We start from the raw sequence: 118,876 nt of genomic DNA on the forward strand, positions 1-118,876 counted from the left end.
CGGTCCTGTCTAACCTGTAGATGCGCCACAACAGTAAGCAATCTTCTTTCCTCTATACATCGCAGCTGACAGGAAAGAACGAAGACGGACAACTGAAAATTTACATAAATTCTATAGCTAGTAACCAAGAAGCCTCCACAGCACATTAACTCTTTTTTTTTATTTTTTATGTTTAGCCAATATTTATTTGTAGATTTAGTCATAACCACGTGACAACTAAGACTTGAAAGATTCGTAACACGTAAATGTAAAACACTTTAATTGATTCTCTTATTGGATTTTTGGAAAAATTTTGTCTTATCAGTAATTTAGATGAAGACATATTTTTTATTTATTAAAGGCCCTTGATAATAAAATCATAATAAAAATTCAAAATGCTTATCTAAAGTCTACTATAAAATTCTACAATTTAATATAAAATATTTTAATATAATACATGTATATAATTTATTATTTTTGGAATTCTAGAATTTCTCATCATCATATAAGATTTTTTTATACTTCTGCCTTTCTTGTTCTTACTTTTTTTTCTGAAGGATATGGGCTTGTCATGCAGCGACAATCGTTAGTTCGATCTTATGTTGGTGTAAACATCGCGTAAATGTCAGTAAACACAACACAGCAAGAAAGAGCCGAGAGCAGATTTCTCGGAAGTCGAGTACCCCTACCCGGTATGCGAAACATACAAAAGTTATATATCCCTCAGCGCTCATCTACAAACATATTTGAATTCTTTATACGTGTCAGCTTATTTTAAGAGCTGCATATTACGTATAGCTCTCTCTCTCTCTGTGCGTGGGTGCGTGCGCAAGCGCGCGTGCCTGTCTAGATGTGCTTAGCTCGAGCTCAAGTATTTTTGTGGGCTTGTTTCACGCAAAACGTGACTGTGAATGTTGCCGCGAGGTTGCCTGTTCGCCTGTAATCAAGATAATTGCACAAATGATACAGCCTTTGCACGACATTCTCCATCAAATGCCAGGAAGCGAGGAGCCATGACCACATGTTGACTGCACCGAGGTTCAAAGGGACTGCTGCCTGCATCATCAGCGAGAACAGGAGCAAGGAGTGCCTTCTATGGCCACAATAAAGTAGCACTAACAGAACCCTCGCTTGCTGTCTAGAGATTGAACTGGGTGCAGACATTTCCACACTTCTTTAATGTCATGTGCTCGAGGACAGACTTTTTTGGTTTCAAAGACATTCAATAATGAAACTTTGGTAAATGATTTTATTTCAGTCGACACAAATATGCAAAGTAACAAACTTAATTCTATACACATTGGGTGAAGTGCTAGGTTTAATTTTATTTATTTCCGTGCTACGAAGATGAACTTGTAATCTAAGGAACATGTAGTGGGACTCCTAGAATTCTTTTTAATGCAAAAATGTGAAATGTTACGCCCATATTTCTGATACATACGACATCATAAGAAAAATTCTGACAAACAAATTTTAAGAAAACATCAGGGAATGGTTCATCCAATAGACCACAACGCCCGAAGGATTCTAATTAAACTTTTTTTGACACGACTAGCCATGCCACTTAGACATGAGAGGACAGACGAGTGGGGATTAGATACCGAAATATTTATATATAGTTACTATATATAAGAGAGAGAGAGTAGGAGCATGTGTCGCCAAATCGCACCAAACGGAGAACATTCATTTTTTTCCCACACTGCGTGAATAATGATGAAATCAAAGTGGTCGTCAGTGCGAGTGGTCTTAGTCGCATGTCGTAAGTCTAAAACTACCTTACTTGATTGGAACAACAACAACAACAACAAAACAACAACAACAACAACAACAACAACAACAACAACAACAACAGTGAATGAAGTCAAGTGATGCTCGCTTAGCAAAATATTGCGCTTCAGAAATAAAATAAATAGTCCCTTCTCTCCCATCAACCTTCGCAAAACACAAACTCGTGGATTTGTGCGATTGAAAGCCAGGTTGGGGAACCCTCCGCATACTGAATTCTGGAAACAAAGCCAAACAAATCAATCTTAATTCACACAGTCGCCTCGGGTGCTGGGAGATGAATCCTTTGGAAACACGGCGGAAATGTGCCAGCAGCAAGGCAGGCCGCTAAACAACCGCCTGTCTCTGCAATATAATAGTCCCCCGCGCTTAACTAATTAATAAACTGGGGTACTCCAGCCGTCTGGTCAACAACAACAACAACAAACAACAACAACAACAACAACAACAACAACAACAACAACAACAAGCAAACGGGAGCCACAACAAATACTTTGTAACAGAATATATGTCCGCACTGGTGCAGTGGGCGTTTGCTGCGATAGTTCTGGTTCTGGCGTTTGGTTTGGCATCGACCTGTGTCAGTGAACTTCATAACGGTGCAACGTCATCACGACGCCGCTGCTGCCGTCGCAGCGGTAACTGTCGTCTGCTAGAAGACGAAGTCGCAGCGCCGGTGACAGTGGTAGCGCCGGACTGAACGAGGGCTGTCGCCGAGCCTTGTCGCTGTTGTACTCCGACTACCAGCGTTGTTGCTACTTCCGTCAACACTCGGACTCACAGTCGACAGACGGTTTCCTGTCTCGCCAACAAAACGATGTGCTGACGGAACACGGCAACCCCCAAACCAAGTCAGCAACACCAAGTTTCTTGAATTAAAAGACTTGGAATTAGTCTGCTGTTCGCTGGTTGTTAACCAACATCCGCACGAGGTACCTTATGCTGGGCTGCAATCTGCGACGTGCAGTTGAACTGTTTACGACATTGACATAACGAACTACGGTAAAGGAGGGAAAGCAGACGAGCAGTGCTGTGGCAGTTTCGCTGATGGACGAGCCTGATGAGGGGAACTGACAGAGCAGACAAACCGTCGAAACAACTAAATCAGTGAAGCATAATGGAACCTCCTCGCTTGCATCGGATGCACGCTTGAGTGACCGCCTTCAGCTCCAAAAATTTAAACTACGGAATCAGCAATGCTGAGTAAGGTGGGTGATGTACGTTGATCGTTGCTGATTAACAAGTTTAACTTTTTATATATTTTCTGTATTAATTACGCTTCTGTCACTATTACTTGTGTGTGTGTGGTTTATCACACACATCGTAGATACTTCTGTAGTTTAGTTCTCGCAGCCATCCGCCCTAAATAGAAATGTTGGGTGAAAAGCGAGGATGTCGACATCAGGAGTGTATATGATCTACAAAGTAGCGATAATTTCTCGGAAAATCCGTTCTGGTACAAAGTGTGGCGACAGGAGGGGTTGGCGAGATAACGAGTTGAGACTGCACATGTACAGCTACATCACACTCTTCTACAAACACTAGCACCTTCACTGAGTCTTGTGTCTGTTTCCTGAAATTTTCAGGGAAATTCTCGTCCAAAAATTTAAAGTCTACTGAGGTGATTGTTTTGTGTAAGATGATATTTTCTCTCCGTTCTCAACACACACGCCGAAAAATACATACTGTTAATAATATTGCCATGCAAAGAAAGGGGTTTAACTCGTGACGTCACCTTTGTGCACCGAAACTCCTAATTAACATTTAATTAGTTGTAACATTAGCTGTAACCTTGACAACGTAAGCGAATCCACGATCAGGATTTTCAGGATGTCTATGCTTCTAACCTTTCCTGTACACTGTGGTGTTTGAACTCATGTATCTCGAGAACGGAAGAGGGCTAAAACAGTATCTTGCACCGAGCTTTACCCATTCACTAGGAAAAAAAATCTGCATCCCACTAGACTTTGAACTCATTGTTTCCTAAGGTTGAAGGTTGCATGAATGTTCAGATACCTTTTCCCACACATAAATCGTGCTCAAGCTTTGAAATTTAAGGACACTCGTATTTATGAAAATGAGTTGCAAACACTCGTGCATCCCGGCTCTGGCCATTGATGCTAGCAGTCAGGCCAGTCTTAGCCCAATGTGCAAAGGGCCCTCACGCCACGATCAACGGTGTTGGGATCTAAAGTCACATATCAATCAAAGCGCGCCCCTTGAGCGGGCCTAGGCAGATGCTCGTCCGCCTGCCTAAGCACGGCCCTGCTAGCAGTACTTGTAACGATGCTCATTATCTCGTGTGGAAAGAAAGCCGGATTGGGGAGGTTGGGGTGGTAGGAGTGGTGGTGCACTCGGCATTATCTCCCCTTAACAGATAAATCTCTCAATTATCTATGCAACGTGCAGGAAATAGCCTTTCCTGTACATTGTTCATTTTTTTTTCATTCAGGTCAGTGAACAGCAGGTTTTGCCATAAAATTCCAAATGACATGAAAATAGATTGTACATTAGAAAAACCCTGACCGATGTAACAAGAAGTCTTATTTAGAGTAGGGATGGGGAACGTCTGGCCCTCGAGCCGTATATGGCCCTCAAAATCAGTTAATCTGGCAACCACAAATTAAAAAAAATATATATAAGCTTTTTTGAAAACAACATAAATGTATATTAAATAAATCATATTATAATGTAAATGTTGGTTGACAAGCAAGGAACATCCATTATGGGATAGACAGGACACATACGAGTCCAGCACATGACGGGAGCGACACGTATACTTCTCGGGTCGTTGCCTGCGGCCTGTGTGGACAATCTACAATCTAGGAGAATTATGCATTCATGTGACCTTCACCTCAAGCCGAGGATAGACCACTTCCAATGATACTTGTAGTGCTCTTATAGTGTCGGCTCATAACAAACAATATAATAATCAATATTGCTGTGTGCTTTAGTTCAAGTTTACGAATATCCAGCATTATCCTTTCATGGATTTCCAAGGGATGAACAAATGGAAAAATCTTTGGCTGCTAAAAATTCTGAAAACCCGTTTGAGTTTATGAGTTTATTTTTGTATGTGCGAGCATGTCTGCGTGTAGCATGTGTGTAGAGACTTCATGAACTCGTCCATCAGGAGGAGGTATGTGTGTGCTAAATAGTCGTTATTATTATTAATATACAATGCACAATCACAAACCAAAAATTGTACGCTAGGAACAAAAGGTTTTGTTACTAGATACTGTCTCCTGTAGGATCTTTCTAATTATAAACACATATTTTACAGACTACAAACTGTTGTATTATATGCTTTTCATAGGAGCAGAGCATGATTTAGGGTGATTTATTTGCATACACAACTGGTAAAAAAAAGTGTAAAAAACTGGAGGTGGGTAACTGAACCGTTTAGTACACCGCGTGTCAGTAACTTGAAGATGCTGTCAGTTTGCAGAAGCGGTTGTCAACGCCTGTCCTTACTAAGGAATGGCATGAGACCACTCTGCCGTGGAGAACAGGGGCTCTTCTTGGCGACGCTCGTTGTGCTCGGACTTAAAAAAAAGTTCTTTACAGGGGCAGCTTATGTCGCATTGTCACGTGATACAAGAAGTCCCAGCCTTCACAGAGGTAAGTAGTATGTCTCTTGTAGTTCGCTCATATGCAGTTGCCAATATTTTGGCACGTTATTCTGGGAATTGGTTATATAAGAGCACCCATTTTTTGTAAAACGAAACTACAAAAAATTAGGGTTTTTGTGGGGAGCGGGGAAGGAATTGAGTATAACCTCACGAATTCAATCGGATTTGACGAAATAGAAAATGTAGCTTATTTCAGCCCGTCTCTTCTTAATCACTTTCTTTGTCCCGCTTAAAATCATAATTTTAAATAACAAATGACATCAAAATTTATTTTATATTTGAGGATTTCAGAAACGAAAGTGTTTATAAAAGTATTTCAGCGAAATGTGGAGCGCTTTTTACACGTTTTCTGATTCAAGCGTTTATATTAAACACATTTCTACAGCCCGCTGTCGAAATTCTTAAAAACAAAACAAATGTATATCGTGGGGACATTTTGGGGACCGAGCAATAATAGATAATTGTTTGTTTTTACGACCTCTTGACAAAACATGTGACGACAAGGTTTATGATATAAACGTACTATGCGACAAATTCAAAAGAAAACGTTTTTTTCTAAAGGAACTTTTACTACTTGTGGAGAAACTGTGGGCTGGCTGAAAAAAAACTCGTCTTGTTTAAATGTAAAAGTCTACATTGTGCATGCAGTTGTGAAAAAAAAATCCTGAGTATTTACTTTACCAACACTCACTAACTACAACACTGGCAAACCCCATCTAGGCATAGTTGGGAACAATACTCAAGACGGGACCTCTAGATTATCTGCCCCCTTTTTCATTGCCTGCAATGCTTGCCGTTTATTGCTAATTCCTGAAGTAAACAAGTCCAAGTATCAGTGGCTAGTGGCTTGTTCTTCTGTGTCAAGCCGTACATCCGTGACCTCTAACTTCTGGCGGTCACGTGCCTTGATAGTAAGTGACCTTCAGTTGGGGCATCCGGTTCGTGCGAAATGCCGCGGTCTGCCGACGGGTCGGTGGCCATGGCGACAGGCGAGCGAGTAGAAAGCCATTACAGTGGAGCCTCGGTTAGCGAACGCCTCGGATACGAATATTTCGGATCGACAAATTTTGTTAAGTTTTGTTCGGATAGCGAAAAATTCGGAATTTCCGTGATAACGAACAGCCGTGAACCACACGTGACCGACGCAGGCATGTCTCTATGCCAACAAATGAATTGAAAAAGGAAATGATTTCAAAGTATGAAGGTGGCCATGCGTCTTGTTGGATATGTGATGTCGTTATTACGAAGAGTTTTTACAAAAAAAAAAAAAAAAAGCAGGAGCAGACACTGGACAAGTTTTTTCCTTTAACCTCAAAGCTACAGAAAAGGGAAGTCAGCCCGTTTTTATAATGTCCCGTGTGCTCATGGGAGGGAATCAAAGCAATGATTCCACCCATTCTCCCCACACCTCCATCCACCCACGCCGTCCAAAAACGGCAAGTTTTTGATGTTTAAATGCTTTTCGTAATGTTTTTATGTTTATTTAACTCCACTTATATTGTATTATAAACTGTTTTCTCATTAAAACAAATAACCTATATAGCCTGTAACTTTAAATATTAGCGAGTCAAACAGGGGCTGGGAACGAATTAAATCTATTTCCTGTTTTCTTATGGAAAAAGCTTTGTTTCGGATAACGAACATTTCGGATAACGAACAGCTTTCCCGAACGGATTAAGTTCGTTAACCGAGGTTCCACTGTACCTGTGCCTGGAGGATCTAGTCTAATGGTGCTGGACCAGAACTTCTCCCGATCTCGCTTTCCTTTGTTTTCCAGTCGGTCACCCGAGTACCGGAAGTCTGTGAGTGCGCGTGCGTGACCTTTTGTGCGACAGTAGCAGTGTTGAATATCAGGCTTTGGCACTGTCACGGCTGAGTGAATAGTATGGCACAGGTAGCTGGAATAGCACCTTTACATGTGGCAGCCTTCTCTAGCATCTTGACGATTGGCAGCATCTAGCATCAATTCACTCGTCAAGCCTCAAGTCTCTGACATCTTTACATTCTGGAGCAGCTTTGCACCTATCCAGCCTTTTCTAACTTTTTTTACTTGGCCATTTCTCGACCATTTTTCAATTGGCTAACTCCAGCTTCTTCCAAGCCTTCCTTTCAAATCTGTACAATTTCTCTAAGCACAAAAACATAGATAGGTAGATAGAAACGACAGAACGCACCGGCTTTCAATAAATAAAATAAAAAGTACGAAGATTAAGTTTTGCACGAGCAGTGACAGGACATCGGTTTTTGTCTTACCGTATTAAATTTCTTTGACAGCATTCACGGTATTCTGCTAGTTTTATTCTTAGAAAAATCGATACTTAATCTAATCTTTTTAACCCCCCACCACACTGGTAGGGTTTCGACCTCAAGTTCGCTTCTCCTGGCTAACATATTCAGCATGAAGACTAGGTAAACAGACTGCTTGACGAAGTTTGAGAGGGAGAGGACAAAAGGGCGTTAACCCCTGGGAAAACGGAAAGAGTGGTTCATCCACGTGATCTAATAACTGTATTTTTATGATGCAGAGAGATGGCTCATTCTATCTTTATATAGGAGGCAGCCAGCATAATGCAGAATTTTTTAAAAATCAAATGCCGTGTATGCTAACTTGAGGCACATTTTGATGTTAATACAGTTTTTTTTTTTGTGGAGGAAGTTACTTTTTTCGTTTTTTGTACTTGAGTTGGAACAGTGATGTAGATATTTATGAGACCTAATGATACTTAAGCCATGTGATGTGAAAGGTTTGTTTCAAGTAATAAGTTCGGATGAAAAAAGACTTTTTAAGGACTTCACTAGACAATATCTCTGCGAATGATTTTTAATTAAATTCTTCTACAAGTAGCACTAAATATGGAAAGACGATACACATTTTTTTGGGGACTGATATTCTGTAGTGTACCCTGTAGTGTAAGTGGTAAAACACTTGCTTGTCATTACTACAGTGAGATTTAAAGGTTCCTGGTTCAGATCTCTGCTCAGGACACTCACTTATCTGAAAGTAACACCTAGTCGCAGAGTTGATTGTCGGAAGAAAAGTGGGAAAGAGTTTTATCCCGAGTCTTTCAGTTTCCCTCTCCATCGTACGCCTCCCTTCATAGTGCGAAAATTACCTTTAGGACAGTGGTTCTTGTTTGAGGTAGCGAACCCACAAGTTTCATATGCACATTCACCGAACCCTTCTTTAGTGTCATCACGAATTGCGGGTGTGTCTTGAGCTCCGTGGCGGAGGCTCCGCCGAACCCCTGAGACCGACTCACTGAACCCCTAGGGTTCGATCGAACCCCGGTTAAGAACCACTGATCTAGGAGAAGCACCTTCCTGCCGCTTCAGGCACCCTAACCAATGATAATGGGGACGAATATTATGGAGAGCTTACTTAACTCCCTCGCCCAGTCTCGTTGCACATGTGTAAGGTTTATTACGCAGCGATAGGTGGCACTGCAGCCGTCAACAGTTTGAATCAGATTTGCAGGCCTTCATTTCTTATTTTATCTAGTCGTTAGTACACGTGCACTGAAGTGATATGACTTGCGTGTTGAGCGTGGTACATCTGTGTCACTCACGTGTTTAAGAAAGTGTGCGTGCGTGCGCGCATCAATAAAAAATAAATTTGCATTACCTCTGTAATAAATTGTAATCGAAGAAAACAAGAAACAGAATTCACTCTCATATGGTGTGTGTGTGGAGGGAAGGGAAGTGCGATGAATGTGTTTGAAGAGGTTTTACGAGTTTAACCTGTCATTAACCCTTACAGCGTTAAAAACCTGCTTTAGTTCCATTCACAATGTTTCTTGGTCTCAAAATTGGCAAAATGGTTGATCGTTACATGTACTACACTCATGCTGGAAACGATTGGTGACTTTTCCTTCGTCCCGTTCTGGAATTAGAAATAGCTGAGCTTCAGCACGAGCCGGAAGTAGATGTGCGCACGCGCCAAGTTTTTGCAACTGCAAACTGCGTCACAGGCTGGAGCGAGGCCGACTGTCGAGAAATCTGATAGCCTGCTTTAAAGTATACCAGAATCAGATTCCGTTTTGGTGAGAGAAGACGCTAGAGAAAAGGTCTCTTTCCAAAACAAGTGTCTACTGACGATTTAAAAAAAGTTTTTGCTTTAAATTATCCACGAGAAGGTGGCGGAAGGATCCAGCAGTGCACACTCAGTCGTAACAGGAACACAGGCACGAGTGCGCATATAGATCTGTTAAGGGTGGGAGGTGGCTTGAACTGGAAGTTACACTTTCTGCTAGACACACACACTTTCTGTAACACATGAGACCATGACATCATGACCAACATGGACTAAGTGCATGGATGAGGGTGCAGGACTGAGGAATGAGTGGCACAGCACGCTCGATTGTCAACGATATTTCTTCAAGAAATGGGTTTTGAGGTCAGATTTGAGGGGTTCGAACGTTGGAAGAGAACGAGAGAGAGAGAGTTTGACCTAAAAGAAAGGATTTCTCCCGTCTGAGGCATAGAAAGGAGGGCAACACGAGCAGACCGAAAAGTCCGCCTTGGGAGGTAAGAAGTCAGAAGCTCAGACAGGTCTTTTGGGGCGAGGCCACGAAGAGAACGGTAGCATTAGGCAGCATTAGGGGCCTAAAAATGAAAAAAAAAATGTAAAAAGACCAGTGGGTCTAGACAGTGAACGAAAGTGTCTCACTTGATAAAGCAAGGCCTCGTTTCTACTGAGCAAATGCTCGATTAGGCAGAGGCAGTTTTCATGTCACTGGTCCTAGCAGGCTTCCATCCTCCCACGAAGCCTCCCCGCACTTTGGTTCAGAATGGTTTACTGACAATGAAAACTATAATACAGTCATTTTACAAGTGTTTAAAAATATTTTGTACCGTACACACCATAATACACTCATTTTACAAGTGTCTTAAGGATTTTTAAAATCCCGTGTGCACTGGGTTGTGTATATTCAATATTCACTAGGGTAAGCAAGTCACTCAAACCTATTCATTGTGCTATTGTAATTAACTGTAACAACAATAGAACTGGTCGATTTGCTGTATTAGTTCTGAGATTGACACTGAAGCAAATGGCAAAACTGTCATTAGTACACAAATGAATAGCTTACAGAAACTTACTTTCGTTTCCTTTTTTTTTTTTTCATTTACCAACGAAAAATAATTCCTGCACTGGAATGTTTTATTGTCGACTCTTCATCTTTGACAGTTGTAACTCATCAAAAAGGCTAACCTCTCTGCACTCTATTCTGCACAAGATAAACACGAAAAACACTTCTGAAGAGAGTGAAGACAGAATGGAAGGAGAAGTTCCAAGATTCTTCCATTTCAGCGCTCAAAGTTCTAGACACACAGAACAGAAGAAATCGAAGTTCCAGCGAGTTATTCCATCAAGCAGAAAAGGAAACCTCTTCTGCACGGAGCTCTTGAGCAGCTCCTTCCACATGAGGAGCTTTCTGTCTCCTCTTCCCTGCAGGAGGACATGGACTTCTGTCTGTGGGATGCTCTGTTTTGAGACTCGCTTCCTTCCGGTGTGTCGGACTGTTTGTGTGATTTTTGATGTGTATGAATATTATGTTTCATATGTCAAGAAGAGCATTCAACGATCTGCTGACCAGCATCCCACCATCAATAGAAAGTATGAGCAAAATTTGTGATTAATCAGCAACATAGATAACAACAGCAGCAAAGAGACACTCCACTTCAGTGTCCTAGAAAGAAACAAGTTCTGTCAAAAAGTGCTAATAATGTTTTTACGAAATTGAAGTGCTTCATTTCCCTCGGAAAGGGAAAGAAAACCCCAACAAATGTGCATATTAAGGATTCTAATAAGGTTTGCAGACTAGGAGTGTAGAAATCTCTAATGGCTGCACCACAAAAACAAGTTAATTAAATCATGACAACATTTTATGCGAGTCCTTTCGATTTCTCTGTTACATATTATTCTTAGTGGCAGCCATTCTGGCACTGCTGCAATGGTCAAAGGGATTTTGTATAGCAATACCATCAGGTGTAGCAATACTATCATGTACAGCAAGACCATCAGGTACAGCAATACCATCAGGTGCAGCAATACCATCAGGTATAGCAAGACCATCAGGTACAGCAAGACCATCAGGCACAGCAAGACCATCAGGTACAGCAAGACCATCAGGTACAGCAACACCAAGTGTGCTACCAAGTACCGACTACCAAGTGCTACCAAGTACAAGTCCCTCATCCCCCACTTGCTGTACGGATTCAAGACAAGGACTTAGCTGACAGATACGGAGGAGGGGGATCCAGGCATTTAAAAACATGTGCTTAAGAAAACTCCAGAATCTGACATTGTCAGTCGCTGTGTAGTTATTTCCCCTATCAACCAGTTCCCGCGGAGCAGCATGGCCACTTGTCAGACGGTATCAGTCAAAGGATGACTGAGGAATGAATGAATGAAAGCTATTCCGATAACATATGTTGTGTGTGGAGCAGAAGATAAATCTGTCTGTGGACTATCTACATGAATATCTTATTCCTTCTTCGCAGTCATTCATCTCTGCTTCATTTCTTTCTTAATGTCGAGCACACAAGAAAACTACACAACGAAAAGATAAATACATATTTATATATTTGCTGGGAGAGAGCTAGACAATGAAAGAGAGAGAGAGAACACACACAGAGAGAATGTTGCTGATGTCTTAAAAACAAACTAATGAGATATCTGCTTAGCATTGATCATTAGTTTCCAAGTTGGATGTCGTCAAAGCCGGGGATCTTTAGCACCACGTTTCCCCCATTAGAGCTCACTCCTTTTTATGTCTGGCTGAATCAGTTTTTTACCACTCCGTCTCTGACATATTAAATCTCTTTTCTACTCACTAAAGCAAGCGCTAATTAGTTTTTGCTTTTCTTATGGGAATTATTTCCTCTGAACGCCTCTTCGGACTTTCTCTATACGTGGCATTGATTTCAGCTCCGGAGGGATCTGTGCCGCTCACAGTTTAATGAAACCAGACCCACTTTTACAAAGATAACTATGGAGGAAGCTTAAAATCGCACTTCTCTGACCTTGGAAACCACTTTTATTCTTGCTTTGTAATCTTCAGAGATTTTGAACTACACACTGTTGCCCCCGGTCTATGGTTAAGCTTCTGTCATTAGCATGTGTTTATTTTTTGGATGTTAAACCTTGAGATTTCGGGAATTCGTCTCTTGTTTGGCCCTCGGAATTGTTGTTTAGCATTCCGCCTCCACTCTCGGTATTTACCTCGTCTTTCAAAGCCACTTTTTCCCCAGCTGTTCTTGTTTTCTAGTTGTATTGCCGGATCAAATGTCTTTCCATCATTACGACTGGCTTTATCTTTTGTTCTCCCTGCATCCAGTTTCTTGACATTATTATGGGTATTTTTATGTATTTTTTGCTGCTAGCCGATCAACATGTTTTTCTCTTGCGGCTTAATCCTATCTCACATCGAGTACTACCAATTAATATTAGGATAAATTGTGGTGTTTTTATCCGATCCTGCTGTCCGCTGCTTGGTTATAGCTAGGAAGGCATCGGGGTTAGTTATCTGTGAAGTTACTGGCCCTGTCATGTCACGACATTTTTTCAAACAGGTTTGTAATCAAAACATTTTCGAAAAACTCAGTTTCATCTGTCTACCGTAAGCCACAACCAGTTAGTCACAATTCTGATTCAGAGACTGATTCTGATTTTGCATTTCTTGTGCTCATTTCTGGTTCCAGCTATTTTTCCTGTAGGAAGAGGATGGTAAACATGTTATCCAAACATAGTTTTCAAAACAGGTTTGCCCCGTGTTTTACGGTTGTATGGAAGCCTCTCTGTGCGACATCACCTTAGGATTACATTATATCCTTACTACCTTGTTAAGCAGCGAAGAGTTTCCATCTTATGGAATTTGCTTTGTTCGGTTTCCAAACGAGATGTAATCAAGTGCAAGAGATCAGTGAAGTAGCTGATGTCTGACTACTTGACAACACGCTCACATGGATACGCGCTCTCAAAGCACACCGCACGCATGGACGCCCGTGCTTCTTTAAAGGCCTAATTGCCGAAACTTCAAACCTCCGAAAGCCCTAAAGTTCCATTGTATTAGCAAATATATTGGCAATGTATTAGCTAAAAGGTATGAATTAAGTTCAGCATGTTGAGGAAAGTTTGAATGTCCCGAGTGTTCATCCCAACACCATTGGTTTACTCACTTTACTGTAACCTTGACACATCTTTGCCAGACAGATCATTTGATCATGTTTGACATTTGGCTGGTTACAAACGGCCTTTAACGACAGAAAGACGATGTTGTGCCTCGAGTGTAGCAGGGAAATTTACTCCATACATGTAACGCACATTGTTCAAGCCTCGGTGAGTTTCTGATTGGCTGAATGAGCTCATCTGAGGGCGGTGTGCACTGAAAGCACCAGTAACTGAGCTTTTACTTGCTGAAGAAGGCGTATGGATATACATCAATAGCTCAAGTGAGCGCTAATTTTTTTTTATCTTGAGTTGAGTTGTTTAGTTGTCTTTCTACCTTCTTTAAATATGTACATCTTATGCACATCAGATTAAATAGTCACATCGAGATATCTTGTGCGCTCGATTTTCATTGGCTGTCGTTGACGGGAATCGGGTACCAGGGACCGGAAATGCCGGCTGATTATCAAAATGACTTCTAGCCGTCTGGCAGGTTGTCTTGTCGGGCCGTTAGTGCGTCGCCTGACAGCTGGATAAACACCACGTGCAGACGGAAATCTTCGCGCGTCGCCACGCTCCTGTCTCACTCCGATCCAGTCACGTGCCTGATGAGGTCAAGTCACGTGGAATTACGCATTAAGCGATGAACATTATTTTTCTTTTTGCCTTTATTGGCGACTAGCAGCGCAAGCTTAAAGTTCCTGGATGTTTTCTCTGACTTTTTTGGCTGATGTCGGAGTGCCGCTATGTTCGGCTAGTTAAGATGGTGTAAAATATCGAACGCGTTTGCTAGAATTGTCTGACTAATCCCTCGCTTGTCAGAACGAACTCCGCTACGCGTATATCGAACACCTCACCTGTTAGCACCTGTCTCCACCAGATCGCTTGGCAATACATTTAATGCCGCTCCTTAGCTTTTTTTTAAGTGATAGTCCTGTGCAACAGTTGTTTTGTGTGTGTTTTAAAGAAGACAGTTTGCTGTCATATATTTCGCCCTTCCACCTGAGTGTCTATTTTTCCGAGGACAATTATAGCATCGTCATCATGGAGGCAAACATTCATTACCGCCGAGAGCTCAATTTTAACTAAAGCGGCTTTCTGCCTATTCGCATCAGTGCGTGTCCTCTTGAGGATGAAATCGTGAGAGTAGTTGGCGCAGACCAATCAGAAACTACTTGACGGCCGGCCTGTGCTATTTATAGCTCACATCCTTCCGCGGAAAATGAGAGCGTCGCTGGTGGAGGAGTCGCCAGTCACATCAACAGGGTCGCCATCCACGCATATCGATTCAGGACCTCATTTTGTTTGGTTGTGATCGAAATGTCCTTTTTCTACCTCATTCTTTTCTTCTCACATTCCAAGTTGTGTCTTCACCTCCTCCCACTATTGACATTTCTACACCATGCAACTCGTCATGGAACGGCCCAGGAAAAGCATTAATATGATGCTGATAGACGCCCAGCGTGTTTGGTCTGAGGATATTAGTAATAAAAGAAACAAATATGTCACATGTCTCACTAAGGGGATTTTTTTGCCAGGCTCCGCGCAAGGACACGGTTTACAACACTTTATCACTGATCAATAAGCCCTACACTGCGATGCTCGGAACATTAATTCAGCTCGACAGCTGCGGTACTTCAGTGTCATAGACACTTCTGAAACGATAAACATGTCTACAAACTCTTGTGTCTACACTCTTCGTGTTTCCCTTTGCTCCTGCAGAGAAAAAAAAACAAACTGTGCGTAGTTTCTATATCTTCTTTCCCTTGCTGGTTCCAGTTCGGAATGGATGTGGAACTTACGTTGAAATTTAATTGAAGTCTGCGTGGTTGTCCTGGTTCAGACTTGCGAAATGTCGTCCAAGCGCAACAGTGATCGATGCCTTCTGGGATAGTTTCTAAGCCCTCGGCTTCATACAACTTCTCCATGCTCTTTTCTGGTACTCGCTGAAGGCGCTGGTAGACTGTGTTTTGATGGACTCGTAGACTCTTATGTTTTGTTCTGAAACCATTTTTTTTCTTTTGACAGGAGCCGGGAGTAAATATTTAAAGTTCAGTTGTTAATGGTCTTTGTGCTCTCTCTCTCTCTCACACACACACATTGAAGACAGATGTCCAGCAAGTGCATTTGAATGCGTATCCTATGAGAGCGAAGGATACAGAGCGGGAGGGGGAAGGAAGCAAACGAACAATATCCACCCCTACCATAATTAAAAAGCTGGCGATGACCTCTCTAACCACCAGTTTCCTTTGACCTGCTCCACGTGAAGGCAGTCTGTCGGGAGACGAAACACCATCCAAAGGACGCCGGGTACCTCTGCCGGTTACAACAAATGTCAGGAGGCTGGCAAAGCGAAAACATATCGTAGCATGCGTTACAATCTGGTTTCAGCATAAAAACTCTTTACAATGTGTAAAGCAAGTTTTTCAATAACATTAATGAAAGTGTAGTCGTTAGTCTACTTTCTATGTTGCTTTTTTTTGTGACATTGATTTATATGTAGCAGCTGTATCTCACACTGGCTTACTAAGCGCTGACCAGAAATGATGTGTGAATCATCCTTTCTTGCTTTTCCTGTGGAATAGTCTCTTGTCTTCTTCTTAATGTAAAGAAAAAAAGAGGAAGAGTTTTTTGTGGGGAGGGGATTACTTCACTATTCATATTCCTGGCACTGACATGCCACTTTTCGTTCGCTCTTTCTGCTGCTTGCTGGTAGACTACCCACTGGGGTCCGCAGATGTCCTCATAATTTCACCACCGTCGTCCTGGTAATTGCGTAAATTGCTTCCCCTGTTGCCGCTAGGGATTAGGGTGGGAGGGTAGGTGGGTGGGGGTGTCATTTTGCAACGCCCACTCACACCCACGCTGCTCTCACCACTTCGTAAGCAGAACATTCCACCCTGTCATCGTCTTAGACAGTAGCTTTCTTGTATGTAAACTGTCCACCTCAGTTAGTAATACCCATACTTGTCTTTGTTATGTTTGATGATGATAATGATGATGATGTCTATTTACAAAACGCCTTTTTCACTATCGAAGGTCTCAAAGCCCTTTACATACAGAAACATACACAAAAGCGCCTGAGGGCAACACTATATGATATTATTTTTGGTTTAAACAACCGATAATGCATACTGACGATTCCATTCTGATGAAGGTTTTAGCATCGAAACTGTTTGGTTGGCCAGCATTACTGAGTCTGATGTTCGTGCACAAATAATGAGAACCTACAATAGACATAAGAAATGCACTGTACAAAGTAACAAATATTTATTCATGCTTAACTTCGCACACAAACAGGTAAGAACGAAGTGTATTTGCCTTGTTAGGAGTCATCCCCTCCTCAGTACTGTGGAATAAGCAAAAGTAGAGCAATAATGATTGAGGAATGATGCCTTACAATTCTCTCAAGCAGTCCTGCTGCTCTGAATAGGAACCAGTTGAAACCAGCTAGGATTTTAAAAAATATTTCTTGGCTCCATCACCATCGCTCACCTGTATTATTATTATTCTTCAAATGCAGAGTTGGGGAGCTGGGTAGAGACAATGCTATTTTTTATTATTTTTGGTTTAAACAACCGATAATGCATACTGATAATTCAATTCTGATGAAGGTTTTAGCATCAAAACTGTTTGGCTGGCCAGCATTACTGAGTCTGATGTTCGTGCACAAACAAATAATGACAACCTACAATAGACATAAGAAAATATTTAAAATATCCGTAGCATACGATTGTTGGAGGGTCATTTTTGACATTACATGTGGTTGTATTGTTTGGCGGATGAAGAAATGCTGGTGTTTGTTCTTTACACTCTGTCTTGTTTCATCGTACATGTATTCGCTGTACCAAGATTTACTTCTCTTCCCTTCTAATGACACAATGCATGGCAGCTCAGGATTACACGTCTCTTTTCACGGCTGCACTTGAACAGGTTGTTATCTGACTTGTTTTACACCTGACATGAAACATGAACAACATAGTAAAACTGTTAGAAAACGCTAGAGATGGCTTCTAATGTAGCTTGAGAGAAATGAAGCAGCAGATTGCTTGCTTACTGCGAAGATAACGTTGATGATGTCGGTGTCAACATTCACTGTCAACACGAAAGGAAATGCCTCACAGTTCGATAAAAAAATTAAAATAAAATTAGGGTACGGTGAAAGTGCCGACGTCCGCGACTGTTTTATAGATGAAGTGCGGCTGCTTCCAGTCCTCAGGCTGTTTTCCATGTCTTATGCAACGCCGGGTACGACAGACCCGAGCGTTTGACCCCTCCTTCCCCTTCATTCCTGCTGCTCCCGTTCGTCAAGAGTATCGAAAGGAAGCAGAGAATTGAGAATTACGAGCACAGATACGGCAGGAGAGAGAGAGTTGCCACACCCCCACCCTGAGTAGCAAGAAAGAGTAACAAGAATTATGTCCAAGGATAGGCAGCGAAAGTGAAATGGGGTGGCGAGCAGATTTATGCTGAAACCAGATCAGGCAATAGCTGTAATAAAAAAAGCTGTTCCATTTCCACGACACTGAAGGGAGTGCCAGCTACAGCACCAAGAGATCACTGCATGAGCGGATTGGGTCCATCTTCTGGAATCGTGCCAGTGTGCCTCCGGGCACCTGGTCTGCCAGTCCTCGCGTACATTGACCAGTGACTTGTTTGCACTTGGCACTTTGTCTATCTGTCTATATTTCCATGCACAGTGTGTGCTTGCACGTATTTCCCGAATGCATTCATGTGTGTGTGTGTAGAGAGAGAGAGAGAGATTTGTATCTACTTACGTTCACGCATTTTGTAAAAAAAAAAAAACCTCAAGATAATTAGAAAAGGAAATAAATCCCTGTTAAAGGTTACTAGAAGATCATGTTACTGTCATTGAACTTTTTTCCTTCTGTAAGCTTTTTTTCAATGGGTGCTATTTCTGGTGCTTTCTTACTGCAATCCTCATATAATGATTTTAGCTGTTTTGTTCTGTTTCTCTCGCTTCCTTTTCCTTTTCTGTCGGCTTTCATACGTTGCTCTTCGTAAAACGTTTTAGTGAAAAGCATCTTCTTGTCATGATATCTTAAGAGTTCTTCAAGTCAGTTACAATTTATCAGAGCCAAAACCAGGCAAAGACTTAAATTGTTACTGAACATCGTAGTCTGTTCAAAGTCGGCAGGATAACGCTTTCCAGCCCTCGCCATTAGTCGGTCACGTGACCCGGGGCTAAAAAAAATATATAAAAAAAAATACCCTGGCAGAGGCCGTCTAGGAGCCCTGACGCTAAGCTTGAGTGTGTTTTCTAGATGCTCACTCATTTCCACCCCTAATGCGCATGTTTGCTGAATCGATGGTGCGAGAGCTCTTGTGACCGGCCTTCGTCATTCGTTTTCTACGACAAACCAGGCAGTTGGGCAGCTTTCAAATTTTGTGCCGGAGCCCACATTCTCAACTTGACTGAGGGAACTTCTCAGAGCGGGACGGCCTATGAGAAGGGTCTGAGAACAGGTTCAAGTCCGTGACAAGTCCCTGAATACGTTTAGTTGACGGGAACTTTGAAAATGAAGAAAAAAGAGATTTATTGATCAACAGCAGTTCACACGACTTTTTTTTAAGAGGCTTGTTATTTTTAAAACACGCAACCACACACATACATATGCAGTTACAAGCGAATACAAACACATCGTCACGCACACTCTGTCTCTGTCTCACACACACAGAGAAAAGCAGTATCTTGCACTGAACTTTACCCAGTCAATCGAACTAAGCAACACCCGACTAAGAACCATTTTTTTTTTGTTTCACGCCATGCCTCCAGCCATTCTTCTTCTGTATTTGTCATTCTGAATTAAAGCTGTGATCTGATATTCCTCCCGCACCTGGCGTGTCATCAGTCAGTTTCTCTGGACCCTCGCTGGCACCATCAGTTTTGTGGACAAAATTAGACAACATCGCTTTGTTACATTTTTGCCGGCTGTCTTTTACTTCAATGGCATAGGCGGGAGACGAAGCTGTGATGAAGCTGAGCGGAAATTGACAAAACATTTAAATCCTTCGAGGTGAGTACTAAGAAAGAGCTCGCGTGCATCCTCACAGTTCAGCTGTTGCTAAGTTTCCATTATTTACTGTGACTGAAATGCTGGATGAAGAAGAAGAGCGGGAGACACAACAAGACAGGCCTATAAGCGACCTTCATTTCAAATTATCGCTGGATTGTTTAATAGACACATTTATTTCTCTTTGTTGAACATAACATACTAGCCGTTTTCTTATTGATTGTTACATTTCGCATGTCAGTGGTCTCTTTAATTTGTTTATATTGCTGAAGGAAATGCGTAACATTCACAAAAGGAAATAGCACAAGAGAAGGACCTAACAGCAACAAAGGGAAACAAACCACATTTAGCAAGATCGATAATGGGAGTACAGAAAGTCTCTGTGGTTAAGTGGTTAAAGGCTCACTTGTGACCACTGCAGGAGAATTGTTAGGCGTTTAATGCAGATGTAATTTTGTGATGTCCCCAGCTGACATAATTGCTTGTGTCGAGTGCAATATGGCGGCCACTGGGTCTGCGCTTTGCGGTATGCAGGACAGATGTTATGACTTTGGCTGGCATGTAAGCTGAGGAAACATTAATTATTCCTGCATTTAATAAAAATTTGAACAATATTTTATTGAATCTGGATACACATGTAAATTTGTTTTGCACCTGAAATAGTAATTTTGGAACACTGATAGATAATTGGGGGTGGGGAGTGGGTGGGTGTTGACATCAGGTAATCCGGTAAACTTTACGAAATGTTTAAGTGACCAAAAGAATACCCACAACCTGAAACTGCATTAGGTTTCTATGATGGACTGTAGAAGAATATGAAATCTCTCGACTTGACTGATGTATTCTGAAAACTCACGAATGTTGGTACTGATGGGGTGAACAAAATCAGTGCATTCTTATTTTTTATGTCGAAAGATTTGTCCAAATATGTTTCTCAGTGTTTCACGCTAATTTAAACACAATATCCCCTGGGTAAAGCGGTAAAATCCAACGGTAATGTGACGGTTGCCAAGACATTGAGGAGTATGGGCTGTGGGTTCAGGTATCGCTCCAACAGGAAATTTGTCATTGGATCTGGGGCCTGCACACAAGGCTGGCTTGCCTTGATGCAGCCTCATCTGCTAACAGCCAGCAAACGACTTTTAACCGGTGACCGAGACTGCATGCACATCGTAATGCGAGAAAGGGTTATATAGTTCGTGTTGCCCTTCTGTCTAGAAATTTGCGAAGAAATTTCGCTTGGCTTAGCAGTCTCTCCTTTTCTCGTTGGACCGAGATATCTGGCTGCTCCCAAGGTTGCTTTACCCCGGATGTCTGACCCGGTCTTGCGGCTGCTTTATCTGCGATCCATAGTTACCGTTCCCAGGGAGCGCCCACAAGTGGCAGCTGTGGACCAAAGGCAGGATGTAAGCTTACAGGTTATCAGGCGACCTCGCTGGACTGCGCCTGTTAATGGAAGGTTCCTTCTTTCCTGGGAGAGGAGGGTCGGGGGTAGAGGAGCTGTACTCTGGAAGTTACGGTGCCAGACTCTGAAGCAGAAGGTCGCCTGCGCAAATCTCCTTTCCCACCCATCATTCATTCATTTATTCATTCATTCGTTCCTATTACACCTTTCCTCACAACGTATCCACAGCTTTCCTCTTTCTCATCTGTTCGGCGCCATGTTGTCTTTGGTCTTACTCTCTTTTTTTGCCGTCAAGTTTCCAGAAAAGTTCGGCTTTTACTGTGGAGATGTCCTTTCGTCTGAGCACATGACCTATCCATCTCCATCGTTATAATATTAGCCATGTCTTCGTCATTGAAGCGGGAAAATAGTTCTTCTAGGGTTCTCTTTTGTGGCAAATGTACTCACAAGATTCATCTCCGTCTAGTAGTATGAAAGGATGATAATTTTGTCCATCACTTTCTATCATTTTTTCCATTCCGGACAGTAATAATATAAGAATGTAGCTTTGATATAAATTAATTTTTGTAAGTTTTTTGCACCGTGTTGAGATACAAATTTTGTTCGTACTCTGAAAAACAGTCTTGGTGTTACTGACTGCACTTAGTATATCATTTACAGTTCCTCCATCATTTGTAGCAAGGCAGGGAAGGTAATTGAATTTACCATTTGTTTATAATTCATGGCTATATAGTCTAACTTGGAAAGGATGTGGGATGTTTAATTTCATTATCTATGTTTTCTTCTTGCTGATTACTCATACGACTTGACGATTTATTCTTAGTTGGTGTTTGTTTCTTGTATATGACAGTGAACACGAGACAACAGTTCAAGATCTTCTACGTAGTCCAAGTCTTTCGTGTTGATAGAAGGGTCCTCCCCCAATACCTTTCTGGATATTATTTGTTGGGTAAGACCAACACTGATCCACTCATCGATATGGGTACCTAATTTTTGAGGGGAGGTAACTAGCGGGAGACCGCATGCCTTTCCATAAACTCAGTCACCTATTGGACCCTTTACTTCTATATTGCTGCTGGTCTACAGCTACCTCCTAGGTAAATTAAGCTTCGGTCCACAGTTACGACCCCAGGAGAGGATACCCAGCTACAGCGGGATGATAAAAAGAATGCAGGATCAGTCTTGATTGATCACACAGCCACGGCATTGCCTCGGCCACGCCCACATCCTGTTTACCTAAACCCCTTGGACTAGCTGTAAGCCCAGATTTTATACCGGAAACCCCGACAAGCAAAACAAACAAAAAAAAAACACTCTGTCAATCAAGCGATCAAGCACACTACCTCGCCTTTACCTCCCCCCCCCAAAAAAAATAAAAAAGAAAAGAAAAGAAAAATCAACACAATGCGAAAAAGATAATAGGAGAGGCGAAAAGACGAAATTCTTCAATGTGTTACTTCCATTTTCTCCCATTCTCAAAACACAAGTATCTGGAATGCATAAACAGACAATGGAACGAATCAATTGCCAGGAAATATTTAGTGATACAAGAATGCTGCTCTGTGCACTAATGCACGATGTTGATTTATCATCAAGCAAAGAGCATGTTGTTTACCTCTGTCAAATGGGGTGCCGGTAGGTGGGTATTTTACGATGGTCACGAACAAGAAACTCGGAATACCCATACAATGCCTGCGCCAAGAGAAAAGAGACACTCCAGAGATACACTAGCCTTTTAGTTCACTTGTTCTGTAGATGAGGCAAGTAAACTCCATGACAGAAGAAATAAATAAATGACGCAGGAAGAAAGCAAATTCTTTACAGCTACAAAATTGGACTTGCCATATGCTCCGCACGCACACTGCATGCTGCTCAAGAGGGATTGCTTACCGGAGCATTTTATTAACTGAGCAGAACACTAATATTCACACACTCCTTGCCGGTCCAGGAGCCATTTCGTGCCATCCTCAAGCAGAAGAACTTGTTTTGGCCATGTGATACATCACAACAGTCGAGCAGGTAAAGGGAGTGCTTAGGCTTTCGACAAGAAATGAAGTAGATGTTCATGGAAACATCATTGATTTAACAAGATTGAAAAAAATATATCAACACTTTACTGAATAAGAAAAGCATACATGCTCTAAAAATTAATAAATCGGACTTAACAACGTCAGGAATATTAAATACATATTTTTATTAACTTAAAGAAAGCACACTTTCGAAAATTTTGCAGAATGTGTTTGAGTTGATATATTCTTCAATAATGACTTCCTAGGAATATTTGGGATTTTTTTCTGTCATTCTTGAATCAGCGAATAAGAACTTTGCAAAAGATAGAAACATATTAATGCTGATTACACTATTTTTCCTAGAACAGTTATGTATCTCATAAAAAAATCATCCAGAAAGTGAACAAATGATTACGAACTGAAGATTGAACCACACAGAGACCTCGTGTGTAATTCTACAGAGGTGCACGCCTTGTAAGCAATCGTCAAAGGAAAATCCATTTATGACATACAATTGTTTGGGATAATAATTTACGGTTTCTGGTATAATTATTGGGGTTCTGTTGAAAAATGTGAGCTGAGTTTCTTGTGGTCTAAGATTCCTGTTTTTGATCAATGTTGAAGTGAGTAACCAACGACAATCACATTGGAAGTGCCATTTGGGCCACTGGTATTTTGAAGCAGTTATGTTGGACAGTTCCAGAAAGTAATACCTTCACTTGTCACAGGTCATATAACAAGTTCTTACAAAGTGTCACCACCTACCCGGGTCGCCCATTAACGAAAATCGAGAATATTTCGCCACCCTTTACGTCAGCGTCAGCCACAGACTATCCAAAGCGAGACCTCTTCTAGATATTTAAGCTCCTGCTGTTAGGAGTCCATTGAGCTCACCTTTAAGAAATGCCAAGAGCCTTGAGCTTTCTCGAGAACGATGAAGCCGTTTATTTTAAGCTCTGCTAATTTTCAGGAGAATGGCAGTGAGGTTTGGCCCGTTTCTCCGACACTGTAACCAGAATCAGTCGAAAAGGCTGTGATCAATCCTGTCTAACCAGTAGCAAGATGATTGGTCGCGTTGATGTCTAAGGGGGAAATTGAGGGTGGGGAGGGGAAGAAGTTTCACTTTTTGAAGTTTACATTTGAAACTTTAGTAAAAGAAAATTGGAGTGTTGAATACTTCGAAGCAAATGAAATGGTTGTCTCACTTCGTGGCTCTCGGCCAAAAACTGGTCTGTGGGTTAGGAGAATACGCCTAGCAACGCACTGATTCCAGACTAGTTGGCCCCAGATATGCACACACGCAATCAAACAGAGACAGCAGCTTCGGCAAAGGTAATAAGAGGCAACTGGTATAAAAACCCACAAAGAATTCTTTCCTCATCATACACTCTGCAATAGTGTGTCTGCATGTGTGTGTGGTAATTCTTGAATGAGTGGTGGTCATCAATAAGACATGTATCTCGTGCAATGTTACTTGTGAAATAAATTAATCCTTCCCTCTTTCATCTGTAAGCGATCCGGTAGCTTAGCGGATTAAACACGCTACAGTGAAGGTCGTATGGAAGTGGGTTCAGGTCTTGTCTCGGAGCAGGCTACTTTTTTTCCTGGCTTTGACACGAGATCACTTAGGGAGTAAGGGAACTGTGGAAAAAAAAAACAGTGCAGAAAAGAATTTGTCACTGTTTTTAAGCTTCTAGAACGTTCGCAGCACAGGAAGAGCTCAAACTAAAAAGACATCACCAGATTGCAGCTATGTGTGTGTGCGCGTGTGTGAGTGAGATCATGCTTGTGTGTAGGCGTGTGTGTTACATCAATGCTGTAATGCGCTCCGTCAGTCTTTTTAACAGTTCCTTACGCAGATGCAGCGATTCAAAATTCCGTAGACGAGTTCCTTTGTGAAAACGCGAGGCTTAAGTGGTAAGCGCCACCAAAAAGGTAAAAAAAAGTTTAAAACTAGGATTTTTTTTTTTTTTTTGCATCTACATTAATGGAAAAACTGCTGGAGCTTTTCCACCACTTAAAGCAGTAAATGCACGCTGGATGAAAGTTTTTTCCAAGGGTCATTAAGTTTTTTTATGGAAAACCTTGAGAGCATCCCTACACTGAGCGGTGAGGCTGCAGTGCTGAATCTTTCGACAGGAAGTCTTGCCTTCTTTTAAGGGGAAGTCATTCAAATGTCTCTCGCGTTCTCTTAACTCCACAGCTGCTTCTAAGAGACCTTTGATATTTTTCTGGGATGCAGTCTTAAGTTTTGATTATGTTTCTCCTTAGCACTTCAGGACTTTATGAAGACAACTGAGCCTCGTTACACAAGCCTCGTCTTTTGTAGTGACAGTCCCACCTAAGAAAAAAAACCCAAAACAAACCGAAATAGTAGGACTGTGTATGAGACAGCACAGGTTAAAGAAGATATCACTTGGCGATGTAAAATGTTAGTTGGTGTCCGCACTTTCATCAAATTATTAGAATGTTATAATAAACTCTTGGAAAAAAAACCATGAAACGCACGTTCTGTGCTTAATGCTTTGGCAAATCAGGAGCCGCACAACTGTACGCCATCTTGAAAACTCTGCCCTGTTCCCAAGAGAAACTACTATAATGCTGCAGACCTCTAGAAAGAGGATGTTTCACACTTGATCGTTCTTGGAGAAAACAGCCTCGACTGCGAAGTTTGCAAGTGAAAGAGATTGCAAACTTAGTGATCACTGTTGTTTTGTCGTGCAGCATGGGCATTGAGGAATAAGGCGCGGGTGCACAACATGTTTCTAAACCTCATAACTTTTCTAAGAAACGAATGAATACAAGTCATTATAAAATCGCTTTTAAACTATTTAAATGTTGTCCCGGACATGTGAGTAGCGTTCGGACTCCATGCTGTAATGTCATTTTCATGAAGACCTAAGTGTCAATCAACAGCTGGAAACTTTCTCCTGTCACTAATCTCTCATGAAAGCTGCCATTTACACGCTAGCATTAGCTGACAGAAACGATATCTAGCGGAAGTCCTGCTTCAAACTATTCTATACAGCTTAAATTGGTTAAAACTGCTCAAAAATCGTGTTGTTCACAGCACATAAATAGCTTTAGCAAATTTACTAACTAGAGTTTAGGCCTAAAACGGTTTTAAGTTAGAAGAGTGTTGTGCACCCGGCTCCCTGTCTGCACATCGCAAAGTTCTTGTTGGCTGGTTAAATCTGCTGAAATTCTTCGGACTGCTTCGTGTCTAGTGACAGGTGGTGCACCTGGCCCCATTGCTCCTGTCGCCAGTATCTGGCAGGGAAACGATCCCAGGTAACTGGCGGCCATCAAATCTTCGACAGCTTCGACAACTTCAAGAGTTACTGGTCGTAAAGTTAGGCTTATAAAGGCGAGCCGTGCTTCACGCCTAGCGTGACAAAGTGTCACGTGACAGTACTCAATGTCACCCTGGTTAGTGTCTACCCTGCTGTGCTGTAGTTGGCAGCGTGTTGTGGAAGCCAGTCCCTCCATGTGGGCCTTTGCGAGTATGTTGTGGTTGCACCGTGAGAGCAAAGATGAACGGCTTTGTTTGATACTACAGTGGACAATGTTGCAGTAGTCTACCACAACCTAAACACTTTATTTCAGATCACCGGCTGGAGTTTATTAAAATATTTTATTTCAACTATTAAGTGAAAACTTCTCTCCATACTGGAGACACAGACCTACAAACTCTAAGTTCATCAATGTTAAATGATGCTCCTAATTAACACATGGTTCAATCTCTCCCGGACTCTAGCCATGGCATCGCAAATACACCCAGCAAGTACATTGCTAATGAAAGTGTTTCTAACATTATGTCGAGTGGGATAAGCCTCGAGAATCCACTGAATGGGAAAACACGGAGGTGTATCGGATTATTAATAATAAAATAATAATAATAATAATAATAATAATAATAATAATAATAATAATAATAATAATAATAATAATAATTTCATTTTTCCATGTGATGGTGAGCTTAATGAACTGTGCACGAAAGACAATAAACGAATCAACAGTTAACCGTGCAAGAAAGAAGCACAAGTAACAGCAGACGGATGACACCACGACAAATATGAACGATGTACATGGACGAAAACAGAGAATTCACAGATTTTGAGAGAGAGAATGTGGGTTTTGAAGTGGGATTCGAAAGCGTCCAACGGAAGTGTTACAAACACACTTGTCACAGTTTAGTCATTAAAAGAAAGCCTCACTTTAATAAACTATAAGAGATCGTGCATCTAAACTTCATGAAGTCCATTAGGACTGGCGAAAGAGCTAAGGGACTGTATATGACTATTGTTATAGAAGCGCTGCCATTGATGTACAGGAAAACCAACAAGGGAGGCCATAGCACCTCGAAGCTCTTTAGTAGTTTCATCAGCGAGATAACCCCTCCAACCACGACCTACCCAGAAGCCCCAATCCCTCCCTTTGATTCATCGCAGGACATATTTATCTTTTCTAAAACAGGGCGCTTACTTCATTCTTTTGTCTCCATTGAGTTTGCGGATTATAGTAATCCTCCCCTACCCCGTCTTTTATAATTTCCGCCAACTTCGCCGAATCTCCTAGTCTGCCTTTACGTTCCTAGACAGCCATCTTCGCACAGCCCGTGTGTGCAGCGGGACAGATATTCTGGAACAATCGAAGATGCCTAGCCTACATACTCGTTGCCTAGACAACGCAGGATTTTTTCAAGTGACGTCACTTTGTGGTTGCTCATTGCGATGAATGAGACCAAAAGTTGTTAAACCCTCGGCGATATTTTTGAATTTTGTTTGAAGGAAAGGAAGCAGATATATCTGTACTTGTAAACCCGCCCATGAAGGGTGTGCTTGCTTGTGTTAATTAAAACAAAATTTACAGCCCCATTTCAGTCAAATGTAATGTGCTACGATGCAAAATATCAGCAGGTTAACAGGTTAACCCCACTTCTATTAATTACCGCTGTGTAGTGTATTTGCTCTCTTGTTCAGTCGTCCCGGAAGAATATCATGAAATTTCAACGTTCATCTTTTTTTTCATTCTCTTTATGAGATTCTATGGGAATATGTTTATAAATCACTTCGCAGGAAAATGTCAATAAAATTTCGCTCATATTTCCAGACGCAAGCACGCGAAAAAACGATTTGCGAGCTTTCTTAATGAACTGCTGTGAATCATGAAGACAGACACCTAAATCAGAATTATAAAAATAATATACGATAAACAAAGAAATTGATGGTTTTATAATGATTGGACATTGTAAAAAAAAAAACAAAACGCAGAACAAGTAAAAGGCTCATGAATTAAAGAGCTTTTGGAAAACGGTGTTCATGAAAAACACTTCATGCACGCAAACACATTAACTCACATGCATGTATGCACACATCACGATTTTCTTTTCATTTTTTCATATTCTTAAGTGTATGAGACTCTATATGGGATATTATAGCACTTAGATAAAGACTTTGCGACTGAGAGTGCTCGCAATGGAGATAAATAGCGATAGATACGCATGTATTTATGATTATATAAAGAGAGAGCAGATGTTTACCCGTTGATAATCTGACAACGTTCCACTGACTGAACATTAAATATGTCATGCTGCACATGGTTGGGTTAAGGTTAGGGTTTAAGGTTTTGCCCACGGAATTTGAGTTGCTGAGAGTTATTCTCAGTTAGGAGAAAATTTTCGAGCAGCAAATTTTTTGAAATCGAACAATCCTTTCTCTGCAGGCTGTCTTGCTGTAGTTGATTGATGGATGTTCCCAGTCAGGGCCTGTTGGAGAGCTGGAATGAAGATGTCAGTGAAGGTAGGTGAAACCTTACTGCACAGTATTTTTCCTTACGAGTGGGAGATATAAGCACAACTGTAAACTTTGCAACTTTTTTTTGTTGATGATAATTGTAGAAAAACTATTAACAATCGGTGGTGGCCTCGGAAATGTACTCACCGTCTTTATTGTTTTGTTCCACCTCCTTCGTCTCTGCTTCTTTTTTCAGCTCTTTGACTGGTGACACACAAAAAAATGTTAAACCTATTTCACGGAATTTGTTTGGGCGAATCTTTTGCCACCTCCTATGGGGTACTTATATGGCTGACATGACCTTTTAAACCTTTTCTTTAACACGAAATTTCTCTTAGTGATGTAGTTGCTGTTAGGGCGAGAATCTTAGTGATTTTGTTGTTTTTTCCTTCACGAAAACTGGTGCCTACAAAAAAACAAACAAGCAAGCAAACAAACAAACAAAAAGCTCTGCTGAATTCTAAACATTGCCTTGTAGTCTACAAAGCAATCAAAGGCGATATCTAGATAGAAGTCGCCATATGTTGTTTATAGACAACTATGTAGACATATAGAAGTCATTGATGTATTGCTTATAAACAAACATTTATGTCGCTACAGACATTCAAACATACAGAAGTCGCCCGTGTGTTTATCTGTGAGTAACAGTGTAACCTGTGTCTGTGGTCATGACTCGATACCTGGCACAAGCAATTCATATTTCCCATAACCGTTTTCTGACACGTCATCTCGACTGACGGTGGAGCTTAGGAAGCTTTTGTTATGTCGACAGTTGTAAGGGTTGTTCTCTCGAGTTGCATGATTGACCTTCGTCTACCGGCACCGATTTTCCGGTAATAATATGCACGGATTTTGTGACCGGAAGTTGCAAATGGTTCTACGCGGAGAGCGCAGGCGCACTAAGACCTTTCTCGTGCAGCTGAAGTGATTAGGACTCCAATCTCGTTCCTTTACCTTCAACACAGGGGGCCGCTGCGAGAAAGCATGAATCAAGCATTAGAAATTGACACGGCCAATCACGACTAACGATCGAAACCTATTTGGGTGGCGGAGAAAGTGCTTTGACGGGTGGAAGGAAGAGGTGCGTGATGGCAGTCTCGTGATGAACATTTCAGCTGGACTGCTTAAGAATGCAGTGATGTAATGTGTTCGTGTTCTAAAGCTGTTAGGGACAATGAAGGTGAAAGTGGGAAAATAGTGTTTTATGGTGAGTCAGCAGCTAACATCATGGCAAAACACTCAGCCCTCTAAACAGGGTGACACATGGAGAGAGAGAACAGCGTGCGCGGGACGAGATCTGAACCCTATTTTCGTGACATTCGTACCACCAGACTGCCAGGGAGAAGATAATTTTTTCTGTTCTTTTTTCGATTTTACAGAAAAATGTTTCAGAAATACAGCGAAAGGCCTTAAAAAAGATACAGTTCTTAAAAACGTGCATGCTGGTATTATCAGTTTAGGAACAGAAAAAATGAAATTCTGAAAACAAAAGACTAAGATCCTAAAAATAATAACAGCAAACAAAAACTTCAAAGTGGATTTGACACATTAATCTCCGAATAATTGAAAAATCAGTGTTTTTATGATGTCAACATCTTACTGCAGTTTCAAACATTCACTGTAAATTGACAAAGGTCACTTAATCTAAAATTATCTGAGGACAGAGAAATTTAATTCAGAAACCATGCGTCATAGTTGTGAATGTGAAATCATATTTGAAAAAAAAAACCTTTCCCGTCATCAGTCGTCAAGACAGCCATTTAGGAATGAGGCTAGTACCGACAGACGTGCTTTGTGTGTCTGTCACTAAACTGGTAGAAAAGTAGAGGAGGTTCGCTTCTGAGGCGATTTTTTTTTCCCGCTCGCACGCGCTCGTGATATCTCGACGAAACGTGTGTCGGAGTATTCATGCGGTTGCCATGGAGCTGTGACGCCAAAAGTTATGACGAGCACGGCTGTAAAAAGGTCACTAACGTCACTGCTGTAAAGGGACACTAACGTAATGATGTAAAAATTCACTAACGTCAGTCTCTTGTCTGGCGTTAGTGACGTGTGACAGGAATTGCATCATACCTGTGCCGAGCGGTGGGCGAGGGGTGTGCAATATGAGGCTGTCTATGACTGACGCCAGGTGAACCCTGCTGAGTATTTTTATTGCCTCTAGGTTAGTGCTGTACGTTTCTCTGCAGTTTCTACGATCTTTCTGACCTTTAAAGCAGACTATTAAGATGCTTAATTAGAAGAAAGACTGACTTTTCTTGGCTACAAACGGTAACATGCTATTTCATTTTGATTCATTCGGAAAAGAAAGTTTAGTTTTATTTTTAGTAACGCAAGGTTAAAAATTGCTGGGAAATTTCCCTTTTTAGAACACACTGACACATCGCGATCTCGTATAAAACAGATGATATCGTTGAAAAGATATGCTGCTTACAGACAGCGGAAATGTAATAAAATGGACAAGAGAGAGAAAGAGAGAGAGAGAGGGAGAGGGGGAGAACAGGAAAAAAGAAAATAATATTTTGAATAAGTAGTTGCAGGAAGAGATATATCATTGCAAGATGGAAAGAAAAACAAATAAGAAAACAGGAGTGTGAGAACAAGAAAAAAAAAGACAAGAAAACGCTATCAATGCAATTGAACAACTGACTTAAAATTACCAAATGTTATGCATTTTATCCTGACGGGGTGCAGTTGAGGACTAGTTCCTGAATTCTGATTGAGTAATCTGCTATCGAGAGAGAATCCTACACCTTGCTCAGGGAGAGAGGACCAGAAAAACGTCACTGATGTACATAGATAAAGTGGCGTCCTGAATGTCATAGCCAACGGGAAGGCTGCAACCATATGTTCAGTAGGCACATCAGAGTATCTTATAAGTCCTTACCCTAGTTATCGGATAAAAAATAACATTTAAAAAAACCTTAAAAATTCGAATTGAATTTGAACTGAGCCCACGAGTAACTAGCAATGTCGTTACAGTGTGTCTGTGTGTGAAAGGAAGGAAGAGGGGAAAATGAGTGATAGCATCCCGATTTCGCCTTTAATAATACAGACAGAGAAAATAAATGTTTAACTATGTTTAAATGTATACTTCAGGCTATGAGGGCAACAACTTTATTCTAGAAACAGATTTTTGGATCTGTACTGACAAAGTGAAAGCTCACCATACCGAGAAAAACTGAACAGCGAAGACTTCTTTCCTTCTAACACAGCTCAAAGATTTGATGCTTTTTTTGTAGACTGAAAAGTCCTTCCGCAAGGGCGATAACATTTCGCAATGACGGAGCCTGTCCAGACAGACGCAGACGATTCAAGTGCAAGTGCAAGTGCAAATGTTCGCCCTGGAGGCAATTTCTCAGTGGGCGAGCGGCTTAATTAAGTCTCCTGTAGACGTGCTCATTAAGCGCTAGCTCTGCGTCCAGTGGGCAGGTCCGGGTGGGACAAAGGAATGGGGTGTGGTGGAGGAATATTGCCATGGACATCAGATCTGACATTAAACATGTTGGGTTACTCAGCAAAAGGAGTTACCCTTCTCCTCCTTTTAGTACGTTGAACTTCTCATACATTTCCCAAAGTGAACGATTCAACCGGTTTTGTTATCTGTTGAAGATTTTTTTCCAACATACGAAGAGACAGACTTAGAGACAAACAGAGGCAGACAGATAAACGTGCAGACAGAATGATAAAGACAGACAGACAAACAGATGCAGTCTAGCAGACTAACAGACAGAGAGATAGAGGCAGACATCCACAGAAAAACAAATAGAGGCAGGAAAGCAGGAAGGCAGGCAGACAGAGAAATGGACAGATAAGTAGAAGAAGACACAGATAAACAGAGAGAGAGAGATGCAGGCAGAGGCATACAGAAACAACAAAAATAGTTATATCCAGACAGCACACAATCACAGACACACCAAGGTTCGTTTTGTATTGTATTGGTTTTTTTTTCCATAATCGGATTTACGTCTGGCCGACCGGCAAGAGATGCATGCTCCCGCAGATTATCAGAATGCAGAGTGCATGGACTGAGATTTGGCACTCCCTGGGTCCTGCCGAATCGCCATTAGAGCATTCTAGCTCTTCTGAGAGCGGCTGGCCATTGCAGCAAAAGAGACCAGTGTCACGAGAGTAAACATGTGTCAAGGACGACTCCGGATCGCTCCTATGTTAATCGGATTGATCAACGTTGCGAGGTTCGACAAATATTGACAACCTGGAGAGCGTTTTTGTTTGAAAACTAATTTTCATTTCTGAGATACTTTCCGCAGTTTTTTTTAGTTTGTTTTCAGATTTTCTTTTTTTTAGCACGGGTCCAGCCAATTTTGCACGCTGTGCTGTCAGGTCGTCATATAATTGTGTTTTCCCCCATAACACCGTCGAGGCTGGTCCCAGATGATGGTCCAAAGAATATTAGTTGCATTTTTTCCTATTTTTAACTTTTCTCCATCGTTTTCAAGAGCTTCGCTGCGTGATACGGCAGTGCAAAACCACAATAGTATTTTATCTACCAAATCAGCTTTTGACCTGAGGATATAGATAAGCAATATTGTACAGAGTCACATACGCATAAATGTTTGCTCGTGAGGCCAGATAAATGTTGATGTCTGTAGAGAAGATGAATTGTAGCAACAAAACAAGTGCGTACTAAGATTGTAGCAGCTGCCGTTGTGAATTTTGAAAGGAACAGGCTTGCTCTATAGCGCTGTTTGTCTTCACGGACGCCATGTCATGGTAGTGTGTATGCTTCCTTAAACTGAAAATTTAATTCTTGGAGAGGCTACAAACCATTTGTAGTTTTTTGGCAGCTTTACAGATAAATACAACAATAACTAAAAGAAAAATGTTGAAAAAGACTGCACCAAAGACACACACGCACGCGCTGTAGCTCTGTTACCTCCCATGTTGGAAGCTCCTACTTAAGACCTCATATACACTCCGTGTGGTATCCATAGACACAGGCAATGCATTTAGTAAATGGCTGAACAAAATGTTACCTACGTAGACCTAATGAAAAACCTTCATAAAATTTAGGCTTTGTAAGATGATGAAATGCCTGGAAAGACACTTGTCCTCTGTTCTGGGCATTAAAAATCGAGGACTTAGACATAGGTCTGATGTTATAGTGGAACTTGCGTGGTCATTCATATATCGACTGGAAACTTGTACACGTGATCAGATGCATCTGGGGAAGTACATCAAGCATTGTTTTGGAATATACAGCAAGGAAATCTAAAGGTGATCAATCTGAAAACGATGTATTCCCTGTTGACTGAAAAATGCAAAGTCTTCGGTTAGAGATAAAATTGCCTTACCAACAATGTGGATATAAATTGCACAAACCAGCCGTATAATAAAAAGAAATCACTCTAACAGCCTTTTCTTTGTCCAAGAGAAGGTCGAATGCAGCAGTTTCCTGTTTTCTGTTTAAGTAGTTCCAGCAGATATTTTTACGTAGCAGACATGCAATGAGAAAAAAGTAACCGGCTAGTGTCAAGACCACCTGGTGACAACAATATTACAAGAAAATGGTAGTAGGGGTGGGTGAGAAGGAATACACTTGTAATCCCCCTCGCTTACAAAGCTCCGAGTCATTATAAAACATCATGGGGAGCAAATGCAAGGAAGGAAGAAACAAGGGCAGAACGATTGCACAAGGTCTCAACTGTGCAGCAGCGGGTGGACCAATGGCATTACGCACAGCATGCCTGGTAGACATGTCGAGGTTCTGTTTTTGACAGGTCTCGATTTGGAAAGAAAGGAAGACCCATACACGAAATGGTTGGATGAAAACTTCCAGACGGTGCACAAATGTTAGCGATGGGAAGAATGGGGTGGGTCATCTTGCCCTCAAACTTGTTCCAAGACCGTAAAATGTCAGATCTGGGACCAGAAAGACCCACTCACCATGTCGGCCTTTCCGGAAGGAGATTCGGAAAACGAGATACAGGGAAAGTGCAAACTGCTTGAAGAACTTTTTAATTTCATTTATTTTATTTTTTGTCGCGGTCGTAATAACGTCGCTGACGGGAAAAGGCTAGAAGTGTATATGAAAGAAAAAAAAAGAGTTTCCAATAAAAAGCCCTCCAAGCTGCTAGCATTTTAAAAATTATTATTATTATCGAACTGTGCAGCTTCCGTAAATCCGATTAAGATGGGAGCAGTGTAGAAGTATCTTTGACCCAGATTTACTCTCGGATTTGCACTCAGACCGACCACCGTCCACTTGTGTAGCGACCAGAATGACGACGTCGACAACGATGATGATGATGACGACGACGATGATGATGGCCTATTTACTGGTACGAAATCCCGCGATAAACAGCGCAACGGATTGCAATTTTCAAGTAAGTCTTGGTAAATGACTGACTGATTTGATAAATTCGGTGCAGAGTAGTCAAGCGGAAGAGGACCTGGCACTGTAGTCGAGGCAATATTCGTCTTTGAGAACGTTTCTATTTCCTCACACAGAACAGCAAAATCTGAGCATTTACTTGGGAGAGAAATGAGCAGCTGAAGCTGTGAAATCCATGATTAACATCCGACCATGTTGGTGTCTTGATCCGCCTGAAAGGGGCCCGCAGCAATTAGCCAACAACTGAAAAATGCCATTCATGTTTTTGGCGATCTGTAGACTAAGTTTTGTTTTTGCAAAAACATAATGTCGAAAACCCCATTGCCGGCTGTTTTCAGCATCTAAATCAACTGCCCTGAATTGGCCCGCTGTTGCATGAAAAGACCGCCAATTGTTGTCCTCCCCGCTGGCTTAGACCCGACTAGGAGCAGAGGGTATATATAATCAAGGATGGCCTCGTTTAAGTACATTTCATAGCGGCTGCATCGGAAACCTTGAGATCATTGCAAACATGGGTGAAAATTCGGAATGAATAATACACCATGCTAGTCGTCCAGCAGAAACCTTGCCTCCGGGGACTCGTTTTTTCATGTTGTAACTGCCTATTGACAAAAGAGATTTTTTAGCTTTTCGGATGTGCGCTAAATGCCATACGCAGCTACACGTGCTGGTCCACTTAAACCAAAATATAATAACACTTATTTAGCGAAGGACTGTGGGCCTTAAGTTGAGCGGAGCTCACCACAGAAAATTAGATATTTCACCTGCTCTCTGAAGGAAAAAAGTAAAGAATTTAATTCCAGAGACTTCACAAAAGCAGGCTCGCTGTTGTGGCAACACCTCATTAGCATGAATTTGTAGTTGTGGCGTTTGCTCCTGATTTCAGATGCCAGACATTAACATGTCGATCTAGAAAGATATTCGTTTTCTCACTCTGTTTCTTCCCTTCCTTTAACCCTACGAAAAAAAAAAAAAAAAACGAGATTGAGTGGTAAACGCACAATGCAAATGTACGACAAAGTAGTGACAGCGCCCACTTTGAAGAACCTCGTCAACCGTTGCATCCATCAAATCTGCCAATCAATACAGGTCAAGGAACTGAACTGAATGGCAGCGTCCACTTTGAAGATTTTCACTAGATGCTTATCTGTCAAGTCTCTCAGCGACCAGTACAAGTCAAGAGACCTCAACGACCTCTCTGCTGAATTAGCCTGTCAGCGCCATTTAGATTAATTTTATGTTACTCTCGATTTGGGCTGACCTTTTAGGTCAGGAAGTGTGGGACCAGAGGTCAGTGAAACCAAGCAGATTTGCCTTTTAAGAGGCGGTGCCAGAAAACAGATCAGCAGGAAACGCAAGAGTTCATGAGACTTTCGCGAGACTTTGCGAGACACCCTTTCCCAGCGTCATGGGGAGTATGATTGGAGGCTGCAAACTTTAGGAACTGTCTAGTTGTCGTCTCCCCTCCAGTTGTCGTCCTTTGGCACGAGCAGGTAATCCATCACCACCAGCATCCGAGACCGTTCAATCACTCTCCGGAGACGCAGCCGAAACAGTCTGGGGTTGGGCGATCGGCAGGGACGAGATTCCTGTGTCCCTCGGAACCAAAGGGCGCGATTGTCGTGTGCAGAATACAATGTGATGTGCTATAGATGATCAAAGGAGCTGCAGACGACCGTAGACACCGTCTTTCCAGGCGGTATGGGCAGACGAGATGCCTTTTGGGACGCCCCCGTCTTCACCCAAAGTTTTAACGATCCGAAAGTTTCACCGAGAGCCGCTGGCGTCTCCTCGGTGCGGTCAGACGAACGGGATGCAAAGGCCTAACAATCAGATAAAATGCTAATAAAATACTAGCGTCTGACCTTTAGTGTTATCAATGATGGCATGGAAGTGAATAGCTTAATAGATGGAGCAACGATTTCCTAACCGTAAGGCACGCAATTTAGTGGGTTCGATCTGGTATAATCCTGACTTTCCTCGGCTGACCCATCTGTGGAGTAGGTACCTGACTCCTTATACGGTGTGGGAGGGTAAGGGATCGAGAGAGGAGATGTGTACCACCCTTGCAGAAAGCTGGTCTTGTGGTAAATGTGGTCCCCTACGACCGTGAGGTCACGTGAATACCTTGACCTAGTTTGCAAGTAGCAGACATAAAATCCTCCTTTGCTCGCCACGAACCACGATTCATGCGTTTCAAAAGCACCATCCAAAAACCGTTTAAGCAGGCAGACTGAAACTTAGAAGAATAAAAAAAAAGACCAAGCGACCAATAAAGACCAAATTGCAAGTGAGGTGCTTTTTTTCTGGACAGGTGAGGAGAGTAACAGATACTCCCTGTACCCGATCACAGTCAACTTGTTTTGTAAACTGCATCAGTATGATGAAACAAGCATCCTCAAACAAAAGTATCGATCAGTAACAGGTTAAAAACACAGTATTCACATTAAAATACTCTAAAGTGTAATAATTTTTTCTTGTTGTGTGATGTAAATCAGGTTCTGCCCACTTCCCGCTTTGTCGAGCTTGGTCCTGCGGATACTGGGTTTCTTTGATTGCTTAACGTCACGCATTGGTTGTCAGCCATGTTTACCAGCAAACACCTCAGACCTCGGCCCATCGATGTACCCACACTTCGCGAAAGTAGATTTTCCTGTCTCGTTTGATCATCGTGGCGAGGCCGTGCGAGGGGCAAAGACAGTATGTCTCTAGAGGGATGTTCTCTGCAGACCAAACAAATCTGGAGGGTGGCGAAATCGCTATAACCTTTCTGAACTGAAAGTATAAAGCTGGTTTATGTGTGTGTGTGAGAGTGAGAGAGAGAGAGAAAGGACATGCAGGGACGCAGAAGAAAAGAATTTAACATTAGGCTCTAAATTAAACCTGTCGAGCGCATATATATATACAGCTACATACTCTCTAGAGCACTCAGAGGAGTAATAAAATGATTGAAATTGATTTTGTGTCTCAGCCACTGCTTACTCGATTTGCAATACTGACATTTTCTCATAAATCAAAACGTATATATTACTAAAAGGAATAAAGGTTGCAGGAAGCGCTATGTCACACATGACTGAAGGTCAAAATAAAGTTATTTTTCTGACTAGTGCAATATAGAATTCGTTTTTCTCTCTCGTGAAACAACAGAAAGATTCATTATTAATACAGCAAAGGGTAATCAGAAGTAGATTCTCTTGTTTGTATGAAAAGGCAGCCGGTTTAAGTTTAGCTTTGCAGTTTAAAATTTCGTGCCAGTTAGCGATTGATTGTTATTCTCTGCAGGATGCAATCTGAGGGAAAGATGGTTTTTCGTGCTCCGAGTAAATGGTAGTCAGAGCTTTTAGAACTCACAGGTCATGGGAAGGTAATGGCATTATTGTACGTTTGGAAATTCTAGACAGTTTCCTGTTCTCAGAACTCAATATTCCGGGAGATACGTTGTTTGCTGACGAAACATGAACTGTCTATGGCGATGCCATTCTTTGTTGGGCAAAGAAACAAACGTTTGATTAACGATGAAATATTAATGGATCTCAGTGTTTACCAAATGTACGCCTTCCTCACTGAAATGGCCGACCATTAGATTTCAACAAATGTACCCATTTCCATTATATACCTTGCAAAATATGTCTTCCTGCCGCTGGTGCATTTCTTTGGTGACAAGGTGTCCTACAGATAATGTAAAACAAACGATATGTGAAATTGTGCGTCAGATATTTTAAGTGATGATATTGAATTTTCTTGAATGGGATAAAGCAAAACAGTGTTAAGGCAAGTGTCTCAACAATTGATAACTGTCTCTTAATGAACTCACTTATTTAGTGGACCCCCTTCCCCAAAACCCGCTCTGGCAAGAGTAAACCGGCGCATTTTTGTCTGATTTGGTTGTTTGACCCGGCACAGTGCTTTAAAACCATTCTTAGGGAACCCTTGCGTGAGCTAACGCCGAGGTTGAAAGAGTAAGAACGGGATGGAGAACAAATTAAATGAGTGAACTGTACTTTCCATGCCAGACCTGCTTCGTGTCACACAGTGAAGGCCACTTTGGAGAACCCTGTCAGCTGCTGTTACCTTCAGTTCCTTCAGTTCTGTGTCCATGGCTCGGTTAGTTGAGCTGTTCGTAAGGGAGACTAGACTGTCGCAGGCTTTTATGAATCACGAGGACTCATTGGCTCCGCGTGAAAAGGCAATCTCAGTAGGCATTTTACACAGCAAAAAAAGGCCAAATGAACCTGGGATTTGATTGAGGCTTTCAGCATTGTAAAATTGTGCCTCTTGAGATACGAACAATGCAGATTAGGAGATGCAAATTCACACGAACCACAAATGCCAAGTAAAATTTAACAGTTGTCTTTTTTTCTCCTCTTTCATCAGTAGAAGCAATAAATGGCGTGATATTTTTGTATGGGAGATTTCATGAATGCCTCAAACCATGAATAGGTCAAGTTTCTGTCGTTCGTGAACCGAAAGCAGTTTAAGAAATTATCATCAACTGCCTTTGTCTGGTGTGTGGTGTCGGTGGGAAGGGTAACGGTTGCAACGATGAGGGGTTAAGTGTTGCTTGAAGGAGAAGAGGATAAGCAGCGTTAGCTGGGTTAAACTTACGAACTTTGCTGAGCAAGATATGTCCTACACTCAAGTGAACGCACGGAACAAAGGAACATTCCATAATCAGCTCATTTCCTGTCTACTGGACGCCGCGTCTTGGAGGTCCGTGTCCTCGCCCAGCAAAGTGTGCGGCCAAATCGTTGCGCTAGCAGACTTCACTTTGGCTGCTGAAGCGACAGTCCTCTTTGCATCATCTGCATCTATTTATAGCTCTGATAACGACCTGCTCACTAGGGCTGTTGCTCAACTACTTAGGTTGAACGTCTACGGCACCATGGCTTTGAGCTGAGGCCCATCGTCATCGACAGAACTGTCATATAAATAATCACATAAGGATTCCACCCACCATTCTCCCACCCACTGATGCTATACGCTCTTTTTTCATCAGAATAATGCAACGTGCAGTCCAGCTGCATATAGTGGGCGAGTTATATCCCCTGAACTTGTTGACACGTTTTAATTTGCTGCATTTTTTTAAGCCATGTGCTGACGACCATGCCTCTGTCTAATGATCATCTCTCTATTTTTTTCCCTCATCAAACTGAATGGAATAAAAATCAACGCCGAACTTCAAGAATAATGTTCTGAATTCGAGATTTTTAATCTCTTCACCCAAAGATGAAACTTTGTGTCTTCTCTTTTCTAGCAGTTTTTGTGTGTGTGGGTGTCAGTAATGCTGCTGTTTGTGATGGTGGTGCTGCTGTGCAGTGGACGATTGCAATCAGGCCCTCGAGACATGGCGGGAGATAACGAGAAATACTCCACGAATCCCTCTGACGTCATTGAACTTCCGGTGTGCGACCGTCAAGCGTGCCGTGCACCCCTGTCATCGTCCTGTCTCATTCAGCCTGTCCCTACGCCTCCTGAATCTACTCGCTTATTCCTCGATCATGTCCCCTGCGAGGTTATCGATCGTCAGGCACACGAGAAGGTCGACCGCAAGTGAAGCATCTTTTTATGGGTTTTCGGCTTTACTTCCGATCACTCTCGACCCACTCTCCAGTGATCAGTCAGAAAAGGTATGTGATTAATGAGACAGGAGCCTCCTCCGTACTGCCCGAAACCTTCACAAAACAGGATTTGATGTGATTTAAGCGGCTATAGTTTTAGTTCCTTGAGCACAAAGCGATTCATCCCAGCCCAGATTATACCCCAGCTTCGTCAGTCATGGAACCTTCACTTGACAACAGGATTTGAAATGATTTAAATGGCTAGATGTTTAACGTCTTAAGCACAGAGTTCATCCCAGCCCTGACCATAGTCCAGCTTCATCAATCTTCTTTACTCACATTAAAAATAGTGGAAACAAAAACTTAACTATGTGACAAAAGTTTGCTGCAAGACAGTCACGTGCAACTTTTCTCCCTCTGCATCGCATTTTCATTATGTAAACAAAGCAGTGTGGCGATGAGTGCTTGTTTGTCTTGTGCTAGTAGAGGGTAGTGTTGACTTCCGATCACATCCGTACCACCTGTACAGTCGCCACTAAACATGGCGGGAATATTAGTTACAATAACGTGAATGTTACAGGTTCTGTTTTGTAGGTGTATTTTCTTCGGGAGCTTATTTATTTTTGAGATTAATCTTCTGTGCTGACTCCAGATAAAACAATGATATTAAGTCGCACAAGCACACATACATACTCTCATTCTCAAAGATACATTAGCTGGCTAAAGTTACAAAGCCATGGATCCGTTCCCTATCTATTGTTTACTTTGCGTGTGAAAAGTACTGCAGTATCTACTGAAGCTTGTGTAATGCAAACTCTTTCAGCCATGTAATCCTAGGTGTAACAGACCTAAGATAAGCGGATCTTGTTGTGGATTTATGTTTTCCAAAATACGTAAAGAACATGTCGTTTCAAATTTGTTCTTGAAAAGGGAGCTGAATAAGTACTTACTACAGTCACAGCAAATCAAGACGGTAAAGGTCAGGGAAGTAATGCTACAATTTGTTTTGCAAAAAATGTTTGCCTCGCACAGTAACAAAATATCTGTGTAACAATATAGTTCATGATCTAGACAAAGAAAACTACATGATTTCGTAGCTCTTAACGACAACACAAGTACCAACAAACAAAAGCTCTACGTTCTAGTCTATGTCCGTTTCATTTTTGTTGCTTTGTTTCTTTGTTTCTGACATTCAAATATCAGACACAGATTGCAACAAATTTTTTGTCGTATCTATATATAAGATATAATCGATAAGAAATATGCAGATCCTGGTTGTGTAAAGAAGCCCAACTCTTCATAAACTTTCCAATTCAAGTTGTTATTATGACATATTCACTGGAACACCGAAAACAAAGGAAGGACGGTGGCATGGGTTTGAAGCAAGTGTTAGCATTACCTCTTGTCTACCGCTTGAGAAACATCAGTTGGCGGGTAGGGTGACAGGAAGCGGACATTACAGTGTGCAGGGTCTGGAATTCAGGTTTAAGAGGTCATTCGATAGGCACCGACTTTACTATTGCAATCGGAAAAGTCACAGGAAGAAGCAGGACAAATGATGTGGTCGGAGAAAGGAGAGCTAGAGCGAACGACTGCCAAGAGCACTGGGCAGCCAGCGTTAACCAGAAAATAATTGAAGAACGCTGGGTGAAGTTTCGAGAATAAGCGGCTTAAGCAGACGAAACGTGTGGTCGTGAGCACGGAGATCGGGTCTGGGGCTGTACTCATGAAGCACAGATAACGTTACCTTAGGGTTAGCGATTGAAAGCTTTGTGGATCCGAGTAACAGGCACAGATTTGTAGACAGTGTGCAAGACTTGTAAATTATATCAGCTAATATCAGAATTGGCTGTAGATGGTTTGCTAGAGCTGGGGGTAGTAAACGGAGAAAAAGTACTGGTGGGGTGTTCCTCTGCTTTATAATTACCGTCCCTGCATGGCTAAAAAAGAGTTAAGTGGTAGCCGTGACCTCTAAAAATATTGTTAATTGCTGAAGTCCAAGGATAACGCTCACTGATGGAAGCATTCACATTAGATCTCATGATAGAATTACAAATACTAAATGGATAACACACAAGGCGTCAATATCTTGGATAATTCCATGTTTCATCTTGTTCTAAAACTGTCTACAGAAAGAAGATATAAGAAGGAATAAGCTAGATTTGACTCATTTTTTTGTTTCATGTGCCGACCGGGTGGGGGAGAAACTAATGACAAGACACGGATCTGTTTTAGCCATTCACCTGTCCATTCACTTACCCACATTTACTTACCCATCCACTGGTTATTCATTCATTCAGCTTTCTGTCTGTCCGCGCAGACACCCATGATTGCGTTTTCCGTCAGCAACTACCAAAATACCAGTGCATCTAAATGACCCTGCCGTAACAGTTCATGAACTCTGGAAGAACAGACGCGACAGACATACAGTCAAAAGTTGTGAACAGGCAACCGTGAGTGCATGCTGCTGGATCGAGCGCTAAAAAATAATTCTTAAAAGAAGCTCTCCCATAGAATAGGGCGTAAAAAGTTCACGCCCAGGAAGTGGATAACTCCACTAGACGGGTTCGGAGAAGGAAACATCAAAGAACCCTTTTGGGGGAGCTGTTCGGTGGGTGTGACATAAGAGCGATATCAAAGACGGAAATGAGAGGAAAGCGTGCGACCAGTAGAGCCGGCAGCAGCGGATTCTCTCCACAGATTCTTCTGATGCTCAACGGGGGACAGAGTGAATAGAAGCCTACAGACCAACGAGCAATATAAAGACGGTATTTTAAAGTTGTTAAAGAACTAGTAGGGTGCCATTTCTGTCCTCTTTGGGTATAGCTCAGTGAAAGATACTACTACCACAAATCTGGGTGAGAATTTCGTTCTCGAGATACAGGCCTACAAACATCGTAATGCACAGAAAGATGACAAAATAGTGGTCACGATATGGTTAATAAACACGTTGATTGAGGTCTTCACACTTGCTTCACACTGGCCTGTTACTGGCCACTTTCTGTGTATGGGGATTTTTGTGAGCCTCTATCTCGAAAATGGATAACCCATTAATTAGGAAAAAAAAAAGAGACTGGATTTGGGATTGGGTCAGGTAAGATGGGGAGATGTAAGATGGCTTTAGAAGGCACCCCAGTGCTGGTACTAGAAAAAAAAACATGATTATAATGATCCAAAGAGACTCACCTAACTGAGGGATACAAGAAATGATGATTTTTTTTAAAAAAAAACAAAGTTTTTTTTTTCCAACGAACAGGAAGGTCTTGTTAAGGATGACGATGAAGGATCACTAAATGGCCTGTAGCACTGAAGATGATTCATCACGTGTGTTGAGGGAGTTGAAATTGTCATTTGTAATACACGAACAAAAGTGATCAAGGAGTGCAATTTGGTTCTTTTTTAAACTCTTTCACGAAAGCGTGAAGTCACTACTCGATGATGATTTCCAGAAGGCTCATACATCTCAAACAGGTCACATCACGAGACACTAAGAACCACAGAGCAAGGCGTGGGCAAGACTGAGAAAAAAGAGATGTTGCCGTTGGGAGAGGGACAGTAAGAACTCATTTAACAAACAGACAAAGAGATTTCCGACTACTCCTACGAGTAGATGGTTAAGAAGGGGACAAAGTCGTAAATTAGGATAAGCAGTTCCCCAGAGGGTGTGGTGCGCGTTATAATATCCTCCAATGAATTCAGCCTAGGGTCCCGGACCACAAAGAAACGTAAGGGTACAAGACAGAAAAGTGATTAGGAAGAGCAGAGAGAATGAGAGAGACAGAAAGTAACGGATTTCTCTAGAGAAAGCCCGAACAACAGAATCCTTGAGTTTGTGAGTCAGGAGCAGCTGATTGTATATTAAGAATGTCGGGGTCCGACGGGCATAGTGGAGAAGCTAGAAGATTAAGAGCATCAGCTTCTTTTACTGGGTTCTCCCTCCAGGAGCTTGCGGCAGTCCCACAGGTCCGTGTCTCGGACTTCGAATTACTCACGAATTACACCCTCCCTCTTTTTTTGGGTCCTCGGTAGATCGAAACTGTAAACAAGGGTAACAACCAAACAAAGCAGCGGCTACAAAAACCTCAGACATAAAATCAATTGTTACGGCGCCTTTAATGAGTTTGAAGAAAAAACATAAAAATTACTAAGTGTATATTCAGAGTAATTTAAGCAGAGAAAGCGCTTCTTACCTTAGAGATTTTTAAGTTTACTTCGTTTTAAATTATACCCAGTGCAAAAATAATTTAAGGTGATTACACAGACGGTCGAAGATGTCTCGACATAAAGCTGTACTTAAGAGTTTATCTTAAAACTCGGGGTATTTTGGTCTTCTTGAGGCACTCCCTGACTGTATGTGCTGCTTGTGAGACGTCGTCGCTCTTTTCATCTAAATCAACATTTAGAATAGCAGTCTTCTTGTGCTTTTATTTCCGAATAAATTATCCCCCCTTTCCCACCGTCACTAGAAGATCTCAAAATAGCATCACCATTTTCAAAATCCGTATGGAGATAAATATTGCTTTTCGATGAAAAATAATTACTAAATTCTTCTTTATTTGATTTTTAAACAGAACCTTTCATTTTTTACACTATAGCTAACTGAAGCATTTGAATCTCCTCTCTTGGTTTAAAACTGGAAATTACAGGTATTTAGGCGCCTTTTTATTAACAGTAAATAGATTGCAAGAAATGTAACTCAAAAGAAAATCGATTGAGCTTTTGAAATGCAGCAGTTATTTCCCTTTTAAAATATTTTTAATATATTTTAGCAAAAACATTGTTGTTAAATTAGAAATCGTTTCAGAAATAAAGTGAGCAACTGACGTGATTTTGGTTGTGTGATTAAAGATAGTGAAACCTTTCACCGGGTACAGCATGGGTATCATCAAACAAAATAACATCTACTTACAACACGGAGTTTCTTCCTATCGACATGGTCAGAGCATATGGGAACTGCGGCATATCTGGGGGAGTGATTCGCTACTGACCTGCACATACTGCACCGTTGTATATTTTCATAGTACAATACAAGGACTTACATCATAAACTTTTCTTCACAGAGCCTTAATTGATTTTAAAGATATACCATGTATGTCTTTCAGGTCTAAGTTACACCCTGTCTGTCACCTGAAGTGTACGTTACACCCCGTCTTCCGCTCAGGTGTACGTTACATGGCGTCTTGTTTTCGTCATGTCGATTTTTAATTATTGGAAGATAACAACCAAGACTACAATCAACGAGTGTTGGGGGGGGGGGTAAAGGGAAAAGGTCACATATCCTCGTTGCTTTAAGGGCCTTCTGAAATCTGTTTCTATTCTAAGTAGATCACAGGGTGTAGAGTACAACACGTGGAGATCTCCTGTTCCTGTCTCTGACCCGCGCATGCTTCGAAAACCAACCTTCTGCATCCCCGGTAGGGGACGTTGGCACGAGAAGCAACATGAACTTCTGTACCCTGCGCGAAATCCAAATAAAAAGTCTGAAAAGATCGAAGCAAAGGACAAACAAAGAAACATCACGAGATCAGGCCGGTAATTCAGGATGCAAACAAATAAGAGGGATAATAAGTCGCTAGCATTACTTGACTTTCTACACCTGTTTGCTGTGGATGATTGTATGCAAACAGATTTCCATCAGGCTGACACAGTGTAGAAGGGCACACTACCCATTATAGCTTTCAAAGCGTTAACAATACTTCGGTAATCTAGTGACAGACACATCGTACATATTATGCTTGTGTGCGTGCGTGTGTGCGTGCATACGTGGATGTTTGTCGTCGAATTTTCCAGTCAATTGCACTCGTGATGAGGTGCTTGCAGCCGTCGAGAACGATTTGCTGTCGAAGAAGAGAATAGTTTTCTTCCGCTCGAGAAAACAAATTTCACACACGATGATCAGAGCGCGACACAGTGGGACTGTTGTTATTTCATATCCTGTCGCGATAACACTTAGCTCGTTTTGCGGCCGCCTGACTTCTCCTCTGCTCGTTGCATTTAATCTTTCTTTAAATCGCTGCTAGCATGAAATAAAACACTTGCTGTTCTGCGGGGAAGATAATTCAGAAATAACTCGATAAGGGCAGGTCACTAACCCGCCTTGCCTAAAGGTTCGCGTCGTTCGTATTGTTCTGTCACCGTCAGGGGTTTATAAATTGTTACTTTTGTTATTACACGCTAAAGTTCAGGCAACGTAAGTGCTGTCTAAAAATAAATGCAGTGGAATCCAGATGGAGGCATGTTAGAATGATGCAACAACAACAACAACAGTAATAATAATAATAAATTTGATTTGCTGGTTCTATAGCAAGTTCAAGGTGTTTCACGAATCACAGCAACGACAGCCGACGATGACAAATGAAGATGAATGATGAAGACTGAGAAGCATGATATACAAAAGCCAGAATATCGTTAGTATGCAGCAACATTTGTCCTCCACGCCGAAGGGTAGTGCCCACATACACCACAAACCACAATTCGCAGCCCACATAGTATACGAGAAGGAAGACAGGTCCACAGCAAACGCAGTTCCAAGCAGCACATCTACAGACAGCACCAGTCTTAGTGAATGACGAATGGACCCCAATATCCATACAAAAATCCTCTGATCAACAAAGGTCAAACGGAACTGAAGCCAGCGGTACTGTCTATTTTTAAGTCTTCCCGTTAAAAGGAAACCGAATCACCGTCACGGAAGGGACATGTTACAACATGAGAATAAAGAACATTGGACATTGAAAAGATTGAATGACTTTTTATATATAGGTTCTTGCAAAGCTATTTTTTCAAGTTTTCCAAGGCGATTTCCATTTCCCCTTCTTGGATTAACTTAGGAGAAAACTGGTTCGGCTACATCTGGAGGAGATCCAACAAAGCCACTTTATTTTTAATTTCTGAATCACTGATGTTTGAGGTTAACGAGGCAAAACGTTTACCAGGCTGCCGATCTGATCACTATATTTATGAAGGACACAAACTACATAAAAAACAGGAGATGGCGTTTCAATTGAGCAACTTTTCCCACTCGTTTCTATTCACGGCTTTTATGATCAAAACTGATAAAGTATTATTTTAGACAATCTGTTTATTAAATAAAGCGCATTTTCCCAACAATTAAGACAGGCTCAAAGCGCTTTCAGAGAACCCCCATAACATTCTCAAGGTGCACCAGGCATCAACTGCATCTCCGGTAGAGAAATAATCGGAGTGCCTGGACAAAACCACCGACGGTCAGCCTTGCGCGAAGACGTCACATCCAGAAAGAAAAGTATCGAAGCCGAAATCCGAACCCATGACACGCGATTCTCACTATCTTCACTTTCGCTAGCGGTTTCAAAATTAACACTTGTATAGATTCTTGCAGTATGAGCTACCCACATCCCTCACACATCATCATAGCACTTCTATCCATGTCTCACCCAACTGTCACATCATTCCCCCCCCCTTCCTCTCATTTCTCAGCCTCCTGTCCCCGACTCTTCTCCTGTGTATGATTCTACTCGGCAGAGTTGAAATTAAAGTAAAGAAAAAAAGTAAATAATATGTTCTCAGGGTTAGGGTTAGGGTTAGGTTCTCAGGTCTCTAGCTACAAAACAGCACAGGCATTAGTAGACGGCGTCACCAGAGGACAGACTTTTGGACCCAGAGCATCATCATATGGGATATTAATTCCTACATCTTTCATTACTGCTTTCAGTACACGAGATTTAAGAGAAGAGACGTCAGCAGCTGTTACTATGTTCCTTTCCCTTCTCTTTTCACCCTTTTCTCCCAGTAGGCCGCGCAGGCTGACAGGCTGGGAAGACGTTACAAAGACGTCACGACTGCGGTTGACTGGCCCCGGAGAACGGAGATACCCCTGTTTAAACCTCCTGAACGCCGGAAGAAGCCAGAGAGAAGCTACTCCAGCATCATTACACTGTCTGGTTTTCAGGGGAGGCTAGCCTAATGTTGTTGAAGAGTGAGCACTCCTTGTCTCCTTGCCCTCGGCAGTGCGGCAGACAGTCACAAGAGTTTTGTTGCTCATCAGGTTTCTTTTGCTTGCCTCTCTTTTTACGGCTGTCAGGGTGTTTGGACGCTGGACGACAGTTCTGTTTCAGACTCCTCACACTCTTGTTCAGGTTTTCTTGACATTTTTGTGTTTTGTGGATATTTCAGGGAATCAAAAACGCACCTCATAAACCGATTTACCTAACTGTTTGAAAAAAGGACGTAGAAATGAGGCAAAGAGACTGCAATTTGAACAAGGCCCTCGGGATACAAGGGAACTTTCCCCGCATGTCTCGTCACTCAAGCACGTTCAGTTGCTGCCCCCTTTGTTAAGGTTGTGCGCGTGCTGAGCCTGCAATGCCGTTTTGTGTGCTGTAGTTTCTGGGTAAGAAACATGTCTCATAAGGACTGAGACATAAATAGCTTTAGATCTTCGCAACTTCCAATAGTTTTGAACACTTTCATTCTTTCATTTTAAACAAATTCCTTAATCTGTTTTACATTAGTTAACTTTCCTGATTTCATTTCACCTGAGCTTGCCATTCTGATTCTAGTTTACCAGCGCTTACTGACTTGTATTATCATAAGTAACAATGTTTATGGGGTACCGAATAATATTGCAGACTACAACTGCCGATAGCCATTCTCTTTTTTTCGTGTGGCACCTGTTTCCAGGGCCGGCTGCTTTGCGGTGATTTTAGTTGCTGATTCGGCATAAGACACCGATTTTCTACTCCTTCTGTTGAAGAATTTTGAAGTGTCATTGAATCGTCAGCTCACTCTCAGCTGGGGCTTTCATAGTCTTTATTCTTCTCTAGGACCTTCCTGTCTTCCCTGACCTATTTAGCTGCTAAACACCGTCACTTCCTGGTAACCCGCGATTCTGCTCAGGTTTGTTCCCCACCACCCTTTCCCTTACACCTGACCTGGGCAAACGCCGGCCCGCGGGCCGGATCCGGCCCGCCTCCTGTCTCTGTCCGGCCGCCCGCTGGCCTGCCTGCCAGTATATATACTATATATACAGAATTGGGTAAAACTGAGTTAACTATATTAGTCCGGCCTCTCAAACCATCCCAGTTTCTCATGCGGCCCCTTGGGAAAATTAATTGCCCACCCCTGCCTTACACACTTCCATCATCATGTCACAGACCCTACAATCCTACATCCTCCTAACCCTTCACTGCTCAATGTACGGAAACCAGGGTGGGCACTCAGTTAAACATTAATCGGCCAACCTGCAGGGCGTTTCTCCAATAGTCTCCTTGGCGAGGAAGTCTCTTTCTGTCGATTTTGTGACAGCCTTTCGGTGATGACTCCCTGCTGTTAAATGTTCCATCCTACCCTGCTAGAGTCGTCTGATCTAGTGTTATATTCACTCTACGTCAACCCCCCCCCCCTAAAAAAAACAAATAAAAAAAAAAACTAGTTGGAACAAAACCTACTAATATTGGAACTACTTTGCACAGCAGTTATAATTCGTAAGCTGGATGTGGTATAACATGAAGCAGACCGACCAACACACTTAAGCTTACACTTAACTACATCATACTCATACAAAAACTCGCAGACACACAGCCGCTAAAGTATCCCATATCGTCTGCACTCGCGAACGACCATGGTCTATTACAACAAACACGGAAGAACGAATAGATAACAAACGTTTGAGATCCTTTCCTTCTTCGTTGTACTTAGTGACAGAAAGTAAAGAACTCATTCCCTAGTGACTCATAGGTTAATAAACGTAAGTGTTCCAGTGTCAAGCGACACGGTTACCCTTTTTTTAAATGGAGCCCATTATGTTCAGCAGGTCATTGGAAAAAATGGTGATTTATTTATTTCCCTCGATACTCCTAAGTAAAAATGAAGGGATGTCATCAAGTGTGGCAGTTTGTGGTCGCTGTAAATATAGCTGTGCACACGCGGAACATACACATGCGCACAGCCTGAGAGAGAATGCGTGTGTGTGTGTTTTGATGGCAGGAGAGAAAGGGAGAACATGTACCGGAACTGATCCAATGCATTCTTCCCAGCACTATGGGTACGGATATTTCATTATTAAAGAAGCAATTTGAGAAAGTCAGAGAGCACCACATTTGAAATGTCTCTACTCATCAATTATTCACTGTAAAAACACTTTACCTTCACTTTTGAGACACCGGCGATAAAAGGATAAACGTAAAGGTTCAGCAAATACATCCCCACCGGCGAAAAGTTTTATTCAGAAAGATATGCTCTAGATGACATCGGAGGGCTAAATTTTTTTCGGTCATACGTGGCCTATGTATGTTTGTACTTTATGGGTCTTCTTTTTCCGATTTAAAAAAATGCCAGATGTTGGTGTGTGGTTCTTTGAGCTTCATCACAGCAAACGATTGGCCCCCTCATTTATTTATTTTTTTACAAACCTCTAAGACTTAATTTAAGGTTTTGGGAGCTCTCCTACTTTGTTTTGGGTTGTGTTTCAGAAACATGCTGATCAAATGCAAATATATTGAAAAAGTTGACTTGCTGAATAATAAACTAAGGGAAAAATGAAGGAAATCATACAAATTGAAATATCATTAATTTAATTAATAATAATTGTTAGCGTGGTCTGCCAAATACCAATTTTCAACATTTTAACATTTTAATTTTCTTAGGCCTTGAGACAATTCATTTTAGATAAAAAATATATTAGTGTATATTCGAAAATAATTTTATTAAATTCCCATTACATTTGCTGAAGATATTGCTGTTTAAAATGTTTTGCTGGCCTCTCATGCTTTATTTTTGGTATTCTACAAAAATTTTCTGTCCAAAATGCTGACAACATAGATCTCGGTCTTGTTGACATTTCTTGTAGCAAAATTAATTCGTATTAGTAACGGCTATCGATTATAAAAAGTAAATAAAAATTCAACTTACGTGTCTTTGTCACAAACGGTTGTTGTATTGTTTGGAAAAATAAAACTATTTTCTTTATCTTCTTTCACATTATCTTCATCAGATTCCTCAGAGATAACAACAGAATTATCCTCTGAATAAAAATTTTCCGAATCAGAACCAGACATTGTGACTAGATCTAAAATGGAAATCAGAGTCGCTTACAACATTCGTGTTCTCGTTGTGAAAGCGAAAAGACGAGAAACCTCGTGTTCTCTTCCTTTCTGATTTACACACATATTATTTTTTGAAATGTTACTTGAGTACAAGCACATCAATTTTTAATCCTTTTAAGTGTCTTAAAATAATAAAATAGCTTTTAGCGTAAATTTTTTAAATAACCTGAATGCTATTCGATCTTGTATTTTCGAAATCGAAGACACTGTATGGTTAGAGATAAAAAAAAAAAAAGATTGTTTTGCCATTTAAACAATTTCCAGGGTGTGGATGCCATTCCCTAGTTTGTTGTCTTTGCTTAACCGATCCTGTTTGTTGTGTGCGGGAAAACAAAGATGAAAGAGCGAAATGGAAGAGAGGACAAACAGCAGAGATTGAAGGAGAAAACAGCAGAAACTTGATATGTCTGAAAACAATCCGAAATTCTGTCTGATTTTTTGGGTCTCTTCCCTTCCCAACACGCTGATCTCAACTGGAGCAGTGCGATCTGCTTTATTGTCTCATGAAATGTGTTTGATGATGTAATGTCAATACTTCAGTGACTTTCATGACAAAGATATTCTTTGATTCAAAAGAAAAGTTATAAAACATGTTGAATATTTTAAATGTATTTTGTCCTTTAATCAGTAAGACATTGGAAAGGACTAATAGTATCTGGCTTTGGTGTCCGTGCTGACTAGTCTGCATGGTCATCACTGTGCAATTCTAATATATGTCAAAAGTCGACAGGATTTTTTTTTCCCGCCGAGTTGACAGCCAACAGAAAAGTTTACTGGTTTTATAGCTGTATGAAAAGGATACAAGACAAATTCCCGATGCACATGCATAGTGCAACACAATCAGCATTTTGTCCGCTAGAGAGCACCCAGCGCAGATGTCAGTGCTGCTTCAAATTGCAAATTTTGCAAACTGATCTACCGGAAATCACAAATTTGCGGAGGACACCGTTCCCGTTAGGTCAGCAAACTCTTTCAACGCGCAGACAGCATCTGTAAATTGGGGTCGAACGCGGACGCAATGTCTGTACAGCTGGAGCCTTCTGTATGCAAATGAAGCTTTCTACAGCTCATGCGACACGAAGAGGATGGTTTTAAAAAATAAATGAACAGGCATATTTCATCAGTCGTTGGCAGTTGCATAAGCTGCGTTTGAAACATAGACTCTCCGTGTGAAAAAAAAAAATCACTGAAATAATGAACTTAGCGGTTTTTTGGACACGAATCGCATGATACAGTGGCCTTAAAGGGTCAGCTGGGGAAACGGTTTCCCCTCTGAACAATTCGTAAAAGGGTATGCAGAGTACAGTTATGTTTTTTTTTATACTTCCGTGTTTGATTAAAGCTGTAATCATGTATGTGTCCCTTCACAGTAATGTACAGGCAAGCCTGGACGAACTAAATATAGTTTATAAAATCAAAATTATTTTAACAGCCAAAGTCTTTCATTTTATTACCTAAAAACACTCACATTTCGGGAACCAACACATACACACACAGATGCAAAAAGTAAAATTTGGTTTTCGGGATTGGATCTGAATTATCTTTGCATGATAAACTTGAAGCTGTGCACTGGTTTCTGTGAGTTTGCGTGTGTGCACACTTGTCTGTGCGTTTTCTGGTGTAGCCAAGGATCTGATGGATCAAGACCTCCGAAAAAGATGGAAATGAGAGGGAAAGGAGCTGATGGGGCGGAGAGAAAGAAGAAAGAGTGAGAGAAAGAAGAAGAAACACAAACAGTCCCGAGGTGCCTTCACCACTTGGTGCAAGTTCGCTCATGTCAGACGAGGGTTCAGCCATTGGCAATGCAGATTGGAGCATTGCGATTTGCAGAACAGCTTGCGTGATAATGAAACTACAAATAGACCAGAACATTCTCAACGGCTCTCTGTCAACTCAATCGTGCCAACGTCCACATACTCCGTTATCAGCCAACCCTGCCCTTCATTTCCCTGTTCACTCTATTCGTTCTGTTTAGCACACTAATGTGTGAGTGTGAGCGCGTGGAGGCGGGATTTCCCCATCCGTCTTAACGTGCACGCCCCTTTTTTTGACCCTGTGTGTGGAGGGTATGGCGATTTTTTCCAAGCCATCTTTTGTGTCCGTGTACGTGTTCACATGCGTAGATCCTTCAGTATGGTGCGTGGATGTTCTTTTCTTTTCTGTCATCTTTCTATCTCTTTATTTATCCATCTGGTTTTCTATCTTTCTGCTTATCAAGCTATCTCTCTTTCTAACTAATTAGCTGTCTGTCTTTATGTCTATCTAATCCATTGTCTTCAGATATTATAGTTTTACTTTTTATTACACCTCATGATTAAAGTTACAACTATCATATTTAATAATAACACATTTTATACATATGTTCTCTACAAGCAAATATCCATAGTGATTTAACTGCTTGAACTCTTAATAATTCTGCTAGGATAAAATAATTTCACGACTTACAGCGCTAAAAATGTTAGACATCATTCTTTTGTGCATACACTGCATGACAGGAATACGCTATTTATAGAAGCACGCGCTTAACAGATAAAGGTCAAAGTCAAGGTTTTTATTCTCTTACTGCGTTAAGTAAGGTTTGTTTTAGAGAAGAAATCCATCCTTCCTATTTTCAGTAACAGCAGCGTGTTTCTGGTAAAATGATTCAGCTTTCTGTTTTTCGATCTTGACGTAGGTGGCAGCACTGCTGCAGTCATGACACTTGATGTGAGCAGCGTTATATTGGGTTGTCTAACACTGCTGTTACCATCTTACTCTTTAAGTACATGCGTAGGTTCGGTTTCATCTGAGTTCGTGACCGTCTCTGAAATCCGCAAGACTATTAAAATCGAGAAGGTTAATTCAGCAGAAGGTCAGCAACGCATCGAAGACAGTGAGGAAAAAAGGAGGACATAGAATTGTCAGTTTACTACATAATCCTGGGAGATATCGAGTCACAATAACTGCTGCACGTGACACTCAAGGCTTCACTTTGCATTCACGCATAAACTGGAAGGAAGAAAGGAATGTAATAAATGCAGCAAACGCACAGAATAGGATACTTTCTTCCACCAGTCACTTGCTGCTTCCATCTTCTTCTCGTGACATCTGTTTCCATTCTGTCACGATCCCCTTATATCCTCCTTATCTTTTAGTTTTAAATATTTTATTTTAATTCTTTTATTTTCTGTTTATCCCAATATTTTTCTTTGATTTTAACTCCAAATTTCATGCGTCGTTTCCATGTCTTCTGTTTCTCCCCACATTTCCTCTTCGGTTGTTACTCCACCTCTTTCGCGTCTCGTGCTACTTTTGTTCTCTTTTGTCAGTAATAATTTCTGGACCTCAGCACAAACCTTGTTACTTGAAGAAGTTATCAACCATCTGCAGATACAGAACGAAGTTTGCAGACCATAATTAAAGCCCGTGGCACTGGTGTAGCTAGGCTGTAATATTGGGGGTCAACGTGCAGCTCCACGGCTTTGTATTCGAGACATTCTTTCCGCCTGAGGGAGCATTCACTGGGCTGCAGAAACGAACATGAACTCTTACAGGGTAAAACGAAAATGAGTGGGTTTGATTCTTTGTAAATCACTAATTCGTTAATTTGAGAAGTAAAATCCTGTTCCATCACGAAGTGTAAGACTTGAGCTCCGTGGTTTTTACATGAAAAAGAGGTTTAAACCTCCTCTTCTGTGATATCCTAAAAGTACCCTTTTTTTTTTAACCATAGCCTCATTCAACTTAAGAGTTTAAGCTCTCACATTGGGTGTATCCTTCGATAAATAATTTATAAATTAAAACGCCTTTTGTAATTAATGAGAGCAATTCGTTCTGTTAACACGCCAGCAGCTTTGTGCCTAATTTCCGGTTCGACTGGTGTAAACCCGAAATGTGACAAAAGTATTGAATTACACCAGGTGTTTTGATAGCACCACCAGAACACTACAAAAGGAACTACACAGACGACTAAACTAAAAATAACTTGAATGTAAACTTTTCAAGTCTTATTTCACCATGTATAATCGCTTCGAGGCCTTTTTCCCGGACAACCCCATAACTGGCGCCATTTTCACTATTCCGAGAAGGCACCCCTGCCACGGAGCGCAGGAAGACAACCTCAGCAGCAGAGTTGATTTGATATAGGTTCAGATATATACGTGTCTCGACAAAAAGAACGGTGTGTGGGTTGGGGTGGGGGGAGTAAGGGGGACCAGGCAGCACACCACCCATTGCGATGTATGTATCAAGAGAGTGAAGGATCGATGTTCCACATAGCCAGAAGATTAAGCGACAAGGATGCTGAGTATGAAAGGGGAAAGGGGGAGAACCAAGGTATACCCTTGTCTAGGACCATTTCATTCTCTGGAAACTGATCGCGGAACAAATGGAATTCTTGAAAATACAGTTCTATTCCAGACTAACATTTGTCACTGTACGATTTCATTATAACGGACTGTTAGTCTCGGGCATAAAATGATGTTTGCGACATCCCTTTTTTATTTTAAAGACAGCGAAGTGCAATTTTCTCGAGACAAAAGTTTACAAATATTGCCACGGAAAGGGGAGGGGGGGGGAAGAGGTCGTGATTGTACACAGCTTGGCTGAGGCCTGACAACATCGTTCTTTTTTTAAGTCACATCATATAACCTCTAGCTTTTTGCTTTAGGCTTGTGAGAATATCAGAAAACAGTAGTTTTCTTTATTAAGACGACTGGGATGATCAGAGAGCTGTCGTTTTATTTATTTCCAACCGAATTGATGAGCGATTAAATCACTTCCTCCTAAAAATAAGAAAACGATCTGTCTCGTCATTTGTTTCTTATCTCTATTATGCTGTCAGCGTCAATAAAATAAAACTATCTGAAAATACAAAACAGAACACTTATCATTGTAGAGGGTTTTTTGCGGGTGAGAGGCGGGGTAGTCCCTGTGGATTTGGTTCCTGTGTTTTCGCTTGGCTATAGACGTGTGCAGAAAGTCGCTTTCGCCAAACTTTTTCATTTGAAGTTTGTATCCTAGTCACAATTCTCTCTCATGGGAAAACTCGGGCATCGAGATTTGTATTCTTGTAGCCTGAGAATCCTGACTGGAAAGGCTAGAGGCGACAGCTTTTTCTTGTCTAAGGCAAATCGAAACCGGCTGGCACGTATCTGTTCTCGCTGAGGTAACTAATGCATGCCAGAGCAGGTCGTCCCTAAGCTTCGTCTTGTCCTGTAACTCATTCTACTCCTAGTGTGTAGGCAGAGATATGCTTCACTGGCTCACTCGGAAATCGAAGGTCTCAAGAAATTTTTCGGTCATTGCAGCTCTTGCGATGATTTTTTATGAGAAAGTGCTTCCACCTGGAGGCGATTTTGCTTGAGGACTTTGCCAATCGCTCGCAGACAACTTTAGCTTTAGCTTCTCCTCTACTTTCTTGTTCACAGCAAAGAAATGGGGCTAAATATTCTAGAATTGTGTTGCGAGTCACTCAGGCAATGCTATCTGAAGGACGGTACTCTAGAATCTAGAGAAACCCACTGGAGTATGGAAACATGGAACAAAGAATATTCACATCCCGACAATTGAAATATCCATACTTCATATATTCTGTTGGAGAAATTGAAATACAGTGATACCTCGGTTCTCGAACGCCTTGACTTTCGACCAAATCGGTATTCGACCAGGAAATTCGAGAAAATTTTGTCTTGGAATCCGAACAAATATTTGGAACTCGAACATCCGAACGTCCGAGATGAGCCGAGTTGAGCCGAGTTGAGCCGAATGGCGTTCACTCTTGCCTTGCTTGCGTCATCAGTGTGAGTGCAGAGAGAGAGAGAGTCACGTTTTTGTGGAGAGAGTCATGAAATGTGTGCAAAATGGGCAGAAATCGCAAATTGCGTTGAACAACATCACCCTGATAAAGTGGTAGCAAATAGAGCAGTTAACATTTTTAATGACAATGTTATGTCCACTTTCCGCAAAATTTTGCAAAGGAGAAAAAAAACAGCAAACAATTGACAAATTCTTCCGTAAAGAAATCAGACAAGCAACTGCAGAGCAACATTCTGATTCTCCTCAACAAAAGATACAGAGAACAGAAACACCCGAAGAGCAGTTACCCTCTGTTTTTATTGAAGAGGACTCCCCTTCAAAACAATCCCCCTTCCCTCCTCCCCCCACATTAATTCCCTCCTGACATAAACTTTGGTACAGGTACAGTAAATGAAACACAATTTACTGTACTGTACACTACATTTTTTTGGTTTGTTTTTTTGTTTTGTTTTAATAAATACACTTTTATTTCTTATTTCTTGTTGAGACTCATGTTTTTCTACATATTATATACAAATTAGGCCAGTAAATAGGCATTTTCTGGGGCTTGGAACGAATTAATCCAGTTTCCATTATTTCCTATGGGTTTCATTGCTTCGGTTCTCGAACAATTTGGTTCTCGACCGTCTTCCCGGAACGAATTATGTTCGAGAACCGAGGTATCACTGTAGATGTATTTCTGAAAAATAATTATTTCGGTGGTTATCTAGGAGACTTATGAAGACTTCGTTCGTCTGCTTCCTCTCGTTTTCACAGCAGAAGACTTCATGTCAGGTCTATGGCTAAGGTCATGGACAGCAGTGCAGACAATAGTGAACCATAATTTGTAAGTTATCTCACCCAGACAACTCTGTATGCGCCAACACGAAGAACCACATCCTGCAATTTGCTTCTCCATGTTCGGGGCGATAAGGACGCAAAGTGTCTGTGGGGATTGCTTCTGCGCAGAATCGGCACGCGATCTTACCGTTGGCAACTCTGCGACCTCCTCAGGAGACCCTCCGTGGCCCCTCCGCGCCCGAAAGGTTTTCATCGTCGTTTGGTTTTGTTTACATCGTTGTCTTCTCTGGACTCTGCATTGTAAACTCATTTATAAATATTTTTTAAATTTTAGAATAGAACCTGAACGGTATGTTTATTTTGTTTGTTTTTAGACAGTTTTAAATGTCATTCGTGTCTTAGTTTTTTTTTTAATGGTAATGTTGCATTCCTGGTTTTAATAAAAAAAAATATCTCCACTCCTCCTTTTCGGAGAGCTATGCATGCATGTGACCTTTGCCCACAACTAGGAACGACCTCTTTCTAGTTTACGTCTGCTAATCACTGTGAGCTGTGTCTGAGCCAGATCAATTCTTTATACAAAAAATGTCATGGAAATGCTTTCAAACATAACTTTACTGCAATAAGTTTCAAATGAAAAACTTTTTCTTTGATGAATTTTCCAAATTGGGGGAAACGAAAAGGATGTCACTTGCAAATTTGACAGGCGACTGGCGCCTTCTTTGGCTAAACCTGATGTCTCGTCGGCATCAAATTTGGCTTTCAAAGTTAGTTTCAAAAGTAACTTTCAATGCTATTTGTTAGAGAAAATGTCAATTTGCATTGCATAGGGTTTTGTATTATTCTACTGCTTTCAAGTTTAAAAATGTCTCGGTTCGTTAAATGTAACGTGTGGGTACGTCCAAGATTTAAAACAAATGTCAGATGTCTTCTGTATTTATTATATTCAATTCTTCAATTACTGAGACATATTGTTTCGTAGGCAGAATTTACCAGACATTCTAATTTTTTTCACAAATTCATGAAGGGCAATGCACGTTTTTTAAAATAATTTGTTTTAATTATCTCTGTGAGTGCTGATCCACCTAGTCAATGTGAAGTCATGGTTAAAATCCAGTTTGATAATAAAACATGAAGAAAGAACGGAAAAAGTTGACAACCAACAATAATAGACATGATTAAAATACTAAGAATAGTACTATTATAATACATTTAAAAGTTACTTTCATGAAAATCAAATGCATTGTCCCGCAGTTTTAATATCTCATTACCTAATGAACACTTTCTCACCCACCTACTTCACATCTTTTCTAATAAAACAACAGCTAGAACCTACAAAATCACATTAAAAATAATCATCTGTGAGTATTAATGTTTTGCTATTTTTAGTTTTACTTTTTCATGTTTTTAATTTGCAGTCCTTTTACTGCTTTGAGAATATTCTTGAATAAGGCTTTTAATACTGACCCTGTCTTCCAAGATACGGTGGCTTTACTTGGAATGTTTTTCTTCTCTGCCAACCCAACTCCATGGAAGATTCTGGATTGATAATGTTGACACACAGATTGGAAGCAGGATGACGAATCATTAAGTGCAGCTGTCAGCGAACACAAAGTTCCTGATGCGATCCTCAATCAACTTAATAGCCGCCGTCAGCTGACGAACGGTAAAAAAATCTAGCCATCGGCGAGGAAGCCTGTTGCCATTCCTCAAAAGTTTTTTTTTTATTTTTTGAGAAAGTTCTATGGACATGATTGAAAGCAGCAGGCTGTGAGGGCTGCTTTGAAGAATGCATTCACTTATCCCTGCCATATAAAATGGCGGCACGGGGACATGTCCAGTTTTTTTCTTTTTTAGCGGGAGGTAACTCTAACCATCAAAATGTCATTGAACGGTCAACATCGCTCTTGTTTAGAAAATGAGAGGCAGCCCAGCATTTGGAAAAGAACTCAGCCTTTTACTGATTACCTGAGATAGAGTGAAGAATTTGATCAGGTTTTCTGGTAGGTGAAGTTCGGCTGTTGATCAATGCGTGCTTTGATGGTCGTCTGAACAAGTCAGCCGTTCACGGTTTTTTTCTCACTTCACCCGGACACGCACCCGGACGAAGCGATCCAGCAAATGCACCCGCACACAGTTTAGTATTTTACTGGCTAGACGGTGATACAGACGGTACACGGGTGCACAGCTCATGAGTGAATAACTGACCAGACGGTGATCCAGAAAATTTACAATGTAGCGATCCATTAGGTCTACATGTACAGTAATGAACTGACAAGGCGATGATCCGTTAGGTCTACAGATAAGAAATATTCTAGCAGCAGTATATGTAGTGGGATTCAATAAAATGTTGTAATGTGGTGTTGCTTCCCTTTTCCGATGGTATTTCTGTTTGACCTGTCGTCTCTGACCATAAAGGGTTGCATGTCTCATGTACAAGTACTCTAAATTCAAAGGAATCCTTGTGTCTTTTCCTCCGCCCCCTACACTTCATTCATTATGTGTTTTTCTCTCCCTGTGTGTGTTTTACCGAGTTTGTCATTGTCCACAAACTTGTTCTTCAAATACCTTTTTAACCAATCCCCAGTCCCACATTGTCGACTTTCAAGATTACTATTAGAGGTTTAACTCAGTTCCGGTCCGGATTTTTTTTTCTGTCGACTCGTGTTTCCTATCAATTTTATTCCTTAATGACCTCGGCTTCGTTTGAGAGATTAAATCGCAAAAACCTATCCTTCCTGCAAAAGTTTTTAATAAAACTTACTTGTGTCACAAAAAGGACTTGGTACCAGATCTCCTGTACCTTTCTTGGTCATAAACAAGGTTTATTAGCAGGAACTGTTTCCGTGGCAACATTAGCCTACAAATGTACAGATTTATTGACATACAGGCAAGTACAGCCATACACACAGATATAGAAAGAGACAGGCTGTCTCTTGGCGAGTCTGTGTGTCACCACAAGGCAATGTTGTTTGGCTGGAGGCTTGAGGATCGTCTCTACCTCTGACCACACCAAGAAAGTGCTGTATTACTAAGCGATTTCATCCTTTCTTATTAAAAGATTTCTTACTGTCAGATCACGGACGGTAGGAGAAGGCAGTAATTGAAGGAGGAGAGGACATATAACAATAAATAATATTTTTATATGAGTAATCATCACAAAACTAGAGAACATGCAGACTTTATTTCTAAAAGCTTTAGACTGCAATTGTAAACAGACATGGAAGGTGTACCACACAGAATTATGATTATACAACAAGACAGGAATGTGATCTACACTGTGACAGAAAGTATGTGTGTGTGTATCTGTTCTTGTACTTAGATGCCTGTATTCTTCTTTCACACCAACACAAGCCTGGAAACAAATCTTATTGTCTTATAAATGAGGCAAGTAATTCTCAACGGGTGAATAATATTGCTGAGCTTTTGTATGGGATCGATAACTCAACCTCTAGGTATTTGACTGACTGTTAGCGTGCACACGCGTGTGTACATGTAGTCGCACGTGGTTGGAGGCGCCATCTACATTGTTTTCATTGGTAGCACGCATTCCTTTCCGCTATTTCCTGAAATACGGAATGGCCCAAGAGACCAGACCGTCTTCACCTATCCTTTTCAAGAAACACGAAGACTTCCCGCCCCTCGTGCTTGTCTGAATTGTAATCCCGCTACAACTATAACAGGAGCAATACTTCAGTATACGATATTGCACGTATCCTTTAGTTTGGAGATAACGCCGATCAGTGGGCCAGCTCTTCACAAGGAAAGCTGAGAAGGAAAGTATTTTTTCTGGATCACTCAGTTTTCTGGGTAGTATTTTGAATCGTAACAGACGCTGTTGTTCTTAGTCTACATGACTGAATTGTGATGGTAAAATACTGTCTTCTGTGCCTCAAGCGTGTTCCTTCACTTTCTGCTTTTATCAAGACCCAAAACGTTCGATTATCTAATTTATTTTTTTTTTTTTTTTATTTTGTCTTGAAGAGTGGCTTTCCTGCGTAGCTCCCACTCCCAGAAAGAACAAGAGTCACGTTCTTTCTGCGAAGACGCGAATCACTGCTATGTACTTGCAGAAACAGACAGCTGACCTCATAACCCTTGACGTCTACACATTTCTCGTTCAACTCTCAACACAACTGATGCCGTTAGCGCTCTTAACATGGCAACCTCCGATATTACCTCTTGCGCTTTCAGTCATATGCACACACATAAATTTACATGTCAAAGTATTTAATAAAATATCAAGTGTCATTCCTACGCTGCATGTCATTATACTTTCACTGTTTTGAAGGGGAATCACAGTTTATTCGTCCGTCGGTGCTTCTGTCTATCCGTGCCTCTTTATCTGCCCATGCCTGCTTGTCCTTTCTTTTTTTGGGGCTCTTGGTTCTCCTTCTTCTCCCCCACCCCTTCCTTGATGGCCGTGTCTCCCACGTTCCTCGGAGACAATTTTCAATGCCTGTCCAGAATCTCTTCAAGTTTTTTTTTTAATAATTGCGATTGACGCAAGAAAATTTCTGTAGGGTTGAACAGCTTTTCACGACCTGCCAGCGGTAATCTCGAGGGAAGGACATCAGCACATCCGGGGCTTCGGGTCACAAAGACACAGAAAAAGCAAGAGCCACAGCAACACCGGCCGTGCTGGCAGCAGACACTGATGCAAAATGGAGCACGATCAGCCAGGGGCAGACAGCCTGTCGTCTTGGGAACTAGCTGGCCACTTGCACGAGAAGATGGACAATTATGGTATTGTAAAAGACAGCTTCGCCCCGAAGACTTGTATTTTGCTGACAAGAGACGCTTCACATGCTGAGGAATTTGCCTAAGTGCACGGTCAGCATGGGCTGACCTTACTGACACGCATCCACATTGGTAGGCTTGCATTTTGTCTGTCTGTCCGTCTGATGACTTGATAGGATGGAGGCTGATAGCCTAAGGACAGAGAACATTAACCCGATCTCTTGGGCGACTCATATGGGCAGCTACTGTTTTTCAATGACTTATTAAAATGTTCTTGGCTAGCACTTTATCTGTTTTAGTCGGAATGTTTAACATTTTTTCATTGTCATTCCACATATTTTTAATGTGTGACATCCCCGCAAGACGCAGCCCACATCTTACGAGTGGGAAATTCGTTCGAGAGAAATTCGCTCTCTACGAACAAGCATCATTTAAAAAAGAAAAAAAAGTGCGTTGTCTACAAACCAGTCGTCGAAAATAAGTACACAGTCTTTAAAAGAAGCACAAATATTCAGAATCAATCGTCAATCAAAGTATAGTACAGTCCTTAATAAGTTAGCCGAGAAAAGAGGTTGATAACTGAACTTTAATTTAGGTTAAGGTACAAAACGTAGGACCGATATCCGATTACCTACAGAAATCTCCACCCCTCTTCTCAGTACCACCTGATATCACACCGTCACCTTTTTTTTCAGGTGAACCCTGTCGTCACCTGTTGGAGAGAGAGTTGTCTTTATTTAATTCTGTTGTGCTTCGAATTTCAAGCTTCGGTGCCAAACCTTTTGCGATCCTGCTGTATCCTACTTGTTGCTGAGGTTGTCCGGTGCCCAATGGCGGATGAAAGTCGCTATTAACGCCCAAAGCATTGTCTAGATCACGCAGCAAACCACCCACCGTCCACCACCCGTCCCTTGAGTCAATCCCCGGATGCGTGCACCGTTGTCCACTTCGATCCGTCGAGACTCTTCCGTGGACAGGTCCTCTGACGTCGGGTGTTTGAAATGGCGTTTACTGGTCAGGACCCTAAGTATCCTTTTCCATCAAACTTCCCTTCCGCTCGCCCCTCTCCTTACTCTCTCCACACACCCCACCTACCAAATCAGTCTTGCTGTCTTGTTCATCGCTGGTATATCGTCTTCTCCAGCCCAGCTTCTCCCAAGGTTACCACAAATTGCTTGCCCTTGGCTATCGCTAGTTATGACCCTTAGCTTGACAGCCTGTCCTCGGCGAATCAAGGGTCGAAGTTGGTGAAGACGAGGTTGTGGTGGTGTGTGTGTAGGGGAGGAGGGGGAACGGATAACGACGATTGTCGTTCCTGAGATTCTGAGTCGAAGATGTGTAACGAGAGCGTGCATTGGCAACCGGAGTTTCACGGGAAGCGGGTAAGGATCGAGAAGGGAGCTAGAAAATAATAGATTATATTTAGAATCGCCATGTTATAAATAAAACATATTCTAAATAGAACAGAGTGCAAGGTGGTGTGTGTGGTTCTTTTTTTCATTGCTATACAAATCCACAACAATCATCTAAACCCCAACAAAGTTTTCCAAGAGTAATCCTTTTGTATTCGTGAAGTGTATAGACTACATTTTTGTTTTTATATTTTGTTCATGAAAACCTTCATTTTAATATTTATACTACCCGTTATAAATGTATTACCAATGGAAAAAACAAAAATCAGCAGAGCAAATTATGTCAAAGATTTTGACACCAACATCAGTCACTTTATTGAGTCACTAGTATGAAGTCGCTAAATGAAATGAGCTTGACTTGAAGTAGCAGATGCGAAGAAACGAGGGAGGGAAACAAGCTCACACGTCACAGCTGCAAGAGTTCGCAGGATAAATCCATCCTGGCAACGCCGGATATCCCGGACACAGACAGGGAAAGTGCCAGACAAACAGTTTCATTCAAAATGTCGCCCTCGTCATATCGCCTTGACATTAGCGAAATCGTACACAACCCGAGCAGCGGCGTAAACAACAGTGAACCACCCTCTTCAACGATCATTTAGTCCGCGACGAGGGCTTTATCGTCTGCGCAAACGGAGGCAATTAGCAAGTCTTTCGTTCGATATATCTAAATTGTTTTTGCTCGTATGAACGGTTGGTTTGTGAAGGATAGCGCTACACCCAGGATGGGAAGTCGATAAATATTGCATGTTGATAGGCTCTTGGCGTTAGATACTGAAGAACTAGTTAAAGGAACATTCCATGCTCATGTTCTGCACTGCTAAAAATACACCTTTATTGTTCCGGAAAAATGGAAAAGCTGATACAAACAGCGTGGCTATGGACCCCTGGTTCCGCTAGCAGCCAACACAATGAGAGCAGACAAGGGTCTGTCAGTTGGACACAGCTGACCTCGTTCGACCGGACAATATATAGTCTATATCTACAGGCAATATTACAGTGTCCTACACAGGGAAGCAGCGCGTGACATAATTCCATTTGTGAAAGAAGTTGCAAGAAGGTTGCCTGTGGTCTGTGTGCGGTTGGCCAGATACCGCCTTTGATGCTGTTACTATTTTAGTCTCTTTTGCATTGTGGTGGTCGGACTGTGGTAGACCTTTGAAAATAACCACAAGGAGAGAAACGAGGTTATTCGACAAAGGGAGGTGAACAAATACCATGAACGAGTTAGGAGGACGTTGATCTAATCTCTTCCCCAGTATCCACCTACATACAAAAGCAGGGGGAATGAACTCTACAAACTGCATTCCCAGACCACAAAACCTGTTGTTTAACTGTTGGAAAATAAACAGAAAGGAAGAACAATACAAAACCTGCTGATAAATTGTTTGAAAATTAAACAAAAAAGAAAAAAAAATGGACGTTGGCCAGGACAGGTTCATGGCCGCGAAGAGAGCAAGCTGACCAGAAGCAAGAATGGGCAAAGCTTCTATGAGCCTATAGCTGAGCCTATCGAACCGGCCATCTGACGGCGAGGCTGGCCACTCGCGTGCTATAACTGGCCAGGCGCACTGCCAGCGCGTGCATTGGGTTCGGAGCTGCAGCAAGCACTTCCTCTACCACCCCAGTGCCAACAGTTACCGTCTACCAGAGGCTTGTGCGCGTGAGCATGTTTATGAAAGTGCGTGTATATATATATGTGTGAGAGAGAGAGAGTGAAAGAAAGAGGTTTGGGGTGTTTGCAAAGGAGATAGGGTGGGGGAGAGAGACTGGCTAGCAGGAGGGAGTGTTGCGTAATAAACTATTCCTTGGGCGTGGACATAAGACCAGCAAACGCTGACTCAGTCTGGCAGGGCCTGGCACCCGTCTGCAGTTTCACCCGACGGGCCCGTCCGCTGAACTGACCGCAACAACTTCTCCATGCAGTGATCTGTTGCCACTCCATTTTTCGCCAGCCGGCCATGTGCACACTATACACCTAGGCTTTCACACCCGTTCCTTTTCCAAGTAGGTCTTGATACAGCGATGACATGCTGCTGTCACTGACATCGAAGTTATGTTTTTTTTTAATCCCATGTCACTGACATCGAGGTCATTTGGAGCTGATCTAGTCAAAATGTCAAATCGTCAAATGTCAACACATTTTAGGCGTGCTTGATTGATATCGCCATTTATGCCTGATGGAGGACCGGAGCTGGAGAAATGCGTGATTCTTGTCCGGAATGAAGGCGCGTGTTGCTTGACACCAGACGATTACAAGATGATTGTTAGGCGACATTCAGTATTGTCCAACAACATGCTGACGGCACAGTTAAGTCATTCTTGTTGACGGACACATTCCAACAACTTTCAGAAAAAAACTTCAAAGGCCAACATCGATCGCTCTGTCGAACATACAAAGCTTTGCACGAAGCCCTGAATTATGTAGCAGTTATGAAAACCGCAGAGTCCAGTGATCCCAACGGGAACTTGCTGGCTTGCATGGGTAGCGACAAGCAAAAGTAGCTCTTGTTTCTAAAAGAAAGCCCGACTGGAACCACGGTGGTGTCATTTTCCAGGCGACGAGAAAGTCCGCGTGTGTGTCGTGATGACAGTGTTCGTCTGCTTTGTTGCAGGTCGTGTGGACGTAATGGCAGACGATTTCCGGTCGTAAGTCGAGCGGCCATGAAAGCTCACCGGATATGCCGACGGGCAAGTTCTTAGGCACCAACTCCAGGCTTCGAACCTTCGCAGACAGTCATCCATCCACCGTTTCTGTCATCGACATGGACATGACGTCGTTGGCAGACAAGCTGACGTCAACGAGCACGTGATTGAAGAGCAACGACCTCGAGAATAGGCTCGTCGAGACTTTCGGCAACGATCTCGGCAACAGGACGTTAACAAGCTCGATCCAACCTGAGCAGACGGCAACAGACATTTCACGACAGCATGCGGGTCAGGTGAGACTGCAGATGAACGGTTGATTCGATGACCTTTAGCACCTCTCACATGCACCTGTCGGCAACCCTGTTCAGTCGAAGGCAGACGGTGCGCGAAAAATCCCGAACGAACTCGACAGCTTCCTCCAGCAAAACCATGGGTGTGATATGACCAGACAAAACTGTTTGCAGGTCAAGGTTTGCAGGCGTGACCGGCCGAGGGGGAGGCGTTTCGTCGTTTTGAAGACTTCGTTTAGCCTTATGGTCGAGAAGTGTTCTGCAGATGTTTCCCTGACAACCCTGGCCATCGTTGAAAACTCGTTAGGAAGTACAATATTTCTTCATCTTTGGCACTGGTCCAGTCGACGCTGAGGCTGCGGGAACATGACAGGTGTCGGCCATCGTAGAAACATGGCAGGTGAGCTACATGTAAGCTAGGACGAGAGGCTATCAAACTAGAACATGAAATGTCAATCTACGGGGCAAAATTGTCAATCTAAGGGGCGAGTAATACTTTAGTACTACAGGAGACAGTCAGTCTGGGATTTCAAACTAAGATGAGACTGCCAGAACACAGGGCCCTCCCCTCTATGGGTATTTCTTAGAGGAAGCTAAACTGACGATACAGGCCCACCCATCTGTTTAAACTACCCTCTTACCCATCTTTGCTGCTAACCTCAGTCAGTGGCTTAAATTTTCTGCCACCCACCAATTGATAGTCATTCTGACATTTCTATTTTTTATAGTATGCGAACGTTTGTAAAATTTGTTTTAAAGGTTAACCTGAGCTCTATATTGTTTTCAAATCACGGTGTTCTAGTCTTTAATATCTGCAACAATCAATACAATTACTTTTAAGAGATATAAGCCTTGTAAACACTTATTAGCTGTGATTTGCACAGTAGTCAAGAACTCTGTTTACAAATGTATCCACTCAGGTTTGGCAATGTCTCATTAACATCTGCTTCAAACTGTCACTTTGGCTACGGCTTTCGATGACACCAGAAAGTGGATTTTAGGTTAATCTATGTATGCTTCATTGACAAAAAATTAATTGAAAATTCACATTTTTGTAACAAAAGACAGCTTTAGGTGTCTTAAGTTGCCAAGAAAATTTACTTCTTGCTGAGCACACAATTTGATGCGCTTTTTCTTAATATAAATGTTAACTCTCTTCGTCCATAATTCCTAATTATGCAGTGTGTGTGTCTCTGGGTACGAATGCCTGCACATGCAAGATTGTAAGTGAGAAGGAGATGCTCTACTTTCTCTCTTTTCATTTTCTCCTTGCTGTTTCTGCTCTCAGTGTGTGCGTGTGCCTGCTTTGTGCGTGTGTTTGTGTTTGTGTTTGTGTTTGTGTGGAACAGTTTTTTTTTTCTTAATGGGCTCACACGGACCTGCCGTAAGCCGATAACATTGTAGGAATGACCCCTGGCCCCTCTGGCATGCACAAACTTTTCTGTCAGTAAACGGAAGCAGATGGCATTGCTTCAGGTTTTGTGTGTTCACAGCAAACAGTTTACGATTCTTGAATACAATGTTTAGACACCGCGAGGTCAGAGTGGTAAGTTACACCAGTCTTTACAGCAGCGACCTGCACGTGCTAATCTCAAACCAAACACAAAAAGTGAAAAACGATAACAAATCAATGTTAGCTCACATCAACAGTACTGTTTTATCTCTAGGAATGAATGTTACATGTACATCTACAAGCTAACATGCGATCGACTCACCAAGGAAGTCGTAGAAGGAAAAAAAATCGATTTTAATTCAGTTGGAAAAGATCATTATATAGACATAATATTCACAGAAACACAAATATTATTAATAATAGATGTTTGTTTATGGAGCGCTTTGTCCAACTAATAAAGGCAGAGATGCTTACATACATGATGTTACAACCACATTTATCAGTAGGCATCAGATCCGTCTTACGGATTCATTCACCATCATTCGGATAACACACACAGTGGAAAAAACTGGAGTATACAGAGAAACTACTGACTGCCTGCCCTGTAAACAGGTATCGCATTCATAGAGAGGTATGTCGGAGCCAAGTTACGAACCCACGACTCCCGATTCTCACTGTCGTGGTGACAGGTGCTTTAGCCACTGCACCACCAACCGCCACAAGACAGATGCTTTAAGCACAATTCGATTCATTCTTTGGAGCAGATAGTCAAGAAGTAGCAATCGTGTTTTCAGATTTCCCTCAAACCAATGATGTGTTGTTTGCATAAATGTGACTGAATTAATTTCTACTTAAATTTACGACTGAATCGATTTCTACTTCAAATAATTCCGAATAAATCTTGAATCGTGCGAGGGCAGTTGGATGCCAGTGAACACGTACATGATGCATCCATTAACGGTTCACAAAAGCCTAACGCTCTCATAGGACAGTATGAGTGGTTCATCAGGGTCAGGTCACGACCTGTGAAAGTTGAAATGAATCCAACCCTTTTCTTGCAATGTAAACCCTTTCCTGCTGATACAAGTGAAGTGTAAGAGAGGAAGATAATTTACTTCTCGGTTATTTTTTGAGCAGATCGTTCCTGAACTACCGGTTCACCTTACGAACTTTTTCTAGCGATTTGCACCGCACGACCTTTCCACGATGTAATTATTTAAGCCAACAGCCACACGCACGAGGTCAGCACACTTACAACCACGTTTTCGGATCTCAATCGTTAAAATTCCTGAATGGTTTAATGGATTCTGGCAATACGGCTCTTTAAAACTACAAAAGCTACAACAAAAGTAAATAAATGTAAGCAAAAATGTTCTTCTGAAAAAGTCCTTGCAGTAGATTGATGCAGACATCGGATATTTTTAAAGAATTATATCGGAATCTGATCATTCCGGATCCATGCTAACCAGTCTTCTTTTGTTATGGAATCACATTTCATTTTTACAATATCGAAAATGCACACAACTGGGGTTTATCCCCCAGAAAGATTTTTTAAAATTCTGATTTGATTTTGACTTTGTGCAGAAGTGTTTCTTTATCCAGGACATTGCTTTTCTAATGTTTTCTTTGTTTCAATTTAAATCCATTGACTTTGCACAATTAAAATGAAATTGGAAATGAAGCCCACAGTTGGCGCAGCCAAGAAACTTGTGAAAGGCTTGTGGTTTTCAAGTGCAAACACCTAGGTGTAATCCCATCCACAAATGTTCTGCTTGACACAAAAGAGGCTCTTAATCTGCCGGCACTCTGGTTCATTTCTCTTTGGAGTGCTTGTTTGATTCACTGGCAATTACCACCTGAAATGTTTTTTTCGTCCTCAACGACAGACGATCTGGCTTGCCAGTATGCGGCGGTTTTTGTTTTGTTTTTTAATCGATGACACTTGCACTGTTCAAAGGTTTTTACCAGAATGTCTTACCTGCTTTACTAGCTGACCGAACGCTTTTGAAAACATCTGTCGGTTGAGTTTTCTTTAGTTAGGAACAAGAGCCGTTTGATGGAGGGAGTGAGGGAGAAAGAGAGATGGAGCAGGGTGGATGAATATACGTTATATTTCTACAAAGATACCCACACTAGCCATCATAGGCGAGGACTGGTCGTACTTGAAATCACCAGTTGTGAACACTGTTAACAGCGCCTATTATCTTCTGTTGTCAACGACCCGAGCGCGTGTCGAGCAAGGTTTGATACACCACAAAGGAAAATGCTCTGCCATGGTTGAGTGCATCTTTCCACAGTTTTGGCATGTCTGTAGACATCCGACAAGGAATTACTGACAAGTCAAAAGGAGACAAAAAATCTCTGAGAAGGTTTTGATCGCATCCTATCTTCTTCTTCTAAAAAGAATGGCTCCACCTTTCACTTGTAGTTATCAGCAGAAATCCTTTTTGCTGGCACCGAATTATCTTGAAAATTCTTTTTTGCGCGGTACTGAATTCTAATCAAAAGGTTGAGTTCGTTGTCTCGCATGATCATTAAAGGTCAAGTGGAGTGCACATTTTTTGTAATGACTGAGTACAGCTCAGTGCAACATACTATTTTTTGAAAATCTGGATAAACTTCCATTTCGTTCTCGCATACAAACATCACCATGCTCAGAAAGATATAAAATCGTGAGGATGCATTTGTACACAAAGACACATACAGTCACATTATATGAAGCCTTGGCATGCTATATGTATCCATGTAAAATCCCGACCTCTGTTTTGCTGACATCTGTGCATGATGACATTTGTAGGTGTATCTCGAGAACGGAATAAGTGTAAGTGTATTCACTCAGATTATAGGAAATAACATCTGACACTTTACCCAGCCTTTAGAAAAAGTTTGCACCCGACTACACCTTTAAGGCCGTCAGGGTGCTATATTCGATTCTTTTCAAAACTTTTATTTCACGAAAAAGATTCTCTTCGAAATTGTTCTGTGATTTTTTTGAAGCTATTTTTCCCGTTTGCATTAAATCTTCAAAGAAATTCTCGATTTGTATTCGTTTTTAAATGTTATTATCATCAAGAAATCTTATATTGTTTGCTGCGATAGATGTTTTGAATTTTTTTGCATGGCATTTTATGACGACCTCCCTAAAAATATATATATATATTATGTGATTTTTACTTTCCCCTTGTTTCGCTCATGTTCTGCTTCTCTTCAGATGATGTAGTTTCATTTTGTAAAAATCTACATGGGTGAGCACCGAAGATAAATGATTGTTGGATGCTATAGGATTAAGATGACACCATGCTGACAGTTTGTTTACGTTCGCTAATGCCGTTGTAGGCGGGCGTACCCACGGAACCAAAGGTTAAGATGTCAGATGCATTTTCACAAATCCCCACAGAATCTAGGTAATTCTCACAGGTAATTCGCCGACAAACCACTCGCAGCACGCCTTCTCACCTTCGTTGTGGAGTCGTAGAAGCCTAGCTCTCTGGTAGTCCTGCACCCTAATTAAAGGTTAACATGAGTGCAAAATTATTTTAAAATTAATGTGTTTAATTTACTAAGATCCTAACTTGTGTTTTAATTAGTAGATACAAGAGTTTGTACTTCACATTGTTCATTCGAGTATCGAAAGAAGCCAAGGGCGGCTGGTAGGACAACACCTCATTAGAATGCACTCCAAGGTCTTGTATTGTTTGCGATCTTTGCTGAAGTCAGAAGTTGAAATTTAGGTCGATACAAGTGTGCACGACTAAAAAATATAATAATAAAAAATTCGACACACATTTTATAATAAACTAATAGCAATTGTATGTTCTGTTTTATGTTTATGCTTTAATATCATGGATGACAACGGTTAGTCTTTAACGATGTAATTTACTCAGCGTTAGGGGCGAGAGAGAAGTTCGCGCCAATATTTCCGTTAAATATCGATATGACTGGAGAATGGGATTGCAGTTTTTCGCAGTTTTTTTTTTTTAAGGTATCGGAATAATGTCCGCCACTTTCTGATTTTAAAAAATTGATATCAAAATGATCATTTCTGGTCGTCTTGTACATAATCCTTTGTGCCTGAGACCAAGAACGCTTCAAAAGAGATCAATAATTATATAAATTACATTTACTGAAAAAGATTAATGCATTTGAAGAGTAATTTAAGTCTTTTTTTAAAATAACGGTGACCTGGTTTGCGATCACAAGCTCCTGTGAGACTGAATATTCTTCCTAGTTCTTATCATTGGTGCCAGAAATAGTCAGACTCGAATTTGTATCCGATTGTGTTACACTAATTACAAAGCTAGAAAGCTTTGCATCCTCATTCGCATCAAAGCGACTGTATTGGGCTCCTCGCAGAAGCGTATTGCTTCTTCAAAATTATTTTGAATTGATGGCTATGATATTCTTCTGTTCTCTAGTTTGACTGCCTTCAGAGTATAACATCACGAACAATTCTGATCCTAACCTCGTTCTGAGGTTAGCACAAAATTATCTTAGAAACTCCTTGTGACTACTTTATGACTGTGGTCCTGGGGGTAAGGCAGCATAGGCGAGGTTGGGGACACCCGATATTTTTTAAAATCTACTAAGACAAAACATTTGTTCTCGATTTACCCAGGACAACGATTTCTACTCACGCCATGAACACAGTTTTTGAGTATTTTTTAACCAGGGGCGAATAATAATAATAGAAAAAAACTAACGGCAGAAGTTCTTCGTGACAGTGCTCAACATATTTAGGAGCATTTTTGTTATCGTGCCGGTCGCCGGTCTCAGGGTCAGACTACTCCGGAAACAGCCGATCTGGTGTACGAAATCTTTTTGTATGGTGTCGCCGTCGTCTGCGATCGTCTACAGGCGGAGCCAAGTGTGGAACAAGTGTGACATCATTGCATTGTGGTCGCAAAAGAGGATGGAGTGTAATGGGGGAGTGTAGGTGGTGAGACAGTGGCCCAGACACAAAGAAAGGCACGTGAGAGAGAAAGGGGAGGGAGAGTCAGAGAAGGGGGAGAAAAGATGGCAGTTGATGAAAAACTGATTTCGTGGATCAGTCTCCTCGACGCTGAATTTTTTTTTTTTTAATCTACTGTTAACCCGACCTTTAATGCGAATTAATATCATGAAAAATTAATTTCCCTGACAAGATAGATGTAGACAGCTAGCAGACTGCCTTTTTCGCATTTACTAACCCTGACATTATCTAATGTATCTCTTTACCTCATGCAATGTCTCTCTAACAGTACTGTACACACACACACTCTAAAGAAGCAGCCCAACATTTATTTTTAAAAGTGTCAAGTGACAATTTCCACCCTGTACTTTCCTTGTCTGTCTTCACCCCAGTCATGGACTTTATCCTTCACTGGCACTTTGCCAACCTTGCTGACTGGATTCAAAGGATTGTGAGCTTCTGGAATCTCCTTATCGCGTGAAAGATAAATCAGACTGTTGGCCGGCCCCTCTTCCCAATCCCGTTTTTACCACCAGAATAGTGGAAATCGATATGGAGTCCTCCTGCACCGAACCACCGTGATTTCTTTCGATGTCACACGATCTGGCATTCCGATGTCCTCTCTTTTTCGGGGTACATGCCACAGGTCGGGGCCTGTGAATTGCATTCCCAGGGGAATGATCCACTTTTGAAACATTTCTAATCCAGCAACAACATATTAGTGCGTCAGATGCATTCACGATAACGTAGTAAGTGGTTCCAGCGACGAGGATAATCTGTTTAGCTTCGCCGTGTCCTGTCGCCCTGAACGTTGCCTGCAGGACACCGATCCTGCCGAGAACAACCTCGAGACTTTCCTACACGAAGCTCTTTTTTATCATTATTTTGTAGGACACTGATCCGGACAAACGGCTATAACTGACGGGCATTGGGTACAAGCTCTTCTGACGTCACTGTCTGAGAGTTATCTTCTCTTTATATTTTTCGGAAAGTTCTTTATTGCTGACCAGTAACTTGGGTGGTGTAAAGGGGTGTGTGGGTGTAGGTGTGTTCGTGTGCGTGTGTGTGAAAGAGAGAGTTGACAACATTTTTTATTTACATGCTAAGAAAGATAAAACAGAATAGGATATTTTTTAGAGATAATCTGAGGTTGAAAAGATCATGGTTGGTTGATGTATTCAGTAGGAAAGTCCCTCCATCTTGCTGCGATTTCGCACTATGGGGGGAGAGGGAGGAAACTGGAGTACCCGGAGAAAACCCCCGACGCCCAGCTGTGGACAGATGTCACATACATACAGTGTCCCGAGACGAGATCTGAACCTAAGTCGCTCACTGCAGTGACAAGCGAGTGTTTTAACCATTACAATACCTGCCCAGGGGAAATACTGTAGGTGGGATAAGACTTTATATGACAGACATAAACCCCTTGAAAAAGATAAAAGATGAATGCTAAGCCTTTAAAATACGAGCCACCGGCCATGCATGTAAAGTTCAAAACAAAACTAAAACACAAAACTGAAGTAAAAGAGAGAGTGCGAGCTAAACTTTCATGGGTGCTGGTGATAAAATAAATATACATTATTTTATTTAACATAAATTCGTCGCACTAATGAAGAGAGGAAAGAAAGTAGTGTGAAAAACCTACCAAACCAAAAGCAATGACAAAGTTCTTTTCACATCTTCTTTATATATAATTATAAATGCTGATATATTATAAGTGGTGAAATAATTCCCACTGAAGACTGTCTCTGTAAGCACATTTCTACTTGATTGTGTCCAACGAATGAGAAAAGTGAGCTGGGGTATTGGGTACAGTGAGACTATCTTCGATCAGATATTACAATTCAGAAGTTTCCCTGTTTGGTTCAGTTTATTTGCCATTCGTAGATTATTTACGGCTATCGAAATATCTTGTTTGTGTGCCTGTGCAGGATCCTGTTAGGGTAAATATACGCATCTACAGATTTATTTCGTTTCTCGCTTCAGTGTCAAAAAGACCCATCTAACTTTTATTTATCTAAATTGTTCGCATGAGCCTAAAACATTAAACTTTTTTTAGAGAGAAATGTGTGTATGTGTGTGAGTGAGAGAGCGAGAAAGTGTCTGTTTGATTATAATATTCTAGCTAGTGTTTATATACAGTTAGTGTATTTTGCCGAAATGCTTTCGTACACTTTAATTCGTGGCACTTCAACTGTAAACATACGCCTCGTTCGTTGCTTCTGTTTTCGCATAACTTTGACTTGTTCTGTTTCCTGCTTCTTCTGTCTTTCGTGTTCCTGTGTCCAAAGATTTTGGGTTTTTTTTTTATTTGACAGCAGATAGATTGCTGATGCGAAACGATTCTATGACTGATGTGTTTCTTGGAAGCACTTGGGGTTTGGATGCATATCATTACTTGCAAGTTTTCAACTTATTCCGGCCCATTCCTATCCGTTTTTGTGGGGGTAGGGGTGTTCGAATGAAATGAATGAGTGGTTGGAGAAACCAGTCTCCTTACATGTTACAGCTCTTCCGACCCCAGATCATTCAATCACTTCGAAGACGCCAGTCGCCAGATTGGTCCTTCGGGCAACAGGGAGTCTTGCTGCGCCAGACTCCCCACTCCCCCAAAATGTCTCCTGCTCCCTCCCCTGCCTCTTGCTTGGCAAGGAGTCAAATGATCGACACGCCGAACGTCCTATGTTAGCAGGACCGGCCAGGCGACAAGAACCGGGGTGGGAAATCGTAGAGACTGATAAATGCCCATACCACGCTGAGACTTTCGTAATGGCTGCCGGCCATCTTGGATCACGTGATGCGATACCGGTTACGGCAGTTTATCTCTCGCTACCCTTGCCAGCTCCAGCACCCGGTCGATGTGATCGTATGTGAGACGTGTAATCGGAAGGCGGGACAGACTAGCAAACTTACAGCTCTTGGCCTGCCAGATTCAGCGCAGACATGCAAACAATCTCGCACAGCCATGGCGGACATTTTTTCCAATGCAGATTCTCGCAGAATCAAGACGAAACGCAGGACTGAGTTGATTCCAAATATTTTCTTGTCTCGTCTCGTAGAACGCAGGCAAACAAATCTTTTTGTACAGATGTGGCAAGTTTTTGCGGCGTAGATTCGTGTAGAGGACAGAAAGAAAGAAAAAGAAAGAATCAAAGGGAGACCATCGCAGTAGTCTGCTGATTTGAGATCTGCTGGCGACTCGTCCTGTAGATCTAACGGGGCTGAACTCGACCCAAGGCCACATGGCGAGTCTCAAACACGACACATGTCATTAAAGCTAACAACTGGTTGAGAAATACTAGTATCTTCTTGTAGCCTTAAAAAACTAAATTGCGTTTCTTTTTAGTTTGGAATACCTTGTCATGAATTTTATCAACAAGAAGTCCTTCCTGCAATCTTTCCTTTTTTAATTTACTATTCAAAATTTCTGTGCAGTGGACTTTTTTTTTGTAAGAATCATTAGCTCTTCGTATTCATTCAAAACAATATATTCTTGCAATCATTTTATTACAATATGCATTATAGTTTTAAAAGATAAACTTGGTTTATATTTGTCTATATCAAAAAGTATCTGCCTTTTCTGTCTTTATTTACGTGTTCGAGAAAAAGGGGGAGAGGAGGGTTGCTAAAGACTGTGTTGTTGCCGGTGGTAATGGTGAGCAGCCATGTTTTGTCTCCACGTTGCAGACTGTGAGGTGCTGCAGGCCACACAGTACAGCTACGTCACATCACGTAACAGCACGGTGACGGAGTACGGCTGTAAGGAAGGTTACCGGCACCTGTCAGGTGACCTAATACGTTACTGCTTTAACTCCACCTGGACTGGTGAGGCACCTGCATGCACAGTCGACAGTAAGTATAGTACCTCTAGCACTTGTAGGAGACGTGTACAGTTAACACATGCACAGTCGACAGTATGTATACAAGTACTTCTAGCAATGACGAGAACTACTAGCCTGTATGAATGTGCCTAATCAACAGTAAGTATTAAAGTACAAGTACAACTAGCACTAAGAAAACGAGGACATATATATGAATGTGTGTAGTCCTAAGTATAATAGCATTTTTAGCAGAAGTAAGAGGACATAGTTCCAGGAATGTGCATAATACACAATTATTTGAATGTGCATAGTCTATAGTATAGAGCATAATTAGCAGTGCTTGGAAGACAACTAAACAGTTGCTGTCTACATTTGCAGCTAGTTCCATCCCCTCAACCGAAACAAAACACACACACAATTCGATTCCTTCGAAAATGTCAGCTGGGTAATTTGACAAAATGTTATTGTTGCTTTTTTAAAACATTTTTATCCATTAAACACCATTTTTATTCCTCGTTCTTTTTTAATCTGCTCTCTGTTGTATTTGTTATTCATACTTGCTGGTGAACTGTTGAAAATAGTGATTGTTGTTTGTGACAAAAAGTGCCAGCACAGTGGCTTTTATGCTGTCATGTTGACTATAAGTTTTAAAGCTGCTAGCATTTAGTATTTTAACTCCTGAGTCGTCACAACTGAAGCATTTTTCAAATTCAAAAGCTTTTAAAATTCAGCGGTTAGTCGCGCCTTGTGTACCAGTCACCCTGATCAGGATTTCTAATGACAAACTGTCTAAAAGTGGAAATGACACCGGCGAAGCCATGATTAGTTGACTTTCCTGCAACATCTACAGCAAACATTTAAACATTACTGATAAAATAACAGTACAAGCATTGACCTATTGCTCGATTGCGAGATGAAATTCGACCCACATGCAACTTTGTTGACGGACACAAACTGCAGGTCTGCCGCCAGTTGAAACCATTTGCGCCGGAAGTAGTCGGCAGATGGTTAGTGAAAGCACCGCCACAGGCGTTTCCTTTTGTTTGCTTTCCCATCATCGACGATGATCGGCGCCGCACCGATGCTCACAGCATGCGCTGGGTGGAGGCCCCGCCGGGTTCCAGTGTCACGCATGAATTATTAATGGCGCCGGCGTCATCGCGGTGCGCGACCGGAAGTGCAGTCGTCCTTTGGGATCGCTGTGTATACCCGACTTTCTGTGATTTACATATGAAAGATATCTAAACGCCTGCCAAATTCGGATTTTTTTTCTGATTGTCAAATGGGTTTTCTACAATCGATAGACTTGAGAGAGAAAGAGTACTTGTACATTTTTAAAGCATTCTTTGTCAGTTAACCGGGTGGAACAACCACCGCCCCCTCACAACCGTCCGTACGAATGCACTTCTGCTCAGCATACATGCTTGACTGGAGGTGTTATTCTTTAGCATTATTAATACTTTGATCAGGCATGTGTGTGTGTGTGTGCGCGCGCGCACTATGGCAGACAGACACACGCTCACTCATTCCCAACCGGCAAAGGACTGAAAGAAAGCAAGTAAACATGAAGTGCTTCATCTGCCTGATCTGTCTCTGTTTCCAGGCATGGTGGCATGTCCCCTAACCTCTGAACCTCAGAAATACTATCCTGGCCTCGATAGTGCGTGAAAAAATTTGAGGCAGCCCCCATCCCCCCCCCCTCGATAGCCGGGTAGCGTAAGATAGGGTGCTGCAAGGTGGCCCCTACATCAGAACTTTCACGCGCTATCGTGACGGTTGTCCAACTGGGGTTTCCTTGAAGCCTGTTCCCCTAATCTGTCTCTGTCTCCAGGCTTTCTCTCCTGTCCCTTAATCTCTCCGTCTCTGGGCATCCTGCCTCATTCCTCATCACTCTTTCTACTTATCTGTCCATCGCCAGGCGTACTGCCCAAGGCCTACCTCGTCATGCTCATCATCGGGGCCACGCTGTCCGTCTTCGTGGCCTGCATCCCCTACGACTTCTACCGCTACCGGAAGCGGAAGAAGGCCGTCCGCAAGCACCAGGAACGGCTGTCGCTGATGACACGCATTGCACCCGGTCACGCCAAGATGATGACGGAGATCGTACCTGCGGAACAGCGCCTGCCAGCCGGTCAACGCCGCTTTGGCTTCCGGTCCCTCATCAAAGCTTTCAGGTGCGTATCAGTGTCTGCGCATTACTTTCCCTCATTATGTTTAAAACAAAATTTAGTTCTTGTTATCATCATCATCTCGACCACATTCTCGATCTCAGTCTTATAGAGTTTTTACCGCAAAAGTATTCCGCTTTGTACAGGTTCTTTCTTACGAACTTTGCAAAACCTTTTAAATGTGCGTTGAAGGACACGAAGACTTCTTGGGAATGGCTACCACCCCTCACACACACACACAATCACCACCACCATCCTTCTCCACACGAACTTGCTGGATCACGTGACCTGCGTCAGTTGTCCATTAGTAATGCAGGGTCGTGGTTAGTGCGCTGTCTGTGACATGAGCGAAATCGGGAGCAGTCGCTCTAAAAATACCCCAGGTGTTTTAATTCATTACCAGAGAATAGGCGCGGATCACATTTCAAAAACAATGTTCCCGGCAATGTTCACTGTGTATGTGTGTTTGTATGATTGCTGGTGTGATGCCCTTCTCTGTCATCACTTCATCCTACTGTATACATTTCGTATACATCGAGCCCGCCTCCATGTGGGGAAATGCGCTACATAAATCCTCTTTTTTGATTGAAAAAAAAGTTATTATATCAGTGCAGACCTCAGATTTCTTTTTAAACACATATCTTAGGTCGTGCACCTTTTCGTAAACAACAAATCCAAATGTATGCTGTTTTCAAAATATACCTTTAAAAAAAAGAGCCAACGAGTATTAAGGTTTCCTTGCAGATCTTTAACCTTCAAGTACGGAGCACAATCTTTACATCGCAGACAGATTATATCTCAGGATAATATTACACTTATCGTATATGTAAATGTCATATTAGTTTTTGTTTTGCAGAAGTTATGTGAATAACAGTTTCTGTGGGGGAAAAAACCAGACATCGCAGAATGCTATATGCAAAAGAATTTGTCTTACACCCCTTCACCCAACCCACTAAGAATACAAAAGAAGGGTTAGACCCTCTTTAAAACTATCAAGTTTAGAAAAAAATTCTAAAAAGTGTTTGCTTTCTTCACGAAAATGGCATTTTAAACTTCATCTGTTTCAATGCCAAATACACAATACATATCGAACGTTTAAACTTATATGCAATACCTATGCTCGACACATGTACAACACTTGTACGCAAGACTTATGTTAACTTGCATGCAAAACTTGTGCGCAACACATGCAAAACTTATTGCAACATTTTTGCTCGACATTTATATGCAACACTCATAGGCAACAGCTATGTGCAGCTGCGGACTGTCGCCTACCTCACTAATCATGCAAATGGATCCCGGGATAAAACAGAGCAGGGAATGTATTATTACCTACTGGACGAGAGAAGGTGTAACACGAGGGGAAGGGGTGAACGGTTGGACTTAAAAACTGCTCATCATGCTCATCTGAAGATGCTTGTTATATGACTGAACAACAACCCGAATTTCCTGAGTTTATGGTAGTTTGCTGCCATTTTCCCACAATCTTCGTGCCCCTCAATGCATATTTAAAAGGTTTTGTAAAATTCGTCAAAAATAGCCCGTTCAAAACGGAAATTAAGACTGTATTCGATCGAAGATGTAATTGATTTTAAATGCGAGATGGGTTTTAGGGTATTTTTCCCCACTGTCAACGAAAGAGATGACAGGTGCAGCATCCGATAATCCTAATTTAATAACAGATCGGATCCTGCTTGTTCAATGTCTGACATCGAAGTATGGAAATTCTCTTTGAAATAATGTCGCAAAAATTACACTGATGTACATCTAAAACGACTGAGGAAAAGAGTAAGAGATTATTGTAATGATGGAGGGGGGTTGACAAAGAGTGCCAACAGTTAAGAAGTGGTGCGAGAAAAGCCTCAAGATGATATAAACATAGCAAGGCTCAGAATGATTTGGAAAAAAAATTACTTAAAGATTACAAACATACTCTTGCAGATAATAAGAAGTTTAAAATCAATCAAATCATTTCCTTGATTAATGAGAAAATTTGGAAATATAGGAAGAAGAAGAAGAAAATAATTGAAAACTCAATTTCTGAAGCAGCGTGGGTTATTGATTTTGAATATATTTTTAATGCCAGTATCCTTCGTGGAAATGGCGAGTATGAACAGAAAGAAATAATCAGAGATATATGTGACGAGGTGCTTCATTGGAATGTAAGTCAAGAGGAGGTTAGGCTGGCAATAAGAAACCTGAAACCAGGCAAAGCTCTAGGTATAGCTGGGATTTTCAATAAAATACTTGATATCTCTGAAGCAAAAATTGTTTTCCTCTTAGCAAAACATTTTAAAACACGGTTTCGCCAACGTATTTTCCCCATCAGAACACTGTAAGGCCATTATTTTAGCCTTGCATTAAGGACGACCCAGTGGGCCTACAAAATATTATGGCATCTCTCATCTTAATGCAATTAGGGGGTTGTTTACACAGGTTATCACGGAGGATCAGGGGGGTGGGTGGGAAATAATCGCGAATACCAAAATGATTTTTGAAAAGGAAGATCTACGATCGACCATATTTTGACATTAAATGCACTAGTGAAGAAGTACTTCTCAAAATAACACTTAACTGTGAGAGATGTATAGATTTTTAAAGGGCCGACGACTCGACAGCGCGAGAACTGATGTAGAGTGCATTTCTGAAGGCAGGAATACAAAGGATACAAAGGAAAACAAGAGAATATAAGGGAAACTGTTAAATACTTTGAAGCAATGTGTCCGGGGTACCGGCATATATTCCATTGGAAACAACATAACACAATTTTTGAGGGTCTTCAATGCTTTAGATATTATTTGCTACTTCTAGACGTTTATTACAATAATAATATGTTTGATTGTCGTGCAATGTCAGTACCGACACATCTAAGGCAATACAACGGGGTTTACAAGTTGTTTAAGATTTTATTATCAAAGCTCGAATCGTGAGTACGATAGTTTATGTGATCGTTTATATGTGGCTCTGTTGCCATTAACATCCTCTCGTTAGTGATGGTACGTGGTAATATATTAAAAAAGAAGAAATCAATAAATTCCTATCTCCCTTCCTTCTCCACCCTTCCCTTTTGGCTGTCTACAGGTTCGTGGCCGACAAGATGAAGACAACCAACGGGGATGAGGCGCTGGGATGCGGAGGAGTGGACGGGGACACCACTACGAGCAGCAACAACGGAGGGCTGTCGACGGGGGGCGCTTACGAAGGAGGAGGCCCCAAGTCCCCGCGGTCTCCTCTGGTCGCAGCCGCATCATCCTCGTCCCCCAACCCCAACGAAAGCTGCAAGGCTCAAGAGCGAATGTCCGCAGTCATCCGCTTGTGGACCGGCGGCCGAGGGTTTCCGGCAAGGGCCCGCTCGCTCGACGCCACGGACGACCACTTACCGCTGTTCCCCAACAAGAGGAACTCGCTGGCCAGCAACAATAACCCTTCCGCCATCTCCACCGCGGCCACCTCGGCGGCCACTGCTGCCGCTGCCGCCACGGCTGGTTCGGCCCTGTCGGTGGATAACCCCAATCGCCGCCCGTCAGTGGTGGAGGAATTTCCAGCGGCGGAGGAGGAAGAGAGAGAACGCGCGACAGACATAGATCACGTAGTCGACATGAGGGGCGTGGCCATCGCCGCCGCGGATGGGTGCGAGAGCGGAAACGAGGAAGCAGGGATGGGTCCGGAGACCGCCGTGGGCCCACCACCCAGGGCCCTTCGTATTCCCAAGTCCAGTTCCGCTCGCTTTGTGCAGCTGACGGCCTCTATCCCTCTGCACCGCGACCAGCGCGAAGATGGGGCGTGCGTGGGGGGAAAGTTCAAGGTCAAACAGAGAAGCTCGACTGGGGGCCTTTACGACGGGTCATTGTCGTCGCCTTCGTCGTCCTCATTGTGGCAGGAGCGTGGACTACGACCTTCTGTCTCAGCTGACCCCAACAACAGGGTCGCGGCCTTGACTGAGGTTAACGTGGCCGCATTCAACGACGAAAGGTTCGAAGGCGAGAGCGAGGGCAAGGCACCAGAGCTGGTCAGCCCCGAACCCATGATCATCTCCCCGCAAGTTTCCAGCCCCTCCTCGCAGGGGACCACCTCCCAAGACTCGGGGGGCAAGAAGTGGTGCAAGCGCATGTCAACGACATCCAGCGCAACCACCGACGAGGCAGACATCAGCAGCTGGGACGGCGGGCCGACCAGAGCCGACGTCCATTGACAGGAAACATGAAGAAACACGGTGAACGTTCGTCAAGTCCTCAGAAGTGAAATCTTTCGCAGGCGAGTCGTGAAAGGGAGCGACATGCGCTCTCCCGCTTTTTCCCTGCAACTTGCATCACCTTGGTGCAGTCTAGATTTTAAGGAGCCGGAGAGAGAAAGAGGAGATGAAGATATGAGATGTCTGACAGACAAGTATTTTAGAGATGCCTGAGAAAGATAGGAGTCGAAAAAAAAGAAACACGAAGGAGGATGAAGAAAGTTTATAGACGGGTATTTCAAGAAAGTAACACGAGAGAGAAAGAAAGGAAATGATTTTCAGACGATAGTTTTGAAAGTAAAGGTACAGAGAAATCGCTGGGTGCGAGGCCATATGGAAACTCTGCACCCAAACAACAAAAGCGTGTAGAAAGGTTATCCTTACGACAGAACACACTCTGACGGTTTACAAGCTGGTCTTTCGTGAATGTGTTTTCACTTACAAAATTTTTTGGAAGACTCGAGGCAAGGAAAGAATCTACCGCCAGAGGTAAGAGTTTTTTCCAAAAACAACAACAACAAATTTGAGAGACTCTACCCGCGGAAGTGGCATGTGAGGTGGTCTGCAAGGACACCGCAGATGTATTTTCACCCCCATTCCAAGTCTTTCAGAAATCTTCTCTCTTTGCTTTGAGGGAAGGAACTGTTGTGTACAGTTACCACTCTTTGTCATGAACTTAAGAAGTTTAGTAAAATAAAGTAGCTAAACCCCCAAATCTACAAATAAGTGTCAGAAACAAAGCAGTGTTGTAAAAGTTTACTTTCTTACTGGATCCGTTAGTTTCATGTGGAGATTTTCAGAATTTGTATCAACATTGCTACTCAAAAGCTGGATGCTTGTATTTCAAAGCAAAAAAAAAAAACTATTCATGTTTTCTAGAAATTTTAATTTATACAGCTTATTCTGTGATACTTTATTGTCGTGTGAGTAAAATATATATCTAGTCGCAGGTTTACTTCGTAAATGTAAACTCAAATCTTTAACGCAAAAGAACCATCAGTAAATAGTTGATTTTTTGTAATGTCAAGAAACTTAGGTTTACAACGTACAAGAAGAAATATATAAGAAAAATTTTGTTTTCAACCAAAAAGAAAAAAGGGAGCTCACCTGCTGGAGCTTGTAAGTAGTGGAGTAATCTCCCGTTGACTCCTTGTCTTCCTTTCTTTCAAACAAAGCAGCGAGAAAAGATACATGTACAACTTTTTGTTTTAATCTGCTCAAAAATCATTTTAATGGTTTTTCAAAGTGTTTAATGGCATGATATACCACTATTTGCAGTAATACTGTTCTTGCAGAATAAGTCTTGTGTGTATTTCTTTGTAACTGTATATTATAAAGCTCGACTTACAATGTTATGATGACTTGCTCTTCGTAGCAAAAAAAAAAAATGAATTTACAAAATCTGTTCGTCTGTAACGTATTCTAGAACTTTCTTCGTCTTGTTCCTTTTCAAGATTTAACAAAACAAAAAAAAAAGCAAAACAAAAACAAAAAAAAAGACAAGACTTTGCCAAAAAACGCAAAACAGAAAAGGAACTCGATCATACATTAAAGTGTTCATATGTAATGTAAAGGGAAAAGGTGTAATGTCTTCCCTTAACAGACAAGAGGATTTTGTGTGTGGACGGCTTGATTTTTATTTTTTATTTCTGGCATGTACTTTAATGGCAAATCACGAACATGAGGCAGTAGTCTTCTGGTTGGACAAGTCTACCTGAGTAAAAGAATTGCGTTTCGGAACGTTAGTGATCGATAGTGAAACAGGGTTAAGGACAAGTGAAACGAACCAACTGCCTCAGCTTACGGAACAAAATAATTGAAAGGTGTGTCCAGATTTTTTTTCCCCTGGAACATTTTTGACACTCTTACTACAATGGTATTGGACTGTGTGTGTGTGTGTTTGGCAGATTCAGAGTTCCCCACTACATGTAGTCTTTGTAGTGCTTCCCACTATATTTGGTGTATATGTGTTTTGTGTGGGGGGGGGGAGAGAGTGTGTGTGTGTCGTGGAGTTGGGGGGGGATAATATAAGGGGTGGGAAGGATGTTTTTAAAAGTAAGTTTTGCCCCAGGAGGTGAGGTTTTTGTCATCCTGATGTCGCTTCTATAACGTTCGAGAGATCCTAGTTTCCCTCGCAATGGACACTGACTTCAAACTCCTGGATACCCAAATTATGCTCTCGAATAGTAAAGTGCAACCATATCTAAGTAATCAAACAAATATTCATTGTAGAAAGCTGAGTTTTTAATGATAAAAAAGGAACGTGTAAAAGTGTTTTTCCATCTTTTTTTTAATCGAAACATTTCTGTTTTTCGTACATTTTTAACGGATCCTTTGAATCCCAGTTGTCTTGAAAATGTGATACGTTGCACATCTCCCACTCTACAAAGAATTTCTGACCTTTTAAAACATTACATTGTTGTGATGGAAATTGTGCATTCCACCTTTTGTTAACGAGTCTTAATTGACAAAAAGAAGTCCAATGAGTGTTTTGCTCTTTATACTTTGTAAGTTTTTGTTTGTTTGCTTTTTTCAAATAATGAGGGAAAAGGACGAACAATTTAGAGGAGAAAGAGCGGAGGGAGAGACAGATGAAGAGGACAACGGTGGCGATGAAAACATAACAGTTGTTTTCTCCTTCTGATTCACAGAAAATCCTCCTGCAATCTTTTTTTTTTTTTTTTTTATTTATGACATTCTCCCCGTTCTTCTTGCCTGTGTAGCTTACTCTTTTTGACCATCATTCAAATATAACTTCTTTGTTTCCTCTCATTCCTGTTAACAATAAAAAATTGTTTGATAAAACATGTAGATTGCAAACATCCAGTTTATAAACTAAAGAGCAAACATTTTCACTTACAATATGGTACGTGGATTATCCTCCCCTCCTCTTGCTCATCATCATCATTATTACTAATGATCACCGCTTATTATTACTCTCCATACTTTTTCAAACTAGTTAAATTCAAAATTTCCACTTGTGCCCTCCTATTTATGTGTTTTTCTTGAATTTCTCAATTTTTTTGTCAAATTTTTCATCATGGACACACCTTAGTAAACTAATGATTTTTTACATAAACTCTGTGCGTTCATAACTTTTTGTACTAACGTTCTTATCTTAAATTTCTTTTCTTGGTTTTTGTCTTGAACAAGACGTTAATCTTGTGGCCATAGTTAATGGAATTTTTTTAGACCCTTTTGCAGCTGAAACTGCATATTGTCAAACACGCCCAGAGGCAGACGACAGCTGTACTGATTTATTTGTTTGCATTCCATCTCACTGTACATAACAGACCAACGCGGAAGTCACCTTCATGATAATGTGACCAACAATATTCGACAAGTTAAAAAAAATCTTTGAATTGTACAACATGATATTAAAGAACTGTTTCCGCCGAATGGTTAGAGGTGTTCAAACCCGAAGGCGCGACGGCATGATACCCACATGGCGCAGCAAACTTTCACTAGTCGAGATTGTCGACACAGCACCATGGAGTGTTGGGGAAAGTAAGGCAGCGAGGCGGAGGAGATGGACACCGCCCTTACAAAATAAGTGAATAAATAAAGCTGCTGTCAAGAAAAGTGGGGTTTTAAACAACTTAGTCTCCAACGACCATCAGGTTAAGGAACGACCTGCACCATTTTGTTATGTCGCGTGAAAAGAAAGCAAAAAAGACTTAGGTGAAGCTGATTGATTTCAAAATGACAGTGTGAGTGACAGTGGGTGCTAACTGACCCGGAGCAACATTTATTTCTGAAACGGCTATTGCCACTGTGTTTGCAAACATGCCTTCTAGTTCACGGTACACCCCAGCTGTTTGACAAACGCATTGACAACCCTGAGTTTGACTCGTTGTGATATGATTTTGTTTTTAATCATAATTGTGCGCTGAGCACAATTTTTTTTACTTTGTCTGCCAATATTTGTTGCCATTTTTTCGTAGTTTTTATCAAATTGTATTCTAATACCTCGTGATTGACACAGATGCATTTGTTGTTTCTTTGCAATGCGTTCTGTTTGTTTACATGAAAATCAGAGAGTAGTAGTGGAGATGATACAGAGAGGTTAAATTTCATATTGTCCAGTTTCAAGTGATAAACTTGTAGAGACTGCGAGACTTCGATAACTCTCCACGTTGCAGTCATTCGAAAAATAAAAGCTATAACATATTCTACAATGTTTGTCATGTTCAGAAAGTGTTGAGCCGGTGATTTTTCCGTGGCAAACCTGACAAAAGCAGATTTAAGTCGATTGGTATTTGGTTTTTCTTTTTACGTCCCCTTTTTTTCTTTGGGTCAGATGTTGACCATGATAATCTTTAAAACCAAGCTGTTTGTTTATTTTGAATTTGTTGAATTTATTGACAGATATATGGCAACTCAAGTAAACGTGGCATTTTTTAAAGCATGTGTTTTATCAGATTCTAGCAAAGTATGAAAACATGATGATGTGAAACACTCATTTTTTACATCACACGATCTGGGAATTGTAGGTCAGTCCTGTGATGTGCCAAACTCATGTCTGATGCGTAAGACCGGACCATGCTTTTTTTTTTAATCGCAAGGACCAGACCATGTATTCCTATGGGCAGATTTCGTCGTTAAATTGCAATAGCCAACATATCAGTTAATTAAAGACCATGTCTCAACTTGAATGACTTTCGTCTTTTCTCGCCATCAAAAATTAATCCACGTTTTTTCTCTTGAAGTGTGAGCATCTGTTACGAGTGTAATAAAGTGAAACGGGGTGTGGGGTAGGAATAAAATAAAAGCTGTGCAAGTGATAGTTTAAGGAGGAGTCGAGACCCTCTTGTGTTTTTGAGCAATGAGATGTCTGACAACTTTCATCTATAATGGAACGTTTCCATCGCCCAGCTCAACACACACACACCGAGACTGACAACAAGGGTGGGGCAGAGAAATTGACACTGAACTCTTTAAATTTGTTGGTTTCATCATTATAACATGGGATGAGATTCAAGCATAGTACTAACAAAGTAATGGAGCTTACAAAATTATACATCCACATCATTCTGGAGATTTATAGTTTTTCATCTCAAAGAATGCAAGCTCGCAAGCACATATTGCTGCTTTCGTGAACACTGGAAATCCGCCTGATGGGGAGGAGAGATGAAACAGAATATCTTTGCAACAGGAAAAACAAAAACCACATGGAACACATTTTTGATGTCTGACACGATTGACACATCGCATGCAAACAGGATGTCCTTATTGCCTTCACTTCTTTATCGCCATGCCTGGAGGTTGGGGCATATTCCTGTATTATGTTGATATTGTGGGCTCTAGCAGCGATGCGAAGGGAGATCAGCCTGCCGAAACAGGGGAAGCAACTGATGACTGCTCTTTACGTACGAAGCCATCGCTATGCTGTTGTTAGACTTCCTTCCCGCTTTACCAGATCGTGTGGCTTTCATCCATTATTCTGTCGCCAAAGCTCGTTCAACTGATTTCTTCTAGTCCCGCGATATTCCACTTGTACTAAGACCGACTACATGATCACAAGCTGTGCTTGACTAGTCGGCCAGCGCGCATCCCAAAAGCGACCTCCGGAACTCGAATATAAAAACATCTGAAACAATTTTAACAATTTTATTGTTCCCTTTTGTTCTACCTCCTTTTCCATTTATTCTCATAACAGTGCCATTTACAAAATTGTTCCTTTCTAAATATTATTTCATACAGCTACACCGAAAGGTTGCAAAAGAAAGAAAAATGAGAACAGTTTTAATGAAAAATAACATATTCAACTGATAGTCTGACATGTTGATTTAAAGTAATTCAAACAGCAATATTTCGTTCTACAAATTTCCCTTAAAAACCACACATACACTCCAAATAAAATTAAATAACAGTTTGTTTATCTTCACCTAATTTTTAAAGAATTGTTCATAATTATATGAATATATTTCTATTCTTCTAAGGGCCGATTGAGGCTTGCTAACATCCTGTTTTACTATAGAGGAGTAACAGTAACGGCTAACCTAAACCCAAAACCTAATTCTAACCCCTTTTTCTGGTTTGTAGAAATTGTTCTAATTAATTCCTTGAAAGAGGATTTCGGGAAAATATAAATTTTACAGCTTTAGCGTTTGAGGCGCAGGTTGCAAGGGAAGTAATGCTGAATCAGTGATACAAAATGAGGATGAGGTCCCTTAGTTTCATCAGCGGAAAACTCTATAGCTGTAGCTAGTGCTCAATATTTTTAATAAATAAAACTTTGAATTCGTTATAATTTTTAAATATTTATTATTGTTAATTTTTTCTATATCATCTCATTAATAATCACTATTTATTACTTTCTGAGAATAAAGACTTTACAATCGCGCACTGGACAAATAGATATATGACAACAAACATGGCGGGAAGTTTGCGATGCTAGTGTTAAATAATTGTTTTGGTAAGCGATTTATTTTTTTTTTCGTAACCTTTAAGCATGAAGAGGCTCGAGATAGTCACAATATAAAGTATTGAATTAGTATTTATTTAAACATTTTTGTTGTTGTACGGGTACGGTGATACAAATGCAGAATGAAACCGATGTACGAATTTTAATATTTTTCACCAAGACTGACTTGATCTGCGTCCTGTCCCACAGCTTTTCTTCATCGTTGGCTATGGGACCAGGCGATGGAAGATGCGACTTTGTCGTGCACGAGCCTGATGTGGCAGTTTATAATCCGACAGGGCTGGACCCACCAGTTTGGGAACCAAGACCGGAGGACATAATATCGATGTTTCAACAGCTGGAGTCACAAAAGGTTTGAAGTGAACGATGTTTACAAAATATTTATTTATGTTAATGCTTATATTCAGTTTTAGGTGATATTATATTGTAATACAAATATAAACTTTAAAAAATTTACTGTTGGAGAAATTACATGCCTTTGTGTATATTGTTTCACATTTTTTAGACTAAAAATCCATGAGATTCGGAACATGGCATTTTCGTGGCTGTTTACTATTAGCCCTTATTTTCAAAAGAAAATACTAGCATCTTAAATAGTCAGCAGTTTTTTGGCTTATTCATAGAGAAATTGAAAGAAAGTAATTTGCAATTATCAGTGTATCATACCAAAGCCATGTGTAAGTTTCATGCCACAGACATTTTCTTGGACTTGGTTACCATATTTATGGAACTGTTTGAATATAGCAATCAGCATGATGTCCTTCAGTTATTTTCCTTGAAGTCATTTTCTTTTTTTTTTAAAAAAAAACAACTAGTTCATATACTTGCTCTAGGAATACTATTTGGTTAGAGTGGACAAATTTGACCTTCTTCGGTTTCTTGCTCATCTTTTTTTCAAATATGTTAACATTTCTCATTTTAATTTTAGCTTCCTGATTTATCCTTGACTAAACAATATATTGGCCATTTGACCCTTTTTAGATAATTCCAACTATGCTAGTTAGATAACTTCATCTGCTCTGGCTTGTGAATTGGTTAAAGGTAGACCAGTTGTACCGATGGATAAATGGCCATGAGTATAAAAATATGAGCTTAGATCACTACCTAAACTGGGTGGATGAATTGGCAATAGTCTTCGATACAAGTTCTGAATAATAGTTGATGGAGTTGTGGCACATGATAATTTTTTTTTTTATACTGTCTTTAAAGGATTTCAAATCAACTGTTTCCTTACACAGCAAGGAATTATTTTATATTATCATTTATTCTCTGAAACTCATTACAATCTTCTTGTAGTTACTGTAGTATTGGTGTGGAAAATTCCCTTGCAGATTTTGGCTCTTACATGGGTTTGCCCAGGAAGACTTCCTCCACCCAAAGAATCATCAGACATGACTGCAGACTTTCCTTCAGAAGAAGAAGATGATAATGATGAGAAGACAGAGGAAAGAAAGTGAGACTTTTTGTTTGTCTTGTTCATTTGTTTATTTTGTCAGTATCCTCCAAAATGCTGGCTCCATGGTACAACTGTGTAAGTGCAGCAGACATCTCAAGTTTTTAAAGAACCAAGAGATAGAATTTTGCACAGCACACGTACATTAATAAATGTCCCTTTTCAAAAATATGCATTTTTTAAAGAAAATAAAAATAATAGATGTATTCAAGACATTTTCAAATATTCAACATCTGTTCCATAATGGGAAATAGTTCTGTAAAAAATCTTTCTGCTGTCTGAGCTGTGACATTTTCAAAATTGAAGCTGGACAAATATGGATATGTCTATTAATATTATGTTTAGCTGTTAGAGTAAAGGGACAACTACTGTAAAGTAGCCTAGCCAAGAAATACTTTTTCTTGTTATTTATTCATCAAATTCGGTGTGGGGAAACAGCTTGATTTCCATCGAAGTGGTTTTGGTTGACTTTATATTCATCTTTAAACTGGTACTGCCAGTAGATGTGCGTTTTTGGATATAAGTGACAATGACAACACCACATGGATTGTGAACCTCTGTTTTAATTGATGGACACAGAATCCCAGAGCCAAGCGAATTTGACTTTGATGATGCAGCTAGCGAGACCACCAAAATGACACCACGAACACCAGGTAACAGTACTGTTTTATTTTAGATTACTGCAAAGTATGTTTCTGATGAGGAAAAGGGAATGTTATGGGTGCGTTTTATTTTTGCCACATCAGAGATACAGATTAGTGAATTGAAGATTAGTCAAGATTATTGTTTTATTTATTTGGTGGTATTGTTGGGTGGGTTGTGGTTTGAGTGAGGCATAACTGGGTTACGATGTTTGACCATGATTTACCAAGACTTAAGCATACTTAAATGAAATTTGTGATCCACCCAAGAATATATTGTTCATTGAAGATTTGTATAAGAAAATTGTCATTTGACAGATCTATTAAGATTTTTTTTTAATAAAAGGAAAGTGAATCTAAATTTACCACTAGCTGAATGCATTCTTGGTGGACACTGGAAGATTTTTGCATTTATTCAATCACATCTTTTTGTCATAGTGTCATCCAAGACTAAACGACCGGAGAGGCGCATGGCCAGCATGGACAATGTACTCAGCTCTTTACGCAGACAGCAGAAGGCTGAACGAGAAGCCAGGAAGGGTCAAGGTCGCAGTCCTGGCACATCCCCATTTCGAACAAGTGCTTCACGCATGAGTGCATTCCCATCAGGTGGGTCACCTGTCTCGCGATTTGGTGCTGTTGGGAGTTCACTGTATGGCAGTGGCAGCACTTCACGCATGAATGTCACTGCATCACCTAGAATGGGACAGGCTTCTGGGTCACCCTCAGCTTCCAGGTCAGCCAACTCACCTTCAACCTCAAGGTTCAGTGCATCCTCTGAGGCAGCAAAGATGGGGGTAACAGGGTCACCTCTAAGCATGAGACCAGTCAGCTCACCTTCCAATATGCATAGTTATGGCCCTGGAATACAGATGTCACAGTCACCTAGGGTGGGATCACCAGCAGCTGCTACTTCCTCGTCATATCTGATGGGCATGTCCAACCCCAATGCAGATGCAGGCTTATCTACCCTGCAGTCTGTGCCAGGTTCCTCGGGATCTTTGATGGGTACAGCCTCAGGCATGGATATAACATGTGACCCTGGCAGAGGCTTTGGCCCTATGACCACTGCTGGTGTAGGAGCCAGACCTAACATGATGTTGATGGAAACAGAGAACCTTCTTGGTGATTTAGGAAAGACATAGCTTGTTTAATTTTGTCTCGTTTGTTTTAGTTGTTTCAAACTGCATGTCTCATGCAACAGCAAGGAACAGTAAACCGGGACATCATTGTAGATTATTACTTGAAGGAAATGCAAGCACTTCACTTTAAGTTGGAAAAGTGCTCTCTCCATATAATTTGCTACTGTGGTGGGATGGTAGGGGTCTTAGGTATTGGTAAAAAGGCAGTTTTGAAAGCATGCTTAAATTACTGATGGAAAGAATAAAGGACAAAATAATTTATAATTAGCTTGAGTGATAGTTCCCTTATGCTGTACTTAACTGTGCACAACATAGATGGTTTTGTGATATCAAAAAAAAAGTTTCTGGTTTACATATTTTTCTGAAAAATTTTCATACTTTGTGGTTCGTTTCAAAGAATTTTAACATTACAGCTGGGTATTGAGTTAATAATAATAATAGGCAAGTTTAATGCATTTTACGCAAAAGACAAGGGGCAGTAAGTAATGATGTTACAGGACAGATGAGCACTACAGTTAGGAAAACATGCATGCACAGTGAGCGTCGTCAGGAATATGAAAGAACACAGAAATTAGAGTAAGGTGGAGAAAGAAACAGGTTAAACCAATAATAATAGGTATTTTCGAAAGATGTTTGAAGTCCAGATCAAAAAAAAAAAAATGCAGCATCCCCCTGTGAAGAGAAACAAATGCAGGGCATTCCAAATGCTTTTTTACCAATACTGGGGCCAGAAAAAGAATGAGCAACAGCTGAACCTCTCCAGTCTGATAATGTGGGACTGAGAAATCTGGAATGGGCAGAGCAAACTGACTTGCTAGCCTAGGAGGATGACAACAGCTCAGACAGATTAGGACAATACAAATGCCAACACAAGCTGCTTTGTGGACACAACAGAGATGTCTGATCATACAGTTCAAGAAAAATGGACTTGCAAACTGAGGTCATGTTCTCAAAAGAAAATGTATTGCAAGTTTAATGAAGTACAAGTTATTCATTGAAGTTTTATGAATTAAATACTTCATTTCATCCTATCCTTGAATAATAAACTCCAAAATTGTATTATTGTACTGTAAACTCCAAAATTGTATTATTGTACTGTAAACTCCAAAATTGTATTATTGTATTGGAATATGAAATTTCATAAGAGGAATACGTCACCTAATGATTCGAATCTTATGTATATAAATAAGTATCTTTCTACTTTGTGAAAATATAATCTGTAGTTGTCTGTCTGCATGTTTTCATTTTTTGAGTGTCTGTTGGTGAGTGACATAAAAGTTTAGTCCTTGCTTCTCTCCCAAACATGGATTGTGCAATGTGGATTCACTCTGTACATTCTGCAAAATTAAAATAATTCCTGTTTTCTATTTTAGCTGATCTGAAAGCTGTCATCGTCGGTTTGTAAAACAATTTTGCTGGTGCATTGGCTTCTAGCCACAGAGGGACAATGCAGCAGTATTTTACATTCTGAAACTTCATGAACTACCTTTTGTAATGATGTCATAGCCAGTCGCTTGGTGATTTTGGACAAACACCTCTTAGCAGCATTATTCCTCGATTTTAACAAAATAATCACAGCGAAAAGATAAATGGTTTGTGCAACTCCTATTCAAGTTATCTTTAAAAAACTTGATGACAGCTAAGTGATGTTTTGTGCTGTCTCAGATCATATTGTAAAGGGAGAAATGTTACATATGGGTACAATTTTGAAATAACCACATGGGCAGCTCAGCCTAGAATGTTTGCTCCATATCTACATCTTTTATGTTTGCACTAAGTTACATAATACCAATATGAAGAAAATACAATGAATCGTCTAGACAAAAAACATACTGTACTAAATGATTAAAATGAGGGTTTTTTTAAAGTGATGTCAGATATAGCCATCATTGCATATTTTCTGGAACATCATGTTTAGGATAGTGATGCAGATTTAAGATAAATGAAAGTTAGTGTAGACCAAGTATTATCACAATGGTGTACGAACAACAGCTACTATCCATCACGATCACTACAAACGCAGTGCTAAGTGAAAGTGTTGCTATAAATTCATGGAGAACTAGCTGCATGCTGGGATTCTGATTGATGTCATCGTTGTAAACTTAAATTTACTAGTCAAAATACCTGACTTATACAGCCTTATAGTCACTGTTATATGAATCACAATTATCGTTGCCAAATTTGAATGACAGGAACAAGAGGGTTTGACAAGAATAATTTTTGTCGTAGGTCAACCCCCATGACTCCACTGGGCAGAGTGATAAACTGGGCTTACTAGCAGTTGACTGCACCCAACAAGCACTAGTCAATATCAATTTTGGGGCCTAAACTCATGGCCAGTCAAGTAGCTCCTTTTCATGTATGTGTACAATGTAGCTATGTTCTCTTGTAGCCTGTAAAGTAACATTTTAATGTTACTGTCAGCTGACACAAAAACTTCCTGAAAAGAATAGAGATTTATTATAGACCATACAGGAACTGTACTTCCCAGCAAAAGAAGCTTATTTTAGACACAACATGATTATTTGCGTTCCAGTGATCTACCACACACAAGTTCTTCTGAGGCTATGAAAAGGGCTGTTTTTTCCCACGTTTTCTTCAGTAATAAGATTGAAAACAAAGAAATCAGCGTAGACTTTTTTTCAAAGGATTATGTTGATGAAAATTAAAAAAAAATCAGGAGAAATTCTGATAGACATAACTCATTCAATATGCTATCAGAATGGACTGAGGTAAGATCCACTGACCTGTTGCATATTTTTTACATTTCTTGCATGTTTGTTTCATCCATCTCTGTTTTTTTTTAAAAAATATTTTCTGGGAAATAGGGTTATTTTCATGCATTCCAGGGAAACTAAAGATTTAATACAGGCAGACTATTTAAAGACCAGTATAAGAAAATAAATTCATGTCTGTTTATCCATTTTATGGGCTTTGTGCTAGTTACTAAACCAAGTAGACATCTTAAAGACTTTTATAATGTTAGCTAGAAATAAACAGAAAATTCTGACTGGGAGTGGATTTTGATTTTATCCAGACCTATAAGGCACAATTTCAAAACTACTGGTGCATCACAATTATCATGGACAATTGGGATATCCACTATGAATGAGGTGAAAGGTCAGGACCTTCACATTATAGTCACCATACAAAGCTTGCTCATGTGTGCACAAGGGGCCCTGCTTCTGGTTAACAGCTATTTTGAAGGTGCCTTTGGCCACAGTACACTGTTCCAACCACACTGATAACCCAGCAGGCATCCTCAAGATTTATCCTGCATGCTGGCACACAACTTGCTGGTCCTTGTCCTGCAGTGGTGATATCTAATCTTCGTTCTTGCCATCTTCCAATATCAAGCTGAAAATGGATTCACTAAAGTATGGATATTTTTCTGATAATAATCATTAAAGGGTTGTAAGGGGGGTGGGGGATAAGGAATTGATAATGAAAGCTCCAAGTTACTTCATGACTATTCTAGTGGTCTTGACTGGGACATGACTTCCTGGATATACAAAGATCAATAGATGAAACAAAGCAAACACCTCCTTCCATGCTCAGTTTTAAGTCTTGAAACAAACAAGCTCAGACGGATGTATAATATAATTTTACTGACATCCAGGCCCCAAAGTAATCATTTTTGTATTTTAAAAAAACGCCATTAGCAGCACTGTACATAAACCCCAAGGCTTATGCCCCAAACTGCCCTCCCATCCCCATGTTTTTCTTAGGAACATTCTGTTCAAATCCTAATCTTTTTGCAGCATCTAGATCTTCATAAGCAATTTAAAAACTACAAAAAAAGTTGAAAGTTAAGCGGTTTTCATGCAGTGTTTCACTACGAATGAGAACAATGATGACTTGGAAAGAGTAGGGGGAGTAATTACATCAATCTACCAATATATAGATATGCTACAATGATTTCAATGATTTTTTTTTTTTAATTGTTGGCCGTTTCTCATCTTCCATACTGCTCAACATTCACTAATGCACAGCAAACCTATTCTTAGTCTATACTTTATTTGGTGTACATTAAAATTAAAAAACCCTAGAGAATTTTAAAAAGTTTGTTACTGGTTTCTTATAACCACCCTGCTTTCACTTTGCCTATCAAAGAACCACAACAAAGCTATTCTGCAGCTTGCATGGAAACATGTTTGTTCCAGCTTTAATTTTTTTTAGAAACCACTTGCAGCTTGTTAATACTATGCTTGGATATTAAAATTTTTAATAAACATAAATGGTTCAGATGCACAGCTGCATCGTCAGGAAGCTAAGACTGTGATTGCCATCCGTGGTTGTCCTAAACCTCAGGCTGTCATGTCAATGTTGCTTTCACTGGAAATGCATACACAAGTGGGTGTATAAGGCATGCAGTTCTTGAATTCAGTAAATTCTAGATTCAGTAAGTAATCCTCGTCTTTCAAATATCACTTGTGAAACAGTGGTTGTCGATAAATTCATTCCATGCCATATTTTCCAAGTAAACATTGAAGTCCGCCAGTGTAGCATTTAATATAAATGTTTCTAAATCTTGTACACATCTTGTAAACTGTGCAAGCAATGCAAAACACATCTCACAGGCAAAAATAGAATCTCTATGCAAAAGCTGTAACTGATGGCTAAAAGCCTATTCCTTTCACTAGTGCTATCCTTGCATGCTCAATGCTTCCGACTGCAGTACTGTGACGAGTTCAACTATAACTGTTCAATGAAGGCTACCATGCAGCATCACAAATGCTTACTACAGGCACCAGGACTTCAAGGGTTCAAAAAAGAAGGCTACTAGCTTTTTTTAAATGATGAATACAAGCCAACTACCTGTTCTGTCATTTAAATGCCATACAAAGCTCCATAACAGCTGATGAAAGCCAGCTAAAACATCCAGCAAAATGTCCAGGTGAATTTGCTCTTAACTAATCATTCTGCAAATCAAAATCATTGAGGGAGTGAGCCACTGTCTCTATATAACCACTTGTACTGTCATGCATGCCAAAGGACAGCACCGTGTTTACTTTAAACCTAGGTATGGGTTGTGATCGGATCAAATTCTAGTAATAATTTTCCCATATGGAAACTACGTCTGTCTACTCCACTATTACCATGCTCAAGGAGTAAAAAATACTTTTCCACCTGAGGTTTGTGGAACAGTTTCCACTCCATAGTATCCATACATTCTAAATATATCTGCTACTCAATTTCCCTCTCCCCCAATGGGCAACTAACAATTTATTCTATGGCAGTCAATCCTTTGATCACAAGGTAATCACAATTAAGCTATAAACAGGAGCAGTACCAGCCACCCTGAAACCACAGTCAAGATTATGAGTTTCTCCTCAAGAACGACAACTTACACCATTTGCAGTATATATTCTGTAACAAAACAACTCACATTTTTCTACATTATTCATCAGAAGTGGTAATGCAGACTACTTGCTTCACCCTTGTTTATAAAGCAATCCCTCTATGCTGTGCCATCCATCCAGAAACGGCCACCTTAGCTAACAAGTGAAAATAGCATACTCAAAGCATTAAACTAAGTTTTGTTGCAGCACTTATTTCCGGATTGCATTTGCTTGCCAATTTGTTACAACATCCACTACCAACGACATAAACAGGAGCAAGCTTAAAAAAAAAAAAAAAGAAGAAGAAAAAAAGACTGCACTTCAAATCGCTACCTAGGCACATGTGCCAACAGATATAAAAACTACAAGCACTATCTGAATACAAATAAATGAGTTACATGTTCTGATTTTTATGGATAGGACAAAAGATGTAGCATGTGTGTTAATCAATCTTCAGGTATGTTTTACAACTGTTGCACACAAACTACTCTGCAATGATATGTACAGGAAATAAAATCACAACTTACGGAACACAGTCTTTCAAGCAGTGACAGATCTGCCACAGGGTGGAAGGGGAAAGCATTTCTTTCCCTCAGGGCATGGTGTCATGGATTAACAGCATTTGAAATACAGATCACACATCCAAACAGTCAGCATTGTTTTCTCCCAATTATTCCCTCGGAAAAAGTTCCTTTCTCAGTTTTTCAAGTACATCTACTGACATATCTAGGTAAGGTTTAGAAATAAAAGTAAAAAAAGATGGCAGATTTTAAGTGTAAAGAAAAGCATGTAATTTTTTAGTTAAGGCTTGTAGAAACCTCATTTGCCAAGGATTGTGGTAGCAAGCAAAATTTATCTCCCAAACCAACAATGAAGGGACAAGCACACCAAATCGAGATCATTCTTCACAAACAGGGATGACAACAATGTCCTGCACTATCTCCTGAAGTTTACAAAAGAGAGACATCATGATGAATACCTATAGACAAACTATTTTGTGCACACATCCAAAAACAAACCAAAATAAAAAAAAAGCTGTAGTCCAAATCAGAGATAACAGTGTCACTTTTCTAGCCTTTCATCACCCATTACCCCCAACCCACCAACCCACTTAAATATCTTTGGCAGCTCTGGTATTAGACCCAATGTGGTCCAGTTATCACTTTCTGCCAAAGGCTCTTTTGTTGCAAACTGTCCTCTACATTTCAAATGAAACTGTCAGTCAGGTAAAGTTGATAGGACAATCACTAGACAATATTTACAAAGTTGAGAATTTGTGCACTTGCCACCACACTTTTTTTAAAAAAAAGAAACATCAACTCCTTCTGTAGAGAGGAGACTGCGAGACGTTGTACTTTGGTTCCTTGGTGCTCCCAAGTCAAGCCACTCAATGGCTTTTTGAGAGGATTTGACACGATGTGACAAACCTGCTCACTTCTCTCTGCCTCTGGAAATAAGAGTAAATTATTTCTTGAAGTAATTATGACATGCTCTCACACACCATCCTCATTAACAGAGTCTAATCAATCAGACCAGACCTTTCTTTACCAAATTTAAATATCTTTCTTCTAACAAAGGGAAATAAAATTGCTATCAGGGTGAGAAAAAAGTGATCAGCTAACTGTGCTAAGATATTTTGCATATCCAAAGCTTTACAACCAGTCTTGGAAGAAAGGTTTACCAGTAAAACTGATGCTCATTCTTTGATGGGAACGTCTGCTGGCTGAAATTTGAGAGTTTCCTGGTAAATGAGTTCTTTTAGCTGTTCCTTTGGTAGGTCATCCAATTCCATTTCAAATGTAAAAGGTTCCTCAGCTACAGGCTGTTTACAAAAGAAAAAAACATCATTGCAAGCGAACTATAGACAAAAGCTCATGAACCCTAATATCTACAAGAAGAAAAACTTAAAAGCAAAACCTGCAATTCACATGATAGTTTAAGAAACAAATTAAAAAAAATAAGGCGAGGTTACCATAAAAGATATTCATTAAATTCCCCAAAGCACAATAAGCCATTATTCTATTAAGCAATATACTCCACACAGTAACACAGCACATGCTATATAGTAACTATGATGTTGGGAAGTTTCTTCTGGCATCTCATCTCGCTGTTTTTATATACCTGTAGCAGGGTTTGACGTTTTTGGGTATTCTTACAATGGTATGCACAAACCAAAGCTAAGTCTTAAATTTTCCACCAGTATCACTGGAATCAAGCTCAAATTACAGACCAGCTGACAAAAGTGCTATGATCACTGGACCTAAGGTCAAATTACAGACATGCTAACAGAATACTATGATCACCAGACCTAAGATTGAATTACACATTGACAGAATGACAACATCAACAGATCAGAGAACACTGTATTACTGTGATTGCCAAAGACTGTATCTTTTACATCCTTGCTGACAGGGTGTAAATGTAGAAGGTTAAGACAGGCAAAAATTCTTCAGCAGATCATACCTCATCCCCGGGGTCATAGTACTGTTCAAGGTATGGATGTGCCAAAGCTTGCTCTACGTTGATCCTCTTGTTTGGATTGAAGGTCAGCATCTTGTCCAAAAGGTCTAATGCTGTAAAAGCCAGGCAAATCTCCTTTACAACATTTCTTAACAAATTAACTCCATTTGTACTAAAGATATTAAATACAACTATCAAAGGCCAGTGTTCACAACATACAAGGAAAAGTGTACAAGGCAACTATTACTCACCCACAAAGGAAAAGTCCTTCATGTAAAAAATGTAAAAACTCAGCAGAAATAAAATGTGCTCTGTGACTTTCCCACTCTTATGCCAAATAACCTTCTAAAGAAAATTGAACGTCTCCTAAGTAGGACTTAAATGTTTTACAGAATATTCTCCCACAAATTAAACTAAATATAAATCTTTACTGATTTGCTGTTTTAGTCAAATTTGATGTTCTAATAACTTTCTGAAGTTACTTCTAGATCTGAATTAGGCAAAATTTCTCAAATCAATTTTAAGTAATTTGTTTAAGTATACTATTTTAAATATGTATTATTTCAAAACAACAAAACTCACTAGTCAATAAACAGAATAGAACACACCTACCAACTGTTTCTAAATGCAGTAAGCAGTGATCTTTCTCACCTTTTGGATCTGCTTTCTGGTACATGCGTTTCCATGGCACCTTGGATTTAAGAGGCAAAGACTGTATATATCCCCGTGCCTGAAAAGATCCAATTTTTTTTTTAAAGAAACACAACTATTGAAATATTATCATTCTCATAGGCATGAGAGAGATCGAGGAATGCTTTACTGAAACGTTTAGCTTGTCAAGACTTGGCTGCCTGGGATAACTCAGGTTCAGAGTGGAAGCAGATAGCTGCAGGGTTAGAGCACCGTCATATGAACTAGAGGCATGTTGACTCAATATCCATGTGGTACAGCCAAAAGATCACAGCCAAGTAGGACCAGCTGTCAGGAGTGGGTATCTAACGGCAAAGCAGAGATTGGCACTGCCTTCACAAAAAGCTGGCCCCAAAATGTGAGATTCCAAATACCTTTCTCTCTAACAAGCAAAGAGGATAGGGGAAGACCTTTTTTGTTTTTTATTTAGGTCAGAAGGACTGCACCTTACACTGAAATCAATCCACAAAGTGGCCATTCCAGAGGTCATGGCACACACACACACCTTATCATTAATGATGCACATAAGATCTTCCTGGCTTGGCGAGCCCAGCACACCCAGGATATGATTCAGCTGGTCCAGATCTTTCCTACTGTCAAGGCCTTCAATCTTTGACGACAGTGCACAAACAGACTAGTCTAGACTACTCTTGTCAGACAAACATGCTTACATCTTAGTGAAACAGGAGTAAGAAATAAAAGCTATTTAAATCATTCTGCAGAAAAGGTTTTTACCCATGATAGACCTTCCTCTCTTGGCCCTTCAGATGGAGACTAACAAAGCAAGCCATTCCCTTATATTTTAATCAGGAGATACATCTTTCTAATTGCTCAGATATGCATGCAGCTTTCTTCAAGCACTTCTTCACAATGCTCTTTTTTGGGCTTAAGTTTATTAACACATGACTGTTTATAAATCAAGCTCAGTAAGAAAAGTAAACAAATTTAGCAAAAATTAATTTAAAAATATTTATGCACATTATTAATGGATGTGAATGTAGAGGTCTGATCAACAATGAAATCAGCTGAACTTTGGTACTGAGAAAATCAATGCATGAACTCCCACTGTAAGAAATCAAGGTTTTTAACTCATCCATTAAAGGGCAAATCAACACAACTGAGCTGTAGATATGAAGACATTTGCATCTACAGTGGGAACTATATTGGAGCTAAAAACCTACCACTAGTTCTCACCATTAAAAAAAAAAGTCCGAAAAACAGATTTGAAAAATCAAACTATGAATAAACACCATGTGCCAGTGAGAAAATGACTGCACTGACTGAAAAAAGGTACTTCATTTTTCCTAAACAACATAAGCTTGTATTTTATTCAGCAGTTAATTATAAAGTAATTGCTATTAACCTTCTTCTAAATTTGTTTGATACATGTGTTATTCAGTGTGTAAATGTTATATAAGGAAAGTCCATAAGCAGGATTCAGGTATTCTGGAATACGTAGTAATTATTCCCATAAGAATGATGAAAATTTGGCTCGTTATCAGAACCATTTTTTAAGAACAAGATAATCCTGTTACTGAGATTCGACTTTACATATTTCAAACACCCTTAAAGTCTAACCTTCCTTTATATGTGAAGAGCTCCGAGTGATAAATTTAAAATATGCATGCTATGTATAATGTATTGCTATAAAAATCTTTGAACATGCACGTTATGCACAGTTTATTAAGTTCTATTCATCCTCTATTCCCTGTCCATCTGCAGAATGATATGCAAACATAGAATAATAAAAAGGATACAATGTTTTCCTGGAAACAGCGGTCGGTTGCCAAGCATTTCTGCCAGTATGCATCCCACAGACCATACATCAACTGACTGCAGTCAAGGAAACCAGAAGAGCACTATGCTGTATTTCAAAGAAAACTAATGTAAACTAAAGGGGAAAAAGACATTTTAACATGTTTTACAACAAACACAAACCATGTTAAAGAGAGGTTCCTGGCTCAGGTGCCTTTGGGCCACAGCTCTGGCAACATGACTTTTAAGAAAGTTCTGGCTGGCCTCTGCTAAATTTTGCAAACAGCAACAACACAACTTACTTTATTTTTATGGCTGCTCTTAAGCAACTTTAAAGCCTAATTACAGAGAACTAAAATAACAGCATCCGAATGTGTGCATCTTTTCCTTTGTTCTATTTCATACTAAGAACAACTAAAAGAAACACAATTCATTTTATTTATTCACTTCCCAGTAAAACACAATGAAGGGAACTGAAAATCTCCATTATTTACACGTTCATAATAAAGACCAAGCTCATCAACTGGCTACACCCTACCCACTGTGCTTCATTCCTATCCAGCACCCTGTCCAAATTATACTTTTCATTACCAGTCACTGCACACAATTCTTCAAAGCATAAAACACAAAAGGGAATGACATGAACACAAATCAGTTCACATTTTTTTCTCTCTATAAGCTTCAGAGATTCTATGCACCCCAAGCAGCGAAAAAAGGATATTAGACTTCGTGTAACCCTTTGAGTTCAGCATAATCTCTGGGGCCCGATACCAGCGGGTGGCAACATACTCTGTCAGGAATCCAGTGTGATCGTGGTCAGGGTCAGCAATCCGTGCAAGTCCAAAATCACAAATCTGTGTCCAACAGGCAATCATGTTTATCATCTATACAGCCTATGTTGGACAAACAGTGTCTGTTACAGGCTATGCATGGAAAATACTATGAAAAAGATTTATTACAGGCAATACCCTGTTAAACTGAACATCAACTCATAAAATAAATTTTAAGGCATGTGATAATTTTATGCATTATTCTGTATAGAGAACTTATTTCAGTTTTGAATGCAATGATTCATTTCCTAAAGCAAAATGCAGCTCTTTTTGAAATTTGTCAAGCTGTTAGTTGGAAGCAAACCCTTAGGCCCAATAGAAACTGGCATTTCAGAACCTCACGATCAAATTTAGCTTACAAAGTTACATATTTTAATACAAAACACAAGCTTGGGTATCTTGAAAAGGTGTCATTAGCTTGAAAATGCAAGTGTGAAAACAAGAGGTGGAACCATTAGCTGGTAGTGTACCTTGAGATCACATGTGGTGTTCAGAAGAAGATTAGAGGGCTTCAGGTCACGGTGCAGGACATTGGCGGAGTGTATGTACTTTAGGCCTCGAAGGATCTGGTAGAGGAAGTAACAGACATGGTCATTGCTGAGCTGCTGTGTCTTCAGCAGCTTGTACATATCTGTCTCCATCAGGCACTGCACAATGTACCTGGCACCAGGTCAAGGAACATTTTGCACAATTTTATTCTAACCAACAAAAAGAAAGGGGAACAAAAAACCCTGAGGGCAAGAGGTGGATGTTACGCACAATTTTATTCTAATTAACTTTTGTGTAAACAAGCATAAAGAAAACATTTTGCACAAATTTAGCATTTTATTCTAATAAAAAAAAAAGAACAAGACAACTATTGTAATTACTGTAATATATACATCATTACATCATGAACAAAATAATTGCAAGTTTATGCAAGAATTGTCTTAACAAGCTGACCAATGAATCTGATCTCAAAAGTGCACAGAAATGCCCCTTCCCCCTGCATCAAGTGTGTGTGTGTCCTTCCCACCCCCATCCTCTAAAGATGTGGCTCTGTAGTGAAGGATACACATCCTTCATTTCTGCCTGGGATGCAGCTCGCAAGATGTCCCTTATATCGATGATCTGCAACACAAGTGATATATTAGTACATTACTCTCTTCTCTCCTTTCAACTGACACATTACGACATTGAAAAACAAAACACAAACAAAAAAAACCCAAAAAGCCACCTGCACCACTTGTACAACAAGCTATACTTGTGTATGAGGTTTAAGAACTGGAAAGTATTGCAACACCTAATAACCATGCTGGTATCAACAATTATACCTGCAAATAAAGGATAAGAACCAGAGAGGGTTGTAATACTTAATAATCACACTGAAGGAAGCTGCTGGGGAGGGGAGAGGTGCCAACACATGAAGCTTCTCTGTTTGTGAAAAGAAATGGTAAATACATTTCTACCTTTTAACAAAGACGTTCAAGCACATATACATGAGTATTTCAGATGCTAATATTTGAGAGGGTTGGTAGCTTGGTAGGTCACTGTGAAGCTGAAGTGTTGATTTCCAAGCATGCTTGGGTCTGTGACTGGAAAACCCAGTCCTGTCCAGCAAATTTGGATACCTGACTGATCAAGGGAGGTAAGGGCAGTGGAAGTAAGAAGGATTGGGCTCTGCCTTTTTGCATACTGTGGCCTAGACATGGTGGACCACCTACACTCACTGTCACTAGGTCATGGGACACTTTGTTTTCATACATTAATGAAAATTGGGTGGGTTGAGGGGAAACAAATCACAAAGTAAGATATTTCGACTTCCATCCCTTTCCTCTTTCCAAACTTCCCCCACTACCCGTTTTAAACCTAGGTAGAAGCTTAAGACATTGGGTGGGGGGAGGGGGAGGGGGAGGGTGTAAACAGAGAGCAGCTGTGGGTGACTGTAGCGCCGCTTCCCAATCAAGTGGAGCACTGGGACGCACGTGCGGTTGTCGGATACTTATTTATAGATCCTTGCCGGCTCTTGTTCCCTCTACAGCTCTCAGCACAATCGATGGCAAACAGACAATCTGCTTCCTGACATTTTCAGGAAAATCCAAAAGGAGACAAAGAAAAATCTACGTCCGCAAAAGGTCTGTGCATTGATCAATGTTAAGCCCACTCCTTCCTCCAAACCTTCTCCCCTAGCACCCCCAGCCCCCGCCACACACGTCCTGCTGGCTGCCACTCTCTATCCCTCCTCTACTCCTATTCCTGCTAAAACGGCTAAAAGTCTAAAGTTATGGCACCTAATTCTCTGTCTCCTGGGCATGGAGTAGCCCGATAATCTGCGACGCCCCCCAACTACCATCACCTACCCCCAACTTCTCCCGTTCGCTAACGATCACTGCTCTCCAGGTATGACGACGACAGTGATGACGACTTAGTCTGCTTGGGTCGGCGCTGTTTTACTTTCGACTGCTGCCAGTCTAAGGTGACAAAAACACAATCACGATGGCAACGTCTAGGATACTTCAAAGGGCCGAGACATGATGAGGTCTTTGCTCCTCTCCCACTACCCCACACACTGACCAGCCCTTTTAGAGCCTGGCTGTCACAGCGCATGGCACTGGTGACCTTTCCTACAACGAAACCGCGACTTCCGCGACTGAGACTGGCACGTGCACAGCCCTTGTACGCGTGCGGTCACGTGTCCGCCAGCATCTCGCTCTGCTGCCAAGTCACAAGCATTCTTCTTCCCTCACCCCATCCTGCCCTCCACAACGTGTGCCTCGCGCTGCAGGACATCCAGTCACGTCACGCACAACGATCAGGTGACACCTGGGCACGTGCGCACCCGACAACGACTTCGAGAAGAAACTGCGGTTGTCGAGTTTTACCCGTGGTACGGAAAGTCGCGAATCGTATTAGCGTTAAGAAGCTTATTAGCAGCATCTCTTCCCGCTAATCTTCCCTAGCTTCAGCTCTGCTGTTAGGGATGCAGATGAGAAGCGATGAATGCCAAGTGGCGAGAACACCAAAGCGAGAGACCGGAGGCGCGTCCATTTTCCAGTTCGATACCCGAGTGGCGTAACGTACTTAACTCCCTCAGCTGACCCCACCAACTGATAAACTGACCTTACAAACCAAAATATCAAAATCAAATCCTGCTCATGCGTTGGATCCTCCCACACCCCCCAACTTGCACCGATCTCTAACAGAAAGCAAGCAAAGCACGCCTGTACGTCTTAGTGAAACGCACAGGGCGCGAGGCAAGATGTAGAAGTGTCCGAAGACCGGGATGAAGTCAAGGCGTCTTCACGCGGGGTGTGGGGGACCGAGTGGTGGCGGGGGTCGCTCTATTTCTGGCCACGGCAGTGGCAGTTCCGTGCAATTTCCTGGCGCCACCCAGCTCGGTCAGGACCAGCCGGCGACGTTCTCCCCACAACTCCTCCTCCTCTCCCTCCCGTCCAGCCCGATCCCATCAGTCCTTGCGCGCCTCTCGGCTCCGGACGCAGGCGACGTGGTGCACGCGCCCCACATCCTCATCCCCCCATCCACGCATGCGCCGACCGCGCGCCCGCGATCGATGAAGCCATCTATATCCTGGGATCCACAGTTCCACGAAGCTGCCAAGGTCATGTGGACTTTAAAAGAAAATGTTTTTAAAAAAAACTTAACTTCGCCAATAGCGACAGAATTTGTTTAGATATCACTGTGTTAAAGAACCGCGCCTGCTTAAGCATGATGTAAGTAAGCCACTCACTTCAAGCTGTTCATGTCTCCCCTTGACAGGTAGGTTCTTTAGAGAATACTGGTGCTTGCAGTCCCCCCGGATCCATGATGCACCGGTATATTTACATACCATATGAAGCACCAAGAAAGATATAACACTCACTGTTTGGACCACAAAAGAGGGAGGAGAAGGAATGGGGTGGGGCTGTTAACCAAATTTAGTCGAACATTGAAAAACAAACAAAAAACTTCCCATCCAACCCCAACACACACTCTCACCACCAACACAACGCTGGCCAATAAAACACACAGCTTACAAAGCATGTTTTTCTCGTACGAGTCGCCGTACAGCCGAGATGAGTAAAGAACATGGTAAAGCTAGGATAGTGTAGCAGATATGTAGCAGGTACTGGGAAGATGAATCACCATGTAAGTCTGATGCACAACAATAATAATACGCAAATGTCGCTGATATTGATTCAACAATACTGCTCATTGCAATATGGCGCCATATCACCACCACCAAAGGTGGAGGTCGAAGCGCTTCATATACTTACACATATACACGGAGGTGCACGAGAACACCTTAGACAATTCTTAAACGCCCACAGACAAACGTTTGACCACGCTTGGAAAAGTGTTTATAAAACGATCATGTAAAGCCTCTGTCAAACTTGCTCAAACCTTTGTCCATATTTGTCTGGGTTAAGAAGGGCCTTTAGAGTAGACATTAAAGGCACCTTCACACACACACGTCTCTCTCTCTCACACACACACACCCGGAGTATCTGGAGAAAACTGCCGACGATCAGCCCTGTAAACAGGTGTCATATTTACAAAGAGAGAGGTGTTGGACCCATGGCGTCCAGTGTGCAGTCCTGCTGACAGGTGCTTTAACCACACTGCTCGGGTCAGTTATTAAACTCAAACACTTCCGCTGTCTCTAAACTCCATGCTGGAAAGACTTGCGATATGTGGACGCACGTTACAGTATGCTCAGTCTAGATTCCAAAGCCGCAACCCACGACCTTCTAGGCCCAGCCTGCATTGTTTACACGTAAATATGGCCTCAGTGCTTAGTCTGGGGTAAGGCATACGGGGTAGACGAGGAAGGGTTCAATGGATATCGACCCACGTCATCACATCCGTGTACTAAAACACCCGACAGAGCCACCTCCACCAACGACTAAAAACTACCCTGGGTATGGTACTCGTACCCGACCTTGAGCCAAAAGATCTTACAGCGTGAGGGTGCATTTCATTAAAGTACAAACCCAAATGTAACGCTCTGGACCACAACAACAATGACTTATTATCTCAGGCACGCAATGTTTGCCGTACAAAGACCCCACAGAGTGTGTTCTCGCTTTTATCAGCGCCAATCCCTTCAGATTCCGTGAGACCGGTCAGCCCCGCTAGCGCAGAGGTAAAACGTTCTCTGGTTCCTCAGCCTTGCAGTAAGGACTGCACGTGTTCTCCGGGGTCACGTGTACCTCCCTCAGGACAGAAGGTCGGGGAAGTGACTGGTGGAAGGAGGAGGAGATTTGGGAGATACTTCAGTTTCCTATTCCTTCACTGGACCCCCCCCCCCTCTCCGACCAAGAATGCGAAATGACCACTAGGTGTAAGAATTTTTTTTTTAACAGATTCGTTTTTGTTGTTACCCCTGTACACGACATGGCTTGTGGATATGGCCGCTAGGCTAACAGAGCAGTCAACTTCAATGTTTATAAACTATTAACATCTCAGCAGTTCTATAGACGTCAGCCATCCAGGAATGATGGGTGTGTGTTGGGGGGGGGGGTTAAGCAGGCGCAAGCACTCGGTCACCAGATTAGCTACAGGGTCCACAGCGACCAGTTCTGAGGGAGGACATGAGGGCCGAGGCCGAAGCTATTCTAGATCGGAAGTCATGCAACCCCTGTTGTAGTAAGATACCTCTGCTCCATAGCTACGGACTCCGTGGGGGCTTGACCTACGCCTTGTGTTCAGGTCACTCGCTCGGGTTACCTTGTGACATCGCGGTTGGTTTCACTTCTCCGCTCAGCATACCTTCTGCTGTCTGCAAGCTTAGACAGCTTAACGACACACCTGACCTATTCTGTCGGCGGCAGCTCAATATCCTGCCGTTCTTAGCTGTTCTGAATGTTGAGGATAAAAGAACTGGGGCAGCGCTCTTTCTATTTCCCCTACCCCCACTTCATCAATGCATTTCAAAATCCTGCTCCACCAATGCCTTCCCTTCCCTCCAGATCACACTCCCATTTTGGGCTCCGATATGACCTATGTTTCGATTTAACCTAGCAACCTGCTGGAAAACAGTCGGGAAAAAGAAATGTGAATGTGCAGCTTTTGAGAGCATAAAAAAGACGAAAGGGTGGAGGTTGGAGGGGGAGACAGAGGAAATGGAGGGGAGGGGTCGCATTTCTCGTGTCGGCAACGCACACCAAGGCAACGCACGTTGTTCACAACACTCCCGAAATGGCAGCACGAGTCGCCGGCCCTGGCCAAGTGCAGCAGCAGCAGCATCGTCTGTCGCACGGCAAACGCGTCACGCGTCACACGACGGCAGTCCTGCAAATTGATTTTCGTTTTCGTGGCGTCTTTTTACCGCAAGTCCCTTCTCCCCCGTCCTCCCTAAAACACACACACACTGTTCTATACGCCAATGAGCCATTCTAACATAACTGCAGCGAGGCACTTTGGATGTACACTGTCTGCCGTCGGTGATGCACGCAGCGTTTTCACGCCATTCTGTCCTCGCCATACGTACCATGCGTCACGTACACATGGGATGAAGGTGGGGTGGGTCGGTCGGTCGGAGAACCAAACAGGCTGGGTAAGGGGGATGAGTGAAAAAGATTGGTCGTTATCATCGACATCCTGGTGTCTGTGGAAGACAAGCCTGTGCAGAAAAATATCGCCGCAAACCCGTAAGCATCTTAATATAACTCGCAAGCTGCAAGCGGTCTCTGCCTCCAAGATGTCATTGCATAAGTGCGCAGGGCGGTGCCGAGCCGAAGGTTGTTAGCTCCCTTGAGCTAAAATAGCTAGCTGTGTTTGCGTCCCTTGCTCGCGAGCAAGCATGCATATTACGAAATAATTTCAAACTACCGATTTCACGTTTATCTGGCAGCAAACATGTTTCTATGCAATGTGATGACTGAGTGTCCTTCGCGTGTTGGCACTGGAGCAATTTGCAACGAACAAGCTAAAGGACAATAACTTCTGTAACCCCCTCCCCACCACACCTCTTCATAATATCAAAAAGAAAAATGTCCAAGCACAATGTCTCGTGCTTCATCCCGCAATGTGCTTGGGCTATTGTCTGGGTTAATGTTACTTTGAATGCCTGACAAATCAAAGACAGCACTGCCTTTATGTGCACACTTTTTGGGGATAATTTTTTTCCCAGCATGCACTGATAAAATTCTCATACCAAAGAAATTTTAATTTTAAAATGGAAAAACTATTGCATTTTAGTTCATTATTGTCTAAGCAGCAGCTGCAGCAAACATACATTATCTTTACTGAAAGTAAACGAAATTTAATTTGCTCAATTTCCTATTGTCACAAAGAGCAAATAACTGATGACCAAAACTGCAAACATAACAAAATCTTCAATTTGTCATCTCATCGGCTTTCAGCAAAACTGTCACTTAATGACAAACTAAAACTGTTGCTTTAAAAAATGCAAACAAAGTTTAACTTACTGATGACATTTAAAAACTAATTCTAAGCAAGTTGATAGCAACAAAAAAATGCAACAGTTTCGAGCACTTGTGCAGATATGCACCCTTCACTGCTGTTCTCACACTCTCACATATATATATATCTGTTATCCCTAGCCTTGTTATAACCTTTTTACTGATGCCCATCAAATGCCAAATTAACATCACACACACTGAAAGATTGCCATGGCAATGAGCCCATTCTACTTGTCAGGGGAAACTACCACTGTCAAAATCTGAAGAATAAACATGTTAGACTGCCAGTAACTGCAAGTTGCTGGCGTTTCTTGGCAGCTGAAAGACCCAGGGTCCAACACAAGGACTAGGTTTCAGAATTATAATACACAAAATGGATTACAAAAGAGCTAGATTCTGAACTACACCATATCCCTGTCCAAGCATTCAAGATCAGTAGCAAACCAAACTTTTAGTGAGAGTAAAGCTATTTACCAAAGCCAGAAAAATCAAAAGCACAAAGAAATGGAATTTCAACACGATTTTGAAGTGCTCAACCCAAGACAGCACTGAATTATTCTGAACATTAAATGTACCAAGGGTAACACATCCAATTTCCTAAATCTACTTCCTGCTCTGGACAGAAAGCTGCCCAATCTACGAGATCATCTGCAATTTCATGAGCTAGATGCACTACAGCACTGATAAAGAAACAAGGAAACATAAAGGTAAGTAACAAGACATGAATAGGTCATAATCGCCTGTGACCAAAGCAAAGGCTGAGAAGTCTACCATGACAACATCTGTGGCTTCTAAAAGAGTGCCACACTCTGAAACTCACAAAAAAATAGTTAAGGTTTTAATGTCTTAAGTTCCAAACGATACTCTCCAATTTCCAGCTCTTTCGCTTGCCCTTGTGTCCGGTTATCCAACTCATGATGATAACAACTGGTCTTCTTTTGTGTAAATTTAGGAAGCAGTTCCTTATCTTCTTTCTGTCTTCACTGTCAATCTACGTTCATGTACACTAACATCATGCCATATGAACCAAGTATACCCGGGAGTTACCAAACAGTACAATACCTAAAAGGAACTAACTGCCTGTTGTCAGAATTGGCATTCCAGACCTTAGTATTTACCTGTTGATGTTAGCAAACTTAAAATTCTGAGAAGTAGAAATTTACATAGAAACAAAATGTGAAAAAAAAAAAATTTACTGGCATAAAGCTGGACAAAACAATATTCTGATTCTAGCATCAGTCAACAAGACACCACCTCAAAGACATAAAATCCTAATTAGGAAAGACGTATAGCAAAAGACAAATACTTACATTTTCATGTTTCAATCTATTGAGAATCTTGATCTCTCGTAACGTTCGCTGACAGTATGTTTGGTGTTCAAATGGAGAAATTTTTTTAATCGCTACTCGTGTATCTGTCACATTGTCTGTTGCTGCTCTGAAAACAAAAAAACACACACACAGAGGCCAGTTAGTCAAAGCAAAAAAACACATTCAGCCAGTCATCACTCTTCACTGTTAGCACTATCTGAAGATTATACTGGTCCCAATTAAAAAGATGTAGGACAAATTTAATAATAACAGTAAATTTATATTTTCTGTTCCAATTGAGGAAATGAAATCTGCAGTTATGTCAGCAGAGGAATCATGCAGAAGCAAATGCAATTTTTGCCATCCTTCTGCAAGATTAACTTTTTTCTTCTTTTAAAAAAAATTGTTATTACCTTAAAGCATGTAACCTGAGAGTACTTCAACCATCATGAGAAATAAGTTGCATTTTCTATCATTGTGGTTCTCGTTCCACACAGCCTTCAACTTTGACACTGTCTCATATTACTTGCACATCTTCATTTATGACTTTTTGCCTCTGATACAATTTTGCAGAACCCCAGCTTGTAAATTCTCACACTTTTTCGTTACCTGCCTGACAGATCTGAGTAACATTTTACCTATCACTGCCATTATGAAAAACAATTATGCCATATGTGTAAAGATCTATGGGTATAGGCTGCCAGTTCTGGGAGACATTGACAGGCACTTAACTGTTACAGTTAGGTCTGAATGTTTATTCTTGGCTAGCATAGGAAGCACAGAGCTGATAAATCGGGACATTTCTCTCCTGCAAGGGTTCCCAGGCATCTGTATCATTACAGACTTGCAGCTTCAAGCTGCATGTTAGACACCACCACACATCCAGGCAACTAGTTCTGAAAATTATTTCATACTCAGCCTGTTAATTTACTATGGAGTAATTTTCAAGAAAGCTTCAATAAACCTGAAGAGGAACATGAAAAACAAACTGGGTTTAGCTATGGGGACAGCTACAGACCACCAGCTCAAATAACAGTTACTGGTAATCATTCCCTTTAACAATATCATAAGGAAAAAAGCCACACCTGATGAAAACAAGCATTTCAACTGGTTAAAGATTTCTTTTAGGGCATGAAAATAGCTGTCTCTGTATTCCCACTGCTGACAAAGTGAACAATCACATTCTTAATCAGAACTAGCAACTGCCCTGTCAATGTTTTTCAGACACTTTCTCCCAGTGCCCTAACCTCACCAAACCTCTGTACTCAAAAGGCTAAATAAAAGCTGGAATGTTCCACAAAAAAGAAATGTCTCAAGGTACTATGCTGGTCACCTCAGTATCTGAATAATAAAGGCAAACAAAAGGCCTTTCAACGTGAGTGTTAAAAATTAGTATTTAGTATTCTTAGGTCAGGTTTTCCCAGAGCTTTGAACAAATACACACATGATTCATAGAAATATATCATATTAATTTTATAATTTTCTTTGTATTTTTGCAAAATCTCTCCTGGTCTAAGGTGTCCCCTTTCACACCCAAAACAAAATGGCTTTTGGTTGAACATATAAAGTAGAAAACAGTAATGGAACATATTTTAGAAAAAAGGTCTTCCAAAAAATCAACCCTCATTTTTTAAACAATAAGCCTTATGTTGAATAAAGACAAAAATTATTATGTTTATTATGAATATCTGCAGCTGATTCTAATAAATCAGAGCTTGTTACTTTAACAGACTGGTGGAATGCCTAAAAAGAACGTTTTACAACAAATAAAACGATATACTTTAAGAAGCTGCTAACTACTCTATATTCCATTTACAAACAAGGAACTTGTGATTTAACACAGTTTCTGTGTAACAAACAAATGAAGAGTACCATACTCAAATTATAATAACTTCAAGTGCTGTACAAAGTACAACAGGCTTCAAAAACATTCACTCATTATGACTAATGAGCTGAGGTTTATTAACAACTTTTTCAGTCACTGTTGATATCAGGTCGAATACAACTATTTGCCGCTTTACAACCCAACAAAAGTGAAAAGGACTTTTAATACACTTGTTTCATGTAAGCTTGAATATATTAGGCATCCCAAAAATATTTCATGTGAGTACTACTCAGCATATGAAAATGAGTAGGAGCAGCAAAGCACTTATAAACTGCCCAACTCATGTTTTACGTCAGAAACAAGAAGAACCTTCAGCTAGAGATCCCTGCCAAGAACCATCTTGACTTGGCACCTTCCTGAAAATGTTATTATTTCAGATAAATCATGACTATGAAGCATGGAACACTTGTCAAAGCAAGAGAGTCCCAGAGCACGAAATGAATTAGCATACCTTAACATTATTACCACTTCTCTTGTGCAATAGAGCTAAAACACTAAAGATCAGAGGGCTCCTGGCAAATTCTTGTGTTCATGAGCCTCTGCTGGAAATGATTAGCAAAAACCTTGCCAACAACTTCATTTTGCATTCATATCTCTGTCATAAGGAAAAACAGGTACCAAATATGTCATGCCTCAAGGCTGACTCAACAGCCTCCTTTTGTTGTGTTTGCCATCAACACAGTGACAGAGACTGAGTGAGCCATTATCACGCATAACTACTTCTCAAAGAAATGTATGTGTGCATTCACACACCAGTATATTTTCAATACTCTGAAAATTTTAGCTGCAAGATACTTTCTTCAACACCTACTAAGATTCTTTTTACTTGCAGTTAACATTACAAGAATTTAACTATTATTACTATACTTTGTGAAAATACAATGCAGTTTTTTCCAAAATTTTTCAGACTAAGTTACTTTTATTTGTGAAGATTATGAAATAATTAAAGACAGCAGGCATGTATTTTCATGAATTTACAATACAGAAATATGAAAAGCCAGTGTTGTTGCAAAAGTAATTATTAAAAAAATTCAATCAGCATTCAACATGGCTACAGACTTCTTGCTTAGAACAGCAAATAATAACTTCCAAAAAGAAAAGTAGATAAGGAAGGCATATAAGTTACCTCACAAAGAATGAGGCATAATGAAGGTCAACAAGATGTATGCTTTCATTTACATAAAAATTGGTTCAAAATGTTAGCTGCTTTATATTACTAACCATTAGTATCTTGAACTATATCTAATGTCAATAATGAAAAAGTATATTCCAGTATGTCAAAAAACCTCAGTTCAGTGTATTTGCACATAACTTATTTCCAGTTCTGAATTCTGTGGTGGAACAAACTTTCATTTTACTTGTTTCTTTCCTGTGAAGTAAAGTTTCACAAGATCCTATGCTTGATAACATAGTTTTAAGACTGTGAGCATCAAGGAACAGTTGCATTTTTTAACAACTGCTAGATCGATGTAAATTAATTAAAAATCTAACATTAATAATATATAAATGGGTTTTCCCACAATCAAAACAGAACAGTCACTCTCCACGCACAACACACACATCGATTGCCAATGCACGCACTATAGTAAATTTTCGGCTCTGAATAAATACATTTGTTTTATCGCGCAATAAACTATAGAAAATATCAGACTAGTCTCAATATTTAACCGATAGGCAAACAACTTCATGCATTCCTTGCGATGAACAATGAGTATTGAGTCGCACACATCACGGAAATGACTGCAACCCATGCTTAATAAAAGTGTGACCTCATTCTGCCACACACTGCACATTCAAAACTTCATGTTCGTTAGCACCCCACCCCGTCCTCCGCCTGTACACTAGCACTAATCACCATGTCTGATTTCTTTACAGCATTCTGTATCGACTCTAAGCCAGTCTACGAAATTCTGCACTGCTCGAATGAGGAAGACACTCAGTGTCGAGTAGTAGAGTTGCTGTGGGTTCTCGAGCGCGTCTGCCAATCCTGAAAGTGAAACACCTGTCCACAAAGCAGGCAAAGTAAAAATGCACGATACTTACACAACCATGCCATATGCACCCTCTCCAATATACGAGAGGTTTGTGTATCTTGGGCCGACTTCGAACACCTGTCCACGAACTATTTCTATGTTTTTGCCTGCTGTCTTGGTAGGAGCAGGCTGTGCCGCCATATTGGACAGTGACGCACAGGGATGGAGGTAGCTTGATCACGTGACAAGACAGCCGTTGACGTCAATGTACCAAGACATTTTTTTTTTTTTTCAAACCGACTTGAAACGGTCGCCGCTCATTCGTTAGCAGACCGGTTAGATGATGCTGAAGGAGGAGGAATATTTGATTCATACGAGTTTGCTTTTAACATTTATTATTACGCTGAGCTAACATTACCAACTGACGCACGCTTCTTTGCTGCAAGCAGGCAGCTGCAGCGGGTTCCGGGTGTGCCCGTTATTTGCAGCTGTGCATTTATTCATAAGTGCAAACCCCCAACGATTTCCTAGTCACGCATATGCTCCTTGTCAGTGATTTCATAATACCTGCATGGCACTGTTCGTTTCTGCGACAAGAGCTAGACCTTAAATCGACTCGTTCAAGACGAAATGTAAAGGAGGAGGGAGGAAAAAATCAATGGATGCAGCGTGATACACAAGACGCCAATTGTGCAAACACCTCAACACTAGCCTCGTGGCTAGCGTATCATCTCTGTATAACTGCATTCTGACTGTTGATTTCAGTATAACAACAATCACACCCCACCTACCCGTTCACAGGTACATGCAGTAGGCATTCATATGTTGTGCACTGACAAACAACAATCACACGTACGTACCCTACCTACCCGTTCACAGGTACATGCAGTTGGCATTCATATATGTGTGTTGTGCACTGACATTACGAAAAAGATGGATTGCTTGATGTATGCCTGATAAACAACACCTTAAGACCGGTGTTGAGATTAACCCTTAAAGGCTCACCCAAACGCATGTTTGTTGTGCGTGAGTTTAACTGTACATGACAGCTGCACGTGCGCAAAGAGAAAGGAAGGTGGAGACAATTACAAAGTTATTTCATGGCGACAAAACCCTCGGTTACGTCAGATCGAGAGAAAAAGTTCCAGAGACAATCGGTGTTGCGTGTGTGCATTCTTATGTATACGTGTGTGCGTGCGTGTTTGTGTGTGTGCGCGCGCGCCTTGTGTGCGCCATGCCATGCATGGCTTTTATAAGAGCCTGGTGGGATGTCGAAAGAGGAGTGCAATTGATCGGTATACAGCCTGTATTTGCGTGCCACAAGCTGGCTGAAATGGTTGGAATCCATTTTTAGATCACGCGGCGAAGCTGGCGCCATCGTAATGACGACCTGCTTTTTTTTTTTTTTTTTTTCTATCTGCTCCTGATCTCGGTCTGTGTCAGTCAACTGAAACTGTTGTTTGACACCAAGCTTACGTCACATGTAGTGATGTGTGTTGCACAAACTGTAAATACAGAGATATGGCAGCGGGG

General features: G+C 41.1%; 3 protein-coding genes and 1 long non-coding RNA gene across 5 annotated transcripts; 2 read left to right on the forward strand and 2 right to left on the reverse strand.

Moving 5' to 3' along the window:
• Positions 1-5,369: 5,369 nt before the first annotated feature.
• Positions 5,370-84,895, forward strand: LOC112561075. Of its 2 annotated transcripts, XM_025233288.1 has the most exons (5): positions 5,370-5,385; positions 28,737-28,813; positions 77,500-77,664; positions 79,552-79,807; positions 82,883-84,895. In XM_025233288.1, exons 2-5 carry the CDS (start codon positions 28,759-28,761, stop codon positions 83,991-83,993), a joined length of 1,587 nt encoding a protein of 528 aa, XP_025089073.1. In that variant the 5' UTR covers positions 5,370-5,385; positions 28,737-28,758; the 3' UTR covers positions 83,994-84,895. The 2 variants fall into 2 exon arrangements, with proteins under 2 accessions (XP_025089073.1, XP_025089074.1); XM_025233289.1 differs by lacking the exons at positions 5,370-5,385; positions 28,737-28,813 and adding an exon at positions 67,633-67,871.
• On the reverse strand, positions 22,987-51,797 carry LOC112561077. Its single transcript, XR_003098651.1, has 3 exons — positions 51,611-51,797; positions 23,907-24,018; positions 22,987-23,040 (listed from the first exon to the last, which is right to left on the reverse strand). It is a non-coding gene; the product is annotated as an uncharacterized LOC112561077 (long non-coding RNA).
• Positions 84,896-90,297: 5,402 nt separating the features above from the next.
• On the forward strand, positions 90,298-95,331 carry LOC112561079. The gene is made up of 5 exons (XM_025233291.1): positions 90,298-90,450; positions 90,649-90,811; positions 91,791-91,912; positions 92,492-92,565; positions 92,992-95,331. Exons 2-5 carry the CDS (start codon positions 90,668-90,670, stop codon positions 93,696-93,698), a joined length of 1,047 nt encoding a protein of 348 aa, XP_025089076.1. The 5' UTR covers positions 90,298-90,450; positions 90,649-90,667; the 3' UTR covers positions 93,699-95,331.
• A 1,946-nt stretch (positions 95,332-97,277) lies between these two features.
• On the reverse strand, positions 97,278-117,752 carry LOC112561078 (mitogen-activated protein kinase 1-like). Its single transcript, XM_025233290.1, has 11 exons — positions 117,414-117,752; positions 113,486-113,612; positions 105,827-105,882; positions 105,243-105,432; positions 104,664-104,796; positions 103,945-104,016; positions 102,693-102,772; positions 102,149-102,227; positions 101,501-101,610; positions 100,719-100,859; positions 97,278-100,484 (listed from the first exon to the last, which is right to left on the reverse strand). Exons 1-10 carry the CDS (start codon positions 117,542-117,544, stop codon positions 100,734-100,736), a joined length of 1,104 nt encoding a protein of 367 aa, XP_025089075.1. The 5' UTR covers positions 117,545-117,752; the 3' UTR covers positions 97,278-100,484; positions 100,719-100,733.
• Positions 117,753-118,876: the final 1,124 nt, after the last annotated feature.

Source organism: Pomacea canaliculata, linkage group LG4 (genome assembly GCF_003073045.1).
Source record: "Pomacea canaliculata isolate SZHN2017 linkage group LG4, ASM307304v1, whole genome shotgun sequence".
Classification (NCBI taxonomy): Eukaryota; Metazoa; Mollusca; class Gastropoda; order Architaenioglossa; family Ampullariidae; genus Pomacea; species Pomacea canaliculata.

Coding starts and splice junctions, on each gene's coding strand:
- LOC112561075 (XM_025233288.1), top strand. CDS start 28,759: ATGGATGTTCCCAGTCAGGGCCTGTTGGAGAGCTGGAATGAAGATGTC. Junction 28,814..77,499: donor GAATGAAGATGTCAGTGAAG/GTAGGTGAAACC, acceptor TCCACGTTGCAG/ACTGTGAGGTGCTGCAGGCC. Junction 79,808..82,882: donor TCCCTCATCAAAGCTTTCAG/GTGCGTATCAGT, acceptor GGCTGTCTACAG/GTTCGTGGCCGACAAGATGA.
- LOC112561079 (XM_025233291.1), top strand. CDS start 90,668: ATGGGACCAGGCGATGGAAGATGCGACTTTGTCGTGCACGAGCCTGAT. Junction 90,812..91,790: donor AACAGCTGGAGTCACAAAAG/GTTTGAAGTGAA, acceptor ATTCCCTTGCAG/ATTTTGGCTCTTACATGGGT. Junction 92,566..92,991: donor AATGACACCACGAACACCAG/GTAACAGTACTG, acceptor TTTTTGTCATAG/TGTCATCCAAGACTAAACGA.
- LOC112561078 (XM_025233290.1), bottom strand. CDS start 117,544: ATGGCGGCACAGCCTGCTCCTACCAAGACAGCAGGCAAAAACATAGAA. Junction 113,613..117,413: donor GGTGCATATGGCATGGTTGT/GTAAGTATCGTG, acceptor TTTTGTTTTCAG/AGCAGCAACAGACAATGTGA. Junction 105,883..113,485: donor ATAGATTGAAACATGAAAAT/GTAAGTATTTGT, acceptor CTTGTGTTGCAG/ATCATCGATATAAGGGACAT.